General features: G+C 38.8%; 14 protein-coding genes, 1 long non-coding RNA gene, 1 other non-coding gene and 1 pseudogene across 24 annotated transcripts; 8 read left to right on the top strand and 9 right to left on the bottom strand.

The window, feature by feature from the left end:
* The first annotated feature begins 4,365 nt into the window (after positions 1-4,365).
* Positions 4,366-5,354, top strand: LOC126784494 (non-specific lipid transfer protein GPI-anchored 16-like). Its single transcript, XM_050509958.1, has 4 exons — positions 4,366-4,693; positions 4,813-4,839; positions 4,939-4,998; positions 5,091-5,354. The coding sequence occupies exons 1-4, from the start codon at positions 4,366-4,368 to the stop codon at positions 5,279-5,281; spliced, it is 606 nt and encodes a 201-aa protein (XP_050365915.1). The 3' UTR covers positions 5,282-5,354.
* A 2,969-nt stretch (positions 5,355-8,323) lies between these two features.
* On the top strand, positions 8,324-18,986 carry LOC126784140 (serine/threonine-protein kinase AtPK2/AtPK19-like; annotated as a pseudogene).
* On the bottom strand, positions 15,780-17,803 carry LOC126783379 (uncharacterized). Of its 2 annotated transcripts, none has more exons than XR_007670871.1 (3): positions 17,273-17,803; positions 16,940-17,038; positions 15,780-16,445 (listed from the first exon to the last, which is right to left on the bottom strand). It is a non-coding gene; the product is annotated as an uncharacterized LOC126783379 (long non-coding RNA). The 2 variants fall into 2 exon arrangements; XR_007670870.1 differs by lacking the exon at positions 15,780-16,445 and adding an exon at positions 16,573-16,851.
* A 405-nt stretch (positions 18,987-19,391) lies between the features above and the next one.
* LOC126783378 (uncharacterized) lies at positions 19,392-23,025 on the top strand. Its single transcript, XM_050508837.1, has 6 exons — positions 19,392-19,514; positions 21,490-21,568; positions 21,652-21,747; positions 22,297-22,400; positions 22,495-22,631; positions 22,739-23,025. Exons 2-6 carry the CDS (start codon positions 21,509-21,511, stop codon positions 22,819-22,821), a joined length of 480 nt encoding a protein of 159 aa, XP_050364794.1. The 5' UTR covers positions 19,392-19,514; positions 21,490-21,508; the 3' UTR covers positions 22,822-23,025.
* Positions 23,026-23,430: 405 nt separating this feature from the next.
* Positions 23,431-25,579, top strand: LOC126783376 (vicilin Cor a 11.0101). The gene is made up of 3 exons (XM_050508835.1): positions 23,431-24,201; positions 24,298-24,473; positions 24,563-25,579. Exons 1-3 carry the CDS (start codon positions 23,688-23,690, stop codon positions 25,403-25,405), a joined length of 1,533 nt encoding a protein of 510 aa, XP_050364792.1. The 5' UTR covers positions 23,431-23,687; the 3' UTR covers positions 25,406-25,579.
* A 632-nt stretch (positions 25,580-26,211) lies between these two features.
* Positions 26,212-27,518, top strand: LOC126783377 (uncharacterized). Its single transcript, XM_050508836.1, has 2 exons — positions 26,212-26,638; positions 26,836-27,518. The coding sequence occupies exons 1-2, from the start codon at positions 26,271-26,273 to the stop codon at positions 26,960-26,962; spliced, it is 495 nt and encodes a 164-aa protein (XP_050364793.1). The 5' UTR covers positions 26,212-26,270; the 3' UTR covers positions 26,963-27,518.
* A 7,275-nt stretch (positions 27,519-34,793) lies between these two features.
* On the bottom strand, positions 34,794-38,171 carry LOC126782567 (type I inositol polyphosphate 5-phosphatase 4). Its single transcript, XM_050507833.1, has 11 exons — positions 38,056-38,171; positions 37,860-37,947; positions 37,411-37,479; positions 37,164-37,251; positions 36,933-37,037; positions 36,218-36,836; positions 35,949-36,142; positions 35,716-35,824; positions 35,378-35,526; positions 34,957-35,241; positions 34,794-34,875 (listed from the first exon to the last, which is right to left on the bottom strand). Exons 1-10 carry the CDS (start codon positions 38,083-38,085, stop codon positions 35,049-35,051), a joined length of 1,644 nt encoding a protein of 547 aa, XP_050363790.1. The 5' UTR covers positions 38,086-38,171; the 3' UTR covers positions 34,794-34,875; positions 34,957-35,048.
* Positions 38,172-52,395: 14,224 nt separating this feature from the next.
* On the bottom strand, positions 52,396-52,907 carry LOC126784750 (CST complex subunit STN1). The gene is given in 2 exon segments (XM_050510248.1): positions 52,396-52,817; positions 52,820-52,907. Coding segments are annotated over 2 exon segments (492 nt in total). The 3' UTR covers positions 52,396-52,413.
* A 271-nt stretch (positions 52,908-53,178) lies between these two features.
* On the bottom strand, positions 53,179-55,382 carry LOC126782603 (uncharacterized). Its single transcript, XM_050507879.1, has 7 exons — positions 55,241-55,382; positions 54,669-54,746; positions 54,465-54,578; positions 54,101-54,385; positions 53,893-54,006; positions 53,554-53,626; positions 53,179-53,457 (listed from the first exon to the last, which is right to left on the bottom strand). The coding sequence occupies exons 2-7, from the start codon at positions 54,729-54,731 to the stop codon at positions 53,420-53,422; spliced, it is 687 nt and encodes a 228-aa protein (XP_050363836.1). The 5' UTR covers positions 54,732-54,746; positions 55,241-55,382; the 3' UTR covers positions 53,179-53,419.
* A 110-nt stretch (positions 55,383-55,492) lies between these two features.
* LOC126782604 (uncharacterized) lies at positions 55,493-57,556 on the top strand. The gene is made up of 3 exons (XM_050507880.1): positions 55,493-55,651; positions 56,598-56,904; positions 56,978-57,556. Exons 2-3 carry the CDS (start codon positions 56,832-56,834, stop codon positions 57,418-57,420), a joined length of 516 nt encoding a protein of 171 aa, XP_050363837.1. The 5' UTR covers positions 55,493-55,651; positions 56,598-56,831; the 3' UTR covers positions 57,421-57,556.
* A 1,213-nt stretch (positions 57,557-58,769) lies between these two features.
* LOC126782735 (homocysteine S-methyltransferase 2) lies at positions 58,770-61,106 on the bottom strand. Its single transcript, XM_050508043.1, has 6 exons — positions 60,844-61,106; positions 60,526-60,752; positions 60,272-60,401; positions 59,734-59,937; positions 59,377-59,448; positions 58,770-59,256 (listed from the first exon to the last, which is right to left on the bottom strand). Exons 1-6 carry the CDS (start codon positions 61,069-61,071, stop codon positions 59,098-59,100), a joined length of 1,020 nt encoding a protein of 339 aa, XP_050364000.1. The 5' UTR covers positions 61,072-61,106; the 3' UTR covers positions 58,770-59,097.
* A 1,081-nt stretch (positions 61,107-62,187) lies between these two features.
* On the top strand, positions 62,188-62,565 carry LOC126784139 (uncharacterized). The gene has a single exon (XM_050509625.1). It carries the CDS (start codon positions 62,188-62,190, stop codon positions 62,563-62,565), a length of 378 nt encoding a protein of 125 aa, XP_050365582.1.
* Positions 62,566-63,536: 971 nt separating this feature from the next.
* LOC126782154 (methylcrotonoyl-CoA carboxylase subunit alpha, mitochondrial) lies at positions 63,537-73,106 on the bottom strand. 5 transcript variants are annotated; one of them, XM_050507336.1, is made up of 21 exons: positions 72,690-73,106; positions 72,316-72,437; positions 72,016-72,163; positions 71,710-71,847; positions 71,421-71,516; positions 71,283-71,342; positions 71,012-71,104; positions 70,824-70,935; positions 70,322-70,426; positions 70,003-70,139; positions 69,571-69,805; positions 69,324-69,490; positions 69,075-69,191; positions 68,695-68,937; positions 68,523-68,618; positions 66,017-66,365; positions 65,362-65,483; positions 64,899-65,113; positions 64,635-64,809; positions 64,343-64,477; positions 63,537-64,089 (listed from the first exon to the last, which is right to left on the bottom strand). In XM_050507336.1, the coding sequence occupies exons 1-21, from the start codon at positions 73,014-73,016 to the stop codon at positions 63,883-63,885; spliced, it is 3,399 nt and encodes a 1,132-aa protein (XP_050363293.1). In that variant the 5' UTR covers positions 73,017-73,106; the 3' UTR covers positions 63,537-63,882. The 5 variants fall into 5 exon arrangements, with proteins under 5 accessions (XP_050363293.1, XP_050363288.1, XP_050363289.1 ...); XM_050507331.1 differs by lacking the exons at positions 63,537-64,089; positions 64,343-64,477; positions 64,635-64,809; positions 64,899-65,113; positions 65,362-65,483 and having other exon boundaries at positions 66,310-66,522; positions 72,690-73,104; XM_050507332.1 differs by lacking the exons at positions 63,537-64,089; positions 64,343-64,477; positions 64,635-64,809; ... (1 more) ...; positions 65,362-65,483; positions 66,017-66,365 and adding an exon at positions 67,939-68,228 and having other exon boundaries at positions 72,690-73,103.
* An 8,438-nt stretch (positions 73,107-81,544) lies between these two features.
* On the top strand, positions 81,545-88,744 carry LOC126805531 (protein NETWORKED 1D). 4 transcript variants are annotated; one of them, XM_050532320.1, is made up of 5 exons: positions 81,545-81,724; positions 82,080-82,147; positions 82,319-82,504; positions 82,733-86,952; positions 87,411-88,744. In XM_050532320.1, the coding sequence occupies exons 3-5, from the start codon at positions 82,402-82,404 to the stop codon at positions 88,473-88,475; spliced, it is 5,388 nt and encodes a 1,795-aa protein (XP_050388277.1). In that variant the 5' UTR covers positions 81,545-81,724; positions 82,080-82,147; positions 82,319-82,401; the 3' UTR covers positions 88,476-88,744. The 4 variants fall into 4 exon arrangements, with proteins under 4 accessions (XP_050388277.1, XP_050388275.1, XP_050388276.1 ...); XM_050532318.1 differs by having other exon boundaries at positions 82,253-82,504; XM_050532319.1 differs by having other exon boundaries at positions 82,076-82,147.
* Positions 88,745-89,717: 973 nt separating this feature from the next.
* LOC126785519 (U1 spliceosomal RNA) lies at positions 89,718-89,879 on the bottom strand. Its single transcript, XR_007671053.1, has one exon. It is a non-coding gene; the product is annotated as a U1 spliceosomal RNA (small nuclear RNA).
* Positions 89,880-90,403: 524 nt separating this feature from the next.
* On the bottom strand, positions 90,404-92,710 carry LOC126783532 (protein ANTAGONIST OF LIKE HETEROCHROMATIN PROTEIN 1). The gene is made up of 2 exons (XM_050509015.1): positions 92,421-92,710; positions 90,404-91,577 (listed from the first exon to the last, which is right to left on the bottom strand). The coding sequence occupies exons 1-2, from the start codon at positions 92,563-92,565 to the stop codon at positions 90,520-90,522; spliced, it is 1,203 nt and encodes a 400-aa protein (XP_050364972.1). The 5' UTR covers positions 92,566-92,710; the 3' UTR covers positions 90,404-90,519.
* Positions 92,711-98,424: 5,714 nt separating this feature from the next.
* On the bottom strand, positions 98,425-103,713 carry LOC126785372 (sulfate transporter 3.1-like). The gene is made up of 12 exons (XM_050511036.1): positions 103,208-103,713; positions 102,885-103,092; positions 102,005-102,176; positions 101,414-101,479; positions 100,823-100,936; positions 100,243-100,359; positions 99,996-100,122; positions 99,576-99,862; positions 99,283-99,473; positions 99,099-99,184; positions 98,919-98,995; positions 98,425-98,826 (listed from the first exon to the last, which is right to left on the bottom strand). The coding sequence occupies exons 1-12, from the start codon at positions 103,545-103,547 to the stop codon at positions 98,641-98,643; spliced, it is 1,971 nt and encodes a 656-aa protein (XP_050366993.1). The 5' UTR covers positions 103,548-103,713; the 3' UTR covers positions 98,425-98,640.
* Between the last annotated feature and the right edge of the window lie 17,190 nt (positions 103,714-120,903).

The raw sequence follows: 120,903 nt of genomic DNA, 5'->3' as shown, positions 1-120,903 counted from the left end.
ACCAAAGTTGTATCCGGCCTTTTCTAACAGCTTGTATGCGTTAGGATCGAACCCTTCACTTGTTCTTTTCTTGAGCAGCGATCCATGTTCCGTCTTACCTTGAATTGGTTTGACAAACCCCTTTAATGGCTGCTTTGTGGGATTTTGGTCGCTCACCTTTATTAATGGCAATGTTGACTCCTCCTTCAACAATTTCACATCTTCCTCTTCTAATTTTCGTGGGCACTCTTGTGACTTTGTCCCCGTAAATGGAGATTCCCCCTCCCTTCGTCTAGACTTCGGAACATAGCGAAGGACCGGAAAGACATTGCTGACTTTTCTTTCTGCATACGACGTTGCCACTTCAGATGAGACTTTTTGCGACACTTCACCATAAAGTTCAATGTCTTTTGATTTGACATCATTCTCCCTAACTTTAGCGCCTTTCCCCGTGGAGAGTACTCCGATCGGAAGGACTTCTTTCATCGACTCCTCATCTGTGTAGAATTTAGAATCCGCAAAGTATGATTCGGCTTCTGTGAAAGGTTTGGTATCTCCAACCACAGTTTTCACACCTCCGCGATAGAACTTGAAGCATTGGTGCAAAGTGGATGGCACGATGCCATTTTCATGTACCCATGGTCGTCCCAGCAACAAGTTGTACGAGGTCTTGGCATCGATGACATGAAACAAAGTGTTTGATTTTAGCTCTCCAATGTCCATGTCTAGTCTGATCATCCCTATCGCTCTTTGTCCTCCTTGGTTGAAACCTTGGATCATGAGACGACTCCTTGACAACTCATCAACGTTGATGCCGAGTTGAGACATGGTTGACTTGGGCATGATATTTACTGCTGACCCTCCGTCTATGAGCATGCGATTCAACTTCCGCTCTCGCATGTATCCTGTCACAAAAAGAGGCCGATTATGTGGCTTAGAACCCAATTGGAGGTCATCATCCGTGAAGTGAATGGTATCACAATATGCATCACATAGGCCACATTCTTTCATGCTTGTGGAGTGTTTTCCTATGTCAATAAGCAACTCCACAAGTGCGCATCTCGTTGATTTTGGCAATTGCATCAAGTCAGAGAGGCTAAGTTGGAAAGGTAGACTCTCCGATTGTTTCAACACCTCATTCTTCTTTAACACTTGACTTGCACCTGTTTCTCTTGCTTTAGGGTTCTCGTCTTCTTTGGAGCTAACTTCACAACTTGTGGCCATTGAAGTGACATTCGGTTGTTTTGTCGGCAAGTGTTCTTTTGACAAGTTCCGGCGAAGAGGCTTCCACAAATATGGAACAACTTTCGTCTCAAAACGCCCTCGTCCGTTATCCACCCGTCGTGGAGGTGACTTCTTATGGTTTGGTTGGGCAATCGATGAATTTAACATCATACCTTTGCGAGTTCTTCTTCGGGTGACCAATATCCATCCTTCATCATCGGCATTAGAGGCAACTTGGAGGGTAGGCGTGGAAGCAGGACATTCTTTAACTTCTTTGGTCTTCTTATGTTCACGCGCCTCCTTTATGAAACAAAACGGTGCTTTCATCGGGTGAAAAGGGAGTGGAACTGGCTCGAACGACCCGAATGTTACGGTAGTGCAATTGACTTCAGCAATGTCGTCAACGTCCAGCTCAATCTTCCCTTGCTTGGCGAGGTTCATTATCAAATCCTTGAGAACAAAGCACTTCTCTATGGGGTGACTAACGAGGCGATGATATTTGCAATACTTCGGATCGTTGACTCGATGCATTTCTTCTGGACGTTTGCACTCCGGAAGCTCTATTATCTTGTTTTCGAGCAGATCCTCTAACATGCCCGCCACATCAGAGTCTGGGAACGGGTACGTCTTTCGCTCCATCTCCTTTAACGTGCGTTTACTCCTATCGTAGGTTCGAGGAGGTTCCACCTTATTAAATTCTTTCTTATCCCGCGTAGAGATCTTAACTGGTGCAGTATTGATGAACATTGATTCTTTGGAAGGCTTCTTCACAACCTTGTCAAATCTGCTTCCGAAGGCTTTGTCTTTTCGTTGGTCGACCAGGGTTTCATTCTTTCCCTTATGACTTGCCAAGCTTAGCTCCATGTCGTGGGCTCGAGTAGCCAACTCTTCGAAAGAACGAGGCTTGATTCCTTGCAAGATGTATAACAAATCAAAGTGCATGCCTTGGATGCACATTTCAACGGCTGACACCTCTGACAGTCGATCCTTGCAATCAAGGCTAAGTGAGCGCCATCTATTGATGTAGCCGATCGCGGGTTCATCCTTCCGTTGCTTCGTGTTAGTTAGCTCCATCATGCTCACCGTTCGCCTTGTACTATAGAATCGATTAAGGAACTCGCGCTCCATTTGGTCCCAACTGTCAACATACTCCGGCTCTAAGTCTGTATACCACTCGAAGGCATTTCCCTTCAACGAGCGAACGAATTGCTTGACAAGGTGATCGCCTTCTGTCCCGGCGTTACTGCAAGTCTCCACGAAGTGGGCAACATGTTGCTTTGGGTTTCCTTTATCTTCAAATTGTTGGAAATTCGGTGGCTGATACCCCCGCGGCATCCTTAAGTTGTCGATCCTCTTCGTGTAAGGTTTGGAGTAAGTGATTGAATCACGAGAAGGACCTCCATATTGAGCCCGAATTGAGTTGGTGATGATGTCTTGCAATTGCTGGAGTGATAAGGAACCAAGCGAGTCGCCATCGTTCTTGGACGTTTCTCCCTTTTCATTTACTTTGCTCCTGCCAGGCGACCCCTTGGTGGAGTTCTCATCATTTTGATCTTCCAACTTGCTATAGAGCTCAGCGATTTGCACATCCTTTTCTTCAACCGTTCGGGTGAGCTTTTCAACCATCTCCAACAGATTGGAGAGTTGCTCCTCGACTGTGGATGCACCCGTCACCAAGACCTGCGCATTGTCAGAAGAGGATTCATGTGTCATAGAATGGAAGTTATCGCCATCTTCTTTGGGACTTCCATGGTATGATGCCGTGCTTGATTCGTCATCAGAGAAAACGTCTTCTAGGATAGGGCCATCACCATGAACGGGTAGAAGAGATTGCTCACTTGGCTCCTTCTCCTTTGACACTTGCTTCTTCCCGCTTTGAAAGGCATGCTCTATTGCTCCCAAGCTCTCCAAGGTGATGACTGGTTGACGAGGCTTACTAGCAAGTGCCATGAACGTCGTGGGTTGAGCTCTAGCCACGCTCCGGGTGACAAGGGCAATCGGTTCACTCTTTGATTTGGAGGATGTTTGCTTGGACTTCTTCACCGGTTCAGCCTCTCCGTTTGACCTCGCGGTTGTGGACTTGGATTTCTTCGGTGGAACGGCTTGGTTGTTTTTGGAAGCCATCGCACAAACGGATTTGATTTCTTCGGAGAAGGAGATGAGAGGCCAAAAATGTCCCACTGGGCGTGCCAATTTGTAGAACGCGAATCTGAAAACCAATAAGAGAATGCAGACACGTATACAAATAAATATAATTTATTGAATATCAAGCGCGGGGTTACAATCTTTGGTGAACTCCTCTGATTCTATCTCCGTATGTGATTTGGCTCAAGGGTGATATGCACTTGATCTTGAGGATTTGAGTTTGATTTGGATTTGATTTGATGAAGAACGAGCGATTTGGCCGCTTGATGATTCTTCGTGGACTTGAGTTTGGATTGGATTTGGATTTGATGAAGAACGAGCGATTTGACCGCTTGATGATTCTTCGTGGACTTGAGGTTGGATTTGGATTTGGTGAAGAATGAGCGATTTGGCCGCTTTATGATTCTTCGTGGACTTGAGGTTGGATTTGGATTTGATGAAGAACGAGCGATTTGGTGGCTTGACGATTCTTCGTGGATTTGATGATCTTCGTGGACTTGAGAGACTTCGGGATTTGTCAAGAGTGATTCTTGCTCAAGTGATTTCTCTCCTTCTCCAAGTCTCCAAAAATCCTCTCCCTCTCTTCATGTTGAAGGGCTATTTATAGTGTCAAAGTTTCTATTTTATAGAATATTTTAATGACACTTAAAATAATAAATTCCTTAATTGTATAATTAAATCAATATGTATTTTCCGATTAATTTAAAATTAGTTATTCTCATAACTAAATTAAACAGAAAATAATTGATTTAATTATGACTGTTAAGAAAATTTATTAATTTAATCAAATGTCCGATTACCATTTCGAATCGTCAATGACATTCAATTTTCTAATGCAATTCGGAATCACGTAGCTTCGATTACGATCATCCGTTTATGTGCTGACACGAGTTTTATTCGGATCCGCACCAACTTTGTTGACTTTTGGCCACGTGTGCAATTTTGTCGGGCTCTTGGTCGATTTAATTATTTAACGAAGATAATTTACTTCATTAAATTTCATGTGTCTACAAACTCATGGAACCCTTCAAAGCTTATCAACCAGTTCTTCTAGTACTCATTTCACTGCTAATTTCAGTTAATGGGCAGATTAGTATACCATGCACAGCCTCTATGCTTAGCACATTCACTCCATGCTTGAATTATATTACTGGGAGTACCAGTAACGGCTCATCACCAACTGGGGACTGTTGCGGTGCGCTAAAGTCGTTAATGGGAACCGGCATGGATTGCGCTTGCCTATTAGTAACCGCCAATGTCCCCGTCCAACTTCCCATTAACAGAACCCTTGCTCTCTCTCTTCCTAAAGCATGTAAAATGGGAGGTGTGCCACTACAATGCAAAGGTCAATATCACTCTCAAGTCACAACTTTGAACTTTCTTTAGAGATGTCTTTTAGGTGCCAATTTGATTTGTACCTGAATTATACTAACTTGGTTATATTGCATTTGATGTTATTTGCAGCCTCTGCTAGTCCTTTACCTGCCCCAGGTACTCTTGTATTCTTGTAATTCTTTTGCTAAGCAGGCTTGAACATACTTATATACAACGAACTACGTAATCTTATGTAATAAAACTTTAAACTTGCAGGTCCTTCCTTACTAGGACCAACTCCTTCCCCAACAGCTGATTCTCCTATAAGTCCAAGAGGTAATTCACTATTGGATCTCTGAAACTTCAATCTTAATCGTCCACCAATATTTCTCAAGACATTGCGCACTAAATCATATTTTGGTCCGCAGCTTCTAAAGCAGTATCAACAGCTACTGCACCACAACCTGAAGCAGAATCTCCATCAGTTGAATCTGAACCTCCGACAACTGCGATCAATCGACCACTACTGACGCCTTCTGCAGCCTCTAGTCTATCGTTTGTTTCTGTACAACCTCTGCTATTCATAGTTTTAGGACTCATGGTTTATAAATCCTACTAGCTAGTGAGTGCATGTTAGCTATCAAGGAGCTACCCTGATCTGTACCTTTATGTAATGGTATAATATATAACAATGTTTTAAAAAGCAAAAGCGTACCTCAAGACGTTTTCCTGAGAGCCTTGAGCCTTAAAACTTGAGGCGCATGAGGCGTAAACCTTATGTTATAAAAACATTAGTAGTTAAATGTGTGAATATATATTTGTACACATACAAAAAGAACAAATATACATAAGACCTTGCCAATTTATTGCATTTAGATATAATGAAATTCATAATCCAAACGTTTTAGATAGTTTTCCTCAAATTAAACACATTATATAAATAAATATAAAAATATACTTAAAAAGATTATTTTCTAAGGCGTAGTAAAATGCGTAAAAAACGTAACATAAGGCGTAAAAGACAAGCCTCGGTGTCCGGACCGAAAAATAGAGGCGTTATGTAAGTAACTTTAAGCTTTTTAAGTCTCATGCGAGTCTGGAGGCGAGTTTTTTTAAACATTAATATATAGTTATATACCAAATTCGAATCTTGACACAAGTGTTGTAACTAATAAAGATGTTCTGATGTTGAAGAATTGAGTCGGATCCATCCTTGTCACAATGTATCTCTTTGGTTTTGATGAGACATCTAAGTCCCAAGAGAAGAAAATGCCCAGATTGGATGCAAAGAAAGTGGAGCAAAGACCATTTCTTGCTGCATATTTAGAGTAATTCGGACAAAGTAATGTAAATAGTTCCACGCGTATAGATATGTGTTGCCTAAAATAAGCTGTAATACCTCCCTATAAATATACCTTCCTCCCAATAAGTACAAAAGAAAGAGTGAAGACAAATTGATATCAAGACCAATATGGCGAAAAAGCTTCTTGCAGTGTTCTTGATGTTGGTGGTGCTTGTTGCGGTACACACTAACTACGCCGACGCTAATAAGGCAGCCGCACAAGGACGTCACTATAGCAAATGTGAAGATGCCTGTGAAAAACAATGTGAAGCCGCAGATGGCGCCGGCCGCAGCACCAACAGTCATTGTAAGATGAAGTGCATAAATCAATGTGAACAAGAATAGACTCAAGGTAAACATTAACTAGTAACTACAGTTTTGAGTCAATTTTGATGTTTCAGTATGCAATAACATCTATGTGTACTAAGGGGATCTGCGCTATGGTGCAGAATAGCTGAACGCTATCAAAATTTGGATAATGGTTGAGGAAGAGCTATGAGAGATTCATCAAGCACTTAAATAATATGGATTAAATTTTTTGTTCTTGTGTAGCAGACTGGGTTTCATGTAGAAATCTTTCTGCTCCTACCAATTTCAATTCATATGTAATATTTTATACGAGTTGTTGTCTTTATTTTGGTTGAAACGGGACGATAGGAGAATACCTATATTACTCAAATTTTAATTAAATAAAAAAAAGAGGCGTACTAATTAGGCTAAAACCAACGGTAAATGATAACATCGTACGAAGACAATGAACTAGTTAAATTTCAACTTTGACAAACCTCAATCCGACATCAACAAATCACTTATAACCAGAGTTTAAAACAATAAGTTCGACACGACAATTTATTATGCCTACAGAAAATTTTCTAAACTTTTTAGGCTTCATATGTTCTTAACTTCGTGCGCGCAAGGCTGTTGAAGAATAGCTTGTAACATCTTACTGCCATCTGGTTCGACAAGTATTACCCTATGAGACCCCTTACATTATACATTTGGATGTGTTTGTGTACCTACACTAACATCAACCAGAGGTCATGCGGCATCTTTACCCTTTTTGCCTATATTTAATTATTAAAAACGCTATTTCTGATACATGATGACTGGTATTAAAAGTGCAAATATGGGAAACAATATATGGGCAATCATCACGTTTGCTCCGGCCCCGGCTCTTTATTGCGGAGGCAATCTCTTCCGGTGTGGCACGACTGGACAGAATTCATATCCTCCAGTACAAAAAAACTGAGGGAAAAGTTGGCTGACCACGCTCTTGCCCACATGCCCTAAAAAAAATTTGAGTAGTGGTAAAACCAAAATTCATCATCTCCTAAATTGATGAAATGAGGAGCAGCTAGAGACTAAGGCTGTAAGTAGGCTCGTGTTCGGCTTGTTTTTAGCCTGTTTGGCTCGAGTTTGTGAAGTTAAATGAGCCGAGTTTAAACTCAATATTTAGTCCGTCCTTGAAAATAAGCCGAGCTTAAACAATAAGTATTCAACTTGTTCGACTCGTTTAGCTCGTGAGCTAGTTCGGGCTCGTTAAAAGCTCAACTCGTTTATTAATTAAGGTTGACTTATTAATTTTTATAGTATATATAAAGTATAATTTTTATATGAAAAATAATATTAAAAATATAATATTAGTTTGAAAGAGCTGAAATGTTTCTTTCTACAATAATTAGTTAAAGATTTTAAGTTCAATAATAAATTTAATTTGTTATTTTTAGTTTATTACAAATAAAATGGATTTTGTGTGATGCTATGACATCAGATTGTAAATTTCCTTTTAATTTAAAAATTTTAGTTTCATATGATTCAAGCCGACTCGATTCAAGTTCGATCTTGTTTAATAAAATGAACCGACCCGAGCCCAATTCGAGCTTTTTCAAGTCAAGCCGAGCTTGAACATGAAACACAAATTAAATTTTAGCCCGGCTTGAGCTGATCGAATGAAAATGAGCCAAATATGAACAACCTAATACTCGACTCGGCTCGGCTCATTTAAACCCATACTAGAGAGACGACCAAGCCTGCTTGGACTTGTTTAGCAATTACTTTTCCTATATCAACAAGGAAAGAAAACTACTTTTCCTATATCAACAAGGAAAGAAAACTATCTTTCATATTCCTTGTCTGAATAGGACTTGCTTATGGGATTCCTTATCCTATGTGAACAAGGCAGGCGAACTAGCTTTCCAGTTCATGTTGCTACATATATAATCTTGATTTAGGAATTACTTTTCCTACAATATATATAGCAGGGTTCAGCTGAACACCTAAAAACTAACTCTCTACAATCAGCAACCCTTCTCTCAAAGTATGGCTTTAACAGCCGAGTGCATGCCAATTCAGACCCAACTTATTTTTCCTATGTGCAAAATAGATGTTGTAGCTCCAGATCACTTTGAGCATGATTTTTCTGATATATTTGGTCCTGTACCAGTCCAGGCCCCAGTAGACTCGGTTGAAGATAGCACTGGCCTAATTAACAATGATCCGGTCATCATTCACAGTCGATCGCACTCTTCGATTGGTCTTTGTCACTCACTGAAGCTCAACAAACTCACTATTTGTGACAAAGAAAATTCAGGGGAAGCTATTGTTGGTGGCACTCCAAAAAATATTAAGGAGAGTTTAGTGAAGAGCGAGAGTGTAGGCATCAAAGATTTTGAGGTTTTGAAGATGGTTGGGGACGGTGTATTTGCAAAAGTATATCAGGTGAGGAAGAAGGGGACATCAGAAATATACGCGATGAAGGTCATAAGGAAACACGAGATCATGGAGGCCAAGATGGCTGAATACATGAAAGCTGAGAGGGATATATTAACAAAAGTTGATCATCCATTCATAGTCAAGCTTAGATACTCATTCCAAACCAAATACAGACTCTATCTTGTGATGGATTTTGTCAATGGCGGTCAACTTTTCGTTCACCTCTACCGGCACGGCCTTTTCTTGGAGGAGCTGGCACGAGTATATGTCACCAAGATTTTTTCTGGAATATCTCACCTTCATTCGAATGGCATAATGCATAGAGATCTTAAGCCTGAAAATATCAGATGGCCATGCAAATGTGACAGACTCTGGCCTTGCGAAGAATTTCGTCGAAAATACGAGGTGCAATTCTCAAATATAGGAACTGTAGAATACATGACACCGGAAATAGTTCTGGGAACGGGCCATGATAAGGCAGCGGATTGGTGGAGTGTGGGAATTCTGTTGTTTGAGATGCTCACCGGATGGCTTCCTTTCGGACATATCAAGAGAAGATTGTAAAGGAGAAGATTGTTAAAGATGAGCATGCTAATGTGAAACAACATAGCACACCAACAAGAAGTCACACCAACCATAGCACACAATCATTGACATACAAGCACAATAACACACCATCATTGACATACAAGCCAACAAATCTTTACCATTGACAAAATTATCAATGTCTTCAATGCATCAATAAATTCTCAATTGTATATTGGTAGAATAGTTGTACTATCATTTCTATATAAGAGCATCACCATAAGTTTTGTAATATATAGTTGAATATCTTCATATAGTTTAACTTGGTATCAGAGCAAAGATCCGATATGACTTTGTCTCTTGTCTCTCTTTTCTAATTTCCTGGAGTTTGAGAAATCTAATCATTAGAATTCATCATCGTCACCTGTTGGAATCCATCAACGTCATATTCTATTTTTAGAACGACGGGCCTCTCTCTCTCAAGTCTGTAGCGCATCTCCAGCACCTATTGTCCCTCCTCCACCGGCGTCTCAAGCCCGTCTTCTTCAGTCCGGCGTCACTCCGTTTACAAATCCAGTGTCATCTTCAACAACCCGACCCGCGTCGGTCACTCATCCTTAACCTAACGTCACTCTGCTATCCGACGTCATTTGCAAACCGACCCACTTTGGCCATAAAGTCCAGTAAAAGTACGTAGAGTATATGCTAGATTGTTTCTGGCGATGGTGCAAATACATCGGCAGTGAAGGTGCACCCAAGGCAAAGAAGATCCACCGACAGTGCAAATACACCTAAGGCTTATTCTTATTTTTAGTTTTATTTCCGCTGCATAACTACTAATTTACGTATTATTTTACGATGGGCGATGAAATTGAAAACTCTAAAGCCTATGACGTCCATAAGTTTGAAGTATCTGTCAAGAATTCTGAAAGTAGTTCATTTGAGGGAGCCAAACTCAATGAAACCAATTTCTGTAAATGGAGAGAATCATAACAGCTCATCTCCGACGAATGCACAAGATGAGGCATGTAACTGGGATAATTAAGGCCCCTAGTGAAGATGATGTTGATGCCTACACTAAGTGAGAAGATGATGATGGTCTTGTAATGTCAGTCTTGTATAAAGCCATGAATGAGGAGATAGTAGACCTTGTGGAGCAATGTGATACTGCACGGGCAATCTGGAATACATTGGAAGACCTATACACTAATGAGTATGATTTCATACAGGTTCATGAGTTAATGTACACAACCTCAACAATGCAACAAAATGGGCAGCCAGTGGCACAATATTTCACCAAACTGAAAAATATTTGGGCTGAGATTGATATGAAGCGTCATTGCAAGATCAAGAATCAGGAGGATATTGTTTGGTACCAGAAAGAAAAGGAGTTTGAGCGAGTTCACCATTTCCTGAAAGGTCTTGATGCAAAGCATAACAGTGCTAAATGAGAGTTGCTCAGAATGATAGAACCCCTTAGCCTGACTACAACTTTCACATATATCCGTAAGGATGAGTCTCAATATGAAAGTCTCAACCAAGCACAAGTTGAAGTTTCTAGTCTTACTGTTCAAGAGAGATCTCTAGCACCACTTCTTTAGCAATCAAATGAGCTTTTTGAAGTTTCTAGGAGGATATTGTTTGGTACCAGAAAGAAAATGAGCTTGAGCGAGTTCACCATTTCCTGAGAGGTCTTGATGCAAAGCATAACAGTGTTAAATGAGAGCTGCTCAGATTGACAAAACTCCCTAGCCTGACTACAACTTTCACATATATCCGTAAGGATGAGTCTCAACATGAAAGTCTCAACCAAGCACAAGTTGAAGTTTCTAGTCTTAATGTTCAAGCAAGATCTCTAGCATCACTTCTTTAGCAATCAAATGCAGTTCCAATTCATCAGCAAAGACCACCACCTGGCCTTGGGAATCGTCCATGTCCTCATTGCTCTTACTGTGATCAGGCCATTTTTGAGAGACTTGTTGGAAGCTGTACCCGCCTCTCAAACCGAAGAAGCATGGTTATCGTCCTAAGGTGAAAGCAACTGTTCAGTTGGTTTAAGAACCAGATTTCTATGGTGTAACCGGTCAGGATCATCATACAATAGGTGAAGCTACTTTTGCAACCTCTATAGCTGGTCGTGGTAAGATTAGTATGGTTTTAAATATTTCTAACTTTGTTGGATCTGATACATGGATTATTGATGGTGTTTCAGATCATATGACTTATGATAAATCTTCTTTTGCTAAATTATCTCCTCCATCAGCATCCTATGTTACTAATGTCAATGGTGAGGCCTTTCCAGTTTTAGGAAAAAGGTCAGTCCGTATCACTCCCACAATAAAAGCTTCTTAATGTGTTATATGTGCCAGACTTGTCTAATCATTTGATATCTGTTCCACAGTTGAATACTGAATCTAAATGCTATGTGATCTTTTATCCTATGTATGTGATCTTTCATGATCTTCTCACCAGGGAGTTAATTGGTCGGGGGTATCTGAGGGGCAGGTTATTTCATTTGGATCAAACATACGCATGAGAGAAACCAGGAGCACAGTCCCGTACTGCCATGACATTGACATTTGATAAGCTAAGTGAAGTTTGGTTATGACATCATCGTTTAGGGCATCTATCATTTAGTCTTATAAAAAAATCCATGCCTACTTTGTTTATTGGTGTGGATGAGTCAGTTTTACGTTGTGAAACATGTGTTTTGGTCAAAAGCCACCATACTACTTACTCCCCTAATATTTCCAATAAAAGTGTCATTCTTTTTTAGCTTATTCACTCTGATGTTTGGGGACCCTCTAGAGAACCTACTATGTCGGGTATGAGATATTTTGTGTTATTTATTGATGATTGTACGAGATTGTCATGGGTTGTCCTGTCCTTCTTAAAACTAAAGATAATTTTTTTTTCAGCTTTTGTTGCTTTTCGTACTCTAGTTCAAACACAGTATAATAATACAATTAAAGTTCTTCGTTTAGATAATGGGGGAGAATATGTTAATCATGTTTTCCAATAGTTTTTTTTAATCTCATGGGATAATTCATCAAACTACATGTCCACAAACACCTGAACAAAACGGAGTGTCAGAGAGGAAAAATCGTCATTTTCTTGATATGGCTCGCTCTCTTCTCTTTAGTGCTCATATGCCTAAATATTTTTGAGGCGATGTTGTCTTAGCCTTTTCCCACCTCATTAATCGTCTTCCGTCTAGTGTCCTGTCAGGAAAAATTCCTTTTGAGGTACTTGCATCCCATGTTTCCTTATCTTCATTTCACAATCTTCTTGCATGTGTCTTTGGTTGTGTTGTTTTTGTTCATGTACCTAAAAATCAAAGATCTAAGTTGGATGCTCTGACACTCAAATGTGTGTTTATTGGATATGGAGGACATCAGAAAGGGTACAAGTGTTATCATCCTCCTACAAGAAAGTACTATGTCACTATGGATGTTACTTTCTTTGAGGATATGAGCTATTTTACCTTTTCTGTACAACTCTTCAGGGGGAGCATTCATATTTCGAATAGCTGTATCATGGAGAGAGGGAGGAATTAGAAGAAGTCATTTAGGAGAGAGAAACTTTGACAAATCTAGTTGAAATTATTAACTCATCAACTCTCAAAGAACATTCAGACCTTTAAACATATAGGTACCAGAATCGGCCCCTCATGTCATCACTCCTACCCCTGACTCACATCTCCCTGGTACTAAAGATCATACTTAAGGTTAGTTTGTCTACTGATATCAGTAGTAGTGAGTCTAACAGTGGTCAATATGTGTTACCAAATAGGTCTACTCGTGGTCAGTCAGCTAAAAGATATGAACCGACTCTATAAGCAAAATCTAAGTATCCAGTAGCCAATTATATGTACACTAGAATATTATCCAAGTCATATGAATCATTTGTTAATCAAATATCTGCTGTATTAGTACCTAACAAAGTGCATAATGCATTGGATGACCCGAAATGGAGGAAAGCAATGGAGGAAGAGATGGAAGCGTTGCAGAAGAACAATACATGGGAACTTGTTCCTCCACCAGATGAAAATAAGGCTGTAGGTTGTCGCGGTGTTTATAGTAAAACATAATGTCGATGGATTAGTGAGCCGGTATAAAGCACGACTTGTAGCAAAGAGGTTCACTCAGACATATTATATAGACTATGATGAGACATTTGATCCTGTTGCTAAAATGAATACTATTCGGGTCCTGCTCTCATTGGTTGTAAGTTCAAACTGGTCACTTCGGCAATTTGATGTTAAAAACGCATTTCTTCATGGAGAGTTAACCGAGGAGGTATACATGAGCATTCCACTTGGATATGTAGCTGCATCACCTGGTAACTTTGTGTGCAAATTAAGAAAATCTCTATATGACCTCAAACAATCACCTCGTGTTTGGTTTGAAAGATTCTCACAGTTCATGCGAAAGGTTGATTACAAGCAGAGTAATTAAGACCATACTTTGTTTCTCAAACATCAACAAGGAAAGATTACAACCTTGATTATCTATGTTGATGATATGGTAATAACTGGCGATGACACTGTGGAGATGGATAGATTACAGAAACAGTTAGCCTCTGAGTTTGAGATGAAAGACTTGAATGAACTAAGGTACTTCTTAGGCATTGAGGTAGCCAGGGGAAGTGAAGGGATCTACTTGTATCAGAGAAAGTACATCCTTGATTTACTGGCAGAGACATGCATGTTAGATTGCACACTTGTTGACACTCATATTGAGCAAAATAATCATTTAGCAGAATATTCATATCAGATACCTACTGATCAAGCTCGTTATCAGAGACTAATTGAGCGATTGATTTACTTGACTCATACTAGACCAGATGTTGCATATGCAGTAAGTGTGGTAAGTCAATTCATGCATAATCCGAGTGAGGATCACATGAATGGTGTTGTGAGAATTTGAAGGTACTTAAAGTCAGCTTCGGGGAGAGGAGTGATGTTTTCTAAACACAACAATATTCTTGAAGTATGTGACTTCACAGATGCAAATTGGGTTGGAAATATCACAGACAGACGGTCAACATCATGTTACTTCACATTTGTGGGAGGAAATTTGGTTATATGGAAGAGCAAGAAATAAACAGTTGTAGCACGATCTAGTGCGGAAGCTGAGTACAGAGGTATGGCTCATGGTGTGTGTCAGTTACTATGGTTGAGAAACATGTTACTTGATTTGGGTGTCAAATTAAAAAGTACCATGAAATTGTACTGTGACAACCGGGCAACAATTGATATCTCACAAAATCCAGTACAACATGATTGCATTAAACATGTAGAGGTTGATCGTCACTTCATAAAAGAATAGATGCTAATCTCATCAGTTTTCCTTTTGTTCCCACACAAGAGCAGCTGACAGATATATTAACAAAATGTGTTTCCATAAAAGTTTTTTGTGATTCACTTAGCAAGTTTGACATGATTGATGTGTATGTGCCAATGTGAAACAACATAGCACACCAACAAGAAGTCACACTAACCATAGTGCACAATCCTTGACATACAAGCACAATAACACACAATCATTGACATACAAGCCTACAAATCTTTACCATTGACAAAACTATCAATGTCTTCAATGCATCAATAAATTCTCAATTGTATATTGGTAGAATAGTTGTACTATCATCTCTATATAAGAGCATCACCATAAGTTTGCAATATATACACTAGGCCAATTATGTCTTCAGGCGACATATGTGTTGTGTCGCTGGAGAAAATTCAAATATGTCGCCTAGTAGCATGTCGTCATTATAGCTATCAGGCGACATATATTATATGTCGTTGTAAAGTATATCAGGCGACATATGAGAAAAAAAAAGTCTTATGTCGCCTGATATGATTTTCAACGACAAATATTATATGTCGCCTGATATCCATAACAACGACATGCTACAAGGCGACATATTTGAATTTTCAGCATGAGGCGACATATGCCTAAAACCCTCTTTTGGTTGTTTAATTAGGTCTTCTAGCAATATATAAACGTTGCTTATATGAGTTTTAGATGACTAATATATGTCGTGGTTGTGCGTTTTAGACGACATATAAGCATTGTTGAGTTGTAGATAAATGTAATATATGTCGTTGTAGTGCAACCATGACGACATCCTTGTAACTCGTTTTTGTTTATGTATATGTCGTGTGAGTCTTGTTATAGCATCAAATAACATCCCATTTGACTTGTTTTTTTAATATATGTCGTGTGAGTGCTAATATAGCAACATATACCATCTGATTTGTCTCCATATATTTGTCGTTGTTGTCTACTTCTAACATCGTATAGTTCTAGTTTGTATTGTTGCTATGGCATTTAGAGCACATATTTATGTTCTTCGAGTATCATAACCAAATATGAAAGAGAATGTGGAGGACAAAAACCACAAAATATTCGGGAAGAAGAAAAAAATTGCTCATTCATAAACAAAAAAATGATCAACATCGTTACATTTCTGCAAATGGTTCAAACATATGCAGACAAACTACAAGCTAATCATAAAATGAAAGATAACTTTGAATATGCTTACAACCCCATCAATAACATCATCATCAGCAAAATGAAGCTGCAAGATGAAAAAATATAAGTAGAAAAATCAGAAACCAATAGCCTTTAAGAAGTAATTTCAATACTAAGTGCAATACACAGTAAAAATTGAACCTATGAAAAGATAACTAATCTTCATTCATAGTATCCATGTTAACTATCCATGAAAAGTTAAAAATATTAGCTTCACAATTCCCTGCCCAATTATATCAGTCAAGGGAATATTGCTCAATTTACTATACCCAGAATTATAACTTATGGAATTTGATGTGCACCAAGTGATTCATACTTGACAAGCACAATAACAATCTCACATGCAATCACAATTCCAGGTAAGCTACTCTCAATAACATATATTTGCTAAGATTCTGGGTTACACATTTACAAGCCTTTCAACAGACGCATACTATGATAACATGCAAACCACCTAGCTAAATGAAGTTCTTCTAAGAATATAATAGAAATTTTCTTCAAAACCTCAATTATTACATGTGGTAAAAGAACCTGAGATATCCTCATCTCGTATTCTGAGACTACACTCTCAAATTTCTTGCTATCAATTCGCCCCAGTAGAAGGCATAAACAATTCAGAAAAAACTTTATGGTCTCATCACTCCCATCCTTATTCTTAGTCTGACCTGCATAAAAATGGACACAAACATACATATATACGGTATCAGAAAGCTAGTGATTCCAGCAAGTGAAACTAAATAGAAGTCATGCAAATAAATTATTGATAACCCTAGAAAGTGAAGTGGAAGAAATCAAGACCAGAGGAGAAACTTTGAGTTAAAGCATAAGAAAAAGGAATTCTTATTACCTTACAATCTTCACTATCGAAAAGTCAATTGTAAAATCATAGAACAAAACATAATGAAACTTTAAGTAGTTAATATGTCTAATTTGTATGCCTGCTAAGTATTGGTCCAACAATTCTTTGTAATGCTGGGAATTTTTTTGATCTTCCAAATGCATTAGCATGCCATAGTGCTTCTAACAAGAAGATAGCAGCAATATTCCAGTTTTGATAACCTTCGAGCTTATCTTTCATGTTACAAACAAGTCATCATAACCCATAGAAATTAGACACCATAAGATTGGTAATATTTATAAAGATGGATAAAGGACCTACCTCATCTTTCACGTTATGATAATGTTCTTTAATCTCGTGCAACCACTTAAGCACTTGCTCCAATCCTTTGGAATGTAAGGGTCGGCTTTTTCTGCTCCACTGCAGAGCATATAATAAAATTAACATGCTACAAACTTCAAGTAGATCAAATTGCTATTTATTTCCCGCTTGAGGATAATAACTATATCTATCTATTGTGAATTCGTACGCAATCAAATAAAAATAGAATGATCGACGAATATAGCGTAAGAACAAGGAATTATTATTACCTTACAATCGTAAAATCGTAGATTACAGAACATAATGAAACTTTAAGTAGTTAATATGTCTAACCTATATTTCAAAGTTATGTAAAACCTAGCCACCGTGGGTGGTGGAGCTAGCGGCGGAGGTGCGGCGGCAACGATGGTGGAGCTGGTCAAATCTAGAGATACGATTAGGGGTTCTTCTATACGAGAGGTACCGACCCTGATTCTGGTGATAGGAAGGCCATAACGTCACCGGAAGTTGGAAATCAAAGATCATGAAGCTTAGAGCTCTGTCGGTGATGCTGGTGCGAATTCTTAGCCTCGGTGGATACCCAAGCTTCTGGTTTCCAATCCTCTTAATCTTTGAGGCAGGGCACCGACGGTGGTATGTCAAGGAACTGCCAGAATTGGAGGAGCTGTGGCTGGTGAAGGTAGAGAGGTTCAGAGGTGATGTGCGTCTCCGATGCTTATAGATTTAGCCTCGATTTTGGATAGCGAATTCGTTGGTGGTGGTGGTAGTGGCGAGCTGAGTTGGTGGCTGGAGGTGAGGTTCTCGGCATCGGCAGAGGAAGAGGAAGCTCGGGGAAGATGAAGAAGAAGAGAGGTGCGACAGAAAGAGAAGGGGAAAAAAAAAAAGAGAAATAGGGTTTCCTCTCTTCTCTATTTATAACATTGGAGAAAAGATGAGAATGCCCTTGCGACCAAATTTCAGACATACATAGGTGACATTTATATGTCATCCTATCAAGGTGGCCAACTTGCTTCATAGAGCAACTTTGGGAGGGAGAGTAATCCAATTATCTCTCCAAAAACATATATGTCATATAAGTATATGCGAAAACATATATAATTAAGTTATCCCTAAAAATATAGACAAATTTTCATACATATTAAGCGACATATACATGTCGTCCCATCTAGCCAAGAAGTTTGTATATACTTAGTTCTAGGGCAACAAGTTTGGGAAGGAGAAGTATCAATTTATCCCTCCAAAAGTTGAGGGAATGAAGCTAAAATATCCAATGACATATAAATGTCGTCAAACTAACAACATTGATTTAGTCAACTATGGGTGTTTGCCTCCAAATTAAGCTTCAAACTCAGACGACATATAACTATCGTCTTATTGTTGCTTCATTTTTTGATCAACTTTAGAATCCATCTAGAATTAAAGCAAAACCTCACACGACATATATAAGTCGCCTAAATATTACATTCATTTCCACATAAAGAACGTTTGAATTTATGACTCTATTCAAACGACATATACAGATATATATGTCACTTCAAACCTCCGAACAACACTTAACCCGACATATGTCGCCTGATATGTGTTGTATATTGACAATATTGGCATAGTGATAGTTGAATATCAAGTATATACACCAATTTTGATTTTAATTTCTCTTGATTTCATCTAGTTTAATTAAGATCAAGTTGCCGATCGAGGTTTTTGACAAGTGAAGCACATTCGTTAAGCGTCTAGGTTCTGGACATCTGGGAGGTGATGAAGGTAAGCGCCACAAATGGTTCAAGAAGATTGATTGGAAGAAATTGGATGCCCGTCAAATCCAATCGAGCTTCCGACCGAGTGTTGCCGGGCAGCACTGCACTGCCAACTTTGGGGAATGGTGGACCGACATGACACTTGAGGATTCCCGGATGTTACGCCGAAGGCTTCGTCTGAAAACCCCTTCTCCGACTTTAGTTATGTTTGGCGCGCTCTCTTCTGTTCAAAGCTAGAGCCCCATGTACTGAGTTCACTTCTGTTGCCTACCTCGTACAAGCTTTTTGAGTAACAGTTTGATAGTATGATTTTGTTTTGCGATAATAATACAACTTGACCACAATTCCACAAATAGAGGAGGACAATTGGACAAATTGTAGGTTTAACCTCTACTTGAGCCATCAAGTGTGTGAATGTTTTGTCAAGTTTAATATGTCGATGATAATATATAACATACTAAATTACTGATATGATCACTATGAAAAGAATTATCGAAAATCTTTATTTACTAAATTGCGTTGTTACGTGGTGCATGTTTATCAACACAGGTTAAGAAAAATTGTCGACACACTTCAACGAGTACATTACATTAAGCAAAATATATCATGCTCTACCCTAAAAATAAAAGTTATGGTGTTCTTCCTAAAACAAAATTTATATTAAAAAATTATATTACAAATTTACCCTCATATTCCACATCGCCGTTACCCCTCTCAGGGCCGCAGTTTGTTCCTTCCTTCACTCTCTCTCTCTCTCTCTCTCTCTCTGGTTTTTACCTCTCTCAGTGCCCATTTCTCGATTGCCAGGCCAGATTAGACAGGTAAGTTTTTTCAGTTTCTACTCTTTTTCATACAGTTCTAGGTATTAAGGTTTAGAGTTCTGGGTTTCAGCTTCAGGTAGGAAGTTTTCCAAGCTGTTGAGATAGTTGGTGTCGTTTTGGGTTCTCATACTTGCTTATGACACAGTTGGTCATGTTGGGTCTTTGGGGGATTGACGCTGCCCCGATGAGTGTTTCCTTTTCTTTGTTTTGTTCCCAGCTAGAAGGGTGTTGGAGTTTCTGTGTCGTTTGAAGTTATGATTATCAGCTTTTAGTTCGTTATTGATGTTGGTTTTGGATTTTTGAGAAATTGGGTTATGAATACCTGCTTACAAGTTTGGAATTTTAATTGAGAATCAGATATGATCAGAATTTAGCCGTGCTCTGGTTTTGTATTGATCAAACTTGTTGTACTCAAGATGGTAATTGCTGTTAAGTTGTGTTTATTGTGAAGATCTGCCACACCTTCTTCACTTCATTGCTTCTGTTTGAGTATGGCTAGCTGAATTCACATATTAATGATTGGTCATGGTATTCTAATTAGATTTCCTTTCAGACCTTATTAGTTCTGTATTATGCTGCAAGTTTCATGATATGAAGTATTCATTGGTGCCTCTTTTCTCAAGCTTATTTATGCTCAGTCTTAAAATGTTTATATCTGTCTTCCATACATACATAGCTGTATTTGATGTTGTGAGAGATGCCTTTAAAGCTTTCGCAAAATAGAATTGTACATTGAGGAGAATGTCAAAAGAGGGTATTGTCATATATGCCTTAGTATATGTAGTTAGCTAGTTGCTGCTGGACTGACCATGCAATTTGTCTCTTTGCCTGAAACAAATAATTATGCTGCATGTAGCATGGATACGGCAGAAAAAGGGTATGTCCTTATCGTACCCGTGTCAGATACGGGTATGCTGTAATGTTTCGAAACCAATGAAGATCTTAATTGTATATGGTCTTTGTGTGGGAAGTTAAGGAGTATGGGTTAGCTCTGAAAGATATAAGTCTTTGATATGGCTTAGCATATTCAAGTGCACTAGATGCTTTTAGTTAAATATATTTTCTTTCTGAATGACTTTTTATTCTTAAGATTTTTGTTCTAAGGAGAAATTTAACTGAGCTTGCAGCTTTAGTTTGTGCTTCTGTGATTTTATTGCTTAAGGAATATAGGGGTCCTTTTATCTTCATACTTTGCTAGGGTGGTGCTTGTCTTTGGTATCTGAACTTGTGCACAAGGCTATCCAATACACTTCAATTTTTCTGATTTTTCTATGGGGTTCGTTAAGTGAGCTTTATTATTTTAGGACATAAAGATGAAAATACAATTTGTTCTTATTATCATTGGTGTTCTATTAAACTATGTGAATAATTCTTGCTGAGTGATTATCATGCATGTTTTTGTCAAGAAACCTTTTGTGGAGTTTGTTTAAAATCTTTTTCTTATACCCGGGACCTTATTATCATTGGTGTTCTATTAAACTATGTGAATAATTCTTGCTGAGTGATTATCATGCATGTTTTTGTCAAGAAACCTTTTGTGGAGTTTGTTTAAAATCTTTTTCTTATACCCGGGACTTTAAAATTAGAATGCAAAATCTCCTTGTAAGTTTTGCTATTCTATATAATTTCAAAACTGATATTGATGAACATAGCTCAAACGTTGGATGAAAACCTAAACTCTGAAGGAAAATGTAGGATTCTCTGGGGTTCAGTCCTTGGGATTATTGGTTTGAAAGGAAACTCGCCTTATAGAAACATAGGTCCAGTGTGGAGTTTGGGGTCAAATCCTAAACTACTAAATTAAACTGGCTTGAGTAAGCAGTTAGTCCTTTGAACATCTGGGCCTGCATCATGCTTATAGAAAAGTAAGCAAGTGTGTATGTGTGTTGCTTGTTTTGTGGGATTGAAGTGCTATTAATTTACTATTTCAAACCACATATTTTTAGGTGTTAATTTCTGCACATGGCTTCTGCAGATAGTTGATTTTGTTTCAGATGGGTTGGAAAGCAGCTGAGAAGCTTATTAGGCACTGGAAGGTTCTTAGAGGAGACAATGTGAGGGAAATAAAGATTTTTCCTTCTCTGCTCTTATCACTTTCAACATTTGTAAATTAACTCTGTTAGGATCTCATTTGCAGGTCATGATCATAAGAGGCAAAGACAAGGGTGAGACAGGTGTCATCAAGCGAGTCATTCGCTCTCAGAATCGTGTAATTGTGGAGGGCAAAAATCTGGTATCACTCTTGCTCTATCGTTGGTATTTGCTTGATTATATCTGATTTTGTGTTGTAGTTGTCTTGGAGCAGCTTATATCTGTTTCATGCTCATAATACTTTATTTATGAGAGAACTTGTCAAGACTTCCATAAATTTTGTTAATCCATTAAACGAGAAATTTGGCACAGTGAATGCTTACTGTTCTAACATATTTTTTTATATGTTTTTAATGGTTGGAATATTACCGATGAAAGTTCTGTAGTTCTCTAGTTGATGGCTTGATGCTCATCTTAGACCCATCTAGTTGGAAACATCCAATGGATTCAGACTTCAGATCTAACATCATTCCCATTAATGGCATGAAGGATTTAAAATTTCGATCTAGCACGTTATACACCAAGGGCTGGGAGCATCCAGTAAAAAAATTGCATATAATTTTCTTTGAACCATATTGAAAACTCTGATCTGTTGATATTTAAAGTTTTAGATAGGTGGTTCCAATAATAAGGCTTAGAAATATTTGAATGAGTGGGATAGTTTTGATTTACAAGTTTTCTGCCTTTCCAGGTCAAGAAACATATCAAGCAAGGCCAAGGTCATGAAGGCGGGATATTTACTGTTGAAGCCCCTCTTCATGCCTCAAATGTGCAAGTTGTTGATCCAGTAACAGGGTATTGAAGTAATCATAACATTTTACATTAGCAAGTGTTGGTGATTTTCTTATTTGCTTACACTCATGGTGATTAAATTTTTCCTCACGTGCAGGAGGCCTTGTAAGGTTGGGGTTAAATACCTTGAGGATGGAACAAAAGTTAGAGTAGCAAGAGGAACAGGAGCATCGGGATCTATTATCCCTCGTCCTGAAATCTTGAAGATAAGGACTACCCCAAGACCTACCGTTGGTACTTATCTGAAGTCCGAGATCTCTTATGTTCTGCTACTTGAAAATAACAAAGAATGTTCTAGCAATCCCTTGTGCTGATATTTCTATGCTTAACTTTTATTGCAGCTGGTCCAAAGGATACTTCTATGGATCTCGTGTTTGAGAAGACGTATGATGCTAAAACAGGAAAGGGCATGCCTGAACTTTGAGAGAACTAGTTTTACTGTCATTGCAGGTCAGATGGAAAATTTTGCAGAACAAAATGATGGGAGTCATATTAGTTGTCATAGTCTGGCGAATGATTTAGAATATCTTGCATTCTACTTCTGCTTCAATTCATAATTTTGAAGGAATAGTGTACAAACTAACATGGTCGGATGACAAATTTGCTATGGGAATATCTTTAGACTCAAGGCCATGAGCTCTTAGGAGTTGCAACCAAAATGAACACTTTTGCATCAGTTAATAGTAATGAAGCCTGTGGTATTCTTTTTTCTTTTGTGTATACTTGATCCAGTTATGTGCAAATTCAATTTCTTTTACTGAATTATGGATTGTTCATGCATAATATGGCTCCTTATCTATTTCTACCAGAAATTATATCAACTGTAGTCACTTGTATATTCTTGTTAGAAGTTTTTTTTTTTTGGGTCTGATTGTTAGAAGAGTGTACAGTGACATTGGTTGCCCGTACTGTCCGTAGTCCTTACTGTTGCTGCAACTCATATGGTACACATGGACATGATTAAATTCTTATTAGATAAACACAGCCATCCCAATTCCCAACCCTTTGGCATGTTGATCAAAACTGCAAACGCCAACCTTCCTTTGTCTTAATCAGCCAGACGGCATAATGCAAAAGCCAAAACGAAATATCTTACTGTATTTTGAAGCTCTGTGCTGTTCTATAGCAGGAGGCAATGGGGACGATAATGATCAGCCTCCAAATTCCAATAAAGACACGTAAATCGGACACTCGTCACCTTGCATGGCCTCAACCCTCTTCTTATCTCCACCTTCTTTTGCTATATATATAGTATTCCCATGATCATCTTCCCATCAAGTACTGTTAAACATGGAGATCAAAAATAAGCTGTGTTTGGTTGTCTTGGTTTTCTCTGTCTTGCTCGCTGTGAGTAGTGGTGTGGATTATAAAGAGAAGGACCCCGAGCTGCGGCAGTGCCAGCACCAGTGCCAACACCTGAGAGGAGCTGATGAGCAACAGAAGCAAATCTGCGAGCAGCGATGCGATGATTACATCAAGCAGAAGAAGCAGGAGGAGAAGCAGAGGAGGGGAGAAGGAGGAGGTACTAGTTTTTATGGATATGATGAGGATCAAGAACAGTATCAGGGGCAACAGCGACAGCAACAGCAATATGACCAGAATCCCTACTTCTTTGAAGATCAGGATTTTGAGACCATAGTCGAAACTGATCAAGGCCGAGTTCAGATTCTTCAGAAGTTCACTGAGAAGTCTGATCTTCTGCGCGGCATTCAGAATTTCCGGATTGGTTCTCTTATCACCAACCCTCACTCTTTTGTTGCTCCACATCATCTTGATGCCGACTGTGTTTGCTTCGTCTTCCAGGGTAAGTAACATGTGGTCCTCTCTGCTAAGTTTTCATGTTGAATCAATAACTAAGTTTTCATCTGTTTCTGAACTTTATACTGTGTTTGAAATGAAGGGCGACCAACCATTAGCATGGTGAGAGGTGAGAAGAGAGAGAGCCATAACCTTGAACGTGGAGATATACTCAGGGTTCCAGCTGGTACTCCTGTTTATATCATCAACAGAGACGAAAATGAGAAGCTGTTTATTGTGAAACTCCTCCGCCCAGTCTCGCTTCCTGATCAGTTTGAGGTTCTTTAAAAATCAGATCACCTATTGCAATATTCGCTTTCTGATTTATATATTCAAACATGTAACGCTCTTCTTTGCTATGCATACAGGCATTCTTTGGGGGAGGTGGTGAGAACCCGGAATCAATTTTCAGAGCTTTCAGTCCGGAGGTACTTCAGGCGGCTTTCAAGGCCGGAAGAGATGAGCTACAGAGGCTTTTCGGGCAGCAGAGGCAAGGAAGCATCATGAAGGCCTCCAGAGAACAAATTCAGAAGATGAGCCACAGTTCTGGTGGCGCCGAAAAGATTTGGCCTTTCCATGGTGATGAGCCATTCTCAACATCAACGAAATCAGGCCCGTTCAACCTCTTCAAGAAGCGCCCTTCTCAGTCGAACCAACATGGACATCTCTTTGAAGCTGATTTCAATGACTACAAACAGCTCGAGGAACTCGACATCCAAATCTCTTTCGCCAACATCACTCGAGGGTCCATGGTTGCTCCACACTTCAACTCCAAATCCACCAAAATCTCCTTCGTTCTGGATGGTGAGGGCTTCTTCGAGATGGCATGTCCCCACCTTGCGTCCCAAGAAAGCTCCCAAAGACAACAGCAACCTCAGCGGAGGAGCAGCAGCCCAAGCTACCAGAATGTGAGAGGGGACTTGAGACGTGGAACCGTTTTCATTGTCCCCGCCGGCCATCCGGTCACCGCCATTGCCTCGAGGAACAGTAATCTGCAAATCCTCTGCTTTGAGGTGAATGCCAAGGACAATGTGAAGATCCCTCTGACGGGAAAGAGCAATGTGGTGAGTCAGTTCGAGAGGGAAGCAAAGGAGCTCGCGTTCGGTGTTCCGGTGAAAGAGGTGGACCGCATCTTTAACAAGCAACAGGATCAGTTTTTCTTCGAGGGACCGAACAATCAGCAGCAGGGTCGTATGTGGTCAGTGGTTTAGTATTAAGCAGAAGGAAGGTGTTCGACGAAGTCCTGGTAATAAGTGACTGCTGCAGTTTGAGGTTGCTAATGCTAATATGTATATTAAGAGTACTTGGTTCTATGACTGAGAGGTGAGAAAGTAAATATGTCCAGTCTTCCAATGTAGCTATAGGGTTTAAGCACCCTTAAATAAGTGAATGTGACCCTTCTGCTTTTCTAGTTGAGATTACAGAAAGGGGGAGCAGCTACGTACTTGACATGATGCTCGACGCAAATTTAGAAAATTTGACCCAAATGCAGGTATTAGAAGCTTCAACGATACCTAAATCAAGATCATAACCCAAATGATCTGCAGTTTCAGACAACTTAGAAATGTGTTACAGATGCGGGTTTTTCGAACTCATCAAACCTCGTTTAGAAACTAGCAAGTAGCAACTAACCTACAGAGAAAAAAAGGGCCAAGAAGTCCTCCTGGAGTAGAAAACTTTTACTTTTACTTATTGGAGTGAAAGAAAATCGTCGTAATTAATTTTACTCGTGTACTTCTACAGTATGTGATTCGTGATTATAGCATATAAAACGTCATTAAATAAAAGATTTATTGCTAAAATTACGACAATGCGAGTAAAATTAATTAATTTTCCTATTATCAACCAAATTAGAGTCGGTAAGAAAATAAGAAATAAATTCTAAATTAGAATCGTAAAGAAATTCAAAAAGCGCGGAGGCTTCCACGTGGCACACAATTCGTAACTCTTCAAAAAACTACAAAAGCACTATGAGGAGTCCATGAAGCAACACTGGTGACTCTGCTCTCTCTCTCTATTTCCGTACACTCCCGAACCTCGAAATCCCCCAAATTCCCAAAACCCTAGCCGCCGGAGATGCCCACGCCGACGAAGCGGTCCCGGATTTGCCGCTCCCCGAGCTCCGCAGACGCCGCCGTGATCCGCCAGCTCCCGCCGAGGGCTCCGGAGCCGTCCGATCGCCGCTGCGCGGTTTTCGGGAATCCTGTGGAGCCATCGCCGGAGAAATCGCGCAGAGAGCTTCCGTCGCGGAAGAAAGCGCACAGAGAGCATCCATTGCCGGAGAAATCGCACGGAGGACAGCAGCCTCCGCCGGCGATTCTGACGGTTTCGTCGCCGGAGATTGTGAGTGTGGAGGCCGCGGCGGCGCAGGTCGATCAGTTCCTTGATGAATGCTACTTTTGCAAGATGAGGATGCCTGGGGATTGTGATGTGTTCATGTACGGGTGAGGCTTCCTTTTCTAAATCTTGTCTCTGATTTATTAATAATAATAATAATATTTAAGTGAAAATTTGCTGCGAATCACTGGCTGATTGTTTGTTAATTAATATGGATTATAAAGTAATCAATAGGTTATTTTTGTTTGAGTGAATTGGTGGTAATTTTTCAGTACATTTTGTGAAATTTGATGTGCGAATGCAGAGCTTTTGGTGCATTCTGTTCGGAGCTTTGCCGATTCAAGCAAATTTGCAAGGACAGGTTGGCGGAGCAAGCACTTGTGAAATGCTGCCGAGGGCGGAAAAGCAATGTGAATGGCTCTGGTGAGTAGTCTAGCGAGAGAGACCAACTTGGTGGCGGCACGCCTATCATATATTTGAGATTGGCCTGCGCTTTTGGTTGTTACAATTGTAAGTAGTTTGCATTTAAATAGCCTGTTTTTGGTTCAGCAGTGGGTTATATGTAGTGGTAACTAGCTCCATTTATGATCAGACATACGAATTGAAGTAGATGCCATGTTTTGTTTCGGCATTGGATTGGAGTAGCTGCGTTGTAATTTAGGTGTCCTGAGATACACATTATATCAATGATGAGAATCGTAAACATATGTGAAACATAGCCCGCCTTCGTTCATTTGGTTTGTTAGTTATGTTCTTTCTTATCTGCGACTTTAGGTCATACAACTAGATGAACTGGTTTTTGGTTCTCCATGTGATGTCGTATGTAAATATTGGAATGTGGAGAAGGTGATTGGTGCACTTTGAGTGTTTAATTTGTTATTCTGTACTTACATTTTCTGTTTATAAAGAGAATGTTAACATGAATGACCAAATTATCTTGCTTAGAATCATTGCATGACTGCCATTTTGGCTAGCATGTATTCCTCATGAAGGGAGCGTTACTTTGTTTATCTCCCTACCAAGTACCAGAATGACTATTTATTATTATATCTCATGATAATATGAATAATTATTAACAAAACATAAAAGCTTAGAACCTGTTTCTTTTGCTTAATTCCTTGTTCCAGATTGAATTTATGATAGTATGCACAAGTACATATGAGCTGGTCCTTTAGCCTATCCTTCCTATGAACCTCCCTTGATATTGCTATGTTTTATATCGTTTGGAAGTCCTTAGTCAGCATATATGTATGTATACACACATATGAGCAACTGAACTGGTATATGGATTGCAGAACAAACGAAGGAATGGCCATTCCATGTAGAACTTCCAGCATATGATTTTATAGAATACAATGTTTGATAGAAATGACTGAAATTTTGTGAATATGGTCTGACTACTCGAACTTTTACAAATGCATTTGTATCGTCAGTCTCATGTGTTTTTCCGACTTTTTCCTTTTTATATATTTTTGGTAACCGATTTCATCAGTATTGAGTAGTCAATAATTGTGACATAAATTTGGCCTTGATTTGAGCTGTGAATAAATTTGGGTTGTTGCTGCATTACTTGAGCGGTTAGGTCACTTGGGTGCGTAGTCAAGAGCTTTCTGGTTTGCTATTACTGCGAATGTGCTAATATCAACTTGAGGAAGACATGTAAGTGTGCATAGTTTTCACTATGTTAGGATACCTTCCTTTTCTTTTTTTTGAAAAGGAAAATTGATCAACTAGCAGGATTATTGTCTCGCTCTTCCTTGATGAAGTTAGGTCCATGATCTGCGTTAGGTCCATGATGCAACATTAGTAGCAGCAAGTTATAGTAGCAGTACATTATGACCAACATCCTTGTGCACTGTCTTAGATATTGAGTCGAATGCTGCAGATACATAGTCGTGAACTGAATAAAAATAAGTGACATTCTGAAATTTTATAAATACCTGTTTATGCGATGAACTTATTTATGGAGCAGCTGATCTGCTACCATTATATCGCAGCATTATTCAGTGGTGTTTCGACTGTGCTTGAATTTCATGTCTGGTGTTAAGAAAGAGCTGAAGTACTGGGCGTCTGTGCCAAACTATCATCGGGCTCTTTTTTCCTTCAGTAAACTTTGCTTCTGTACCTTACCAGATATCCAGGAGGAGTACCCGAGTTACTAGCTACGACCCCTGTTCTCCTTTCAGCTACAGACCACGGCCCATTTATGATTCTAGTTCTGCAGTTCTGCTTAAGGCTCAAGCAAGGAAAGTACCTTCGTTTGGGTTGGACACTGAGCAAATGCTAGCAACTGTTTCAGTGGTTTTTACTTTTTAACCTGAGTTAGTATTTTCTGGTACACGTAAGTACGTGACAAACACTATGATCGACGGTATAACCCATCAATCGTCGGTGAGTGATGGGTTGTGGGTTCTGCCTTCTTGTTATAGGGGACGCCTGGAAAGATTAGTAGAGTATTCAAAGTCGGAAACTTCACCACAAAATGGACAACTCTTATACGAAAATGAATTCTATAACCGGGTTGTTGATGCGTGATAAAAGCATGTCATCAAAAAAATTTGATCGTTTGTGCTCTAATGAGTTAGGGATGTCTTCTCTCTCTGCAGTCAGCCCTAGGATTTGTATAGAATTTTCGGTTCTTGGTGCTTATTTCTACAGTTTCTAGTTAGCACCGTTAGCAACCTAAGGTAGTCTGCATGCTACAGCCCGTATGGCTATAAGTAGGCTCGAGTCGCTATGTTCGACTCGTAGTTCGGCTCGTTTTTAGTCCATTCGGCTCAAGCTCATAAAATTAAATGAGCCGAGTTTGAGCTCAATATTTAGCTCACCTTGAAAATGAGTCGAGTTTGAACAATAAGTAGTCCGCTCGTTCGACTCATTTAGCTTGCGAGCTAGCTTGAGCTTGTTAAAAGCTCAGTTCGTTTATTAATTAACCTTAACTTATTAAGTTTTATAGTATAGCTAAAGTATAGTTTTTATATGAAAAATAATATTAAAAATATAATATTTGTTCGAAAGAGCTGAAAAAATTTCTTTTTAAAATAATTAGTTAAAGACTTTAAGTTCTATAATGAGTTTGATTTGTTAATTTTAGTTCATTACAAATAAAAAGAATTTTGTGTGATATTATGACATTAGATTTTGAATTTTCTTTTTAATTTCTATTTTTTTTTATTTCGTATGATTCAAACCGGCTCGATTCGAGTTCAATTTTATTTAATAAAATGAGCCGCCAAAGCCCACCTCAATCTTTTTCAAGCCGAGCCGAGCTTGAGCATAAAACACAAAAATCAAATTTTGGCCCGGCTTGAGTTCGATCGAATGAAAACGAGCCAAATATGAACAACCTAGTATTCGGCTCGGCTCATTTACACCCCTAACAGGCCTTATGTGGAACCGTGCAAGTCATGTACATTCTTACCTATCAATATCATTGGTTATATATCCAAGTACCAAACTCTAGCTACTAAAGTAATGGATCGATCATCCGTTATTGTACATTTGTACGTGCTAAGATAAGTCATAAGCTGAATTGTGTGACGAAAGAATTGAAAGATTGATTGAACACGTATCAATATATGATTGAACACATCAATATATGTGTGGAATCGTCTTATAAGGAAAAAAAAAAGGTGGCATCATCATTGCGTAGATGAGTGAGTGTCGACGTCTTTGGAATATATACGAGGTAGCACTCTTAACTGCCTTCTTCAGAAGGAAATCTACGAGCTGGGAACACGAGGCTGATGTGATTGTAATATCTCACATCGATTAAAAGAGAATGGGTGATGTGCCTTATATTTACATTCATATATCCATCTAACATGAGGTCTTTTGGGGACTTAATGGTTTTAAAGGGGTTGAGAACTCCGAAGTTAAGTTTGTTTTTGCTAGAGCAATCCCAGGATAGGTAATTAACTGGGAAGTTGCTCGTGAGCTTCCAAAAACAAAACCGTGAGAGCTATGCCCAAAGCAGACAATATTGTGTTACAGGAGAGCGGTCCCGTGATGTGATAATGGGGGTGATGTGCTTTATATGTACATGTCAACCCCTCTATCTAACACTATGCATTTTGGGGGCTTACATAATATCGTTTTACGGCGGAGCAGTCTCGGGATGTGACATAGATGATCCTCTCTAGTGTATAGACCTGGAGCAAGTTTCGTCATTAGTAGTAAACAAGAATTCGTGGTCTCCCCATTTTTTTAGAAACTAATTAACCAGGACTGATGACGATGAAGAAGAAGAAGATGATGAAATCAGTGTCACAATATTGTAATCAGTGGTACGTTGATGACGCCATTGAAGAAAGCTTCTTCTCTTGACTCTTCTTGTTGGATCTTCTCGATCTTATGGTCTAGCTACTGAGCCAGTACTTATATCATTAGAGCCTTCAGGGTCTGCTCTCACTTAGATCAGAAGCTACTAGTCTGAGCCCTCGTATCCTCGATCTGTAGCTCTGATCGAGTTCTGGGCATGCAGCACTGACGTACGTATTGCTTCTTCAACAAGCAATCTAAGCGAATCATTAATACATAATAGGCTAAACACACACGATATCGGTCACCACCTATCTAAACTAATTATATGATTTATATCATCAGATCGATCATACATTCATACCTACTTCAATTATTGAGAGCCTGAAACCTAACCTAACCACCAGTAATGAGTTATGGCATACATATGTTTACCCATTGTGGGAAATCTTAACCTGTCCTAGATAACTGGGCATGCATGGGAGGCATGCATTGCCATTTTGATGTTAATTTTTTCGGTCGTCAGCATCCACAGAATGAAATCTATTTCAGAATCAATCACAGATGAATCGGAAATAAGCAACAGATAAATAATAGGCGTCATGCTCACCTCGATCATCATCATCATCATCTTCAGTATCGATCTATCTTTTCCCATGCATGCCAACCCTGGTTTCCTCATCATAGATCAATGATGGTGTTTTAACTTTTGGAATTTTGCTATCCAAATAACATTGCTCAGCTTTTATTAGGTTAATTAGTTGGTGATCCAATTTATGGGACTGGTTTCTTGAGAAATTGAAAAAAAAAGTTGATTTTTGCCTTCGTGATCCTGTAACTAGCACTGTACGTTATTCAGTATAAGCTTGACGGTTCTTCTAAGAATCAAACGTGTATATATGCGTACGTAGGTCATGTTCCCGTGCTGATGATCATCAAGTGGGCGTGGGGCAAATGCCAGATTCAAATTTCAGAAGAATTTGCATAATGGGTCTATATCAGAATATGTACCCATATTACTTACGCAGTTAAGCACAGTCGTGGCTATATATATGGGACCATTTACGAACCTAGTTAAGCTTACTACTACGGATCGGAGGTAATCATTCGGTTGTTATTTTCATGTAAAAAGGAACGAGATTTAGCACTTTCACTCTGATACATGTATCAGATAAAGACTCCTCGATCATTTGCATCATTGCATGTGCATGCAAAGTGAACTAGACATTTCAAATTTTCGTTTCATCTTCAAGAAATTTGGAAGTCTAATGTGAAAGATGCAGTACGTCGTCAAGTAGGACCAAACATGTACGTACAGCATGATTAATCGATCGAGCAAGTAAAGCTTTGTCATTCTTCGTCTTTCGATCCGGCCATCTAATCACACCCTAAAGGGATTAAAACATAATCTCGAGCTCTTTCATCTAAGTTGGTCAGTTTGTTCGGGAAATAAAGAGTTAAAGCTATCAAAAGTCGATCATGGTACAACCATTATATATACGGTGTATCGTGATACAAATAATTATACGTACAATGTATCGTGATATGTAATAATTAACCTACTTGATTAAGTAATCATTAAAAGATTATAACGAAAACATCTATCTGTGGCAAGAAAATCTGAATTCATATCAATTGAAATTTGATATCGCTGTGGCAAAGAGGTCTACAAACGTGCATGCATAGGCAGCGACGAATATAAATCACCAATTCACCATCTAGTGTGCAAATGAACATTAAACTTTTGTGGCTTAAGAAAAAAGATTTTATCCATATTAAGTACTGTATAGCAAAATGTAAAAAGAAAAGAAAAGAGGTATAGCAAAAAACGATCGATCAGATCAATTCTCACTTTATCAGAATGGATTGTTTTGGAAGTTGAGCCCTAGCTTCTTCATTGTTCGAGCACTTTATCTCTTTAATGCTTATTCAAATCTATCTAGCTAGGGTTTTACTATGTCTGTCTCTCTGTAGGTTGCATGTTTGTGTTCTTTAAGCTTTTATTAAAAGGATGATTGTTTGGCTTTAGCTTTGGTTCAGAAATCAGGAACCAACTTCCCACCCTCGCTCCCCTGCCCGGCCACTTGGATCGTTTCCCTCGTCGATCTTCACAAATCGATCACCAAAGCTAGCTGATCAAAGCTTTACATATTCTGATATCGATATTCATATGCATATATAGAATAAGGCTAGGAGTCATAGTATAAGCATGAAATTAATCAGATTCTATAAGCTAGCTCTCTATGATTTCAAAAGGGGCATGTTGTAGCTTTTCTAGCAAGAAGCAATGAACACTAAAAGTGGATGTACAAGAAGATCGAACAACTTAAGAAGTAAGAAAACCAAAAAAGTGCTTAAGAATCAATCTGATCTTGCAGAAGCTGGGAATCTCTTCCCATTTTTACTTTGCGCGACTAAAGTTGACAAATCCCGTGGGCCCATTACCTCATCACGTGTCACAGTTTGACTCGACACGTCATCACTGGCGGGATCCATGGAGCGCGTGTACCCACACTCGGCAATGTCGCGCCAATTCTGGCACGGAATCTTTCAGGTGCTTAATTCGTTCGGTTTGAAATAACCGGAGGGTATGATACACGCGCGAAGCGCAAAGAGGTCTTATTTTTCTGGCGCGGATTTTAGACCAAGTTTCACCTCAGAGGTTAAAGTAGAACAGAACACCCAGTCAGTCACTGTAAGCTTGTGTGAAACAGGTGGCAGTAAAAGTACTTGATTCTACTGTCACCATCTTGGGTTACGTATCTGAAAATCTGAAATTATTCCACTTTTCCGGTGCAAGAAATTGCTCTACCCTATTTGGTTCTTGGTTCTTAAGTTCTTCATTGAAATTACGAGCAAATGGTAAGTAATTTTAACTTTTAATTTCAAACAACTTAATTACAGATAAGGTAAAAAAAGAAATGAGGAGTGAAAAAGACTTGGGGAAATACGTGAGAGATGACAATGCAATGAAGCATTGATTTTTGAAAGATAGAGCTTTTATATCAATCAGCCTCCCAATTTTGGACAAGTAATTATTATCAGGTACTATCACAACCCCCATTTCTTTCATCTTTATGCTGTACACCAATACAAAACTGAAAGAAAATAATATATATATGTGTGTGTGTGTGTGCCTAAAACTGTGTAATATATTTATTTTCATCATCTAAATTGTGAATAAACTAAGATGTCAAACCAGGCTCCAAATGGATCATCAAGCTCATCCTACAAAAAAAGAAATCCCAAACTAGTTAGGTAAGATATATGATTTCTTTTTGACTGGTGCCAACATTTTGGGTCATGAACGAAACTAAATTAAGTCAAAGCCACCATTCACTTTTCTCAGTTTCTTACCTCATTAACAAGATCAGCCACAATCCACAGCCATTGTGCCAGAATCTTCCAAGTTTGCCAATTGTGACCTGCAAACATGTGGGTTGGGTGAGTAATCATCCACAAAATCACAAAATAATTGTACCTGCTGTGATGAGCAAAGAAAGGTATGGAAAGAAATTGTACAAAACAATGTAGGAAGAAGAAGAAGAAGAAGAAGAAGAAGACGTGAATTGCAGCCAAACAAAGTGAGCAAGGGAAAGAAAGTGAAGGGCCAACCTAGTTATGTGATTGTGGGCAACAAACTGTCTTTATCATCATGATGGCACAGAATTTCCGTGGGGCCATCTCTGCAATAGGGGACCAAAAACTCAGATAAGAGCAAGAACAGGACAAGAGAAATATACTCAACGATGAGCTTTAACAGGAAAGAAGACATGTTTTATGGCCATGCTTTTGGAAACTAGGCAAAGTAATATTCTATTTTTCCACTGCAGCGGTAGGAGTCAACTGAACCTTAATGGACTAAAGGATAAGGAAGAAGTTTAGCCTACGGGAGAAAGTGTTCCGGCAGCCTAAGGAATCTATATTTGTAATGAGAGCAATGTAAAACTAATGGAAGTTTTGAAAAGCATGAAAAAGGAACTAGCATGACAATAGTTTTACCTGACTGATCAAGGAAATCAATGGGGTTGGAATTCCCCGAAAAACAAATAGGATGTCACTCGCAGTTATATTTGGAGCATTTCTGTTTACAAGCAGAAGATGAATTGATTTAGTTGCAAAATAAACTCAGCAAAGGCTCATTCCAACATTTTAAGAATATCACCTTATGAGATCATGGAATAAACTCTGCTTCAGTGACGATGGATAATCAGGTATGCACATTCAATAAAAATGGGGCTGCGAGTATCCACGTGACTATGGCAACAGCTCCTCCACCTCAATCCTGGAACTAGAACAACTCATGCTTTTCTTGATTCGGTTACGGTTAATGGACTCCACCTCTGCCAGAAATACGCTGTAAACTGGCCTGTGATCTGAGAATCTTGATTCCCCACGAACATAGGACAATTGATGGAGGCCTCTTCCATGCCATAATATACGATCACACCTACACATACAAACAATAGATTTAGATTTCAGATAACAATAACTTAATACTTTCACAATTTTTACAATATAATATGTTCATTATATTTTCTAGTCTCATAGTTGTCTGAATTGAGTTTTCTGTCAAAAATTATTACCATGCTGGAGTTCTTCGCTTCTCCTTGTTGTGCCTATCATCACCGGCATACCTATCTGAATTGTTCAAATACTTGTATGTTGGAGGAAAGTATATCTTCCCCTCGCTCCATCCCTCAAAGACACGACCTCGTCTCTGCTCTATGCTTAGCTGAATTAAACCATCACAGTTTCAGATACAAGCATAACAGAAAGTTAGTCAAAAGTAGAACACCAACTCTTTTCCTTTCTTTCCTTTCTTTTCTTAACATCTTCTTGGTCCCATCACTCCCATGGGGGAACACAAGATGAACACATAACAAGGAAAAGCACATGGTTGGTAGAGAAATAGGTAACATACCTGGTCATTCTCTAACAATGCCCTCCAGTTGCGCATTTCAACGAGAGCTTTTGCAGAGCGGTAAGAAAGGGCAATGCGATAATTCAAATCCCCAAGCCAAATAATGCGACTGCAACAAGAAAGTAAAACATTTAGTTTCATTTCAATCGCCATATCATTTTCTTAGAAAGATACAATCCAATTCAAACATTACAAGAAACAACAACCTGTACAAAAGATAATGGGGGACTTACTCATGCTCTAGTATAGTCTGAGGAGAGCTTTCATCTCCCATTCCATTAACCCTGGGAAACCTTGTCTTCCTTAGGATCTCCAAGACATCAGAATTTCTTCGAAGTTCATCACCGTCCTTCTGCCCGGAGGTCAGATGACTACAGATGAAGCAAAAGCTTGTTTGGTGCAATGACATGCTAATTGATATTGAACCCTGAAAAACTCACACAAATAAGTTTGCTGCTTGGGTTTTAATTTTACTTAAAAAAATGAAACTTAACATGTATACCTTATTTCCAAGATAGCCCATCAATCCTCTGCCAACACAAGATACCTTCATATTGCGAACATCATCTCTGAGATCACTTTTCACCCACACTGTTAAAAATATCCCAACCATTTGCTTGCTAGCAACCAAGCAGTACCTTGAGTTCCCTTGCTGTCTTTCTCTATCCTCCATCGAAAATGATCCACTATTGGACATTGGTGAATACTGTGTGACAAAAGGTGAATCACCAGGTCCATTCTCATCATCAGAGGAACCCCATCTTACATTCAGGTCATAGTCACTTGTTCTATTCCCAAACATAACTCGATCACAAACACTGTACCGTCGATCAAGCTGAGGTTGTGGTATTGACATGTCATTGTCCATTCTCATGCTGCGGCTCAGGGATTGAAAGGACCGGCGATGGAAGAAGGAGGAGGTCTTCTGCCTCGTTGATCCCTCAAAGTCTGAATCCAACTCCACAATTGGATCAGGAACCGGGGAAGGTGTATGGTAACCACCACTAGCACCAGGAAGACTATTAATAGTCTTCCTTATAAGAGCTAGCCATTTTTTAGCCGGGGCATTGTCTTCTGTCCCCAAAACATTTCCAGCATTCAAAGGAACTATTTCTTGAAACCTGGAAACCAATTAAACAAAAAATGATTGAGGATTCTATTACCAAATGTTGCATAAGAGAGAGATTAGAGCATCTTGATATATAAAACACACATACCCTAGAACATAAATGTCAGCAGGAGGAGAGGTATGAAGCCAGTCTTCCAGATTCAAACAACTGGGAGGAGATTTTCCAGCCACATTCCATGTAGCAACATAAATCCTGTGTCAAAATGGACAAAAAAAAAACACGAATAAAGACCAACATTTGCAGAAAGAAACACAATGCAAAAAGTTTGTGCCTAATCTATTCAATGAGAAAGACGGTGCATAGTTGCATAGTACTTACCTATAATTGTGTACATCTGTAACCTGTGATGCGTCCATGTCAATCTTACCTCGCCGGACTTTATCAGAGTGCCTCTTGCTTAAACTTTCTGTGAAGAATTTAAAATTGGACATAAATTAGGAGACTCTAAACAAAAGAGCAATTGGATTCTTTATATGATTGTTTGATGCTGCTACACTATTGGGAGTTAAGAATTGTTGTGGTCCAAAAGATAAAAGAAAGAAATATGCAGATGATGATACTGAACCTGTTTTGCTTTTCTTGATTGTGCATGCTTCCCTCTCTGCATAAGTGTTCCTCCACTCTTCATCACCACCTGAAAAAGAAGAAGCATAAAGTGTGTTAAAGCTGTGCTCTTTCCATTGTTGAGAAATGCATCAATCCCACACAGCATTTCAACATCACAAAAAAACAAAACCATTTCAAGTTACCAAAAAACATTAATAATAGAGGAGTGAACGAAAGAAGGAAATGAAATTCACAAGGGAGGAAGAAAACAAATGACAGATCTTGAACTGCAAACTGAAGCAGCAACAGAAGACCCCAATCAGAACCTCAAAAAATTATTGTACTCAAGAAGCAGAGGATAGCCCATTTTGCTCTTGCTGTAAAACCCAAGATTCCCCTAAATCCACAATCAAAAATTGACATCCTAATCATGCATGTGAGAGGGACACAACAGATAGGAGCAATGACCTTCATAAACGACGTCGTCTGCGTGAAAGTCCTCAGCTTTGCTCTTGATGTTGAGCCACTTCTTGACCAGAGTCTTGGGCCATGAAAGCTTCATACCCAGAACAACAAACAACAACACACAAAGACTCAGCTTTTCTTCTTCCCAGAACAAAGAATGCACACAAAAATCATGGAAATGCAGGCATTTTATTCAAACCTTGCTTTTCTTTGAATTCCCATCTATCATTGTTTCACTGCTTCATAAGGCCACTCTGGATTTGCAGCAATAAATGGCCCCACTCACCACTCTCTGGCTTTCTCTTTAGAAATCAATGTGGTGGTAGAGCAAGTACAAAATGGAAGATACAAATTGGAGGTCAGGACTCAAAAAGGTTCAAAGCTATGGTTTTTGAGGTCAAAAGTATTGGAAAAAGCTTAGTGATTTGGTTATAGGAAGACAACAAAAAATGGGTGTGCCTCCCCTGTTTTCCGAAGGAAAAAAAAAACCCCAAGTCAGTTTCTGGGCATTTAAGTCTCTGAGCTAAAATCCAAAACGCCCAGTTTTGGTAGTTTTTTTCACTTGTACTTGTTCTGAGATTGGTGGAGAAACACAAAAGAACTAGAAACTAAACAGAAGAAATTTAGAAGGATTGGAACTGAGAAGAGAAGATGTAGTTCTGGATTCTAAGTAGAAAGAAGAGTATGATATTCTGAGGACAACAAGACAATGTAGGTAGGATCAATTACAGAGAGAGAGAGAGAGAGAGAGAGAGCGAAAGAGAGAGAGTGTGTGTGTGTGTGTAAGTGTGTTTTGTCTAAGGAACACAAAAACCTCGTTATTTCAGAGCAAAGTATCGAAATTTGAAGAGAGAATAAAGTGATAGAGAGTGAAGAACAGAGGAGAGGGGAGGAGAGGGGGGTTTGTTTTTGGTTCTGTGAGTCGAGGCTTTTTCACCCCAAAATCCAAGGCCGACTCAGCCCTTTCTCTTTGCTTGGGGACTTGGGGCTTTCTATATATTGGTCACCCCACCCACACCCACTCTCTGTCTCTCTCTCTCTCTCTCTCTCTCTCTCTCCAGAGTTGGGTTTGATCTAAGCACTAGTGCCCACTCCTGGGGTAAAAAATATAGATGGGGCAAGGTGAAAAATCTTGAAGAGAATATGGGAGTTCCTTGCTTGAAAGGGGTTCTTCTGTGTAGTTTTGGTTTCTGGTATTTATATGCAGTCTCCCATCTTTACATAAATATGTGACATGTGAATTTGCACAAAATGTAGGAATGTTTGGGGGGATTTATTTTGTACAAGTCAAGACTGTTCCCTTCAGGGTAGGTTCTTGTGCTTTCTTTGAGATATTCATAGCCATAGGGTCTCATAGGGTTTGGTTTCAATAGAGAGCAAGAATATAAAAGAAAGGTGTAAACTTTGTATTTCAATCTCCAATGTGTTTATGTTCATTGCTGGGTTTTGGGAGATTAGAAGAATATATGTGGTCCAACTTAAGAATGAGCAATGAATCTCCTCAAAATCTTATAATTGGTTGCTTTGGGGTTGAACAATATGTTCCATTGCTATGCAAGATTGAGCCTTTGGTTGACTGCTTCAAGACTTGTGTCCTAGAGAACAAGGGCAGATATCCCACATTTAAGGGTCTCATTGATAGAAATCTCAGTTTGCTCTATAAGCTCACACTCCCAGTTCTTAACATTGGATGTATGTAAATTGCTCACATTCCAATCTCACACATTGGATGAATGTAAATTTTGGTTTTGGGGAACTGCCTTGTCTAAAAAGTAAAAACTACTTTTGCACAGCAGATTGGACCTTTCTCTTCCTGCTACATTGATAATTTGCAGAGGCCAAACCAGGAAACACAAAATATCAAAGTAAATCGAGACAGAAGGCTAAAGCATTATCAGTTTACACAAAGATAGGATCATGTTAGGCCACTGAGAGTCTCTAACCTTAGCTCAACCCTACCGAGGACCCACGCGATTCTCCTAAGCTTTCGCTCAATAAGTATGGATTATCATAGTTTAATCAACCCTTCTTAGCTTGAACAAAGTAATTTCTTGGATTAAGCTCTCCAAGCTTGAGTTGTTTAAAACTGAATTAGCCCTAAACACACATGCTACATGTGGGAGACTGTGTGTTCATCCCTTATCATACTCCTGAATGTTCATATCTCAAGGCTTATTGTAATGAACTAGCACATTGTTTAATCTGTGTTCAAGGATTAAACTAATGAATTTTAGACCTGTAAAACTACAAAGGGAAGTACAGTCTTCATCTGGAAAATGGGAACACACCCTTGGCATAAACCCTGTTCAATCTTTTCCACTAGTCTTAGTGAACTAGTGAAGCTTCCACTAATTATAGCCAATCGGTTCCCATTATATGTTGTCAAATACTTGTCTAAGACATAAGATGTCCTACAAAAACTTTCCCTTTTCTGCCAACATGGCACCCTCCTTTATCAGGGATAGAAATCCATATTATTTGGCTATCTAGTCTCCAGCCTCCATGAAATGGTTGACAACATTTTCAACTCTCTAGCTAATAACATACCCTGTTGTCTTAGCAATCAAATGATCTTTAGCAGTATGATTAAAAGAAGCTTACATCACTTTAAAGCCATCAGGACTTTGATTTTCAAAGCCTTATCTGGTCCATTTAAGTTTGTTGATGTTGAAAGAAAACCACAAATGAACTGTTACGTATCCACTCAAGAACTCTAGCAGATGTTACATTTATCTCTAGAAAAAGAAAGACTTTGAAATATAGAGTGCTATCATCAGTAGCAGATTGAGTTATCTTTCTTTTTGTGAACTAGATGAAGATGTTTTCACTTTAATTTATTTTGTTTTGTGCAAATTCTCTTTCTTAAACCTCTTTGCCAAGATAATTTGTCGAACGTTTTGTCTTAACATCTTTGGAGTCATTGAATTTCTTTTATGTATCATTTTAACAAGCATCCTATCTCCAAACTATCAAACAACAAACATCTCATGTATAAGACTACATGAATCTCACTCATTTCTATTGTCTCATCAATGATTTAACATTCCCTTTCTTCCCTTAACCAAAATCACTCATATATTCATCCAAAACCTGATACTGATGAAGATGCCTGACTATACATACATAATCAAGTTGATGACAATCATGGGGCACTTTTTCAACATCACAATTTACAAGATCATATCAAGTTTGAAAGCAGGCAAAAGAGGACGGTGCTCTAAATGGAGGTCATATGCCAAAGATATTATAGAAGCAGTAAACCGCACACAAATTATTGACTCTGGTGAGGACTGTAGGGGACTAGGACCAGGCACCAAGTTTAGCTAGTGCATGTCACCCATGGCATCACCTTGCTCGAAATGAACACTATTTCTGAGGGAAAAAAAGTGTGCCAATAAGCTAAGCTCCGTTATAAGCTATGTCAAATTAATGATAAGAGTTCTGGGTAAGAAGATATGACGGATAGAATTGTCTTCGTCTACCCTACAACTCGAATGCATGATCTCTTTTATTCTTGAGTGACAAGTGAAGGAGAGGAGGCATATTTGTTATTTCATGCAAGCTTATCATCAAAGTGGGATCAAAGAAATTCAAAGGTAACAAGCATAGGGAGGACAATGTATTCTATGTCGGCCTTTTCTCTACTAGGGTTTCTCCCTCGCCGTCAAAGTGATCGAACTTTCTTGAGGCTGGCTTCTCTATGGCTAGTGGTGATGATGGGCTATGCGGCGGTGTCAAGTCCTCTTGGCGCAGACCATGCGGTGATGGCGAGAGCCACCTTCAACAATGGCTTGCAGCTGTTGCAGGAGATTGGATCTCTGACCTATTATGTCTTGTCGCGACTCTCCTTGGTTGTTGGGCTCGGTTGCAAGGCTTGGCTGCCGGATCTAAGGGGGTTGAGTGTGGTTTCAAGAGGGATCCGATCAGTGGGTCGGCGACGAGCTTTGCAATGCGACCTCGGCGGCTATGGTCGAGGTCGAGGTTGTGGTTGGAAAGCTTCAATCCATTCAGTCTCGACGGGGGTGATGCGGCCTTGTTGGGATCTGGATGGTGGATCGTTTGCGAGCTTGGCGCCGGCAAGGATGCTCCGACCTAGGTTTACTCGGGCCGGGGTTTGGGCCTGGCTGGTTTTGATTGGGCCTTCGGTCTCTTTTGGGCTGAAGGTGGGTGATATTGGGTTGTTGGGCCCAATGCTGGTGGTTTGGAGGCTCGCCCGAGGTCCGAGCACAGTTTAGACTAGTTGTAGCCTATTACTATGCTTCTATAAGTCGTAGAATATGCTTCTTATTTATTTTATTTATGTTCAATTTGGGGATAGTTCTTAAAAATAGACTTATATTATGTATTAAGTTCGAGTTTCGGCTCAAAACCTTTTGTCTGCTGCACGACAACAACAGATGAGTATGTAATGGTTATTCAGGCATTCGTTTATTTATAAAATCCTATTGGATTCGATAAAAAAAAGGTGGGATCAAAGAGGACACCATATAATTGAATCCAAAAAACACATGATTTTGTGAATGTGGATTGGCCTATGAATGATATTATATAAGCTCCACTTTCCTTTCGCACGTTTACATGGGGTGGCTTTCCCTTATATTCTACCGTCTACCTAATGGCTCGTGGAATATCACAATCCTAACTTTCCTAAATTGATCAAAGTAAAATCTTTGAACCTTAACTAGAGCAATGAGTGACATAATTTCTTTCTACTACGCCACAACTGTTACTCTTACGCAATCATCCGGCTAGTTTTGGGTTATACAATCATTTATACAGTATCTCTACCACTGTTACCAGATCATATGATCAATAATTATCCTTTCATGGCACAATCATACGACAAGTAATTATTTTTCTAACAAATTTACGATTATTAATTTTGTAAAACCCTAACAATCCCAGAGCAAGCCCACACATCTCTGTCATTGTCAAAATTTTAACAACCATGAGCAAACCAGCAAATAGTCCCAGACTCTCAGAGGCTATTAACATAAAAAATGTAGAATACTGACTTCAACAGAAGATTTGGTATATTAGTGAAAAAACATTTACTTTCACGTACACGCGACAAGAATTTAACTTTCGCATTATTCATGATTTCTTCAATAGTACAAAAGATTTACCCAAAGTTAAAAGAAACAATCTAAGAAGATGATGGAACTATTGAGAGACTAGTAACGAGGCAGTCAAAGGATGACCTTTGATTTGTACTTTGAGCAAAGCATATATCTCCCTTCGTTGAGAGAATTTGATTTCATTCCAGTTTCTTTTGCTTTTTCAGCTTTAAAATGCTTCATCCTTCTAATTTAACCCATCCTCCTCCTCCTCCTCCTTCTTTCTGTTGCCTGCACTGTTTTTCACAGATCAACATTATAAGGTGTCAATTTCGGCTTCTTCTTTTTTTGTTTTATTTGGGGGATCTCTTCTGCTAAAATGGCTCTGTTCTATTGTCATTTTCTCTACTGCTCCCTCCTCTTCCTCCTCCTCTGCCAAAAGAGAGGGCCGAGGGCGTTTTCCGAAGCAAAGGCACCTCTGGGTTTTTGGGCCTTCCTTTCTTGCAGTACCTGTGTATGGGGACCCTCTGTACTTCGATTCTCCGACATGTATGCCTACGTACACTAATACACCGTATATATGTAAGTGCCTATAATACAATATAAATTGGACACCACTATTATGGATTACTAATTCAAAACTTCATAATCTCAATCATAAAAGAACTTATATGCGCATCACATACAATGTACGCATCACATACAATGTAGAATTGTTGTTTGATCACAAGTTAAAGTAAACTTATCATATTGCGAATGTTTAATTTGGGAAGAGTATTCTTAAGCGCAACTTTAACAATAGTGCTAAACTTTAATTTTGGTCCTAAAATTTGACTTTCCATTTCCAACAGTCTGTTTTAGGGTGTTTTGTTTTGGTTTTATAGGATTTTGACCTAAATTGAGTCTTATATTTATTGATTTTCTAAGACCAATACTTCATCAGTGTACTGAGCCGCATCAATTCAATTATTCAAATAAGTCATACATCCCCATATAGCACTCGAAAAATCATATTTTAATCAATAATAGTGTAAATAACACCCCCATATAGCACCAAATTGTTGGAGATGAAGAAATTAGTCATATAAATAGTATAATAAGGGTTGCTAAAGAAATAGCACCTCTAAATAGAACTTATGGTTGGACTTGCCCTAAACATTAGAGCTGGGCATATATTGGTTCAGATCGGTTTTAGGCCCAAACTGAATCCAAACCATTTCAAACGGTATCCTAATTTTCCAAACTGATCACCGAATTTGAATGGATCGGGCCGAATATTTTAGTTTAACCGAATTTTCGGTTCAAATCGGTTCGGTTTCGGTCCACACCGAATCCAACCTCTTAGGTGCGCCGCAACACCCAAACCACTACAACAAACATATATTTTGTTAATTTTTTATGTATAGTGTGTATATATTTAGATCACACAAATATATGAGATAAATTATTAAAATGTTAAAACTAAGATTCGAACCCATAACCAAATATATATATAAACCTTGCGCCCTACCACTGCGCTAGAATACATTTTAGATGTATTTTGTTTACTAATAGTATATATCTAGTATTTTTTTAATAATTAATTTAAATTCGGTCGGTTTGGTTTTTAAGCGGTCTGTTCAACCACTAAAAACATATCCAAACCATTTTAACCGGTTTCTGTTTGGTTTTCGCCATTCTCTAATATTATTTCGGTTCAGTTATCTAAACCATATTTTCAGTTCGGTTCGATTGGTTTTCTTGTTAAATCGGTTTTATTTCCACCCCTACTAAACATCTTGCTAGTTTGCTGGTTTGTAGAAAATCTAACAAACGTAATATTTAAGCTAAGATTGAGCACCGTACCGTTAGAAATTTTCAGTGTTAACAATTTGATCACACACGTATCATATAAAACGGTACTTCCAGTGCTACTTTCTTAGAAGTGGATTACTCTAATTGATATAATACAAATACGTGTACATGTATTTCGTAAATAGAATCATCTTTTGAGAATTACGATGTTGAAATCTCAGCTGGCGAATATAAAAAGGGAAATTACCTGCATATCTACAGGACAGTCTGCAAGTTTTAACCTTCTCATGCATACATCTTGGACAGAAAACTTGATGATGGCCAGAAAGACTTCTTTGACAATCAAGTTACAAGAGCGATCTGTGGATTTTTGTAGTACAATACCCACAGGGGAATGCATTGCAAGTAAGCCAGCAAGAAAAACAGAAATCTGACTAGTTAATTAAGCTTGATGTGAAGCTTTTCACTTATGGGGGTGAAAACAAGAAAGAAGAAGAAAAATCCCACACAATGTGTGATAAATTCTATCCTGTTTTTGAGTGTTTGGTGTTGGACTGGGAAAGATCTTGTCACTGTCTTCCTTGCCCATTTCATTTTCCTTGGCTTATACAGTTCCCTTGCTGCCCATCAAATAATTTTGAGCTCTTTATCCATTTCATCATCTATTTTGGTTTCCCTCCCCCAAAACCTCAAACCACTTAATCTGTTCACTAATTACTACACAACATTCAATTACCATAAAGTTTGAGGCATAACATCTCTTCCTTCATCATGTACTTCTCATTGAGAAAAACAAATCGATGTTTCTTCGGATGATGTAATGTCGCCCCTTTTTATTCGGCATTGTAAGTTGTCGCTGCACACTCCAAATAGGCGTCGCAGAAGGGTTAAGATCATCTAATTTTGCATCAAATTTCATATGAACATTGATTCCAAAAGTAGCTGATAAATGGATCAAATTCAAACCTCCACCACATGGTCTTTGGCTCAATCATAATATAGTTAATAGAGGAGGTTGCTAAATAACTATCAAGCAGCAAGTACTAGTCATTCTCTTGGCCATCAATGCATGGAATTTTGGATGGGCAATAAAGGAGGAGGGTTGAGTTATTGGTTTTGTTTCCCCACAAGACAGATCCTATACTCTTTGTGTAGATTTGCAGTCACTATCACTCCAAATTCGTAATGAATTGTTTTCTGTCTTGAAAGTGGTCATTCTTTAGAACCCAGCATATGGAACCTCTTCATCGGTGTATCAGCATAGGAACAGTGAGGGCCCTTGCCCACACTGATTTTTTTATTTTCTTCACATTTGAGTCATTTGTGCCCTCACTCAAGTACTAATTTTACCATGCCAAATAAATCAATTGCCAATATGCATGGTCATATTCTTGTATCATCTTTTTGGTTATGTTTTTCTTTGCTAGTGTGGATACTTCCTGATATGTTCTTCTATTTTTGTGGCCTTGGATTGGAGCTTTAGGAGGAGGCCTAGAAAGATTGTATGTATACATATATACCACATTGTCGATTTGCTACCTATAACACATATGTAGAAGACTTGGCTAAAGAGTATGTTTGATCCGTTTAATTTCCATCACAAAAAATAGTCTGGACAAACTAAGGATGAGATATGATCAACTTCGGAGCCTTTGGGGAAGGATTCAGGCAATGTTATGTGGCATAGCAACTCTACGGGAGAGAGTGCAATATTTAGTGAGCTCGAGGGATCCAATAACATATTTGTTGATTCTCGCTTTTATTTTTGGGTAGTAGCTTTGCATCTCTTCTAGAGTCTTAACTCTTGTGTTTATCCTTTATGAGCTTAAGACACCCTCAATTTATGTATTAAACTCATTTAGAGGTGTTCATTCATTAACGCATCTTTTGTGTGATTGATTCAAAAAATTTGCCCCCTCTCATTTTTTTTCTCCCTCCACCACTGGGTGTATGCCTTATCTTTTTCACCTCTTTTTGAAGGTACAAATCTTCCTCTTTAGGAAATCTGATCAGGACTTTTGAACAGGCAACATAATCCCTAATCATAAATCCTCAATGCTCCATGTTAATGCCTGGAAATGTTAGGTTCTTGCTTCCACTATAGCAACTCCACCGGAATTCGATTAAATGAACCAGCAACTACTTAAACAACTTCTACTATGGGACAACAGCCTCCCCTACTTATTGAATGTCTAAGGACTAGAGCATTGTCCTGATTCCCTGCTACTCTATTACTAGGAACAATTATGTACCAGAAATCGTATATGTTTGGTTTCATGTCCATTTCGACAGTCACTCCTTCAATAATCACCCAAAGGCTTTAGTAGCATTAAGAGACTCCCCTGAAGGAGCAACATCAAACTAAATGCCCAAATCAAAACTCTCATCCTTGGTCACATAATTGAAAGGTTGCAGCGCAAAGCATATCAAACAGTTATTGTCACATTCCCTACACAATTCAAACCTCACCAACCAGAACCTAGATTGCAATCCAACTATGCCCATTAAAATCACGAGAGCAACCTCAACCAAGATTAGATTGCTTTCTACTATTTTCCTGCGAATCTGATACGTTCGTATCCAAAATCAACAGCAGGATAATCCCAAGAGGCATTCGAAACGACCCTAATAAGAAACTTGACATTCAAGGCAATGCAAGTCCATAATGTTGGGGAATGTGGAAGAATTAACTGTAGAATGAAAATAAAAATAACTCACAACCACAAGCGGAAAATAAAAAATGATAGAGAACACCGGGATTTAACGTGGTTTGGCAAAGTGTCTACGTCCACGGGTAGAAACAATAAAGAACCTCCACTATACGGAAAAATGTTACACCGAGAGAAACACTACTTCAAGACTCACACTTGAAGGGATACACTCACACACACTTTATTTTGCTACACATACAAAACTCTCTACGTGGAGTTTTCTCTCTATCTCTCACTCTTGATCACACACAAGATGATCACTCCCTTATTGTTCTTCTATGTTTATTGCACCACTTCTCATGCTTTTATATAGGCAAACATCTTTGTGCAATTCATGCATTTGTATGTAACATGCATAGAAGCAAAGTCAATCTTCTTCCTTGATTCATGCTCAATGTTGGCATGCTCATCAATGCATTCTTATTTTTTTGTCAAACAAATCAACCACCTACCACCATAAGGTTGTAGATTTGTTTTTTACCTTCAACAAAGGTTGCTCTAAGTTTCAATAAAATGAACTTCATCAATTAATATGTCACCAAAACAATAAGTGTGCTTGATTTACTCATGTGAACATCACATAATTTTCTCACCTCCATTAAGGAGGAATTGACCATATCAATCTCCCCCTCCCGACTTAGATGGAGCGATGCGCTATTCCAGACGCGCTTCTGCAGAACTCGAACTTCTCCTTTGGTAGAGACTTCGTCATCATATCCGAACTGTTTGTGTCTGTATGAATTTTCTTCAGCAGCATTTCCTTAACTTCCAGCACATCACGTATTCAGTGATACCTCACATCAATGTGCTTTGACCTCGAGTGAAAACTCAAATTTTTGCTCAAGTGAATCGCGCTTTGACTGTCACAATACAAGACAAACTCTTGTTGTTATGACCCAATTCATGTAGGAATCTCTTCAACCACAAAATATCTTTGCACACTTCCGTAGTCTAGTACCTTCTCAATATATTTTTCTTGTGATAACCACAATTTCTTGTCCCCACGATCACGGGCAATCTCCATGCCCAAAATCTACTTGGCTGGTCCCAAATCCTTCATATCAAAGGACTTTGATAAATCTGTCTTTAACTGCTGAATCATAGCAGTATCTTTGCCAACAATTAACATATCATCTATATAAAGTAGTAAGATGATAAAATTACCTCCAGCGGGTTGTTGAATATAAACACACGGATATGCTGACGTTCTTTTTCACCCATGACTCACCATGAAAGAGTCAAACTTCTTATACCATTGTCTTGGTGCTTGCTTCAATCCGTATAGGCTTTTCTTCAACTTGCAAACCATATGCTCATTTCCATTGACTTCGAAGCCTTCTGGTTGCTCCATATATATTTCTTCATTTAAATCACCATGAAGAAATGCAGTCTTAACGTCTATCTGCTCCACCTCTAGATCCATGCTCGCAACCATGCCCAAAATGACTCTAATCGAAGTCATCTTGACAACAGGTGAGAAAATCTCATCAAAATCAATTCCTTCTTTCTGGATGAATCTTTTGACAACTAAACGAGCCTTGAACTTTGTCAGTTTCTCATTCTCATCTCGCTTTAACTTGAACACCCACTTGTTCTTGAGTGCTTTTCGGCCTTTAGGAAGCTTCACCAACTCATAGGTGTCGTTCTTTAGTAAAGACTCCATCTCAGACTCCATGGCTAGTCTCCATTTGTCGTGGTCTTGATGAATATTTGCTTCCCTGTAACTTTCAGGCTCTCTGTCACTGGTCAAAATGATGTAATTTTCATAAGGATCATCTCCATCATTAGTCACCAAAATATATTGAGATGATGGATACTTGGTGGATGGAATCTGCCTCCTGGTGCTTATACGAACAACTACGTGATTATTCACATGCTGCTCCCCATGATCAAGCTTCCCTTCATCTTCGACCTCAGCATCTCCCGTGTCAGGTACATTTTCAACTCTATCACCTTGCAGCCCAACATTGGATTCATGCTGTAACGATGAATCATAAATGCGACTATCACTTGTTGCATTTGGTAGTACATCTTTGTCGAAATTTGCAATAGATTGGTCTTCATGGAACACCACATCTCTGCTTCTTATGAATTTCTTAGTCTTTAGATTCCACAACCGGTAGCCAAACTCTTCTTCACCATAGCCGACAAATATGCATGGTGTTGCCTTGTCATCTAGCTTTTCCTCTGCTCCTTGGATACAAGTGCGAATGCTTTACATCCAAATACTCTCAAATGTGAGTATGATGCATCTTTTCCGGTCCAGACTTCATTTGGAATCTTAAATTCCAAAGGTACACACGGTGCTCTGTTGATTAGGTAGCACGCAGTCTTCACAGCTTCTCCCCAAAATTCTTTTGATAATTTTGCCATCTTCAACATGCATCTGACTTTCTCCATAATGGTACGGTTCATCCGCTCTGCTACGTCATTATGTTGAGGGGTGCCAGGAACTGTCTTCTCATGTCTGATGCCATTCTTTGCACAATAATCTCTAAATTTGTGCGCTATGTACTCTCCACCATTATCACTACGAAGGCACTTCAATTTTCTTCCAGTCTCCCTTTCCACCATAGTGTGGAAAATTGTAAATGTCTGGAACACCTGGTATTTGGATTTCAACAAATAAACTCAAACCTTTCGTGAAGCATCATCAATATAAGTAACAAAATACTTATGCATACCTAATTCTTCTTCTTCCATCGGGCCACACACATCTGAATGTACAAGATCTATAATATTTTCTTTCCTAGTGAAAGTCTTTGAAAAACTAATTTTCTTATGCTTGCCATATAAACAATAATCACAAGAGTCTAGTGAGTACCTTTGGTAACAGGAATTAGCGACTTCTTTGCCAACAACTGCAGTCATTTCTCACTCATGTGGCCAAGAAATCTATGCCACAAACTTGGAGAAGATTCCTCGACTGCATTTAGCTCACTCTTGCATATCTTTTCATAGGTCTTGTAGAATGTGCAACACATTTTTCCTTTGGCAACTACAAGAGATCCCTTGGTAAGCTTCCACTTTCCATCACCACCATGATGATGAAAGCCTTGTCGATCAAGTACACCAGTTGACATAAGATTGAGACGTAGACCAAGAACATGTCTCACATCTTTCAACAATAACTGACAACCCACATCTGTCTACAAGAAAATATCTCCAATCCCAGCAATATTGGAGTAGCTGTCATTGCCCATCTTCATTTTACCAAAGTCACCTGTTTTGTACGCAGTGAAGAACTCTCGTGAGAGGTGGCATGAAATGAGGCTCCGGAATCAACGATCCATTGAACTCTAGGATTATCTACTAGTAGACATTTACCTCTAAGTGATAGGAACTCACACTCATCATGAGACACCGCAGCAGTAACATAGTTTGTGTCCTCCTTTTGTTGATGAGTAGCATCTTCTCTCACTTCTTTGAATTCATGCTTCAATTTGTTACAATTTTTCTTCATGTGGCTTGAAAGACCACAATGATGACACTTTCCGTTGAACCTTGTTCTGGATTTGCTTATATTCCTTTCGTGACCTCTGGGTCCTTTGCTCTTGCTCCTTCCTCTCCTATCCGCAACGAAGAATTGACCATTTTCTGAACTTGATGAAGAACTCCTTCTTGTTTCTTCGTTCAACATATTATCTTTAATATTTTTCATATATAATACACCATTAGGAGCAGAGTTACTTACAGTGACAACAAATGTCTCTCAGTTATCTGGTAACAACCCGAACAGCAGCAACGCTTGTAACTCATCATCAATCTTCATGCTCATTGTGGTTAATTGATTGAGTATACTCTGAAAGTTGTTGAGGTGCTCGGTCACTCGAATGCCTCTCCGATACTTCATGTTGACGAGCTCTTTAATGAGAAAAGCTTTCTTGGCAGTAGTCTTTTTTTTTCAAATAAGGACTCCAGCTTCAACCAAAGCTCATGCGTGCTTGTTTCATTGGTAACATGGTGAAACACACTATCGTCTACCCATTCACGAATATGACCGATGGCTTTGCGGTTCATCTTCATCCAAATTGCTGATGAAATCTCACTTGGCTTGGCATCGTCTCCCTCAATCGGCTCATGCAAATCTTTGCAATAGAGAATATCCTCCATTCTCGGCTTCCAGGTAATCCCGTTGGAGTGGTTGAGTCTGATCATGGTACTCCGTGATCCTTCCTTTCTAGCAGCTCTCAGTTAGAATCAGAAGCTCTGATACCACTGTTAGGGAATGCGGAAGAATGAACTGTAGAATGAAAATAAAAATAACTCACAACCACAAGCGGAAAATAAAAAATGATAGAGAACACCGGGATTTAACGTGGTTCGGCAAAGTGCCTACGTCCACGGATAGCAACAATAAAGAACCTCCACTATACAGAAAAATGTTACACCGAGAGAAACACTACTTCAAGACTCACACTTGAAGTGATACACTCTCACACACTTTATTTTGCTACACACACAAAACTCTCTACGTGGAGTTTTCTCTCTATCTCTCACTCTTGATCACACACAAGATGATGTCTCTCTTATTGTTCTTCTATGATTATTACACCACTTCTCATGCTTTTATATAGGCAAACATCTTTGTGCAATTCATGCATTTGCATGTAACATGCATAGAAGTAAAGTCAATCTTCTTCCTTGATTCATGCTCAATGTTGGCATGCTCATCAATGCATTCTTCTTTCTTTGTGAAACAAATCGACCACCTACCACCATAAGGTTGTAGATTTGTTTCTTACCTTCAACAAAAGTTGTTCCAAGTTTCAACAAAATGAACTTTATCAATTAATAGGTCACTAAAACAATAAATGTGCTTGATTTACTCATGTGAACATCACATAATTTTCTCAACTCCATTAAAGAGAGATTGACCCTATCACATAACCCAATATTACACACTAAGAGCTTGTCCAAAAAAAAAATATATATATATATATATATATATTACCACTAAGAGAAAATCTTCTTCAATAAACTAACTAAAGACTACTATCTGAATGAAGGAGCAGTAGGGATGGCATTGTAGACCTTCCGAGCCAACCTCATGCACTCAACCCAATGCAGCATCTTGGCATTGGGGTCCCTCTCGATGACGACATCCGTGACAGTGATCTGCATCTCACCCCTGAAGCTGGAGATTTCCCCCCGCACTCTGGCCACGGCGCCGAGGGCGACGTCAGCGGCGAAACGGGCGGCGGTTGAGGCAATGAGTCGAACATCTGGTGGGCTGCGTCGGGAGAAGTAAGGGGAGGTGAGTTGGTTGAGCCAGAGAATGCAGCTGAGGACGGCGGTGCCGTCGTCGATGGTGAAGCGGAGGAACTTGCCGGGTTTGAGGTCGCGAGAGGTGACGGTGCCGACGGTCTCGGCGCGTGAGAGGAGGACGCCGTTGCGGGAAAGGAGGTGGGGTCGATTTGGGTGAGAGTGAGGAGGTCGAAAGCTAAGAGCTTTACGTGGGTGTCGTAAAGGAGGGGTTGATGATCCATTACAGACAAGACTGTAAATTGTGACTTGGGGTTTCAAACCGAGAGAGTGAAACTATGAAGCTGTCTTTGGGGGTTTGACTCATGTGCATGTCACGTGGTCACAAATTTTGATTGCTGTACTTGCTGTAATTCTGAAGTTTTGATCACCTCAATTGATCAACTTGTTTCAGCTGAAAATTACACTAGAATCTAGCAAAACTCTATCAGAGTTGATTGGTTTGAATTCGACTATGAACAGATGAGTTGTGGCTAAAAATGAAATTCCTTCAGGTATGTCAACTGAGAATTTGATGAGAATTTAACATAAACAACTTGAAGGTTCATTAGAATACAATTGCATACTCTTCTGATAAGTCGCAGTAGCCGGTTTTTAAGATACATTCCAATTGGTAAGTTGTAGGTTACAAGACATGCTCATATTTTAAATCACTACATTACACAGATATCACCCAGAAAGGACGATTCTTTTGGTTTCGCTGATACAAATGATGACTGATGGAGTTCAAGTGATTTTATCCAATCATGGTGCGCTTTCGGCCTCTTTGTCTCACTGCGAAAGTTGTGAAGTGGTAAGAAAACTAGAAAGAATGACAAACGTAAAAAATGACATGAATTGGAAGGAGTGAATAGAGGGTGAAAAATACACCTTGAGCTAATTTGTTAAACGTGGATGACCACTGCTTTGAGGATTTGCGATATGCAGCAAGTATGCGGTCCATCTACACAAGGATGAAGGGATGAGAATAAGCTTCGAGCCATTCAACCTACTATTTGCATACAGTTTTGACAACTACTACTGAAATTGATATATAGTAATGATGTAGAATGCCATATTAACAACTACTGTAAGAGGAACATTTGACACACTTTTATTGAATTCTACAAGTCATTCTCTTAATAGAATTATTATGTCTGCTTTTCCTTTTCTTCAATATATATATACAAATTAAATAAACACATTTTCTGATGAACAGGCTTGGCTTACCACATTCCCACATGAAGAATGCATTGAAAGCAAAGCTCGTTCCAGTACATACAAATCCACAGCTTTGTCTTCTGGAAGGGTTGATGTAAAGCTCAGACCGAAATCGATAACAACCTGGAGAAGAAACTTGCAAGTGTGATGCCAGTTGGTAAAAGCAACTAAAGCATTATATTTGATGAACAAAAGATGAATGAAGCAAACAACTGACCACTTGATTAGTAGCAGTTCTAATTAGCAGGTTGGATGTGGTCAAGTCCCCATGAATCAGGCCACCATCATGCAGCTTTCCAATAGCCTGACCAATTTGCATTGCAATATCATCCATACGTTCTGCAGCCACACCACCACCTCCTAACCCAAATTCAAGAAATACATCTTTGACAGAAGGACCCTCCACATATTCAAATGTCAGAGTATGCAGGATAGTGTCCACAGCATACAGCACTGGTGTATACACCCCAAGACGTCTTGCTTTCGTCATGCACCTCGCCTCCTGCTCCAATTCTTTGAATCAGACAAAAACCCAACTGGGAATAAACAGAAATGTAACTCTAGAACAAAGAAATACAGACCGCGTTGAGGCGCCTGAGTGTAAGCTTTGCATCCAAAGTAGGATGCCTGTACTTCTTTGAAAACCGTTCCTTCACAATAGACTTCCTTCCCACAAATGTTGACTCAAAAACTCTCTGAAAATAGATAAACAAGCAGCCTTATATCCCCAATTCTATGCAGCTTAACACATAATGATAGAGATAACAAAATCTACAGTAACTTACGGCTTCAGCTCCTTGCTTCACCAGAACAAGGGAACTATCAACAGACCCTGCCTCAACTTCCATGGCAGAAAATGGGACCTAATTTTCACCAGAAAACGATGGATTTTCAGCAAGATTGAATCTTACACAGACCAGCATCTAACACAAAATACCATTTTTACTAACTAAAACAACACAACCCAGTTACAACCTTGGGTGAATTTCAAATACACCTAGTTAGGGGAAGAACATAACGGGTCCTCTCCCTCAATTTCACCTGCACTTGTGTGCAATTTTCTCAAATAATAATACGCGCTCGACATCAGTTATGAGCTATGTATCAAACTTAATTAGCAGCTTTAGTTTTTTCTCTTTGTGAAACTTTCAAGAATCTGCCCAATATTAGTGTAATGTATTGGTTTCAGATGGCATCATTTATGCGAGATATATTCCATGTTCCAAAGCCTCACGGCTAATCGTACCAAGCTTGTAAACCCCAAACAAACATTCACAGCAAGCAACCATCTTACTCATCAAATATTTCAAGCTCAGGCCATGACCATGAGAGAGCAGTAAAGAGAAATCAAACTGACCTCCGCCGTTACGAGAGCTTCGTTGTAGTTGGTGATGTCAGGCTGGTGGTGGAGAACCCCGTTCTGAGCTCGGTGAAGGTCGCCGGCGTTCGAAAGAAGGAGACTAGACTCACTTCGTAGGGTGTGAGGGTATTTGACGACCGAGTGATTCGTTTTGGGCCCGACGGAGTTGGGTCGTCAACCCGTACCCGAAACTGCCACGTGTATATTCTTTTCCAGTATTACCCCCTTCTCGCTTAACTCTCTTGTCAGCTCAACTCTGAACCATCTGTCTCTGGTCTTTCTGAGTTCTGTTCTTGACATCTTCTCGGGAGGAAACTGCAAGACAGAGATTGGTGTTTGAAGACTCAAAGCTCTTCTATCGAATCGGAACATCAGTTGTGCAGTCAAAGGTGTTGGCTTGACGTTGAGGTAAGTTTGTTACTTGGTTTAATGGCAGCTTAATTTTTCTGTGGAAATTAAATTTGGGGGTTTCAATATTGATGAGGAGATTATGGGTTCTTATGATGTAGTTGGGTTTTTTAGGGAGATAGGCTTGCTCAGTTAAATACACGGATCAATTATGCAAACTCTTGATCTATGGTAACAACGATGAATGCATGCTTCCAATGTTGTTTTAGGATTTTCAATCAGCACCTAAAATGAAACACATGGTTAGGCTTCCATGCCAATTGAACACAAGTAAGTGAAACAAGCAGAGTAGGTTACCTAATGCTTTAGGTTATAAGTCATCAATCAAATTTCGTCTCTAGAATGATATGATGGACAACCTTGCAGGCATCTTTTGCACTTCTGAAGAGTTACCAGGAGCACTTCAGTCACGTTTGCAATCAAATTTGAATCTGGGGCTGTTCTATTTCATTTAAGAATGGTCTTATATACTTTAACTTTCTTGCGCATCTGGCTTAGCTATGACCTCAACTTCCAAATACCTTTTAATAGTTTGAGACCATTATGTTGATGAAGAGCTATGAATATGCTTAGTTAATCTGATTTGTTGTTGCACTTGTTATATTTCATCTGATTACGAGTTTGTATCAGAGAAATGGGAATTGCTATTCTATATGCATGTGTATCTGCTTATATATACAAGCAAGAGCTGCAAATCTTAGTTAGAATCTGGTTTTTATCAAACTAGCTTTCAAATTGAGCAGGAAACTTGACCATACCTTCATCTAATTTTTGGCGCTTAGCGTCTCTGAAACCCTAATATGTACCCTAAATTGTGTGCAATCTCAGCGTCCCTCATTGTTGTCCTTTGAATTTCAGTGTTTGACAATACATTACTGTTTTGAATATGTATGTCATCTACAGCTTCATTTCCTTTTTTTCCTAATATTACTACCCAATTTTTCAGTGGCAGCCGGTGGCATCCAGAAACCAATAAACTTCTAACAGAGATGAAGCATTGACAGCAGATGACCCAACAAATGAAACGTCTGAACTTAGTGAAGTCATTCGTTCAAATTAGAAAAACTGCAGGAGCTCTCTGGAAGACTACCTATTAGAGTCAAGCCTAAACCAGTAAACCCTCCTGCTGAAATTTGGAGTTCCCAATTCCTGAAGTCCTAAATTCCAATTAAATTGAAAGATGAAGAGGGCAATGCCATGGAGTGATGATGAGGACGATTCCTCATCGGATGAGGAATCTGAACCATCACAAGGTACGGTTGAATTTTGAACACTGCATTCGTTTATTGTATCCGAATTTCAATTTATATTTTGATTTGGTGGCAGTGAAATCGGGGAAGCCAAAGAGCAAGGTTCTAGATTTCGAGGCATTGAGGAAACATGGTTACAATGGAGGACCGTCTATACTGAAGGTGCCTCCGCCAAAGGAGTCCGATAAGGACAAGGACTGGTCTTGGTCCACAGGAGTCGATCGCAAGGCAAAAGGTGGTAGTCTTACCAAAACTAATGAAAAGGTGAATGAAGAAGAAGAGAGCAAAGAAGAGCGGCGGAAGACGAGGGAGGCTTTGGCAGCTGGGGAGGAGCTGCAGTATGTGCTGACCAGGAAGGAGAAGGAGAAGGAGAAGGAAAAAGAGAAGGAGAAGAAGACTATTTCGCAAAAGGAGAAGAGGAAGAGGGACCTCGGTCAGGCCAGTAGGGGGAAGAACTATGTTGAAGAAGAGAAGAGGTTGCTTCGGGAGAATGGTGTCTACTCTGGCTTTGATGCTTAGGGACCAAGTAATTTAATTGTTTTCTGTATTAGAGATTTAGAGTATTGTGATATGCTTCTTCATTAGAATAACAATATTTTAAAACTTTAAACTCAAAGTCAGGATGCATATACAAGATAATATTTCATTTAATGCTCATTGCTAATTTCAGCCCCTGCTTTAGCTTGAGCTTCTCCATTCTTAATGGCTATTTGTATCTGAATGGCTCCAACACACATCCACTGATACTCTATTTTCTTTTAGACTACTATCACTGGTTATAGCTAGCTAACTGATTCAAGTTCTACAGTTGATCTAGTCTAGAGTTTTAGGAACCGGGGTCGGCCACCACGGCAGAGAGAACGAGTAGTTGGATGTCCTATCGCATCCCTTCGCTCGAGTGTCTGAAATTCTCTAACGTTCCTCCACGGAGGTTGCACGTCCAAAGATCAAATCCTCGTGTCAAAATACACGACGTCTTCATTGTTTGGGTGGAAGCCTAGCACTGTCTGTAACTGGTCGAGACGAAACCCCAGTATCTTTGGAAGATATAGTAACACGTTCGGCTAACCATTTGAGTTTGCCTTGGCTACCCTTGACAACTTGTTTCAACTCTCTAACTCTAAATACTTGCTTAACCTCATCGTGATCATCAGACAGATATTCATCATGCATGCACAACTGCAGACGCCCTTGGCTCACTCCCAGAAACCCTACTAATCCAGTGTCCGGACCTTGAAGATCCTCAACCGGTTCAATAATTCGGTACTTGAGAGCATTTATGAAATTCGACACATCCAACTCAAGTATAACTCCCTCTTCGCTATAACATGGGAGGAAATTAAGAGTGAAATTGCTTGTAGCTGATTTGAATACTGGATGATCCGACGTTAAGATGAGAGAGTTTGGATGGACCCCTAGATCGAATAGAACTAATGTTGTTAGAAGAACAGGTTTTTGCAATTGACGTTGGAGGCATAGATAGCGGCCAACAAGGGAGCAGATATGAGGTTGTACCAAGGCTTGGACACAAGCTTGCATTGGAATATAAGTTTATTGCTGGGAAGCCGTCACAGAATTTCAACCAGTAAAACCTCCGGGAGATCATCTAATGACCGACCTGATGATGATTTGAAACGTTTAAAGGTATTTTTAGCCATCATCAACAGGTTCACCTACGGTTGTATTGTATATGATGGCGGCTTCAATCTTCCGCCTTAACTGATCTGTCTCTGGGTCGATCCCCAGGACTCCAGGAGCACCTTGCATCTGTATATATAATTATGAGTTTGTTTCCCAGTTGGATCCGGCTTCGTTAGCCAAATCATACCTGGACAATGTCACATAACCTGATTAAGCAAACACATAGCTGCAAACAGAACATAAATTCCCGAATATTTGGCATTCCTGCAGGCGGAGATCCACTACCCGGTGGCAAAATATTACACGCTAGGCATCACTACTAATATAGGTTATAGCAAGTATGTTCATCCTGCACGTACAGATCCACTACCCAATGGCAAAATATTACACGCTAGGAACCGTTACAAATGTAGGTTATAGCAGGTTCGTTGGCGGCTCCCCCCTCAACTGCAAACCGTAAAAGCTGTCGTCAGACTTCCGTGGTATGAGTCTTGTCAAAATCTTGCTTGATGATGATAAAATTAATCTCTCTCCAGTCTGAAGTCAATGGAGTTACTATTTAGGTGGAGATGTTGACCGATTTGGAAGAGTGTTATAGATGGCCCTGATAGTGTTTGGAGTTGTTCTGCAACAACCTCCCACCAAAGAAGCTCCAGCCTCACACCATTTGTTTACATATGAAACAAAATCTTCATCTGAAACCCCAGTGTTTTGCTGCAGTAGGAAACAAATCAGGTTAGTAGAGTACTGTGACATACTCCACATCTTAACATTCCAAAGTCTGAATCTCGCAGAGTTGCAGCAAAACCATGAATGTATTGAAGATAAACTTACCACCCACTCCTTCCGATCAGCATCATAACTTTCACCACTATTGGGGTATATAACTATTGGTTTTGTAGCCACCTGAAGGAATTATACATGAAAGTAAGTCTAGGATGCTAGGAACTCCAAAAGCTATGGTTCCATATAGTTGGAACAGAACACTGGAAAGAAGGGTATGAATACTTCTGTGAGTTAGAAGTCAGAAGTAAAAGAAATTTAGTAATACAGTGTAAAGTCAGGCAACAAAATTGCTGTTACAACAGCTATTCACCAAAAGCGGTCATCTAGACAAACTTGAACAATCCGAAAATTGACCAAAGTAATACCACATGTCCACATCACAGACATAAATTCTCCAACTCATACCTTTGTGATTGTTGTAATCAGTCCATGAATATATCTAGGAGGAGTACAGTTAATCCCCACAGCAACAACTTTCTTACAGGATTCAGCAATCGAGGCACATTCGAGGAAAGAATCACCACTAACTACATTGATTCCATCTTTTGAGTTGAAACAAAACCATGAAGGAAGCTTTATGTCTTCTTCTACCAGAAGCTCAGCAAAAGCCTGCAACAACACATAACATGATCAAGTGGGCATAAATAAATACCATATTGGGAGTGCTAAGCTCTATTCTATTAGAATATCGTGAAAGCATACTAGTTCACATATGTTTGTAACTTTGTATTGACCGGGTTTTAAATCTGTCTTACACTTTGAATTTAACCTATTGAAAAATTTGTCACCTAAACAAACCAACTCCAGGGGAACCAGTAAACCTACCTTAGTTTAGTTGTAAAAAATCAATATCATAGAAACAAATTGCAGCCCATCGTAGAGTTCCTCAACCAATACTGAGATGAAAAGACACAAAATCTATAGACAAGCTTATGATCATTACCTGAGCTTCCAGCTTATTTGGAATGGTTTCAAATGCAAGTAGGTCAGGACCTGCTTCTGTTAGGACTTGGACCCTTCTGCGATGAAACTCTTTCAATGCTCCTAGTGTCATAGCCTCACCATAATCACCACTGTCAAAGGGCAAATTCAAAATTAAACATATCGATTAACAACATATTTCTTCCTATCTTTCTTTAAAACTTCAATTCATGATTTGCCAACAATGCAGTTAAGTTAGAAGCAGACTAAGCTCACCTGTACTCAGACCCATCAGCCAAATAGGCACCATAGCTCCCCACAGACGCCGCAACTATGATCGGCCGACGATTCAGAATCCTACCTTCACTGCCATTACAAGACCCCTCACAACATTTTCCGTAATAGACATCCCGCGCCTCACGCGCAATCGCCACACTCTTCTTCAGCAGCGATTCACTATCTTCAGTCGAATACCCTTTTGCCTCAAAACCCTGAATAGTTGCCTGCACAGCACAAAATCAAATCCTCTCAAATCCCATAACAAATGTGAATGACGAAATTGATAACAATCTGAACACTCAAAACTGGGCTTACCTGATAAGAAGCTGTGATGATGACATCAGCGCCAGCTTCAAGATAATCAAGATGAACCTGGCGAATGAGGTGAGACGAAGTCAGGAGGCACTTGGCGCTCCACAGAGGATCGTTGAGGTCGGCGCCGTGGCGCTCCAGCTCAGTCGCCAGACCACCGTCTACGACGGCGACGCCGCCGGATTGCCGGAGAAACTCCCTCATTGACAACGACGGCGCTTGGCTGCCCATACCAAACTGACAGGTCGTGTTGGCTTTGGAGGAAACCGAACACTAGTTAAACCCACAAGTGCTTCGCTGGCAGTCAAATCTCTTTGTAACTATTCTACAATATCAATTCGGCCCCTCAAGAGTTACGTAATATCATTTGCCTCCCAAGTCTCATCAAGTATGTGATAAGAAACCGAGTAATTCAATCGGTAAATTCCCACAAGCCTAGCATGATAGCATTTCCTCCCAATCCCATATAAAAGTTGGCGAGTCCGTTGAGATTTCTATTTGAATAAGATGTGACTAAACAACAAGACCCCATTTGATCTGGCATTCCTAATTTTACAATGATTTTTTTAGTGCCCATTATATTCCATGGAAATAAGAGAAAAGAAACAGAAATGAAAATAAAAACTGCTTACAAAAATGATCTGATGACTAATTGCATTTTAACTATATAAAGGTTCACTCTTTGATAGCTGGAGTGGACTAAGAATGAAAAGGGTGCATAAAATGCAGAACCTTTTGTTATGAGATATGCATATTCCGGGAATGCAGTGTAACACTGAACTGGTTTATAGATGTTTGTTCTTGATCTGCACTGCTCATATGTTTGAGTGGAACAAAGTGAGGTCAGGGTCCTCAAGGTGTGTCGAAACAGAAACAGGCAGGAGTTTATGTCTTCCGGAATCATACCACTTCGCTTGCTTGTGGCGACTGCATACAATAGCTTCACGTATAACTTCAATGTCGAAGCATATATCCGAGTTAATTTGCATCCGAACATTTACGCATAATTACTTCTTTTCAACTTCTCAGGAATCAATAAGCAAGTCTAGTTTTGTAGTATCAACACCGTAGTAAAAAAAAATTATCTCACACTTCATTAAGTACCAGATGAAGAAACTTAATCGTTACCAACTTACCTGAGCTTCCAGCTTGTTTGGAATGGTTTCAATGCAAGTAGGTCTATCTGACCTGCTTCTGTCAGGACTTGGATTCTTCTATGATGAAACTCTTTCAATGCTCCTAGCGTTTACCCTCACCATAATCACCAATGTACCAAAAATCTAAAGCCAATGCAATAGTCAATCTTCAAATTCAACATCACTTTTTTTATTTTCTCCTTCACGCCCCATGTCCTACCCTTCTTCACACTATCAACACCACAATGACTACTACGTCGGTCATGTCCTCGGCGGTAGCAATACCAGTGGTTCCCAGTACGGCCATCATCTGAATGCCAGCTATGGCGCCACGGCCGGTGTTCAAGATCATCTTCAGGCCAACATGAACAACAACAGCGGGTACAATAGCTATACTTGTATTGGTGCTCCGGTCACGCACAGCGGCGGGTTTGGACAAGAAAGTAGCAGCCTGAGTCCGGAGCTGACTGGAACGGGAGGAGGAGGCTTTGTCAGCGGTGGTGGAGCCAGGGATGGGTCGATGAACTACTCAGGAACACAGCCCTCTCCTCCTCCTTCTTCCATCAACCGATTTCAACATGGCTTCTAATTAATCATTTAAAATCGTTTTTTTTTCTTTTCCTTTTAGTAGAGTCATAGTAGTAAGTCTGAACTGTGAAATAGTATTATTAGGATATTTGGTGACACGCCACGCAGAATCGATAGGGAGAGATGAGTGTTAGCTATCTCAGTTCATCCAATGTCAACACAGCAACAAATCAGGGCTGATATTCTCTATCAACACAATCAGATCAGTCTTCCTACCCTATTTCCTAATCTATCTTGACATAGCTGCAATTATGCAATAGAGATTGTAAATTCATCTTTAATTGATTCTGTCATTATGTTGATAGCAAAACCTATGGATCTAAATTGTCAATCTTTATGTATAAATATGTAAAGATGAGATGAATAGAATCAAGCAACTTACCTCAGCAATTCTGAGTTCTTCAGAGAGACTCAAAAGAAGCTGACAAAATGGGGTCATGAATATGTAGAATGAAGAAGAAGATCGAAGTAGAGAGAGATTGAGTTTTGTTGTTTCTCAATCTCTACAGGAAGGACTGGACTAAAAGGACAGCTATAGAGGTCATGGACAGGCTCAGCAAGTTTGGCTTCAAGCTGTGGGGATTTTTGGAAGAGGGCGTTGGGCCTCTTCTGTGTGTTGTGACCTGTGTATTTCTGCGCTATACTCCCAAGTCTGAAAAGGAAAAGAGGGGGGAACTAGAAAGGGAGCAAAAAAAACTTCTAATGTAATATTCTCCTATCTATCTTGCACAGTTGCACATAACCCATTTTCCTAAGGTAAACCCCAACTCCAGCTCTGCCTGCTCTTGTTTTCACCGTCTTAATTTCGAGAATATCAATTTGTCCCCAAAGAAAAAATAAGTATACTGACATTTGAGATAAGAAACTGATCAGTTCCATTGGTATCTGAGTAAAATCCATATCTGGGAGGATTTTTATCTGAATCTGACTACGCAACAAATGGGATTTGATCTGGGTTTCCTATTTTACAATGATTTTTTTAATTATTTTATTCAGACCAAATTCCATGGTGAAAAAGAAACATAATTGCAAATGCAACTGTCAAACCAATATGTTCTTGCTCACAAAAATAATGGTGTAGACTACCTACAGTTTAACTGTCTAAAGGTCCACTGTTTTATACATGGAGTGGACTAAGAATGAAAAGGGTGCAACAAACAATATATAGGGGTTTCGAAAATGCCGGTGCCGAGTGTTATACTTTTTCCAGTTATGGGATGATCTTTTCATGGACTGCCTCTGCAGTCTAGCACTGAACTGGTTTCTAAACCTTTGTTCTTGATTTGTGCACTTATGTATAGTTGGGAACTAAGTGAGGTCAAGGACCTCGAGGTGTGCCAAAACAGAAACAGGCAGAAGTTTGGTCTTCCGGGATCATGCCACCACCCTTGCTAGTGTCAACTGCATATAATAGCTTCACAACTTCTTCCATGTCGGGGCGTTTATCTGGGTTTGCATCCCAACATTTACGCATAATGCTTGCCAGCGCCGTTGGACAACATTTTGGGATTTCAGGTCTTAAATTCTGTAGCAGGTATGTTCCAGATTAGGCTAGATCAGATCAGCATTTTGAATATGAATAGTATAAACATTTAAGCATGGAATATGCCAACCCCCTTCCAAATGCAGACAAACATTTTGCAGCTAGATGATTGACTCAAAAGACAACTCTAGAGTATTCTAAGATATGAGTTTGTTGCATGAAATCCAATACTTGAAAGAAAATGCAGAGCAAAAGAGATAAAGAACTCATAGCTTTATGTGTAATGCAAACAAACCTGTCGCACGACAGCAGAGGAGACATCAGCAAAACTTAGATTGGGATAAGGCATGTCGCAACAATAGATTTCCCATAAGCAAATACCAAAACTATAGACGTCACATTTTCTGTTGTAAGGCTTACCATCAAGGACCTGCAGAAATTTTCATGGAATATAAAGAAAGAATGATGACTGGTTCAGATCTTTCGTATAGAATTAAGAAATGGTTGCAGAATCATTGTGAAACTTTTCTTCGTTTAGCATTATGACACCTTTAAAATCAAATATATGAGTAACAAATGGTACGTACCTCTGGGGCCATGTATCCAAGGGTACCAGTCTCCCCGGTCATGTCCCTTGGATTCTGAGCTTCTACTCGAGCAACGCCAAAATCAGCAATTTTCAGAGTTCTATGATTATCCAGCAGCACATTTTCTGTTTTGACGTCACGGTGTACAATTTTCTTTGCATGGAGATAACTTAAACTGAGATAGTGGAAACACACGGAATAAACCCATTAACTCAGAACCCTAACAAAAACAAAAGGTAAGCCAGCACAACAGAACCTACTAACCCCTTAGACAAATCCAAAGCAAGTTGAACCACAATCTTAAAGGCAAGTTTCTTCCTTCTATTCCTGATCAAATAGTTCTTTAGTGTCCCGCCAGGAACATACTCAACAACAACACAACAAGCTCTAGAAGGAGGAGAATTATGATTATGACCATCACTGGATGTGCCTTTGGTAGGGATTTTAAGATTCGAAGTTCCCATTGAAGCTCCTACAAACTGTCAAATAAAAAGAGATACAGTTTAAACTGAGAAATTTATAATGTATGACAAAGATACAATATCTCATATGTGCCTGAACAACTATATTTTGAGAAAATACTCCAGGAAGCCAATATTAGCAGGCCGAAAGAGATTAGTCCCTAAATCACATTTATGTATTGTAAACAGAAATAAACCTTTTGAGCTGTTAATATGACATTGCATAAGCATTTTGATATGAATTTTTCAATGGAGATAACTGTTACCTTGGGAATATTTGGATGGTCAAGCTTATGCCAGACAGCAACCTCTTGCTGAAACGATGCCCGTAGAGCAGCGGTTTCAGCAGCTGTGGCAATATTATCCTCACCCCAATCCAATATCTTCACTATAAGGAATAACAACACACCATGAGAACATTATTAGAAACATACACATGATGATCAACTGGTGATTGGAGTTTCAATATATAATTCATACAAGACAACATGTTGTTACATACTTTAGAGCTGGTAAATGAGACATCAGACTTCATTTCCAAAGAAGAAGACATCAGACTTAAACCACATACAAACACACATAAGAACCATCTAAACTTGTTCTTTAACCCACTCAGGCAGAAAACCACATGCATTGCTTTAAACAACACAAATTTGCAGCAAACATACAACTCCCAATAATGATACCCATTAAATGTCCAACAACAGACTCAAGAAGTACATAATCTCGAATATAATATCATTTCAGCACCTGTTAATCAAAACTATATGAAACAATAACACATGATGACCTGATCTAGCAGCTCAAAATCTATACTTAACAACCACTAAGTTCCAAAATATAATCCAAATCCTGAATATCTTAAAATTCCATAAATGAATGAGTGGAAATTTAACTGAAGCCATAAGAAATCAAATTTACCTGCAACATCTTGGCCATCATAGGTACCCCTGTACACAGACCCATATGTTCCATGAGCAATAACATATCTTATATCCAACTTTCCCAAATCAATCTCCCACTCCTCCATTGGTGTATGTGCTTCCTTCTCCCTGGACCAGCCCTTACTCAAGTGCTTCTCCAGCTGGATATCCCAGCTCTTGAAGTCAATCTGATCTGCCCTGAAAAACGTTTCTTTCCCAAAAGATGAACCCAAAGCCTTCTCTTTGGTGCTTCTTGGTGTTCCAAAGGAATCATTTTTTTCAATGATGTTTGATTTTCCAGATATCCCAACTCCCCCAACTGCCTCACCACCATTGCTTGAATCCATCTCAATAAATTGTAACTAAAGAATCAAACTTTATGGTTAACCAACCTCAAAACTTAACAACACTGATCAATGGAAAGCAACCCAATTTCAAAACTCATGCACCAGGCTCAATCTTAGCTAAAAGCTTCAGCCTTTCTTCCCAGTTGACAATCACAAACTGCAAAAACCAAAACTTGGTTCAACCCAGAATCTGGAATCAACTTCTAAGAATAAGCCTCACAAATTTGGCAGCTCAAAACCAAACCAAGACAGAAGAAGAATAAGTTGGGTGTGAAATGATTGATTCCAGAAACAAAAAATGTTTTATGGAAGGGCAATATGAGTGGAAAGCAGGACTGCACCAAGACTCCAATAGAGAGAGAAAGAATCCTACAACAACAAAAAGATCAAACAAAAATATACCACCACAGCCGTAACAATATTTTTACTTGCCATTTTCAACAGATTATTTCAAGTCCTATTGATTTCCTTTCCTTTCCTAAAAGGGTCCGTCAAAACCTTGTGGAAATCACCAAAAGGTTAGTTCTTCTTAACCTTAAGATTTTCGTGGCAAGTTCATACAATGCGCCAATCATGAGACAGAATCGTTTTTGGTAAATGTGATAACGACATCCTTTCCATTTGTATTGGATAGAACGAAATATTCAAGTGCTTTTCTTGTGAGAGAAATAATTAAGCTAAGGACACGCGCTAATAGATTATGGAAAAATCTGTCGCCCTAGTTAATGTCAACTACGCCTTGATTGAATCAGCTTCATTTTGAAAGCAATTAATTGAATCCTTCTCATGGTCAACTAGTTATCAGAGTTCCTACTTTTCACAGAGAGCACAGCACAACAATGAAATCTATGTGATCAAACATTTAAAAAAAAAATCTTAGTGTTAAGTACGAACCAGCTAAGTCTAAGCTAGCTGAAAGTTGAAACTTCATAATCGTGTATTGGAAGTTTTCCCATAGTCTAGTTCCAAGTGTATTCTTTTCATTTTCTAATTTCTCGAGTATATTAGGCGGATTAGCATATTTCTTGACCTAATTCAAACCCAAATAGCCAACAAGCATCTTGACAAAAACAAAAAATATGGTTACTTGGTAGTGAATTTTGTGCCAAGATGATCTTATCTTATCTTGGAAATTATGCACCACCAGGTTCAACCTTTCAAATGCAGAGAAGGAAGAAAGAGATGATGGACCAAAAAAACAAAAACAAAGAGATGAGGCGCGGATGGATGGTCTGATTGGCGGAGTTAGGTTGTGTTAAAGTTTTCTAACAGTGATTAAAAGTCTTCAAGTCCTCAACACCTTAGTCCTCATTGGAAAAGGCTCTTGTATACATATATTATACTTTCAATGTCGTCTAATGTGTTTCGATACTCCCAACTATTTTTGACAATGTTTGATGACTTTGATCCACTATCAAGTTCTATCCCTTGCTTTTTACGCATTCTGATGTCCCAAAGGTCAATAGCTTTAGCGTCTAAACTCTTCTACTGATCTCAGGTATGGAAATGGAGATGACAAGATATCTGATAATTTCAAAAGCTCAAGCAGTGTCAAAAAATCTACTGCGAAAGGTTGCAGTTCAGAAATTGCCAGATCCATCATATTATATGCAATGAAAAGTTGGACTTAAACATTTTTCTTCCATTTAATTCGTAAATATATAGACTGACGCTGATTTTGCTATAACTGAACTGGTAAGACTTTATTCCAATGGAGTAACACTATTTACGGTACAAATTAGTTGATCACAGTTCAGATAATTCCCAACACTGTTCAAGCACGCACATGTTCAGAATGAGGTTGTACTTTCCAGCCTTGCCGAAGCTATTTGGAAACAATGGACATCACTGTGCATCCTTCTGCTTTACAAACATATAGTCCACTCAGTCAATCAAACGCATTGATGCATAAATCCCAAAATGTCTGCATTGATTATAAATAAATGCTAGGGAACTCTTCTTTTAAACAGAGGCATTAAGCTGCCGGGCTATGTGTAGAGCCAACTATATCGTGTCATTCGTGTGTGTGTGTGTGTGTGTGTGTAGCAACCAGGTCAGGTGAGTATAACATATCATTTTTACAATTTTGTGCGTGTTAGAAGTTTCAATACGGCTTCACTAATTGATATCAATGGCCTCAGAGAGTAAAGGGCTGACCTTTATACTGAAGAGAACACTGCCATCAGAAACCTGCTGGCCAGCTGTTACATGAAGCCCGTGGACATAGCCTGCTGATGGTGCCTTTACAACATGCTTCAGAAAGTAAAAATTGAAGTTTAGATATAGCACAGAGAGAGTATAAAGTATATGCAATTATAGCAGTACAAACCTCCATCTTCATTGCCTCTAACACTAAGACAGGTTGTCCTTCCTCCACTTTTGTCGCATCCTTAATAAGAACCTTGACCACCAAACCAGCCATGGGTGCAACAATAGTCCCTGGAGGGTGAGATGATCTATCAAAACTGGGCCTATGTTCGGTTTCATCTTCATTGGACAGTTCAACACCCAACTTTTGTCTGAAATGATGATGATGCGACCCATGCCACATATGAATGTGTTTGGTCTGATCCTACAAGCTCAATTCAAACCACCACATTAATGACAGAAGCATTGCAAATAATTGCAGGAAAAGAGTCAACCATATTCTAAAATTCTGATAAACTATTATATGTGTTCTGACAGATGCTTGAATAGAAAGGCATTTACCTTTGAGTAGACAGCTAAGCTAACATCCATGATTACACCATCAGCTTCAACTCTGAAATCATGGTCACCTACACAAGTTGCTTTCACCTCCAAAGGTGGGGAAATGTCTTCTTCTGTCTGCACGCAAAGATGCAGCATCTAGAAACTTCAGGACGGAATGAATTGGTCGAACAAAAACAAAGAAAATAACCTAACACAATTACAAAATTACAAGTACATCTTATTAGCACAATTAATTCATAAGACTACCTCAATCAGATAGCTCCCCTCTGATTTGTACGTGACTGAAAAGGTCAATAACTTTGAGACACTGTTACCATACTCATTCTCCCACTCGAGTTCCATGATACACCTAGCATAATGATGGACTCTGAAAGGCGGAGAAGAATACCATATGGAGATTGTGTTGTTGCTTCCTGAAAATATTGGGAGGCATAGATAATTAAAACAATTCTAAGAACTGGCAAAAAATTGACAATTGGGACCTTCAATTTACCAGGAAGATTTTCTCTGAATACAGAATTTTCCTTTTCAATGAGACACGCAGCTGCCAGTTTGGCACCAAATCTAGCAGCACCAAGCACTGTGTTAGTTACTTCCACATTGCTAGGGTCGACAAACAGGTCATCTTTAAAATGTTCAATAAAATGAGTTTCCACATTCCCAATTACAAATTCCCGATGGTTGGCAAGTTTTGAAAGAAAACTGATGTTGGTTGGTACACCTGCAACCTGTTTAAGCAAATAAGCATTAAAACCACATGATGAAATTGCAACCTGCCCCCATTACCAGTGACACCCTCTCTACCCTGTTGACCATGGGCCTTAAAATTATAGGACATTTAACATGTATATGCAGCAGTACCGCATTAGAGGATTGAAAAATGTGCTTTGATCTGTACAAGCTGCAACTCTAGAATGAGATATACCTTGAACTTTGTCAAGCAATCCTTCAGTTTTAGCAGTGCTACAGCACGATTTTCTCCCCATACTACAAGCTTGGCGATCATAGGGTCATAATGCATGCTAACAGTGTCTCCTTGTTCAACTCCAGTCTCAACTCGAACTGCAAACGAATATATTCAACATAAACAACCAAAAGAATTGAACCATAGGACAGGAAATGAAAATAATTTAGACTTCTGAGCAAGTCATCTCCTTAGAAAAACAACTGGTGCTCACGACTATCTCAACTGAGTATTGAGAGATGAGTCACATGGACACTGGCAATTGAGTGAATTGACTAACCTGTTGGTGAAAGTGGAGCATGCTGATAGTGATGAAGAATTCCAGTTGCAGGAAGGAATCCTTTTGGTACATTTTCAGCATATATTCGGGCTTCAAAAGCATGACCTGTTATTGTAAAGATGACTTTAAAAAACCTAGTAAATGAATATTCTAGTCGGCTGGATCACTTTGCCGAATATATATATAACTCTGTCATCAACTTTAGCCATGTGAGTGAAACTGCGTTTATTCCGTGCAAAGGTTTGAGCTATTCTTATGAGATATCTTTAGTGGGCTATGAATGAATAATTAGCTTATTCAGATTGCCAAATTTTCCTGATGAGGGGAACATTTGGCAATCCTGAAGTTAAACTTGTCACAAAACAGGCCATATCCAATCAGATCTAAATAGGATAGCCAGGCATTGAACATAAAACTAGCCAAAATTTATTTTAGAAGTGGCCATTGCAGCACAAATCTTGACAAAGACCTCTTCCAATAATTTTCTTTTTAGATAACTCACCTGACAAGGGGACCTGTGACTGACTTATGGGAAGGTGTTCTCCATTTGCTACACGAATTTGCCATTCCACAAGATCTTGGCCAACAATCATCTCGGTCACAGGATGCTCAACCTGCATAGCTTCTAACCAATTAGAAAACTGATTAGTTCAAGGACTGAAATGCAATGTAACAGATCGGTTAAAGCACCTGAAGACGGGTATTCATCTCCATGAAATAAAACTGCCCTGAGACTGTATCCACTATAAACTCCACTGTGCCAGCACTGTGATAGCCAACTGCCTTTATGTATTTGGCAAAGACTTCAAGATTCAGCGATACTCTTATAAACCCAAAGTGAAGGAATGAAAACAACAGTATCAACATATATATGCACAGGAGTAGGAAATCACAAGAAAACCACTCTTTATGGGGCTATTTCAGACAGGTACATAGTATATCTTCAATGAGTACACCGCACCTTGGCAGCAGATACCGCTGCTTGACCCACGTGGGACCGGAAGTTATCAGAAACATTTGGCTGCATCAATGGATTTTGATTACAACTCTACTAGAACTATGAAAAATCTACACCAAAAATAGGGGAAACGATCATTACAGCTGGAGCTTCTTCAATTATTTTCTGGTGTCTTCTTTGTACACTGCAATCTCTCTCATATAAATGTAGAACATTCCCGTGTTTATCCCCAAATATCTACAACATCAACAGCCACCAAAAATCAAATTACAGAGTTATGTGTCAAATTGTTGAGATCATGAAAATGATGAAATTGAATGATTGTAATTTGGTAGTTAGATGGGCTGCATCAGTACTACGTTGATGAGGTAAGCTAATGATCATAAACCAATAGCGACAAAAGAGTATAAATGAATTATACAAAGACTACCTGCACTTCTATGTGCCTTGGTTGTGTAATATATTTCTCCAGCAAAATTGTGTTTATGCCAAAAGAAGCAGCAGCCTCCCGTTGTGCTCCAAGGAAGGCTTCAACAAACTCATCCGGACTTTGCACAATCCTCATACCCTAAAACAACTAGATTTTGTGAATTTTTTATTGTTTAAGAAGCTAGGTTAGAGTAACACGTCTGAAGAAATATCTTAGAACATCTTGTGACAGAAAAAAAAAAAGCTGATCCTCCATATTTTATTCAGGTCACTGATAGTTTGGTAAGCAAGCAAATAAGCAGTTTACCTTTCCCCCACCTCCATGAGTTGGCTTTATTAAGACTGGATATCCAATCTTGTCAGCTTCTATCTTCATCAATTCAATATCTTGGTCCTTACCATGATATCCAGGCACAAGAGGTACCCCTGCTGCTCCCATTATCCTCTTTGACGCACTGAAAAACAATCGAACATCAATACAAATGAACAAAATAAAATTCCTATACAAAATGTGGAAATGCTGTACATACACAGGCGTAAACCAAGCCAATGACACATAAAGAGTCTTTATAATAATTTAACACATCGATAAGTATGTTAACGGTACCTCTTATCACCCATGTCCCTTATAGCAGATGCCGGTGGCCCAATAAAGGTAAGACCCTTATCTTCACAGAGCTGAGCAAAGTCGGAGCTTTCTGACAGAAATCCATAGCCAGGATGTATAGCCTAATCACACAAACACAAACATAATTTCCAACCCGAATCAGCATCATTCAAATCACAACAAACACCAATTCACCTCAAAACTACGCATTGAGCTAATCATCGACCAAGTCATCAAAAATTCAACAATCAACCCACTCAGCTACTCAGTTACACATTCACAGCATAATTCAAATTCACTAATAATTGAAAAAAATCAAATTTGAGTACTAAGCTATTGAAATGAGCAATCAAGCTAGGGTAATAGAGACTGACCTGCGCGCCGGTACGGACGGCGGCGTCGAGAATCGAGGAGGCGTTGAGGTAGCTGAGCCGAGCCGGAGCCGGACCGATACGAACAGCCTCGTCTGCGGACTTGACGTGAAGCGAGTGGCGATCGGCGTCGCTGAAAACGGCGACGGTTTGAATTCCGAGGCGCTTAGCGGTGCGCATGATTCTGCAGGCGATTTCGCCGCGGTTGGCGATCAGAATCTTCTCGATTCTCTGCGGCGGCGAGTCGGAGAATGATCGCGGTGATGGTATCCGGAATCGGAATGTCTTGCCGGAGAGTTTCCGGCGGAGGACGGTAGCGACTGACGCCATGAGGAGTGATCGAGTGAGACTTGGCGGCAGTGGAAATGGTTTAGTTTTAGTACCCGGTGGGGTTGCGTGTAGGAGATAAAGACCGTTATAATCGTAAGTATGGGTATAGCCAAGTGTGAGTGGATATGATCATATGTGACTCGTCTGATCTGTATCTCATGTTGTGCTTGTCTGGCACAGCTATCCATTACGCTCCAATTTCTTAGTAAAAATCAACTGTTACGGTGGACATGAACCGATGTGGACAATTACAACCCAAGCTTGTTCACATACATTCTTACAGCTAATCTTAACCTTAAAAAGAAACAATTATTTCAAATATTGTACACCAAGACTACCCGTATATATGCATAACCTCCTAATTACATTGACGACACGAATTAACTAATGTTAGAACAAATAGTCCATGAATTTGACGTCATATCTCAAAACCATGGCACACCTAAGTCCTAACGACACCATCACACCAAAACTCGAAACTGTGAGCGAGAAAACAAAAACAAAAAAGTGAAAATCTAGGAAAGAAATGAAAACGAGGGATGGGCTGCTTATGGCTGGGTTGGGCTTGAATAGGCTCCTCTTAGTTTTTCAGTAAAATATTTACATGAATATGATACTCAAGATTTGTTCAACGCCATGTCTATTACTAATTAGTTTATATGAATGTGATGCATTGATCAACTTAAAAGTCTGTTTTTGTAATGGTTAAACATCTCGCTCAACTTATCCTTCACCAGAAAATCTTGAAGACACAGTTTTGATATGTTCATCATCTCTTCTATGTTGGACACTTGGGCTGCTTGACAATATCATGCACTAATCTGGTCGAAAGCCGTGTGTTTGTTTACGTTTACATTTTAGCATTCAATAGTCGTAAGAGAAAAATGTCATGAAACCATGTAGGCGTTCGTTTGATCATTTCTTGTATTATTGATAGAGGCAATAAGTATGCATCTATCATATATAAAAAAAAAAGGCAATTAGAAAAAGGTACACTTTTCTCATCTTAAATTAGAAAAAAAAAATCACCACTTATTTTCTAATTATAAAAATGTCATCTTAATTTATTAGAAATTAGAAAATAATCAATAAGTTTGCAACAAATTAAAAAATAGTTACTTTTTAAATATTTTTCGGATAATTTTACTTGTTCTTCATCTTCTTCCTATTCTTCTTTTTTCTTCTTCTTATTCTTCTAATTTCTACCATAATTTTGTTGTTCGGCGATGGATTTGAGAGTTGTTGGTATCGTTGAAAAGATCTCTCTCCCCTCTTTCATTTGATACCCTACTCACTCTAAACCGACCACTGTACAAGGCGCAACAAGCCTCACAAGAGGTTGCCGCCGTCGATGGCGGTGCTCCAAGCAGTTACGGCGAAACTGGAGCTCAATGTTTCTTAATTATAGTTATTCTCTTCATTCTGAGCATACTCATGCCAATCTCCTTTGAATTTTAACATAATTTCGCATATTTAGACATTTCCTCTCAGCATGTCGCATCCGCTATCACACCACCTGTCACACCCATTGTCACACTCATTGACACACTCGTTGTCACATTACTTATCACACCTATTGTTACACTACCTATCACTTATGCTATCACACAAGCTGTCACACTAACTATCAACCTCTGTCACACTACTTATCACACTCATTGTCACACTGTTTTTATGTAACTATGTTGTGACAAGAAGAAGAAGAAGAAGAACAATAACAACAACAAGAAAAAGAAGAAATAACTAGAATTGACAAACATTTATTTACTATTATGTGATCTTGAACTTCTCAAATCAACTCATACGATCCAAATATCGACATTAATGTGATGTCACACCCCCAATCACACTATCTATCACACTACCTGTCACATTGGCTATCACACTTGGTGTTAGGCTTGTCATACTAGCTATCACACTAATGTCACAACAAAAAGTTAGTGTAACTGTGTAGACACATGAAATTTAATAAAGTAAATCATATTCATTAAAAAATTAAATCGACCAAGAACCCGACAAAATTGCACAAGTGGACCAAAAGTCAACAAAGTTAGTGCATATCCGAATAAAGCTTGTGTAAGCACATAAACGGATGATCGTAATCGAAGCTACGTGATTCTGACTTAAATCGGAAAATAAATGTTATTGACGATTCGAAATGGTAATCGGATATTTGATTAAATTGATAAATTCTTTAACGGTTATAATTAAATCAATTATTTGAATCTTTTTAATTTAGTTATGAGAGTAATTAATTTTAAATTAATTAGAAAATACATATTGATTTAATTAGAAAATTAAGAAATTTATTATTTTAGTGTCATTAAAATATTCTACAAAATAGAAACTTTGACACTATAAATACCCCCTTCAACATGAAGAGGGGAAACTTGAGAAGAAGAGAGAAAATCACTTGAGCAAGATCACTCTCGACAAATCCTGAAGTCTCCTAAGTCCACGAAAAATCATCAAGCTGCCGAATCGATCGTTCTTCATCAAATCCAAATCCAAACTCAAGTCCACGAAGAATCATCAAGCTGCCGAATCGATCGTTCTTCATCAAATCCAAATCTAAATTCAAGTCCACGAAGAATCATCAAGCATCACATCGATCGTTCTTCATCAAATCCAAATCCAAATCCAAACTCAAGTCCACGAAGAATCGTAAAGCTACTAAATCGCTCGTTTTTCATCAAATCCAAATCAAACTCAAATTCTCAAGATCAAGTGCACGTCACCCTTGAGCCAAGTCACATACGGAGATAGAATCAGAAGAGTTCACAAAGATTGTAACCCCGCGCTTGATATTCAATAAATCACACTTTATTTGTACACATGTCTATATTCTTGTTTGTTTTCATATTCTCGTTCAACAGACTGGTAGTGTGACAGACAATGTAATAATGTGATAGCAATTTTCTTTATAAAAAACTACCTAATATTTGATGTGGGCACCCAAAAACTACTCTGGGCACCATGAATATCTGACCAGAGAAGGATATCGGGCTGGGCACCCATGACGATCCACCAAGTCAACCAAACTCCACCACCTTCTCCTCATCTCACCCACCCCAAATCCAAACTCCTCCCCTCATCTCCAGACCTCCATCCGCCACACGATTTTACTCTCCAACTAATTGGAGTTCCAAAATGACGACGCACAGGAACCGTCGGAACTTGAAACCGAGTAAACTTGTTCAACATCTTTTCCGGCGAGCATCAGCAATAGCAGCATCATCGTTATCGACTCCAGATCATCGTTGACGTCCACCAGCCGTCGTCGCCGCCACCTACAGATCGTCACCGTCTCCAAATCGTGAAAAAGATAACTTCGGAGCCGGCGGCGTGGATCTCGCCGGGGAATATGACGTTGGAGATGAGCTTTTCAAGGCGCATTCGAGCACGAGCTTGATGACCTTGGGGTGAGCGGAGTTGACGACAAGGAGGGGCGGGTGAGGACCGATTTGGCGTTTGGGGAAGAGGAGACCGACGAGGACGTGGAGAAGGAGAAGAATGTCGCAGTGGCATACTGTAAATATCTTCAAGTTCAGTGGCAACACTGTAATTATTTTAGAATTATTACTTTTTTATAATTTTCAAATCTTCCTTTACTTTTTTATAAATTCGTGTATAAAAAATGATTTTTTCATAAGAAGCTTTAAAAAATATATGTTGAAAACTGCCAAAAAAATGCATGATTGAACAGAGTTATTTTCAATAGTATAGTATGTCATATTTGAATCACAATCCATGACACATATATGAAGCACTGAGAAGTTTAGTGGGTCACTTAAACTTTTTGTTGAGAAGAAAACAACAAATCTTTATCAAGAAATGACAAAACTCCAGTACTGGATTCTCCATTTCTCCTCTCCAACAAGGTACCAGCCTAACACAAGCTATTTTCTCAAGACAATTATCTCACACCTATTCAAAACCCATACATATATATATGATCAGCAGCAAGAATAATCAAAGAATCATTTATCAAAGTTATTCATGAAAAACCAGCACATGTATACCAGAAAATTAAAAACCTATTGAAGGTGGACCACTTGGTTCTCCCTCACACTTGCTCACCCTTTTACCTAACAGAATGATGTGCAATTATATGATAGAAATCATAGCTGGTTTTAGAATCTGTGTGATGTGGGGACTGGAGACATGTGCAATTGAGCATTGCTGGCTTAACTTAAGCCATGAGCTTGAACAATTTGATGAGGACCCAACTGCTAGCTTAATTTCTTGTCTCATATATCATGATCTTGTAGCTAGTAGTAGTGTGGTACTAATACTTTTGTAGTGTTGAAAGTAAAAGACTAAAAGGGGAGGAGGACAATCTCCCAAGTAACATGGGTTGGTGCATAGGTGAGGTAGGGTTGGGAGGCTACATTTGTCTTTAGATCTCTCCTTACTAGATGAAGAAACTCCAAGCACATAATGCTTCATACTGCTTTCCTCCTTCACTATTTAAGTGTATTTTCAAGATCATGTATGGATTACTTTCCTTTGTTAGTCTTGTTCCATCTAGCTACTTGGTTAAATGAACACAGTCAGATCACAATCACATTTTGGAGAATATACAACTAAAACCCAAGTAAATCTTTCGTTTTGATCTAGTTTCAAGGCTAATAGTTCGGAAATTTCACGCGAGTCATAAATAAAGTCAGTACAAAATTCTGTATACATATATAGTCATCAAAATTAACTTAAACTCGCTTCATATATGCAGCTTGGACTCCTTGTTTGAATCTATGAATTACTTCCAAAGAAAGCAAGACATAATTTCTTGATAAAGCATAGTGTGGGCTAATGTGCTACATATATTTGGTTTGGAAGACAAGGCATTGAAGTAGGGCTTTGTACATATTTAACACCCTCCATAACTTGTCTTGCAATATAGACAGGCAAGTGACCCTGTCAAAACTTAGAAGACACCTCAATTCTTCTTTTTCTGTCTCCCATCCAAATATTTAAGAACCTTCATTCCTGACTAGCTATCTGATTCTAGGTAATAAAAAGTATTGTTGCTAGCTAACGGTCAGAGCTAGTCTCCAATTTTGTGGCCTTCTTTGGTTGGAGGGCAGTTAATTATGGACCAAACATTTTCAATTCTCTATTGTAATAAACAATTACATGTTGGTTTATTATGGACCAACCCCCCCCCCCCCCCCCCCCGCGCTTAATTATCCTTTAATTTCTTATTCAATATGTCATATTCAGCACTATGTATATATAGTAATGTCCAAACAGAGATCACTTCTATTGACTTTGAATATAACCCACCAACAACAACACATGAAGTAAACCTGATATTCAACACCCTTCATTTCTAATTAAGACGCACAACCCATATAATTTATTTCTCATGTAAATAAACGCCGATGCACTCGCGAGAGTCGAATTCCGAACCTTCTACTAAGAAATTTGGATAAAGAATCACGTACCAGATCTGTCTGTTATTAATTTTGGCGTGTTTCTTTTAGAACTTCATATCAATATTAATGCGTAGTTTGTGAAATACGAACTTGATTATTGAAGTTCTTATCCATGATCATCTCTGCTTGATTTGGGATTAGTTGACGAATTAGTTGAATGTATGATTCATTGAAACAAATCAGAGAAAACAGAACGCAAAATGCACAGAATACAGAGGTTATGGAAAGAAGAGTGATGTATTAATGGCTCTGGGAGCATAAAAGCATATCAATTATAAGTGTTGATGGGAGGAAGAGAGCTTTACATGACTTTAAATTTTTCTTTGTTACAAGCAGCTTTTTACTTTTCAGGGTCGTTAACCAAGTGTTATATATGATTGAAACCTTCTTTACCTTTTCCATGTGAGACTCACTGAGCTTGCAATTTCCTAATATTTACACACAAATTGAAGGAAAAAAATTCCTGCAAATGTGATACTATTTCCTTCTATTCTGATCGGACATGGTTTTTATCACATCATGAGCCTCAACTGTAACAAGTTTTTCAATTATGTAGTTTGATTCACTAAGTTTATGCTATAACATGAATTTTTATGGCGTGAACCAACCAACATGATTATTATTATTATTATTATTATAAAGGAGATAGGTCAATTATTTGTTCTATTTGAAAAATGAATGAAGCATGCGAAGTAAATAGAAGTTCTTCTGTTTTTTTGTTTTCATAAAACGACCTCTTGCAAAGAGTCATGGGTCACATCTCACATATGAAGAGTTCAAAGCAAACACGAACGTGATCTTTCTAAATACACATAATTAGTCATGCATGCACCATGATGTCACTTTCTCTTCTATTTCATTATGTTCTTTGATCCAATAATTAATATGACACCAATCAAGTTGATATATAATTAAGTCATTACATATTATCTCTCTACTGATGAAAGGTAAATAAAAGTCTGTGATACGAGATAAAGATCAATTCATAGACCAAACCAATTAATTTGACAATATACATACTTATAATTACGAGCCTACAACCAATGCAAGATGTATACACTACATTTGAATAAGCAAAATTGTGTGATAGAGGCGCATGATACTGCATGAAGTAACATGAATTTTAATTATTTCTCCAAAACAGACACCAAATCTTCACTTATAAGTTAGTTAGTCTTCATTCATATTAACTTTCAGAATCATATATACGTTTTTTTTAAATTAAATGGTTGACTTTAATATGTAGATGGCTGACTTTGCTCAATAAATTACTTATTGTACTGAATAAATACATAAGTAAGAAACCTTAATACTCATACATTGTTTTCCCATTCTAATTGTAAGATTTACATACATAACTAATACATTAAGATACAAGCATCTATCATGCGGGGTGTATACGTATGTTATAGAGTTTCATGAGATACACGTGGTTTTAGTAACTATAATAACAGAGACATGGGGAATATTTAGTCGCGTGACAAATGAAGGCTGCCGACCGTCCTCGATTAGCCCACCGCCCACTCTTTTCTCTTTTTCTCTTCCTCTTTTCTAATTGGAGCTTTACACTTGACACCGTGCCATCTCTGCCAAGTTTCCAAGTCATAAGAGATTCTGATCTCAACGGAAATGACCATAACACCCATGCATCTTAATCATATTTATAGGACAAAGGCTCCAAATTTACTCGAGTTTGTTTGCTAATTAGAAAACCATTAAACTAACCAACGGCTAGGCTGTTTGTACTGTACAGTGTTAAGGTCACTTAGGGCTCATAATGAATTTGGAATTAGAATTTGTAATTTGTATTCAAGAATATAAATCTAAATTTTTTAATATTTTGATTCATTTCATACCTAACGTGATAATGTTTAAATTCAAAAAGATTATCGGTGTGCTAATAGATTTACACACATGTATTCAGTCAGATTCAAGTTTCATTTCAAGTTTTCAACTAATACTAGTGTTTTAAAATATACCCAAAAAAGTGAGTTTGCCATGAAACTTTCATAATTGATTTTTTTAGATACTAAAAAAAAAGTACCATATGTAAAGGAGTTCTACTCACTCACTGCATATAAGAATTGATTTTGAATTTTTGAAGATTGAGTGCCTATATTTAGTACATGTAAATCACAACAATTTGGCTTTCCTACTATGGTTAGTCGAAGCAAAGCATAGTGATCACTATGGTAATGTTAAAGTTCATCACTTGTCGAACTCATATGTACAATTATTTGTAGATCTACTCAATTTCTATGCATTATCATTTTACAAATGACTTTTGTTTGCATTGATTTTTTTACATGATTGATCTTTATTAATATAATAATTTTTGAACGGTTTACATTATATATTTATATTATCAAAATACGTAAATGAGAAAAAGAGTTTGAACGCACATGTACATATTAGGTTGTATGTAAGTTTTTTCCTATCTTTTTTACCCCCTCTTCATACTCTTGTAGTTCAAATATGACATTTTTGTAACTGACATATAATTGTAATTCTGTATAACGACATGCTCTGTGTTATCAAGAATGATTTACCTTCTAATGAATGAAATTGGTCCAACCCCAATTGTATATATTATCACACAAGACTTTAGCATTGTCACACCCAACCCTCTTTCTTGTCTTGGATCTATTCTTCTCAATAGTTTAATGGGATCCTGGTCATCATCTACTCTTCATATGAGGCAGACAACTTTGATATGATCAAACAACAAAAAACAACCCTCTCATGGTAATTTAGTAAAACACAACCCTACAAAACATGCACATGTCAAAACAATGTGCAAAACCCAAGGGAGAAAATCAATTTTGAGAACCTAATAACAAGGGCAAATCCGTACTTTACAAATTAGAAAGTAACAACTAAATTAATCAGCAAAATAATCCACCAAAGAAACCCAAAAAGGAAATGAAAATCCAAAAAACAAAACCTGATAAGCATTAATGCTGTTGCCGTTGTTTCTTTTCTATTTTTATTTTCCTAAACTTATTTATTTTTTGTTCTCTTTCTTGAAAGACAGCAAGTAGTAGCGAACCCACAAAACATAAAAAGCAAAGCAAAACACAGTGAGAGAGAAACAGAGAGAGAGAGAGAGAGAGAGAGAGAGAGAGAGAGAGAGCACTTAAGAGAAGGAGACCGGAGCGATCTACTAAACATGGGGTGACTCTCAAAAACCCAAAAGCAGCTTCTGTTGCTTTGTCTCTGCTCTTTAATCTCACAACGAACCCCCGTTCTAGTTTCAGTTTTTGTTTCAGTGTAAGACTGTGTTTGATCCGTTTGTGTTTTGTAGTTTTCAGTTTCTAACTTGAGAAAAACCGTTGCATTATGTGAATTTTGACTGGATTTTGTGTTTGGTGTTTTGTTTTGAGTTGATCCTTGTCCCCATGAGTTTGTTTTTGTTTTCGGATTCGGGGTCTTTAGAGTTTTCTCGTATTGTTGTTGTTGATTTCGTTGAATTTTGGTGTGTTTTAGCTGATCAGCTGGTTTTGATTCTCTGTGTGATGTACCATGTATGATCGTGAACGTTTGCGGTTGAAATGAAAACGTGTGGAGTTGTAAATTGCTTTCATGGTCTGATCGTTTGGGTTTTGGGTGTGTGTTGATCAGGTAGTTTGTAGAAAATCAGAAGGCAGCAGTCAATTTTAGTATACGACTCTGGAAGTGAATTTTACTGATCAGGTATGATACGGTGTTTTGACTTGTGTTTTCTCCAATTCTTTAGGAATCTGATCTCTTTCACCATGTGGTTTTGGTTGATCTGGAATTTGATTGTGGATTGAACAGGTGTGAACTTACTTCTCGGTTTTGGGTCACTGATTTGAGGTAGAATTACTGATTTGGTGGTTTTAGGCCGGTCCTGTGGAGCTTACTTCTCGGTTTGGGTCACTGTAACTCCACCAGTAGCGGCGGCGGTGGTGATATTGGCCGGAGTTATGGCAACTGTTTCCCAAGCAGATTCCAGACGCATGTATTCTTGGTGGTGGGACAGCCACATAAGCCCAAAGAACTCAAGATGGCTCAAGGAAGATCTTACAGGTACATGTTTAATTTTTGACTGCACAGTGATCCTGATTATTTGGTATAATCTACATTATCATACTTATGTCTTCTGTATAGTTCTAGTTCTATTGTTTTTTGTTATAAATCTATCGATAATGTTCTTCTTTCTCTTCCCCTTATCTTATATGTTAAAGATGTTTTTCTTTTTTTGAAAGGATATGTTAAAAGATGTTTAATTAGCTTTTGTTGTAAATCATTGTACAGATATGGACGCCAAAGTCAAACACATGATCAAACTTATTGAAGAAGATGCAGATTCCTTTGCCAGGAGGGCAGAAATGTATTACAAGAAGCGGCCAGAGCTAATGAAATTGGTTGAAGAGTTCTACCGAGCATACCGTGCCCTGGCTGAAAGATATGACCATGCAACTGGGGCACTGCGCCAGGCTCATCGTACCATGGCAGAGGCATTTCCTAACCAAGTTCCATTCGCAGATGACTCACCTGCAGGTTCCACTGCTAGTGAGACTGATCCCCGAACACCTGAGATGCCAGCTCCTATACGAGCATTATTAGACCTTGATGAATTACAAAAAGATGCTCTGGGACTGTCCTCCTCTATCCATTTCCATGCTCTCAAAAGGAATGGAGCTTTTATTGAAGAATCTGACTCTGGAACCACCGGAAAAGGTTTGAAACAGCTGAATAATCTCTTTGGATCAGGAGAAGGAAGGGCGAGAAGGGGCCTCAACTTCCATGATTCTGAGGCCAAAGAACACAGCATGCAGAACAATGGCCATGATCGCAATGCTCGAGCCTTTTTGGAAGATGATCGAGTGAGCAAAGCAGAGACAGAAATATCAAACTTAAAGGAAGCTCTTGCGAAACTAGAAGCTGAAAAGGAAGCTGGCATACTTCAGTACCAAGAGTGTTTAGAGAGATTATCTACATTGGAATCTGAAGTCTCTTGTGCACAAGAGGATTTGAGGGGATTCAATGAACGAGCCAGTAAAGCTGAAGCTGAAGCTGAAGCTACAAAGGAAGCACTTAACAATTTAGAGGCTGAAAGGGAAGCTAGTCTTCTTCAGTATCAAGAGTGCTTGGACCAAATCTCTAACCTGGAAAAGACCATATCTTGTGCCCAAAGGGATGCTGGAGAGCTCAATGTTCGAGCTAGTAAAGCTGAATTTGCATCTGAATCTCTACAGAAAGATCTTGAAAGGGTGACATCTGAGAAAGAAGCTGCACTTGAACAATACAAACAATGTCTGGAGAAGATATCAAATCTGGGGGACAAACTACTGCATGTTGAGGAGGAGGCCAAGAAAATTAACGAGCGTGCTGTTAAAGCTGAATGTGAAGTTGAATCGTTGAAGCAAGCACTAGCCAATTTAAGTGAAGAGAAGCAAGCTGCTGTTCTCCAGTACAAGCAATGCCTGGAAATGATATCCAACCTAGAACATAAGATCTCTATTGCCAAGGAGGAAGCACTAAGGCTACACTCTCAGATAGATGACGGGGTTGTAAAGTTAAAGGATTCAGAAGAAAAGTGTCTTCTGCTGGTAAACTCAAATCAGAATCTGCGGTCAGAGTTGGAGTCTGTGATGAAGCAAATGCAATCTCAAGGTGAAGAACTTACAGAGAGGCAGAAGGAGTTGGGCAGACTTTGGGCTTGCATACAAGAAGAGCGGTTACGATTTGTGGAGGCCGAAACTGCTTTCCAGACACTGCAGCATTTGCATTCCCAATCCCAGGAGGAACTTAGATCCCTTGTAGCCGAGCTTCAGAATAGAGATTTGATTCTAAAGGACATGGAAGCCCAAAGTCAGAGTTTAGATGATGAAGTCCAGAAGGTGAAGGAGGAAAACAAGAGCCTCAGTGAGATCAATTTGTCTTCATCTGTTTCAATAAAAGGTCTGCAAGATGAGATCTTAATCTTGAGGGAGACGATTAAGAAACTCGAGGAGGAAGTTGAACTTCGAGTAGACCAAAGAAATGCTCTCCAGCAAGAGATTTACTGTCTGAAAGAGGAACTTAGTGATCTAAACAAGAAACACCAAGCTATGCTAGAGCAGGTGGAGTCAGTTAGCTTGGATCCGCTATCAATTGGGACATCTGTGAAGGACTTGCAAGATGAAAACTTACAGCTCAAACAAACGTGTGTGGCTGAGAAAAGTGAGAAAGTTGCACTGTTGGAAAAGTTGGAAATCATGCAGAAACTTCAAGAGAAAAATGTTCTTTTGGAGAATTCCCTTTCTGATTTGAATGTTGAATTAGAAGGGGTTAGAGGGAAGGTAAAGGAGTTAGAACAATCATGTCAGTCTCTTCTAGCAGAAAAAGGTACTCTTCTTTCTGAAAATGGCACCCTGATTTCTCAGTTGCAGATGGTGACTGCTAATTTAGAAAAATCATTAGAGAAGAACAACTTTTTGGAGAATTCTCTGTTTGATGCCAATGCTGAGCTGGAAGGCTTGAGTATAAAATCAAAGAGCTTAGTAGAATCATGCCTGTTGCTTGGTAATGAGAAGACTGATCTAATCACTGAGAGGGAGAGTTTAATTTTGGGGTTGGGCAGTACTCAGCAAAGACTGGAAGATTTGGAAAGAGAATACGCAGAGATAGAACAAAAGCTTTCTGATATGGAGAAGGAAAGAGATTCCGCACTTTATAATGTGGAAGAACTAAATGTATGCTTACATTCTGAGAAGCAGAATCATGCCGGTTCTGTTAAGTCAAGGGAAACCAAGTTGGCTGATATGGAATTGAAGATCTCTCATCTCCAAGTAGAAGCTGTATGCAGGAAGAAAGAATTGGAAGAGGAACAAGTCAAATCTGTTACTGCACAGATTGAAATCTTTATCCTGCAGAAATGTACAGAAGATCTCGAAGAAAAGAACTTAACCCTCATGATTGAGCGTCAAAAGCTTTTGGGGGCATGCACAATGTCAGAGAAGCTGATTTCTGTCCTAGAGCATGGCAAACTTGAACAACAGAAGGAGATTAAGTCATTATTTGTGCAACTTAAAGCACTAAGAATGGGGCTGTATCAGCTGTTGAGAACTGTTGACATTGATACAGACCTTGGGTGTGCAGAAAAGGATGAGCAAGACCAAACACTCCTTAACCATATACTTGCCAAGCTTGAAGAAAAACAAAATGCTTTCTCTGAAAGTTGTGATGAAAACCAGCAGTTGCTGATTGAGAGCTCTGTTCTCATAGCAATGCTTGCCCAACTGAAACTAGAGGCAGACTGTTTTATGAGGGAAAGAGACACTCTTGACCATGAGCTCAGGACTCAGTCTGAGAAGTTGTTGGTGTTGCAGAGTGGCGCCCAAAGTCTTCATGACATGAACAAAGAATTGAATTTCAAAATAGTGGAGGGAGAACACAGAGAGGGAGTTTTAAGAACAGAAATAGAGAATTTGCACGAGCAGTTGTTAGATTTGCAGAGCGTTTACAGGAGTCTGCAAAAAGAAAACTGCCAGATGGTTGAAGATAAAGGATCCTTGAAAAAGACGGTCTTGAATTTGGAGGAAGAGACGCTTAACCTGGAGAAGGATAAATGTGTCATGTTTGCTGAAACAATATATTACAGTAACCTCTCCCTTGTTTTTGATGATATAATCTCCCAAAAGCAACTGGAACTGGAAGAGCTCACTCACAATTATGATGAACTTCATGTTGGCAATAATGACCTGAAAGAGAAGGTAAGACTATTGGAGGGGCAGTTAGAAGTTATACAGGTGGAGAACTTGCACCTCAAGGAGTCATTAAATAAGTCAGAGGATGAGCTGAAGTTGATGAAATCTTTGAATGATCAATTAAATGGTGATATTGCAACTGCAAAGGATGGCTTGTCTCAAAAGGAAACTGCGCTTTTGGAAGCTGGGCAGATCATTAATGACCTACAGAATGAGAAAACGGAGCTGCGTGTACTGGTGGATGATTTGACTAGTAAAAGTGATGATGTCAAAGTGGTGGTGGAAGATCAAGAGAAGGAAATTCTCAAACTACATGAAGACAATGACCATCATAGTAGAGAGATTGGAGGCCTCCGTGAAGTGAATCAAAAGCTGGAGGTGGAATTGTCGAAACTGCATGAAGAAGCTGAGAAGGCCAAAATTGAGGAGGAAAGGTTGATTGGTGAACTAATAAGGAAAAAAGAAGATATTGAAATGTGGGAGACTCGTGCTGCCACCCTCTTCACAGAACTGCAGACATGCTCTATTCGTGAAACATTGTTTGAAGGAAAGATTCGCGAGCTCGTTGAAGCCCATCTGATCCTTGAAGACAAAAGCATTTCCAAGAGTCTGGAGAGTGAACAGATGAAAGGAAGAGTGGGCATATTGGAACATGAAAATGGAGAGCTACAAGCTCAGTTGGCTGCCTATATTTCAGCTGTCATCTCTCTGAAGGAGTGTACAGAAGCCCTTGAGAATCATTCGCTTATTAACACCAGATCTTATAAAGCTGAAGCCTCAGAGGTTAGTTTCAATTCTGTTAATTTATCCAACTCTCTCGTTTTCTGAGACTGAAGTGGTAATCCATTACTAAGCTTATATCCTCTATACTTTATAATGGAACCTAGAGCTCCATAATTTTTTTTCTTTATCTCCATAGTACGTTTGCAGTATTAGATTGGTTCTCTCCTATCCCATAGATATTCTCTGTTCAAACTTCATCTAGCCATATGCAGTCAAGAGCTTTTATCAATGTTGTTCAAACCTAAAACTTGTTACAAATTTTATTAAGGACTTGATGTACTTTTGAAAATACAATGCTACTTCTGACTAACAAGCTCCAGGAAGTTTAATATAAGGTGAATTGGAATTTTCTCCGAGGCTGGACATGGATTAATCTTCTTGTATTTATCTTATTTGGATTAGTTCTTTGGTGTCTTGTATATAATTTGATATTGATAATTTATATCACAATTGTCCAGGATGCCCTTCCGCAAGCTGAGAGCTCTCAAACTTATGGACATCAAATTGACACAGTATCAGATGGCATCTCAGGATTGCAGGATTTACAAAGAAGAATCAAAGCTATTGAAAGGGCTATGGTAGAAAAGGAAAGCCATCTTGCTGCAAATCAGGATGCTAATTATGGGGACAGGTTCAGTAGCAAGAAGCCTGAAATCTCTGAATCAGGAAATGAAGTTCTGACAAAAGACATCATTCTTGATCAGATATCAGAGTGTTCATCCTATGGGGTAAGCAGGAGAGAAATCACCGAACCTGATGCTCAGATGCTGGAGTTATGGGAGACCACTGACCAGGATGGCAGCATTGATTTGATGGTAGGCAAGTCCCAGAAGGTGGCTACTGTACCCAATGATCAGAGCCAGACTGAAGCTATAAAGAAACACAAGAATAAACATCCCTCTTCAGAATCGTTGGTTGAGAAAGAATATAGCATTGACAAATTAGAGATATCTAAGAGATTCTCTGAGCCCCGTCAAGAAGGCAACAAGAGAAAGATTCTGGAAAGACTTGATTCTGATGTGCAGAAGTTGACAAACCTTCAAATTACCGTGGAAGACCTGAAGAAGAAGGTGGAAATTACTGAGAAGACCAAAAAGGGCAAAGGTATTGAGTTTGGTACTGTAAAAGAGCAACTAGATGAAGCTGAAGAAGCCATCACTAAGTTGTTTGATGCCAATAACACATTGATGAAGAGTGTCGAAGATGATTTTGTGTCTCCTGATCAAGCTTCTGGGATTGTCTCTGATCACAGTGGGAGTGTCAGCAGAAGGAGACTTTCCGAACAAGCAAAAAGAGGGTCAGAGAAGATCGGTCGACTGCAGTTGGAGGTACAGAAACTGCAATTTCTTCTACTGAAGATTGATGGTGAAAAGGATACCAAAGGGTCTACAAGGATCAAGGAGAGGAAGACAAGAGTTCTTCTACGGGACTATCTCTATACTGGGACCAGAACTACCACCAAAACCCCGAAGCGTAAGAAGGCTCCATTTTGTGCATGCATGCCCCCAACAAAGGGGGATTGAGGCAGCGGTACAGTATATAAGTAATGAGAATGAGGCATTAGACTTGTCTCATTGTCCATAAGAGTTTTTCTTCCCTTTATAGAGAGTTATTATTCAATAGAGGATTAGTTGGTGTCTTGCTTAGTTTTAAGATCCTGTTGTACATGTCAGTATCTGGTAATCAAAGAAACCCATTCTTAAGGAGGTCTTTCCACTTTTTGTGAGTGTATCCTGTTTTTGCCTTGGCTTAAAATAAAATTCTTCGTAATTTCTAGGTCATGCAACCATTTTATATTCTTCGTAATTACAGCTTCCTTCCGATCAATGTATCACAGATTCTTGTTTTGCTTACTGCTTGAGCTTTTCCTCCTCACAAGTGCATAGGAATATCATTGATGACAAAATGCATTCGTTTTTCATTAAAAAAAACAAAACAAAACAAAATGCATTCGTTCTAACTTGCCAAACTTTTTAGTTACAATTTGCTGCTCTACCCTGTTTTTATACCCATGTGCCGAATACAGAAATATGCAGAAGTTATCATATCTACCATTAAATTGGTGATAAACTGGAACAGCCAAGATGGCTGCTAGTGCGGCATAAGCAGATCCCATACAATTCATGGCATCTGGGGCTTCCTGATACAGAAAATTCTATCAGTCCCGCTATGCAAAACATTTTAGTTTTGCCAATGAGGCACCAGCTGTGATGCACGGAGCGGGAAAAATTAAATGCCGTATCGGATACGGGTACGTATAGATATGATACATTTACATATTTTTTACTGAAATTACGCACACACAATATGTACTGTATAGTCAACTCACCAGATACGGTCAAAATACATTTTGGATACGTTTTATGGTATAATTGTCATTGTCACGTTAAAAACTCAAAATAACTATAATTCTAAACTACTAATTACAATTAGGTGGAGAGTCTAATAGTCCATTTCATTATTGTATCTTCTATTTTGCTTGAACTTATTAAGTATTTAATTCATAAACTTATATGTTTGTTATAAAATTGATGGAATTTAGGTGTTTTAATTAATTGATTGATCAAATAGGGCACCAGGCAGTACTGGATCAACCAGTATGCTTCCCTTGCATATTTACAGAGCAACGATATTGCTTTCCTCTTCAATTTCAGTAACCAACTCTTAGCTATGAAGTGCAAACGGATCAAAAACTGAACATACTTTTAATTAGCGAACAAAAGGCATACTTCCGAAGTGTAGATAAACCATTGAACTGGGATTTGGTAGGGGCTGCGCGTACGCAAGCCCCCTCAGGAACAAATTATGACGTTGGCTCTTCCACGTATGGAAGACCATAGGATAGCACTCCTCCTGAGTGCAATGGAGGTCGCTAACCTAGGCCATGAGCCTTCTTGATCGCCCATAGACCCCGTCCAGGTAAGTATGTTGCAACGGCATTATTGGTGCTCTTTTATACGTCCTTTAGTTCCCACCACTACTCAACAATTCCGATGTGGGACTAATTTCAAAGACTTGAAATTAGTGACTTGACTACACGGTCTACACCCAATGTTCATCCGATAACAATCAAAGAGAAGTAACTCGGTTGCTTAAACCCATGATGTGGTTTTGGTGTCAAGTTTTAAAAGGGTCTCCCGTTTGCTTCTTCTGATGTATGCGCAGATTGAAAGCTGTAGGGACAATCTGATTCATTCTGATTTACCTTGCATGAGCTTACGCTTGACCCATGAGTTCATGTGAAGTGCAACATGTAAATGCAAAGCTCAAAAGGAGAAAAAAGGAGTTCAGGATGGGTACATTGAGAAATTTGAAAATTGGATGTTACAATAATGTAGTAAGGTATATACAATCAATCTTCAGTAAATGTTCCATGACATCCTTGAAAAACAAAGTGTTTCTTCCTGGTATTGCTGAAAAGAGACGAGCGTTAATTTCTCCCCAAACAATATCTATCTTTGAATAATAACCTGTATGGCATTGCTCGAAGATGCTCCAAGCTTGTGACTCAAAATCAGACTGATGGAGCACGTATCAACTCCAGGAGCTGAAATAAATAACAAGAGCTTAGTTTGATGCAGCTGTTTGCCTGGTACGTTGCCAGTGTTTAACTAAGGTATCCCTCATTGTCCTCCCCAATGGATCAACTTGCTCACTGCATTGTTCTCCATATCCTGAGTCGTGATGACCAGATAAAGCAACATCTGGGTGTAATATATCTCCGCGGTCAATTATTATATTGTGGAGTAAACAACATACCAAGATAATGCTTGGAAGTTTCCGCTTATCTGGTCTCCACATAACCTTGCTGAGGATTCTCCAAGTGCCCTTTAACTGCGAGAATGCCGTTAGTGCTAGAGACCTTGCAGCCTCATGTGCGGCATTAAAAGCAGAAACAGAAGAAGCCTGGAGCGCACTGCCTTCGTAAGGAGTTATGAGCCAGGGAAGGAGAGGATGGCCAACCCCACCAACTACATATTCTCTGATCTCTTCTCCGTCAGATAAAGTTCTAAGTTCGCCATTTAAACACTGTCCACTTTCGCAAAACTTGAAAAGCCCTGAACACTTTAGTAGTCTAGAAAATGTCATGCCCCCAGGCCAACTGGTGACAATATCAAGAAATCTTGACTCATGGTCGACAGTTCCCTGTAAGAGCATGCTGTAATTTTTCTCTGTGTCACACCAATCGTCCGATGCTTGAACAGTAGGAAGTGTCATTATAATGTGTGTACCGTTTATGGCTCCACAGCAATTGGGCAATCCAAAAGATGCTTCAAGTTTAGACTTAATTTCCTCCTTTCTATTGGAATCAGGCCAATTCAGATGGTGCTTGGCACGTTCCTCCAAAGCTTCAATGAATCTCCAAGTCACCTGAGAAACTGTGGACTGGCCAACCCCAAAGGCAGCTCCCACTGAGACCTGAGACTCACCAGATGCCAACCTTCTCACGGCAATTGCAACCTGTTTTTCAACACTAAGAAGCCTCCCTTCAATGTTGATGAGCCCTGATGGTGGCCTGGACACAAGATCTTCTCTTACAATAGTACAGATATAATCAAAAGTCTTTCTAGAGACCCTAAAGAAATGCTTAAATCCTTCTTCCTCATCTTTCCATAGTGAAGAGCCTGCCCATTTAAATTAAAATCAAGAAAGTTCATATATTCGGGCAAGTTCAGATACAGAAATCAACTTTAAAAGAGCCGACTCGCCTACTTATACAAAACAACCTAAGCCTGAATTTTTGCCTGTTCTCACCCCTGATCTGATTCTTTCAGGATTGCCAACTTCTAATATAACTCCCAGATAAATCAAATCATTTTTTCTTCCCCTAAAAGGCTAATACCAACCTTGTCATGGAAACTGCAACCTGTTTTTTCCCCACTGAAAACTGATGCTTAGGGAACACACTGAAAACTGCACTCACGAAAGAGTCATCCTTTTCGAACTCCGGCAAGAGATGCCAAAAATATTACTAATCTAAACTATAAAAACTCTACTGTGCCCTATAGCAATCATTATTCATTCACACCTTCCCCTCATAAGAAGGTAAACAGATAATGATTGATAGCTCTTTAATTCAAGCAATGTGCAATTACTTTTAAATGAAGGTAAAACTCAGCAAACCCACATGCATTTTCAGTAAGCCAGGAATTCGGAAACGAGTTCGATTCAGGTGCTTGCCTAAATATTAATAACCATTTCATCAAAGTTCAGCTAACAAAAAAGCACAGTTCAAAAATTAGAATCTTTATGATTTCCAATAACCAACTAAGTTACAAAAAAAAAATCCATCACCTCTTCTCTGATGCCTATGCTTCATAGCTTTGATATTAAACATAATCTAAAGAAAAACCCAGAATTCCCCATTACTGTAATTTGACCAAAACAACCAGTAATATATATAAATACGCTGCAAATGCAATGCAGTGAAACACAGTAACTGAAGTGGATAGAGTTGAAAGATTAACCTGGGATTGAAGAATTCTTTTGCCAGAAACTATCCCACCACTCAGAATCAGGAGCTGTGGCTTCGACCGGAGCCACACTCGAGCTTTTGCATTTCTTCAATTTACCATCTTTCTTATTCTTCTTTGATTTCTTGGGAGGCGCCATTGCGATCAGGCCGGGACAGCCCACAACCTCTTGTTGGCTATGAACTTGTAGGGAAGTGAGATTCTGAACTGCGAGGGAGAGGTGAAGCTGGAGAGAGTTGTGTCAGAAGTGTGTTTGGTTTGGGAAGAGAATGAAGGAAAGTGATGGACTTCTGAGTTTTGTTCCATTGGTACGACTTGTTTGACACTTTGACGCGAAAATTGGGCCAAGTTAAAACCCCATGGTTACAGGTCGAATAGCTAACGAAAACTGCCGGAGAAAAATGTGTTCATCCTTGCTGCTGTAGTGATTCCTATGACCGATCGAGTGTATACCAAAGACTAAAATATCGGGAAAATTGAAATTATCGATCTTTTGAAAAATAGATATTTCTTCCATTTTAAAAGAAATATCGAAAAATATCAATTTTTGTAAAAATTTTGATCACTTATATATAATTATGTACAAATGTATTATATGGTTGGAATGATTTGATACATCCTGGAGTGCAAGGTTCGATTCATCCCCCACCAGTGCCAATATTTTATCTCAATTTTCAACATTTGAGATAAGTTTAAGACAATTTATCGGCAAAATATCGAGAATATTGTGAAAATTTCGATAAATTTGTGATATTTGACGATATTTACTTGATATGTGAGTAAAATTTTCTTAGTTTAAAAAAACGAAAATATCTCTAATATTTTAGTCCCTGTTGTATACAATTATGTGTCTATTTTTCCATCATCGGTAATTGACATATACGGATATACCGATGATTGTGAGGAACCATTTTGTTTTTGTTTTTGTAGTATTCATATACGAATCTTCTAATAAATTTCAACATATGTACTATCTTTGAGTTTTACTATTACATTTTAACGATTGTCCTTATTGACGCATCCAAGGTTCAAAATATTGGTATCGGGGGATATATCGTTTTTTTTAAAGAGATATCGGAGATATATCTGGGATATTGGAAAAAATATATATCGTTCATCTTTCGAAATTATTTATTTATTTATTATTAAATTACATACAAGAAATACAATTATTAATTTTATCTAGTACCAGAAATAGGCTCCAAGTGCTTGAAAAGATGCACGTTGGTCAACAAAACTACAATAATTTGCCCAAGACATACAAGCCATATACTACGAATTGTAATGGTTAACGTGATAGTCATATATATCTCTTTTACAATAATTTGCCCAAGACATACGAGCCATATACTATGAATTGTAATAGCTAACGTGATAGTCATATATCTCTTTTGAGCTACAAACAGTTTCTCCGAGAAGGGGATAGTAAGGATGAACCCAACTCGATAATTGATCATAAACGTCTCTAAACTGACCATAATTGTAAATAGGATGACCATATTGATAGTTGACTTCATGTGATTCGTTTGACATCCCACTGTGCTATGTGCCTAAACTGATATAATCAAAACTTAAGGCAATTGAACTAACATCAGATGAAATATTTTGATCATTAATGGCTCCTCTTGTCCTTCTCCTACACCTATTTTGCTGTTGCGCACTATGACCGCCTGCTCTAGATCCATAATTCTCATCTTGGGTAGTATGATCAAAATTAGTTTCACAAGTAAACTGCTCAAATTCTCCACCTACATAAAATTGTCCATATTCAAACCTTATATCTTCACCACCTTGTCGACTTCCACCACTACCACCACCAGTACCACCATCACCACCACCACCACCATCATCATCATCACTATCTGAACTATCTGGAGTTGTTACACCGCCCCACACACTAGCATTATCAGAATCATCTCATAGGTCTCCAATTTCATCAAATAATACCTTGTTTACATCAATTCCAAAATCAGTTGCATTTTCTACGATATGTGGAGGAGGGTTGCCATTTTCATCATCGAGGTGTGCATGCATAAATCAATCTTGAAGATGATCAATGTCACTCTGAAGTGGTTCACTAGCAACATGAAGTAGATCGATATAGTTGTTTTCATTGATCACATTATCGTTTGCTCGTTTATCACGTAGTCGTAACTTCATGTTGTAGTAGTATACGAGTTTTTCCAACTTCTGATATGCAAGACGGTTCCTTTGCTTCATATGAATAAGAGCAAAAGTACTCCACTTTCTTTCACAAGCAGAAGATGAAGCCATTTGTGCTAAAATACGCATGGCAAATTTCAGTATTATCATCCTTCTATAATGGGTTCACGGGTTGCTCGCAATCTATGAAGGTATGAGCGAACATCTAGAAGACAAAGACTACAATGTGACTCATGTTTTCTTACTTTCCCCAATAGTGCTCGAGGAGAACACTCTTTATCTAGATATCATTTGAGAGGATGTCAAGGAGATAAAAGATTACTACTCTTTCTATATTCCTCGAGGAGAACACTTATTATTAAAAATTCTGGATATTCTCTTATGACCTTCATGAGAGTGTGAGACTACGTTGTGACCCTTTATTTTGGATTCCCTCAAGGTCAAGAAGAGCACTGTCACTGATATGGCTTCACTTTTAAGAGTTAAGACTTGAACTTTCACTCCTCATCTCGATATGTTTTACGAAAAATTAAAAATTAGCCGATTGAATGACTACTCTTCTAGTCTTATTTTTTATATCTCTCGAGGCTTGAGGTGATTAATTAATCAAAAACTCCAGGTCAAGGAGAGTTTGAGACATCCTCAAATTGAGTTAAATTTTTTTAAGTGAAAATTTTCAAATATTTCTCTAAAATATCGAAGATATATTGGATAGATCATAAATATCGGAGATATTTTATGTTATCGGAGAAATATCGTAAATATGAGAAATAAAATATTTACTCTTAAGATATATCATTTTTTTAAATACAAATATCAGATGATATATCAAAAATATCTGGTTCTCGGACGCATCTTTATTTCCAAATTGGAAGACAGAGACAAATACAATTGTGGATGTCGGAGTTATCCAAGTAAACCGTGATCATTCAATTCTTTAGTGGAAAGCCAACCCTACACAACAGTCCATCATATTTTCACAAAGAACAAATTTGTTAGCTATCTTTGTTCTAGTCTTATATGAGGAAATGTGATAAGTAGTGGTAGCTTTGCATATATACAATATTACAAATGATCGAGTGGTGATCGAACCCTAGCTTCTCTTAGTGTTCATCCAATTCTCATTCACAAGTCACAACTTCAATACGGAAGGGTAATGTAATCACCAATAAAATACAATTGTGTGAGAATTGAGAACGTATAAACATTCTAACCTAAGTTGCACGGATACGGACAATTGGACACGATTCGATACGCGGACACGTTAAATGAAATATTTATTAGACACGAATACGTTTTAGACACGTTAATTAAATATTATTTTAAATATATATACTTTTTTTAATTGTAGCTATATTGAATTTTGAGGATAATAATGCTAGGTCTAGTACAAAATCAATTAAATGGTTCAGAACCGAGTATGTTACTTGTCTTGTTTTCACAACGCGCAAAATCTGAAAACACTTATACAAAGATTGTATATGATATATAATCTCATGACATATATCTTCCTATTTAAGAGAAAAACTGTGAATTCTGATGGAATTTGGCTACAAAGCTTACTAAAAGGAACCAGTTAAGCTATCATATCACAACAAAGGGAAATTTTACTGAGTATCCTAAGGAAAAATGAATATCTTCCAAGAATTCATTTACTTCTTCTCCTTCTGTCATACTTTCATTAATGATGATGGTAGCAATATCAGTATCACCTAAATGCAAAAAATTGGACGAAGAAATATCATATCACTTCACTATTAACTTCCTTTGCATAACACTTGTGAAGAACTCATCAAGTCGAAATATACATAAAGACTCTCCTACTCAAGACTTCAAGTAACACCAAAATTTACATGTTTTAATAGTCAGTAATCAATATCGTTGGAAATAAACACTGAAAACAAAACTAATTGGTTTGAACTAGCTACAAGATGTTAGAAGTTAAATACAAATATCAATTTGTAAAGACAGTAATAAATACTAGTGAAGGTTCCATCACCTATAAAATCATGGAATTGTTGTCTTGCCATTCTATGGGCACGAAGAAAGGCAGCACAAATGGAACATGAAGATTCCAACCTTTCCAGAGTAAAGTACCTTACCAATTTATGTGGGCAAACACTTGATTGTAGAACCTTGCAGTAATTTGGGATAAGAACATGAGATTTTAAACCTTTCCAGTTATGCATTTCATATAATAACACATTGTAGAATTTCCCTTATTATAGATCTTTAAAAAAATCACAGGCACCTGGACAACATTAATCTCATGCCAAAAATCCATTCATCTTCAATTAGACCCAAAACTCAATCTAATTCAACCCACAACTCAATTCAATTAAACCCATGTCAAAACTCAATTCATCTAACAACAAATCTTAAAAATGTCAAATCCATAACTTAATCAAGAGAGAGATAAGAAGAAGATCAGGGAGAAGTCAGACATACCCGTGCCAAATCTCCAACCCAATCGACCGAGTTCCCTGAAAATTCAAGAACTCTCCACAAGGAGGGACGACGCAGAGAAGATAAATCTGAGAATGACGAAAGTGAAGTCTGCGGTTCTAAGATGAATATGAGAATGTGTTTGCAAATGAAAAAATAAACCCCGTGTCCTAATTATTTGCGTGTCCATTTTTGGACTCCCGTGTCCAATCCGTATCCAAGCAGTACGCGTATTGAGGCGTATTTGATGTATTTTCGACGTATCGTGTCCGTGTCCGTGTCGGATACGCAATACGTGAGCAAAGAGGCGTGTCCGTGCTTCCTAGATTCTAACTCTCACTTTAATTTCCTACAATATTTTAAAGGCAAAAAAGGTTCCCATTTTCTTAGAGCCAACCATACTGAAACTTTTAGGGTTTCGTGCAGCAGATGGTGGCGCTCAAGTCGAGCCTTGCCGACCGGAGGGCGTCATCAGGCGATGGTTCCTTCGTGGTGTGAGGTGAGTAGTGAACGAGTTTCAGTTGTGAGCTAGGGTTGTCGGCAAACAACTAGAGAGGATAGACAACGACGCAACCTACATGGGATGGCGCCAGTTTTTGATTCCCGAGTTTGATTTGGTTGAGATCTCATCACAGCCGCGCCATCGTTTTGCCCTATCTGTCGTCCTTGTGTTTCCCTTTGAGAACCAAGTCGACGACACCGGATTTCGAGGTGGCATCACCTTGTTCTAGCTTTTGCTCTTGCGATGGTAGAGGGTCAGGTCAAACCACCAAAAGCTGACTAACGGTGTTGATAGTCAACAGAGGTTTTCCTTGTTAGGCCATACGGCTGGTCCTATGTGGGTGGTTGGGCGTAGGATGTGGGCTAATTGATTGGGCCTTTTTGTCCATTTGGTTGGCCATTTCCTTTGCTGCATCTATTTCGCTTGGGTCAAGCACGACTTAAGCCACCCGCAGTTATAGTTTGAAACTGTTTGTAGAAAATTAAGGTTATGTTGTTCTATTGTCTGCATTTAGTATTCTAGCTTTGTTAGGAATGTCCTTCTTCTTGTTTTTTCTTTCGATTTCACTAACATTGAGAGTACATAATTGATACCTTAGGCTCAATGTGTTAGTGTCAAATGTCATTAGATTAAACTCGAGGGAGCTACTATACTTTAGTTTTTGCTTTAGTGTTTTTCCGTTTTCGTTTCGAACTTTTTGAAACTTTGGTTTGTATAATAAGTGTGTTTTTGCGCATTTATTTACTTTCTTATGTTAGCTTGTATGCATGAGAGATGACCTAACATCTCTTATATTTGATCTTTGTAGTCGTGTATGACTTAATGTCAAATGAAGTTAATTCATTCCCCTAACAAAATTGAATGTAGAAACGTTATTCAGATCCATAGTAGATGACAATTTGCATTTATATATTAACTAAGAGATGATATACATTATACATATGTTGGAAGTAGAAAAAATGAATGCTTCCAACTGAGACTTAAGAGCATTGACCGAATCAGACATATAAATGAGACTCACTTCTCTTTGATACAATGAGCCGCATACATATATGTAGCTCAATTTCTGATACACATATCGTCTACATGCATTTTTCAGCTCGATCATACGTTATCCCAATTCCCTGATTTCTCTTTTACTAGGTGGGATTTGGTGGTGTGAAGCATGTAATTGCAGGCTCCAACAGCCTCTCCAACAGTCAAATGAATCCACTCCTGACCTATTTTCTCAATCAAATCTGACTTGTTCATCTTCTTCATCACCTCACTTCCCGGGTTCGCCAATACGAGCTATAAACATATCAAAAGAAAGGTGTAAGCTAAGCAATGGAAGAAACTATGGAGTAAAAAAAAAAGTCAAAAGAAATCTGATAGAACTGTACCTTGAGACCCCTTCTATCAATGATCTTCTTGACCTCATCAAGCATGCTTAATCCACTTGTGTCTATGTTACCAACAGCTGTATAACTCAAACCAAAAAAGTTAAGGTTTTCAATAATTACTTCAAAATGTTCTTTACTTCAAAATCAAACCAGTCATGGAGTCCATTATGAAGCACTTACCAGCCATGTTCAATATGACATATTGTAAACTACTTTCCCCTGAATCTTTTACTCTATCTTCCTCTTCATCAATCCACCTTGTAATCCTGAAAGATTCACAAGTATTGCATTTGGTCAGTATCTAGTTTCACAAATCACAATAATATCCGACAAAATTTCAAGTATATACGTAAGATTGAATTACCTTTCTCTCAAGTAGTTGGAATTAGCAAAGTAAATGGGAGCATCAATCTCAAGAATGAGGATTCCAGGAATATTGCTTGCATTTGTGTACTGTTCCATGCTTCTATAAGCCAAGGAATCTGGAACATTTCCAAGCATGAAAGTCTTGGGCCTTGCCACAAACAACAGTACCCTCATCACTGATAGCGCAAGCTGCACATACAATTTAATTGCACACGGACTAATTAGAAAATTAAATCATCGTACTTCATTATTTAAGATTCAAGAAGTGTAGATTGAGTTCTATTTTCATACCGCTAACACAAGGCCGATTTCGACACTGCCAAAAACAACGCCAACATATGCACTCATGCAAACGACGAAATCAAACTTGTCAACCTTCCAGAGATGGATTGCCTCCTCGTATTTTATAAGACCAAGCATTGCAGCTATGATGATAGCTGAAAGCACTACAAGGGGAGTGTAGTGGAACAAGGGTGTGAGGAACAACAAGGTTAACATTACTGCAATTGCCATCACAATGTTGGACACTGCTGTTTTGCATCCTGCATTGTAGTTCACCGCTGATCTTGAAAAGGGCCCTGAAAATTGCATTTCAATTCAATGAAGCTAAATCAGCGAACTTTTCTTGTGTAATTAGTCATGTTGTACGTCAATTATATTTTGTTTTCTCAAAGTGAAAAAATGCGATCATTTAGGTTTCTTAATCTATACCTGTAGTAAGGTAACAAGAAGTGCATGAACCGGCAATGTTCATCATTCCGAAAGCAATCATCTCTTTGTTTCCATCAATATGGTAGTTCTTGAACATTGAAAAGCTTCTGCCTACTGCTATTCCTTCCTGCACAGTCACATTATCCATACAGCTCAATTAGCAAAGAAATTGATTGACTAGAACCTAATCAACAACTTAATTAGTCACTTTCTGCTAGTTAATCAGAAAGTAAAAGAAGATACTCACGGCGAGAGCTATGATGCCGGTGATGATGCCTGTCTTGAAAGCCGTTGATAGATAAGGTGATACAAACACAAGATCCCCGAAGGACATAGGGTTTATCCCCTTCTTCAACTCTCCTATCTGAAAAATTATCCAAGGGTAAAAGTCGATAAAAACCTAGTTAATCCGGATGAGTAAAACAGAGAAAATGCAAATGCAAAAGGTTTCTGTGACCCCGACGTCCTCCTCCTCCAACCCATCCAACCACCTGGAACTAGTTCTGTCCTACTCTGCCGTGAGGATTAGCCAAATACGGCAAATAATATCTCCGGGCCCGCAGATATTCACCCTACACTGTTATTGGTGGGGGCTCTCAACTCAACTACAAATCTACAATAATGTAAAATGACTTTACGAGAGACACTGTACATGGAAGTGATCTGGGTTTCAAGCAAAGTTAAGAGGTGGTCCTTGATCGACTGTTAAATCAATATGCACGTATTAGCCATATTTTGCCCTAGTTGGTGATCACGGACCCGACCGGACTTGTGGCTTTTATCGACGTTGCTGTCTACTCGAGAACTCGACTGTGTTTTTTACTCACCACTTGAACTCCATGTTTCTCAGCATGGGTGAAGTAAACAAGCACGCTTCCCAAGATCACCGACGTCAGAGGTGCCATGGCCGATATCCAGAAGAACTTGGGTTTTTTCTGGCTCTGCATATGTCCAAATTATCAACATATTAGAACAAATAGAATTACTGATGCCTGCTGGAGTATAGTTAGTTTAAACAAGGTTCAACAAAGAGTCGTATGTTTGTATAGTGTAGGGTTACTTTATTCGATAGGGGGCAGGTTGAGGTTGAAAATTGAAACCAAGAATTTCATGACATAATTAACAAGGCAGAAGCTGTTCCAAGTTTCCAACCAACCCAAGGAAATTGAGAGTCTAAAAGTTAGATGCAGGTTCCGAGTAATTTTCATGAAAAGTTGTTTCTATATTAATTAAGACATTATACTAATTGGGATCTACTAATCTGCATATTATGCATATTATTATAAGTTGCGTGACAGTATCAATTGTTGGAATATGGAAATGAAAACATGACGGCATAGTAGGTTTAAGAGAATAAGTATCTGATTGAAATGAATAAACAAAGGGAAAGTGCAAGATATGGGGTTCGATTTACTTACCAAGTATCTGGTTATTAGGAGAAAGAAGAGAAAGCAACATCCCAAAACCCCACTTTCCCATCTCCACTGCAACAACCAAAAAATCATTGTCAGACAAAATTAATCAAATTAACCTCCTTGGCTTAAACAACTGTATACATACTTTCATGGTTAATTATATATACTTCCAAGTAACAAAATACCAAAACTAGTGTATTTCACACATGGTTATCTTCAATATTTGAAAGACTAATCTTTAGAAAATGACTCTTAACCTTCTTAATAGAATCTTATATCAGTTTGACGTAGACAAGAGTCGAACACATCCTTTTCATAATTAAGACGTATATATAAGCTTCTCACAACAACTGATGACAATCACTAATCAGGTTACATGTAACTGAAGATTTAACATGGTTGTTGTGAGTTGTGACTAACAAGAGCATCTAATTCATATAGCACCAATTCTATCATCGAAATAGAATTACATATCACACGGCGCCTACTTCAATTATTAACATTGAACGTATATAGGATATAATATTTGGAGGAGCTCTAATTTTCTTCGGCTACAAAGTGGTATTGTAGGAAAAGGACAAACAAAGTACAAACCTCATGTGTTTGGCTGAAGACAGAGCGCATAACTGACACAATATCTGTCCCCTTGGTAAAATGTTCTAGACCCAGTATACCCTTGAGTTGTTGCAGACACACCACCGTGGCTGCCCCCGCCATGAACCCTACTATGGTTGCATGTGATAAGAAATCCACGATGAACCCAAGCCTGCAAACCAAATCAAACATTTCATAAAAAAAAAACCAAATAAAACACATAGTTACGTTAAAATGGTAAAAATCATGCATTAGTAGATTTTCCTAATTATTATGATTATCCGACAGATTATCAGATTGTAAAGCTGGCTATTGGATCGGTCTATGTCTGAAAGATTCTTTGTTCAATTTCTAGTATACGTTCCAAATGATGGGTGGGTTCGTCCGGGGTACATTGTTGTATACCATACAACAGGGGCTGAACGGCTGGTAGGACTGTCAACTTTTGCACACAATAGTGGTAGTGAAATTGTGCGGTCGGATGTACCGGCGTATACCATACAATGACGTATGATAGATTTATCTCCAAATTATAGCACTAACTATATGTGTGGTGTGAACGAATCTTATCTGGTGTCCAAAAATTCAGAAGACAAAATATTTGGGTAGTAGAAGACAACAAAAACCCAGAAAACCTGTAGATATATACTTGTCCGCCTACCCAGAAAACCTGTAGATTCATGTTCTCGTTTTCTATCATTTTCTGTGCGTTTAATTGCGTGAATTTCATGTATGTTCTTAACTTACCTACTACTTAACTAACAACATACTCAGCTGGCGGGTTAAATATTCCAACCGCTTAACTTACGAACACAGTACTAATAATTAAGTTAATAGATTAGGTTAGCCGAAAAGCCGTAAATAATGACTACGTACTTACCTCAACAAACCCAACAAAGCTTGGAAAACTCCGGCGAAGAAGGTGGCCGTGAAAGCCAGATGAAGATAGAGAGTGGGATTCTCAGTAGCATTGACCTCAGCTCCCAGCATTGAAGCCGTGAGAAGTGAAGCCACGGCCACCGTTCCCACAGCCAAATCTCTAGAGCTCCCCATCATGGCGTAGACCAGTGGTGGAATAAAGCTCGAATCTACATTAAGCGTTATTACATGTTATAGTTACGTTATAACCAGTAAACAAAACATGCACTTGCAGTCTAGCATCGATCACTTAGGTAAACAAACCCGGCAAAATATGAAACTTACAGAGGCCGAGAATAGGGGGCAAGTTAGCGAGCTTGGCGTAACTGATCCCCTGAGGGATGGCGAGGCTGGCGATAGTGATGCCGGAGATGAGGTCGGACTTGAGAAAGTCCAGAGTGTAGCGCGGGGCCCACTCAAAGATAGGGAACACATACTGGATCCCCAGGACTAGTTTTCTTGAAGCAGGTTGATTCTTGAACTGCCTGAGAGGGTCGTCCGGGAAGAACGTCTCCTTCAGGGTGTTCTTCAGCGTCGTGACGAACGGCTGCGCAGGCGGAATTGCCACCCGGCGTGACGGCTCCACATTCGCCGCAGGGTACTTGTTGTAATCCACGTTCCCCATTAATCAATCTCTCTACCAATCAAATAATGATAGCCTGGAAATGGCTTTGCCACTGAGGAAAAGGTGATGATGAGATAAACAGCCGGAGTTTTGGAAATTACAAGTTTGGAAGGACTTGAAGGGTGAGACAGTTACAGGGAGAGGGGTGGAGGAGGAAGTGTGAGCAGATAGCTTGGTGTAGAGTGAGAGAAGAAACCGAGTGTTGTGGAAATTTATAGGGGTTGGATTCGAGGACGGTGTGGGAGGAGATGATGGTGATCCATTATTATTTCATTTTGAGAGTGCGTTTGAGGACCCACGCGAATTGCATTAGTGAAAGAAGGGACACGTTTACAAGTTACAGGTATTAGATCGTTTTTAATTTTTCAACAAGGTTTTAGAAATTTTTTTGAGCTGCACACCTCGTGCTCTATTTTCGTTCACTCCTCCTAAAGAGAAGGCAATATCCAGGAAGCTCACGTATTGGTAAGGATGGTGTTCTTCTTCGGGGGATTTTCCAATTGCTGCTAATCCTTGATGCATGTCTTGCCCCCGTGGCATGATCAGCTTCGATTCTTATGTGGTGGAGTTTGATTGAATTGGGGTGATATGTGGTTTTGGTTGGCGAGCGTTAGGTTAAGGAGTTAATTAATTAGTTCAATTCTTTGACAGTTATTTTTGTTGGTAATGATCGACATGTTTGAGGTTAGATAGTTCTATCACCAAAATTTAGACCTACAATCAAAATTGATTTAGACCTACTTTAAGTTAGGGATTTGACCAAAAAGATATTTAAAATGGATTTGGTTACTTTAAAATAGAATCAAAAGGATCGTAGAGCATTTCTTGCGATTTTCAAATGCAAGTTAAAGTCACTCTCTGATATAAATTGATTGTCAGTCCACATTTCTTTGAGAAAAAAAATACTAAGATGTACATGTTTCCGCGAGTTGTAAAAGTGCTTCATAAATAAGATTGACATACTATAGCTTTTTGATGAAAGGTTCCTAAATTTTATTCTAAAAAGTATCATTAGAGTTTCTGTTACTTAGTATTGTTTACATAATCAACAGGTAAGAGTTAACAATCGCTATAGATGGTGAATTACTATTATTTTTGTGTCTATACATCTAACTAGATTCAGCAATTTTGTTATGAAACTCCGGGAGCATACCGCAATACCCAACTACTACTAATTAAGCATGATAACATCATATAAGTTCTCTGCTTGAGGCGAATTTAGTTCCATCATATGTGTAAACATGCAAACTTGTTTTCTAGTTTGACTGGATTAACGTAAAGTGCGTGTTTTCATTGTTTGCAACTGGTGGAATATCAGTGCCTAACGTTGTACGATCTTTAGTTGATACAGAAATCATAACTGGACGAGCCAAATCCCTAAAGTTGGATCGCCTTGCAGGTGGAAATCATTCTTTATATTCCCACTTCGATCATGTATACCTCCTTCCTTACATCACTTCTCTGTTTGCATTTTAAGTAAATGCATATGTCATATATATATATATATATATATATATATATCAAGAGTGAAGCTTCACTCTGAAATTACAGAGTGAAGTTCTAATTTTGACACACTTTTCGGTCAATTTTTTTCACCATAAGCGATTCAATATTTAGGTATGCTATTCAAGATCATCTGTACAAAATTTCATCTAATTCGACAATGGTTTGAGTTTTCAAAATTGAGATTTACACGAACGGTTCACGTTGAACAATTTTAATTCATTCATTGATTTAATCTAATTTCAATACTTTAACGATGTTCGAATTAGATGAAATTTTGTACAGATGATCTTGAATAACATATCTAAATATTGAATCACTTATGGTGAAAAAAATTGACCGAAAAGTATGTCAAAATTGGAACTTCACTCTGTAATTTCAGAGTGAAACTTCACTCTGGATAGAGACTGCATATATATCCATATATATATATATGTGTATATATATATATATATACATACATACACATACACACACCTCTTCCTGGCCTTCTTAAATAACCTTTAAGAAGAACATAAATACTTAAGCATTTTGTATTATGATTAGGGCAAGTATAGGAGGAAAGCAGAAACATTTTGATTTCTGAATGTTCGTTTACTTGTTAGAGTAACAAACGTAAAATCATTACTGTATAGTACGTCGGCTATTGGAGTGCATGCATGAGCTTATTCAGCAATTGACATAATGATATGAACGGTATGTCTTTAGCTCCCAAGTCTCAATCAATCAATGCATTATGATCAAATTTGAAACGTTATCTTACTCTTACCTTAACCCGCACGGAGCTTAGGCATAGATAGAAGTCATAGAACTTTCTCCAGGCCAATTTTGATGTCTTACACCTTGAACGTTTTGGATCGAGTTTGACTTTCAGGGTCAACGGCCTCAACCCTATAAAAATCTTTTGCATAACTGATTAACCTCCCTAAGAGATCGAGTCATGCATGCATACGACCACGTATTGATGGTTATATTAGTGATCCGTCAAATTGGTATTTAACAACCATACGTGCTCCGATCCATTATATATATGTGGGCATGCGATTTCTTCCAAAACGGTTCAAAATGTTTATTAGGGTTTTCAACATATTTCATAACCAATTTTAATAGAAGCATGACGGTGTTTGGCATAACAAAGTTGAATGTCTTTTACGAAATACATCTTGATCGAGCACTTTCATAATTTTAAAACGAGCTAGCTAGCACAATCCTTCAAGAACTTTTAACTGTGAAAACTTACTAAAATAAATACTGATGTGCTTGTCAAACCTTTCTAAATTGAAGATATAGTTCTTCAGAAGCTTTTTATCATGTAATTACATATTTGTCTCCAACTAAAAAGCAACTCCAAACGGCTCTTCATCTGTATTAAGCTCTAATATTACACAAAAATTAACTTTAACCCCAATGCTTAACGTGGCCATTGAGAAAGACAAAACAACTAAACAAGATATCGATCGATTAATGCATATGGTGTCTTATTGTCATGATCGATATATAAGATCGAGGTCTCATATACTCTTATGTTTCCATTTTCTTTTGGTAAGTTGTATTGGTCTTTAGCTACCAATATGTTGGCTTTAATACAAACTTTAGTTTTGACAATCCACGTCTTAAAATTGAAAGACACCTTTGTAATCATATAATTATCAATATTTCTCAGTGTTAGTTCGATCGACACCCAATTAAATTTGATCTGCTAGATGGAGATTAATGGGGATTTAATTAGGATAATTGTCTTATTTAGAAGAATCATCACTAAATAAATCAAGTGGCTACTTAAACAAGTCTTATCTGCATATGAGTGAGTCTCTATCTAGCTAGCTATGGCATATATACGAATGGTAATCATGCAAATCATAGATGTGAAACTAACGAAATAGAATTTTGTTTTTTGTGACAGTGTCACGGATATGAGGATCAAATGCATAAGACAAAATTGGACAGCTAATTAAGGTTTCTAATTCAAAGTGTACACTACCATCTATATATCCTTCTCAAAAAAGGGGGAAGAAAACTAGTGTCCATTAAGATGACAAAATTGGCCCCTTCTTGTTGAATCTTAATTATCAGGCATTTAGGCATAATGTCAATATTTTATACGGCCTTGAGCCCCTTTATTAGCTAGCAAGCTAGTAGCTTCGTAATTTTATTACCAAAATGTATACATTTGAACTGGATAAGCCTAGCCAACCAATAAAACAAATCAATTGATTAAGAAGATCGGAATAGCTAGAGGAGTACCTGAGATTAATAATTAGTTGATGAGCCTTTTCAGTTTGCAGACTTGTCAATAATGTTTCTAAGCGTCAATAATGTTGCTCGATTAATATATTCTTAGCGTCAATAATGTTTTCTTAAAGCAAGAAAACAACAGTGTAAAGAATAACTAGTAATTTATATATTATTTTTTCTTGGAGATATTAGGTCTTGTTCAACAGGAAACTGATGATCAGAATATAATGATTTATAGCTTTGGCAAAAAAACATTCAGATACTACAAATTTATGAAACGGTTTTTAGGCATGCGTGTAATGGTTTGATCATGAGGCAGCTACCACACAACCTGGCACCGTGTATGTTTATCATCATTTTCACTGTTCTAAAAATACATTAGTTACTATAGCTAGGGACTTGAGGAGGGAACTGGGTATACTGGCCGGGATCCAAGTATATCCAAGTTCTTTCACTTGTTTTTAGAAAAACATAGAAATAGGTCACGTTTTTGTGAAATGCACACTATTCTTCAATTCCACTTTTAATTTCATCGATCAACTTGATGAAGCCAAATATTAGACATAGCCTTTGACATATATTTGGACCGGCCAACCTCAACTGCTGGGATCCTTTAAAAAAAAACTGCTGGGAAGAACAAACTTCTGCATGCGTAGTAGTGACTAGTAGTAGTACGTGATTAATAGAGGATTTCTCAAATCTCTATGAATCACATTTAACTCATGCGTATGTTTGTTCTCATATTCCTAAAATTTGGGAGTCATATACGCACATTTTAATTTGGAGAGACAGCAGATCGATGCTAGTTTATGATCGTAATTAACAAAGATTTTGAGAGAAATATGGTCGATCACTTATAGAATACATTAATGAATGGGAGGAGTTAGTTAACGTACGTTCAATATTCATTACAAATTAATATATAGATAACTAACATGAAGAGGCAGAAGGTTAAGTGGAGCAGCCCACCGAGTGGGAGGCTTAAGCTAAACATTGATGGAGCTTTTTGCTATGAGTCTCAAATAGGTGGAGTAGGGGTGATTATTAGAGACAGTGAAGGGAGTTGTGTGGCAGCGTTGGCTCGTCATTTCTCTCATGCACAATCTGCTTTGCATATGGAGGCTGAAGCTCTAAGGGGTGGTCTCTTTGTTACAATAGAACAAAATTACAATGAGCTTGAAATTGAATGTGATTGTGTTATGCTGGTCAATGTTTTTCTGAATGAAGATGGTGATTTGCTTGAGGTGAGTAACATTTTACAATATTGTCGTCGTTATTTTTCGTCGTTCAATTTTGTCTCCCTTAAACATATCAATAGAGAAGCAAATGGAGTAGCTCATAGGTTAGCTACCCTTGCTAGGAATCCTATTATGGATGAGTATTGGGTTGGAGAGACACCCAATATTATTTTAGATGTTCTTATTGAAGATGGTAGTATGTTATCACGAGGTCTAGGCACCACGTCTCCCTCGTTGTACTCACCATTTTGTGAGGAATAATTAATAAACTAGCGGGACACTAGCCCGTTTTCAAAAAAAAATATATATAGATAACTAACATGACGAAACCACATAATGCATAAGAAATAATGTACGTGACTGCTAATTATTTGTGGCCAGAGTTGACGAATTCCATTACGTAATTGTTTTCTCTATTCTTTGGTTTATTTTATGTTCCATGCCTTTGTCATTGCTAGTATATCGAATCCGATATCCCACTTCTAATAGATAATGCATGCAGACTTATATGGATCAGAAAAACCCTGTTCAAGTTAGAACCTTTCTAGACAACACCTCCACGACAGTTCCATGCCATAACCCTACTAATTCGATCATTGATTAATTTCAACTTCTTTTGCTTTCTCCCGGGACTTTCTCAGCTACTCATTCATGTTGCTTTGGATTTATATATTTGTTTTACCTCCCACTTAACCTTAATAATGGGTTACACGGTGATTCGGCATAAAATCCAAAACTTGTGGTTTTGGTGAAATGCACAATCATGTCCAATATCCATGATTTACTTAACAGAATAATTGATCAAAGTAATTATTGCTCCAATCAAGAGCTTATATTCGGCCGGCTTTGGTTACTTGGTCTCTTTGATTTCCGTATGGATTTGGTAACTAAAAGGAGGAACTCCAAATTAGGGTTCAAGCTGGGTGTCTGCCCACATGAGGCCAAACGTCTGAGGAAAACCCTGCCTTTACTACCATCCCGTCATCTGCTAGACCTCATTGTTTCAACTTTCAAGTTGTTTAGGCGAAACATGCAGAAATGGAGAACCTTTCTTTGCAACAATGGAAAACTCGATCATAGATGCACTGATGCACATTCTCTGGTTTACTTCAACTTCAATAGAGGTTGACTCTAAGAAATGCTAGCTCAGGGTGACGTGAGGTTTTCTAAGTGCAAATATGCAAAAGACCTTATTTCATACCTTTTGTTTTACAAATCCAGATAAATATGGTATGCGAATGATAAGAACATGAAGAAAGTTTCAAACGCACTACGCGCTAGCATTTCTCATTAACGTGTGCATCTTTGCCATAACACGTAACTGTGAGCCATTCAAAATCGATGTCTAATATGTTACAATGAATCTTCGACTTATTGTTGAGTATATACACATTTCACATGAAAATTCTAGTATACATCAATGTATGCTATACATCCCACATCCGACGGTCGATATTGTTTTATGAGTGAGATTAAAAAAATAATATCCGTTGTCAACCGTTGGATGTGGAATGTATAGCATACATTGATGTATACTAGATTAACCCCATTTCACATGCAGAAATGAGACATTGTCTGTCAATTTATAAGACTTTGAAGCATGGCGGGCCATGGGAGTGCCACTGGTGCAGCCGCACAAGGCCCTCATCCGGCAAGTCTCCCATAAGGCCGTAACGCATGAAATCTTCTTCATATATTAATATTATTTTAAAACCACGTATTAGTATTGCTGCCTTACGTAGTTGGTTAATCAACTTATCAGGTTGGTAGTTTTCTAGTGAGGTCTTGGGTTCAATACCCAGCTTTCATAATTTTTTTTTGTTTTTGTTTTTTTATATATTTTTAATAGGCATCAAATCACATAAAAATTGCAGGAGTCTTAATTTTATAATGAAATTTATGTATTGCATAGTTTAGATTTTAAAAGTTTCAATTGCTCTACATATATATTTACGATCACTACAATTTTAGACTACGAGTAAGAAACATACTATTACAATTATAATTATATAATTTTATAGTTTCGCCATATATATTTTTAAGCTACCTTTAAATTTCGTATGACTCCTGAAATCTCATGACCGGCCCTAGTTTGAAGCACTTCATACACTGTCAATAGTTTTTTAGATCGATGTAATCCTCACATTACTTTTATCACTTATAACACGGAAGTTGCGAGCCATTAAAGGAGAGTTCTATAAAGCGCCTTCGCACCAAGAGCCCAATTACTCTTTTACTTACGTGTCCACTCATGAGAAGGCGGGTCATGTGACCCACCAAATGGCCCACCATTTGTGTGTTAACAGACTGACGGACGTGAGAAAAAAGAAGGTCACGTTGTAGCACGTGATTTGTCGAAAGTTGTTGGACGGGTAACTCAAATGGGGTTGGGTAAGTTTGATTTCAACTTCTGTATATATTGACCGTACGTGCGAAGTTTAGGTTTAATGAAGTCTGTAGCCGCAAAATGGAATCAGAAGAATTTCGTTGGTGTCTCATAAATTAATTGCCTGGCGGAGCAGCGTGCTATGCCGAAAGTGGGCAGTTGTGGGTTCCTATCCCGTCGTCCATCTACCATTCAGGCAGTCGGATTAGCTAGATCTGAAATGGATGAGAGAGGTTAGTATGGTTAAAGAACTCTCCGTCTTTTGGTAGCCATGTTATGTACTGAATTTAGGTTAAAATCTATAGATATACGAAATGAATTGCAGATTGGTACATAGAATCCTATAGTTGCTGGGTTGTGGTTGAAAATCAATTTATTTTTGTTGTATATTGTATTGTTAACAGTATTGCGTGAGGTGATGTTGGAGGTGGGTGATGGAAGTCTTCGGTTCAACGAACAACCATACCACAGTCCACATTTTTCCGATGATGAGGAGAAGGATCCCGGAAATGTGGTGGAGGATGAGAAGAGAGTTGTTGGGGGCAGAGGTCCAAGGAGCGAAGAAGATGATTCACCCATAGAAGAGGGATTTAGTAGTGATTCAGATTGTGATCACGGTGGAGACGACGAAAGTACAGGTATGGAAGATGGTGACTTTATTAGGGAGAACGGAAATAGAAGCACCGAAAATGCAGACCGCGAAAGATTTATCATGGTTGACGATTCGGAAGAGTTGGAAGAGTCGGGGCGTAAGTTTGTAAAGGGATTGTTGAATACCGAGTTGTCGTTTGAAGATCGATGCCCCCTGACTCCCGATAGCTTGTGGTGTTCTAGTTTGAAGGGTAAGGATGTGAAGACCATAGGTCTAGGGGATTTTGATAACATAACCTTTCCGACCGTAGAGGAGGCTGAAAAATTCTACTATTATTACGCATTCATGATTGGTTTCAGCGTGAAGAAGTTTAGAAGAGAGAGGCGCGAAGTTGGGGACCGTATGGTGATCTGGAGGAGAACTTGGGCCTGCTCGAATGAGGGCTATTGCTGCAGCAAGAAGGATCCAAATGCTGATGTTCCACCTCCCATATTGTTTGGTTCAGATGGATGTATGGACCAGAATGGGCAATGTGGGGATCCTACAGTTGTTGGAAAGAAAAAGAAGAGAAAGGGTGTGGCAAGGGGAATGAAGTACACAAGGACTGGTTGTAAAGCGAACTTCACCGTTAAGATAGATGAAGAAACTGGGCTTTATCACGTGTTCAGATTTGAAACAGCCCACAACCACGGTGTTGCAGCCGTATCAGAGCGTCACTTTCTCCGTTCATTTAGGAAAGTGACACCAGAGGACTTGCTAGAGGTGCAGGCACTCCAGTCAACAGGTTTGGGGGTCAGTGGTTCTTTTGATTTTATGGCAAGGCAAAATGGAGGTGCCCCTTTGGTTGGATTCATGCTGAAGGACTTATACAACAAATTGGACCGTTATAGGAGACTTAATAGCGAACTTGGCGATGCAGAAGCAGCCATGAACTGGTTACGCATAAAAGGAATGGAAGATCCTAATTTTTTTTGTAGGTATAGCAGAGATGAAGAAGGGAGATTGGCTGCTCTGTTTTGGAGGGACCATGCTTCATTCCTGGACTACCAAGCATTTGGGGATGTTTTGATCATAGATAGCACCTACAAAACAAACATCTACGGAATGCCGTTGGTGTTGTTCGTCGGTGCAAACAACCACAGAGCTAGTGTGTTATTTGGCTGTGGTCTCGTTCGTGATGAGAAGGAGGACACCTTCCATTGGTTGATTGAGCGATTCGTTTCTTCAATGGAGAACAAGGTCCCAATAACAGTTGTAACAGACGGGGATGAAAGGTTGCATGCTGCACTTCACACGCACTTGCCAACAGCAAGGCAGAGGTTGTGTTCATGGCACATAGGGCGGAATGTAGGTCAAAATATAAAAGACGAAAAAGTGCAGAAATTATTAGGGAAGCTCATATATGGGTCATATAGTATAGAAGAATGGGACATGATGTGGGCGAAGATGATAGCGGAAAACGACTTGGGGGACAATGAATGGCTGAAGACACTCCACGATAGGCGTGAGCGATGGTCGGAGACATTTTTCAGGTAACTCTCTAAGCATTTCAGCATTTGAACATTGTGAGGGATTAGTGCAACATGTGTTTACCGTTAGAACAGGTTATATGCATATATTGCTACAACGCCCCTTGGTGTATATATTCTTGCATTCGAGCGTCTTTATTACAATTCTTTTATTAATTTGTTGGATTTATTTACCCATGCATTTTAAGTAGTGATGTTATTATTTATATTTTGTAAAGAACTGGGTTATTTAACTGAAATATGAACTAGTGAGGTATGTTAGAATGAGTTTACAGATTTTGGCAATGGTAATGCAAATGAATTTGTCAATTTAGATGGTCTTTATTTTGCAGGGGACATCATTGTGGTGGAATTTGCAGCACACAACGGTGTGAGGGTATGAATAACAAGGTTAAGACGAAAGTGTGTGGTTACACCAAGCTGGTTCAATTTGTACCAAGGTTGTACCACAGTGTTGGGCGGCTGAGAGACCGGTATATGTTGGACGACTTCAAGTCCCGCAATTACCACAGGAAATTTGTATTACCAATGAAGGCCTTGGAGGAACAAGTATTCAATATTTTCACGGACGACATCTATTTAGTCATCAGGGGCCAGATGGTGTTTGAGAATGCGTTTAATGTCTCCACACGTGTTGATTATGAAGGGTCCAAAAACCTGACATGCTACGTCACACAATACGGTGTAGATGATAGGTGTTGGTTAGTGACTTACGTAGCCGGCTCTATCGAAGGGGAGGGGGATACTTATAGATGTTCCTGCCAACTGTTTGAGTCAGATGGGATACCGTGCTGCCACATTTTCTCTGTTTTTAAACGGGAAAGTGTGAAGATCTATCCGAAATCTCTTATATGGCCAAGGTGGACAAAAGACGCAGGTAAGAAGTCATGTGTTGATAAGGTGATAATTGACAATGATTTTGGGGAATCTCAGGCCTGTCGTTATGCCAAGTTAATCGGTATAGCTAAAAGAGCTTGCTACAACATGTCATTGACTGATGAAGGATTCGAGAAGGGCACAGTTGATTTGCACATGCTTTTGGGGAAATATCATGTAGAAAACCCTTTGAAGAAGGCACGGGTTAACCCGGGTGACAATGATAATGTCGTCCGTGACCCTGTCCTAGCTAGAACTAAAGGGAGCCACGTTACTAGAACTGACAGAAATGGTCAGGGAAATGAAGGAACCGGGGATGGTCCAAAATGCAAGGAGTGTCATACTTCAGGGCACAACAAGCGTACTTGTCCATTGCTGAAGAAGCGAGATAGAGACAAAGGGGCGACGAAAGCTTCCAAATCAGGGACTGTGTCACAAAAATGTAGCGAACCAGAAATTGGTGGTAGTTCTGCATCAGATGTTCCACATTTTAGTTATAATTGTACTAATAATCTACCTCCTCGTGCGCCTTATTACCCACAGATGCCGTCACCTGTAAATTTGTGCTTTGGGCCTGATCATGCCAGCCTTCCTGATATGAATTCGCAGTCTGGAGCCTCAGATAATCCTATCCATGGATGGGGTTTTTGGGGTGGTTCTTCACTTTAATGCTGTTTAGACTTAGAGTTTGGTTGGTTGCTTAGCTCTGTTGTTTCTGAGGAAGGATGACAATTCCCCTACATTTTGCCATTTTAGTTTAAGTCTGTCCTTTCTTATTTTGTATTTAAGCAATTGTGTTTAACTTAATAATATTAGCTATTAGAAATTAGGTTTTGTTAAACAGTACCGGTGTTTTATTTCGTAAACTTTGTACACTATGTAACCATTATCAGCCAGAACATATGTCGCAAGAAGTCTGTATGGGTTTATAGTGCATGTAATCATATTTTTGTCATGTCACCTAATTTATGTTATGGCTGCATTTATCTATACTGACTGACATACATGGTTTTCCCACGGTAATTATTTCCTTCCATTTGTCAATAATGTTAATATTCCCTTTTTATTATGAACCTCGTCCTTATGAATAGTATCTTGTTCATGGTTTTCCCAATTTTTTTCATTCAATTTCTGCAATGTTCAGGGAAGATGAATCAATTTGATGCGGTTTTGTCGTTTGCTTATGGTTTGATGACGATAAGTTCACCTTATATCTAACTTTTAAAATTATGTATAACTAGTAAACCAGTGTGGAAATGGGATTCCGTGGAAATGAGACAATTTCATACTTTTATTCAGAAAATCACATGTGTTTTTCATACGTCATGAAGAAAATGGTATATAGACAGTAATTGAATTGGAAGGCAAATGGAACTTCCATCAGCTGCAAGTAAGAGCAGCCCCTGATAGGAAACCTGAATAGTTGCATAATAAGTGGAGTAGATTTACAGGTTACGCCATCATAACAAAAATTGTTCCCCATTTCAGTCCAACAATTCATCTACCAATTCCTCTGTTAATACCTAAAGAGTGAAAAATACTTCCATGAAGTTTGAAGTCATATGTTGAATCCAAACACCTTACTGGTTCTGTTCACAATGTACAGCCGCAGGTGTTTCAGATCCTTGAGATAGTTATCCGCATGGAAGTTGGACCGTCTTGTTGTAAATTTCACAGTAGTAATGTTCATTGTTTTTTCCGTCGGGACAACTAACCTAGTGTATGTGAACCCGTTTTGGAGATATGAGTAAGGGGGTTGCCTCCTCGTATTATACCATTTTGGGTTTATTGCTTGTAAGAGCCCTTTTGCTGGTCCCCCATCCAGACCACTCATTTATGGTAGTTATGGTCCAATCATATTTGTGGGCCGGCATTAATCTCAATCAGTGATGTAGCCATAAAATGCTAGGTCGGTGGGAACACCCCGTCAATTTAACAGGCCATTGTTTTTATACCATCATCAATGGTCTAATTCCCTATTTGGTTAGGCGTAACCCCGGCCTAACCATCCAAAAACTTGCGAATAATTTTTCTTCAATTATCTTAGTACAAATTATCAATCATACTTAGTATAACTACAACCGTGATGTTGAAAACTAACATCCTTTTCATAATCAAAGTGATGAAATATAGCAACGATTTTAAACACAATGTGTTAACGTTTTACTTCATATGAGCACATAGTGTTGCATTGATAATGAGATTAAGATTTCCGGCCACTAAGCCATATTACAAAATAACAACCATCAATACATTAAGGGAAGTCATGCAAGTTTTAGTCAAGTTATAAATTGTTAACTTTCTAAAAACCACAAAAAATCATCCTTTATCCCCCGCAAAGTAATCATAGAGCAACATCTAACTTACACTGCACCTATGTGTTCTCCCTGGAGAAAAAGTAGCCACTGTGTACACCACCCTGATGTGCCCTTCATGGGCAACTACTGTTGTTTCATGATAACTACCTGTTACTGTTCACTCCCCCAGTGTTAGTGACGGCAAAGTGAAATTCGTTCGCCCTCTGCATTACATTATCATGAATTACACTTGTTGGGGGTTTCATACACTGCAACATCAGAGCTGATCTCTGCTCCTCACTGTCATACTACAAGCATTACAAGGCAGATTGATCAATATCCAGTATGACTTGGTAGTAAATTGGAACTGAATCATGTGTTAATTATATATTGTGGTCATGCCAATGTTAGTGCATACCTCTTCCCACCATAGGGTTCCATAAAATTGCATGTGTTCAAGTATAAACATTCCACACTCTGTCCTTCCTTCCTGAAATGGAGCCTTGTCGGGGTACAGTATCCTGAAGTTCACAAAGTCAGGTGGCTGGTAATCCGGTGTGTTTGTGGAAGTCATGCATATGGTCTTAGTGAGATGCCTCATCTGTAATTTCAATTCATAATTTATTAGCCTAAAATTGATGGACATATTTTGAATCATCATGAAATTAGCACATTGTATCGTCACTGACCGCATTCTTAGTTATTTTTGTTGACAAACGGTCACTAATAAAACCTCGAACGCTGTCCCAAATTTCGACAACCTTTTTCTTTGTGTGCACCACCAGCAGCCACCAATGCCCCCCACGATCAAGAACGTGTAGGGGAATGAAAATCTGCACACATGTAAACGTGTGACCCGGACCTTACTCTTACTGGTGTCTGAACCAAGAAAAACAACCAATAAATGAAATACATAACCATTTACCAGATTGCAACTGTCTATACGACCGTCGAACCTATACAGGTTGCATACATTCCTTGTGCGCATTGCCAGTTCCATGTATTCCTCCTCGCTGTCACGTTCCTGGTTTGCCTGCGTCTATTGACAATAAACTATGTCCAATTAATGACCGTCCTCCTATCTAACAAATATCAATATGCCGGGGAAGTGCGTTACGTTGTAAATTACCGTGAAATATGTGGGGAGGTACCATGCATTTGGATTATCCCGAGTCATGTAGTCAGCTACAAAGTTTATCACCTGCCAGTGGGAAAGAATCATGAGTCACAATTAGTTCTATTGACACCTTCACAGTCACTTGGCAACTTAGCATCATGGTTGTTTTGGCATCATTATGCCCATACTTCTCTGCCATTTACAATTGTTCTACAGCATATCCACCTCTCATCATCTGCGTTAAGTGATTGAAAGTAAATACTAGGGCATTTACTTACTTCCATGCCCACTTTGGTGTTTGGAGCTAGATCCCTTAGGTGTTTCCTCTGTAAAATTTCCCTCCCTTCACCAGAGTCGGCCATTGGAGTCCTGCATTATGTCAATGTGTCTATAAAATGCATGACAACCATTAACATAATCATATAGTAGATGAATTGCAGAAATTTTCTCACCAGTCCTCTTCATCGGTTGTCAATTTATCATGCATGAATACATAATTTATTAAACGAAGGTCCGACTGTGGAAGTGGCCTATTTAGTTTGAATGGCCCGGCCAAGAACCTAGATTCCCCTTGTCGATTGTTACTAAAAGTTGTCGGCACTATATTCCTTCCCTCCTTCCTAGGCCCGTACAAAGCCTTGTTGAACATCACTCTCACATGTCCCCTAGGAATGTGCACAATCCCCTTCTTCATTGCTGACCCTGGATTAAGTCCTGATGTTTTTCCAACCAGTTTGCTTCCCACAGGGCTGCTTGAAGTTTCAGAGGCCGCCTGGCACTGTTTTACTAGTGTTCCCACACCCTTATCGAACTCTAGCTATTTCACAAAAGACAAATTTATTGTAAGGTGTACTTTCACTGGTTTTATTCACAATTACTTGGAAAATCTTATAGAGGTGTGCAGACAAATAAATTAAAACGTATTCATATACTAAACATGAATAGATCACTATTGCATATGATTCAATGATGATTAATATTGTAACACACTTACTGAAAGCCTTCTACCACATTGTGGTTTATCAGTCAAAGTTCCTGATTTTGGAATTTTTTTCCGAGAGTTGGAAACGGCCGGCTCCTTTCCCTTATTCATACACTGCTTCTTCCCACTCACATGTACTCCATCCGTTGCGCATTTCTTCCTCTTTACATTATCGTGATTATCACCCCCTTTTTTTGCAGTTTCCTTCATACTTTGCAGGACTCTAGTGACACACTCCGCTTCGATGTCTTCACCCGTATCCGCCCACATCTCCATCATTTGTTTAACTTCGCGGAATTCAGCTACGTACTCCTGGAATAATTTGTTCAACTTCAGTACATTTTCCTTAAGTGCAGCCATTTCCCTCTTTGTATCATAAATGTCCTCATGCACGCTTGATTTAATCCCAATTCCAAACCCGCTGCCACCCCCATTTGCATGGTCCGAACTGAGGATTCCAGCCTCATTTTGTTTCCTCACTACAATAGGTGCTCCAAAACCCCCTAACTGCCTCATTTTTTGGACCACATCTTCAACATCTTCTGTTGTCCAAGCTGCAATCGGTAACATTCCTGTACACACCTTGCCAAATCCCTTCCCCACAACATCCATATACAGTAGTTGGAAGAAAAGCATGCATCCGGGCACGTACTCACTCCCTTCTTTTCTATACTTATCAACCCCTTCAAATATCCACTTCAATCCATAGGAGGCCCAGTTCTTGTCTCGAATTTGGTCTGTCAACTCAACACACGATAGGAATGAACTATCTACATTTCCGTCAATGCCCGGACATAGAATGGTTGTCAATGCAAACATAGCGTAGGCAATTTGGAAAAGGGCGTCGGCGCTCGGCCGTTTACGAATAATGAAAATTAGCCCATCAATTCCCAAAGTTCCGTCTGTATCACAATATTCACTTGAGAGTAATTTGGAGCCACCAAACTCAGCAGGGGTGGGTTCTACCACACATCCTCCATCCCTGATCCCAATAACTCTTGTGAACTGAGCCGCATTCAAACTGTAGTCGACATCACCAATTCTGACACTCCTATTCTTTAGGTCCACGGCATGAAAGCAATGTGTCCACATCGGCTGACACAGTATGTCTACCTTCAAGTCCTGAAGGTGGCCCATTCCAATGTCATACACCGCCTCAAGCTTATATGCAGGCAAATCCGAGACTACACTTCGAAACTTCCCAGGGTCGCACCGGGATTTCAAAATCATTCTTTCCTGTCACATAATGAATTGAGTCTGGGTTAGAAACAACTACGATGACCATTACCACATGATAACAAACATAAAGTACCCGCCAAATTTAAATGAACAAAAACGATTGTAACAGGTATGTAAGGCCCGAGGACACAGTCACTTCAGCGGAACCCATTTGGGCCTTAGGTCGTCTTATGATCCATTGAATTTCCATTCATGGCCCAATTTCACTAACCCTACAGAGTACGACTTTCCCTTACCCTTTTCCTGCAGTCGCTGGCATAAGATCCAGTGGGCCTACAATAAATAAGGGTTTGTCAGAATCAGCAACCCAACAAGGAATAATCCACCCGATAAATTCAACCTCAGTTTAACCACTGGTTTTCTTTGATTTACCTGGGGAGATCAATTGGCAGATCTCGATCCGCCTCAAAGCCAAATGAGTCGCTGTTATCACCCATGTTTGCGTTCATGGTTTCTGCATATTATAATATCCAGTTCAGTTATAAAACTTCCATTACAGTACAAACCTGGATCCCTCATCACTAAACCCTAACCTATGAAAATATACGAACAGAACAAGTCATTTACAACTATATCATGTAATATTGTAACTGTTATCTATAACTGGGACAATATTTATTCTACATGTGAATGAACATTTACAGATCAAGATTACATGACCTGGGTAAGAATGTCTATATCTATAGCGACAGTAATGTTCATTACTGATCAAAATAAACAACTGCACATGGTTACCGGTTCTAAACAGTTCATCATGACCAAGGGTTCACATAACAGTGTACCATTACAAGAACAACTAAGCAACTTTATCCACAATGTGTGTAGTTTACTCACACGGAGTACTCACACTCACGATTAGCTGGAAAGCCTTTGAAGAGAATATATTCCCCTTACCTTTTGCAGAGAATCAGAAGCACAAGGAGACGACTGAAAGCGACGAAAACCTAACAAAGGAAGAACCAGAGAATCACAACTTTTCAATCCCAGATCACCATACTGAACGTCCCACCGAATCCATCATCAATCTATCCCACTGTGTTTCATAGTTTCCCCTATTTTCAACTAAGTTCTCCGACTACTCAACGATTCTCAGCTGATATCCTCTCCTCAGTTTATCAGCATGTACTGTCAAAGCTGGGACTACAAACGAATATATTCAAAATCTTCTCACAGCGTCCAAATCCCCATACTAGTTTTAGTTCGTTTGAATTGTTGTTTGGGTTCCGGATGTATTCTAAGATGGCCACGTGGTTCTCCGTTGTCCAACGCAAATTATAGTCGTTGATTCCCGCTCTCTTCCATAAATGGCCACACACGTACAGTGGACACTAACTCATCATAGGGCGGGAATCCAGTGTCCCC

This window comes from Argentina anserina, chromosome 2 (genome assembly GCF_933775445.1).
Source record: "Argentina anserina chromosome 2, drPotAnse1.1, whole genome shotgun sequence".
Lineage (NCBI taxonomy): Eukaryota > Viridiplantae > Streptophyta > Magnoliopsida > Rosales > Rosaceae > Argentina > Argentina anserina.
Note: the sequence above shows the minus strand (reverse complement) of the source record. Positions and strands in the feature narration are given on the sequence as shown.

What these genes read in the sequence shown, in the direction of transcription:
- LOC126784494 (XM_050509958.1), top strand. Translation starts at nt 4,366, where the DNA reads ATGGAACCCTTCAAAGCTTATCAACCAGTTCTTCTAGTACTCATTTCA. An exon ending in TAGTCCTTTACCTGCCCCAG is followed by an intron (nt 4,840 to 4,938) that starts GTACTCTTGTAT and finishes TTAAACTTGCAG; the next exon opens with GTCCTTCCTTACTAGGACCA. An exon ending in TTCTCCTATAAGTCCAAGAG is followed by an intron (nt 4,999 to 5,090) that starts GTAATTCACTAT and finishes TTTGGTCCGCAG; the next exon opens with CTTCTAAAGCAGTATCAACA.
- LOC126783378 (XM_050508837.1), top strand. Translation starts at nt 21,509, where the DNA reads ATGGGTTGGAAAGCAGCTGAGAAGCTTATTAGGCACTGGAAGGTTCTT. An exon ending in TTGTGGAGGGCAAAAATCTG is followed by an intron (nt 21,748 to 22,296) that starts GTATCACTCTTG and finishes CTGCCTTTCCAG; the next exon opens with GTCAAGAAACATATCAAGCA. An exon ending in GTTGTTGATCCAGTAACAGG is followed by an intron (nt 22,401 to 22,494) that starts GTATTGAAGTAA and finishes CCTCACGTGCAG; the next exon opens with GAGGCCTTGTAAGGTTGGGG.
- LOC126783376 (XM_050508835.1), top strand. Translation starts at nt 23,688, where the DNA reads ATGGAGATCAAAAATAAGCTGTGTTTGGTTGTCTTGGTTTTCTCTGTC. An exon ending in TGTTTGCTTCGTCTTCCAGG is followed by an intron (nt 24,202 to 24,297) that starts GTAAGTAACATG and finishes TTTGAAATGAAG; the next exon opens with GGCGACCAACCATTAGCATG. An exon ending in CGCTTCCTGATCAGTTTGAG is followed by an intron (nt 24,474 to 24,562) that starts GTTCTTTAAAAA and finishes CTATGCATACAG; the next exon opens with GCATTCTTTGGGGGAGGTGG.
- LOC126783377 (XM_050508836.1), top strand. Translation starts at nt 26,271, where the DNA reads ATGCCCACGCCGACGAAGCGGTCCCGGATTTGCCGCTCCCCGAGCTCC. An exon ending in TGTGATGTGTTCATGTACGG is followed by an intron (nt 26,639 to 26,835) that starts GTGAGGCTTCCT and finishes GTGCGAATGCAG; the next exon opens with AGCTTTTGGTGCATTCTGTT.
- LOC126782567 (XM_050507833.1), bottom strand. Translation starts at nt 38,085, where the DNA reads ATGATAGATGGGAATTCAAAGAAAAGCAAG. An exon ending in TGGGCTATCTTGGAAATAAG is followed by an intron (nt 36,143 to 36,217) that starts GTATACATGTTA and finishes TGAGTTTTTCAG; the next exon opens with GGTTCAATATCAATTAGCAT. An exon ending in CAGACTATACTAGAGCATGA is followed by an intron (nt 35,825 to 35,948) that starts GTAAGTCCCCCA and finishes TTCTTGTTGCAG; the next exon opens with TCGCATTATTTGGCTTGGGG.
- LOC126782603 (XM_050507879.1), bottom strand. Translation starts at nt 54,731, where the DNA reads ATGGAAGTTGAGGCAGGGTCTGTTGATAGTTCCCTTGTTCTGGTGAAG. An exon ending in CACTCAGGCGCCTCAACGCG is followed by an intron (nt 54,386 to 54,464) that starts GTCTGTATTTCT and finishes GAATTGGAGCAG; the next exon opens with GAGGCGAGGTGCATGACGAA. An exon ending in ATTCTTCATGTGGGAATGTG is followed by an intron (nt 53,627 to 53,892) that starts GTAAGCCAAGCC and finishes ATCCTTGTGTAG; the next exon opens with ATGGACCGCATACTTGCTGC.
- LOC126782604 (XM_050507880.1), top strand. Translation starts at nt 56,832, where the DNA reads ATGAAGAGGGCAATGCCATGGAGTGATGATGAGGACGATTCCTCATCG. An exon ending in GGAATCTGAACCATCACAAG is followed by an intron (nt 56,905 to 56,977) that starts GTACGGTTGAAT and finishes ATTTGGTGGCAG; the next exon opens with TGAAATCGGGGAAGCCAAAG.
- LOC126782735 (XM_050508043.1), bottom strand. Translation starts at nt 61,071, where the DNA reads ATGGGCAGCCAAGCGCCGTCGTTGTCAATGAGGGAGTTTCTCCGGCAA. An exon ending in GCTGATGGGTCTGAGTACAG is followed by an intron (nt 60,402 to 60,525) that starts GTGAGCTTAGTC and finishes GCCCTTTGACAG; the next exon opens with TGGTGATTATGGTGAGGCTA. An exon ending in TGATTACAACAATCACAAAG is followed by an intron (nt 59,449 to 59,733) that starts GTATGAGTTGGA and finishes TAATTCCTTCAG; the next exon opens with GTGGCTACAAAACCAATAGT.
- LOC126784139 (XM_050509625.1), top strand. Translation starts at nt 62,188, where the DNA reads ATGTCCTACCCTTCTTCACACTATCAACACCACAATGACTACTACGTC.
- LOC126782154 (XM_050507336.1), bottom strand. Translation starts at nt 73,016, where the DNA reads ATGGCGTCAGTCGCTACCGTCCTCCGCCGGAAACTCTCCGGCAAGACA. An exon ending in CAGCGGTATCTGCTGCCAAG is followed by an intron (nt 71,105 to 71,282) that starts GTGCGGTGTACT and finishes AAATACATAAAG; the next exon opens with GCAGTTGGCTATCACAGTGC. An exon ending in ACCATCCAAATATTCCCAAG is followed by an intron (nt 65,114 to 65,361) that starts GTAACAGTTATC and finishes TTTATTTGACAG; the next exon opens with TTTGTAGGAGCTTCAATGGG.
- LOC126805531 (XM_050532320.1), top strand. Translation starts at nt 82,402, where the DNA reads ATGGCAACTGTTTCCCAAGCAGATTCCAGACGCATGTATTCTTGGTGG. An exon ending in GCTCAAGGAAGATCTTACAG is followed by an intron (nt 82,505 to 82,732) that starts GTACATGTTTAA and finishes ATCATTGTACAG; the next exon opens with ATATGGACGCCAAAGTCAAA. An exon ending in ATAAAGCTGAAGCCTCAGAG is followed by an intron (nt 86,953 to 87,410) that starts GTTAGTTTCAAT and finishes ACAATTGTCCAG; the next exon opens with GATGCCCTTCCGCAAGCTGA.
- LOC126783532 (XM_050509015.1), bottom strand. Translation starts at nt 92,565, where the DNA reads ATGGCGCCTCCCAAGAAATCAAAGAAGAATAAGAAAGATGGTAAATTG. An exon ending in AAAGAATTCTTCAATCCCAG is followed by an intron (nt 91,578 to 92,420) that starts GTTAATCTTTCA and finishes TTAAATGGGCAG; the next exon opens with GCTCTTCACTATGGAAAGAT.
- LOC126785372 (XM_050511036.1), bottom strand. Translation starts at nt 103,547, where the DNA reads ATGGGGAACGTGGATTACAACAAGTACCCTGCGGCGAATGTGGAGCCG. An exon ending in CCGGCATCATAGCTCTCGCC is followed by an intron (nt 100,123 to 100,242) that starts GTGAGTATCTTC and finishes GTGACTGTGCAG; the next exon opens with GAAGGAATAGCAGTAGGCAG. An exon ending in TGTCATATTGAACATGGCTG is followed by an intron (nt 98,996 to 99,098) that starts GTAAGTGCTTCA and finishes TGAGTTATACAG; the next exon opens with CTGTTGGTAACATAGACACA.